Source organism: Acipenser ruthenus, chromosome 8, assembly GCF_902713425.1.
Source record: "Acipenser ruthenus chromosome 8, fAciRut3.2 maternal haplotype, whole genome shotgun sequence".
In the NCBI taxonomy this organism is placed as follows: Eukaryota; Metazoa; Chordata; class Actinopteri; order Acipenseriformes; family Acipenseridae; genus Acipenser; species Acipenser ruthenus.
In genome coordinates, this window is record NC_081196.1 from 47,279,486 (window position 1) to 47,423,664 (window position 144,179).

Consider the following 144,179-nt stretch of genomic DNA (forward strand, 5'->3'; position numbering starts at 1 on the left):
TGAGACAAGATTCAGGTCCAAACGGCAATTATTTTATTCAGGAAGCACAGTAGTCAGAGCTCGGACAGCTGTTCAACACTCCTTCCTAACATCCACCCCAAGGAGTTCCCCATGCTTTGTCTCTCGCCAGATGCACCCCTCAGTCTCATGTACCCCCTTCCCACACTGGCAAGTGGCCACAGCTGATGCAAGATCTCACCAAAGTAAGTCTATGAGGAACAGTGTCTTGCAACTCTTGCAAGCTCCAGCTCCAGCCCACGCTACCCAGGAGCGATCACAGGGTAGTCCACGTTTTTCAGGCTAGTTTGCAAGCTCCTAGCATTGTTTTTCTGCTCTGAAGCTCAGCAAGAAACAAGCCCCGTCCATAATAACAGTATGGCCACAGCATTCCGTATGTACGCGCCATTACAATATTGTACAATCTTCCGATTGTCTTAAAAAAAAAAAAAAAAACTTTTGGCACAGCAAAATATAAAATGCCAACAATTTTTTGTGTCATTTTTGTAAACTACGGTCGTTTGAGCAATTTACAGTTGTATTTCTCAATTTCTTTGCTTTCTGTGCACATTTTATATCGGTGTTACACGAACGAGTCCCCCATGAAATATGGTCACCCTGCAATACACCTTTGTAATATATTCAAGGGGGGGGGGGGGGTATTTCGTCTCCCTTACTTCTCACCAAGGATGCAAGAAATGTGTTGGCTGCGGGAGGATTTTCTATCTTGCCGGATTTTTCTTTTTATATTTTGTGGTAACATAAGCAAGAGTTATCAGCACCACTGAATTAGCTTGACGTTTACATGCTTTATGTTTAAAATATTTGCAGGTGGGAATTGTAAAAGTGAAAGGCACTTTCTGAAGTGTATACATAATGGCAGCATACTCACCCGCTTACAACCAACCAAACTGCTGTTTCGGCAGTTAGAGATAGAGATACATGCAGCAAGAGACTGTACTGTGATTGTGACTTTTACTTTTTCGTAGTGTGTAGACGTCCAAAAAAAGTCAGTAATTTTTTGTTCTTCAATACCTACTTGTATATAATTAACAATTACAGTGACTATCAACATCATACAAACCAATGCTTGTTTCGACAGTCATTTTCGTGTATACTACTTGGGTTACAAATCATATAATTGCACAGACTTTACCAGGTGTCAAGGGAAAGCAGTGATTGGTCCAGTTTTCAGCCCAATTTTTTGTCCCGGTGTTGTGCCAAATAGTGTCATTGGAAGAATAGCGTCTCATTTGTAGTCAGAAGACTTGCACTTGTGAATTCATTTGGGCATGCCTAGAATATTTTGTTCCACAAACTGTCACATTTAATTTTGAATCAATACATGAAAATGGAAGCACTGGTTTTAGAAAACATTTAATTTTTTTTAACTGAGGGTCAATACCCTCAAATAAGTTTAAGAAGATATGCCGACAAGTTATCTTTGGAAGGTAGCAAAGTCAGTATTGAAAACTTTGTTGCAGAACCCACCAGATTAGTCTGCAGAATAGTAACAGAATCATGTTTCTTTTAACAGTTTGACACCTTAATGAAAAGTTATGCTTATCATGTTTCATAAATAGAGAATTGGTAATATTTATTAGAATAGTCATATTCCATATATTATCTGCTCATAAACGTACCAGTAATGAGTGTTTCACTGTCTGCTGGGCTATCGGTTGTCGCAGGTAACAACAGTAAAGTTCATAATTCAATTATAATATAAACAAATAAAGAGTAGTTATTTAAAATGACCGCAGTGTACGTAAATCCAAAATCCAAAAAAAAAAAACGTTTAAAAAATCCAACATTTGATCAGAAGCGATACTGAATAGTATGGAGGATAATTTGTGCCAAACTTAAAAAAATCAATCAGTCAATCAATCACTCAATCAATCAATAAATAAATAAAACTCAAAACACATGTTTTTCATTTTGGCACGATCTTTTCACTCTAGTATTTCTCATTGAGCGTCAATCATACTGTAAGGGCGGGACACTGCTGCTGGTGAGTTCGATTATTAACTGGTCTGCTGGTTAGATCAGCGTAGAATCGAGAACTGACGGCTGAAGAAACCATTCAAGTTAACATCCTCAAAAAGAGGTTGCTAAATAGGTGAACATTTAACTAATTTTAAATAAAATAAATTAAAAAAAAAAACAGTTAAAAAGACTGTTAAAAAGACTGTAAATTCCACACTCCACATAGCGAAGCAACTGACTGCCTGGAACGGGAACCTGTTTCCAGGCAGTCCTAGTCCAACTCAATTGAGGTTAATGAGAATTTTTTTGGTTCAGATAATATGGAGGGAGATCACTGTCAAAAATATTTGTATGCATAAAAAGAATTTGTACTTGTAATTACAGGTACAAATCAAAAATACAAGTACAAATCAAAAATATGAGGACAACTAAAAAAAATGACGAGTACAAACCAAAAAGTTACAACTCACAAAATTACTAGTTGGATAGAGCATGAAATCACTGTCAAAATACGTCACAGAGGTCACTGGGCAGGCTGTTGATTGGGGGAACAATCAATGCATATTTAACAGCGCATGTGTCCATCACCTTGTATTGCTGATAGAAGGTAAGTGTGGCTGCATGTTAGTGAAATGTGTAGGTGGAATTTTCAAAGCAGGAATATGTACCCATAGCTTTTCTTGAGTCGTACTCTTATTTTTGATTTGTACTCGTAACTTTTTGATTTGTACTGGTAAATTTTTTTGAGTTGTACTCGTATTTTTTATTTGTACTTGTATTTTTTATTTGATTTGATCCAATATGACAAGATTCAGGATGTCTTGCACTCTTTTTTGTACACCTTTCATATGCCTTTCATATTGCTTCCATTGTCGTAGCTATGTCCTCTACAGTCATTAACATTAATTCCCAGGTTCTAGAGGTGTCTCACCAGCAGTGTCCTCAACAGCAAGAAATCCAGTAAAATGTTCTGTAACTGAAGCACCAACAGATAACTCACAGTTGACACTGCGCAGTGTAACTGACAGTTGCTCAGTGTGGCTAGTGTCAGGTGTGCTGTCCATTATCACACCAAAATATTTCACACGATGAACCCTTTCGGCAATGGAATGAAGGATGTGCTTTCCTATTCTAGCAATCAATTTGTTCTGGATATCTTTGCTGAGGTAATGAGCTGCGATTTCTCTTTTATCAATTCGCCTCAGGTGTTCGTTCATTATGGGGTCAAATTTTGCCAGAAGTTCAGCTTGACCGAGGAAATTTCCATTGCTAGGATCATGTAGTTTTTCTGTAGTTCCACAAAAGGCCAGATTCCGCTCTGCCAAATGACAAACTATGTTAACGATTCTCGTTAGAACAGATCTCCAATAATTCCTTTCCATATCGATTAACTCCATGTTGATACTGTCCACAGTTTTATTGTCACTAATTCCTGTTTTCAGACTGCGCCACGCCTCCATGCAGCGCAAATGTGCAGGTGGGTGTTCATGTTCTTTGAGGCTTGAATGAAGGCACTTCGACACATTGAAGCCATCCTTCGAAATAGCATTATCCCGTTTTCCAAAAAGAGCACAACAAAAGCAAAATATTTTATCTGCCGACTCAGAATACACAAGCCACGATCTGAGAATTTTTTCACCATTTTTTAAATGAATATAATAGCTCTCCTTTGTAAAGCGTCAGGGAACTGTATCATTATTTTGGTATTAATCGATATCCAGTATTTGTTTGGGACCTGTTTTGACTATTTCACATCTTTGGTCGTCATTTATTCGTTCTGGCCATAAAGCTGGGTCGTCAGGTAATGCCTGAATGATCTCTAAAGACTCACCTCGCGGATCCTGTGTTTCCTCAGTATCCTCTGATCCAGCCTCAACAGTTTTCCCAGTCTCAGCTATCTCCTCGAAATTCAAAGCTGAAGGAGGAATAGATCTTTCCCCAACACTTTCTGCCTGAGCTTCTTGTGTGAAAAATGTTGTCAATTCAGGATATGCTCTCAAGCGTTTGGCCTTTTCCTCATAAGCTTGTCTTTTTGGAGCACTGCTGGAATAGGGGCATTTCACCTCCGGCTCTCTAGTTTTCCCACCTCCGTCCAATATATTGTAATACGTCTGTGGTTTCACTTAATTCTACCTATACCTTTAACAAAACTAATTGAAAAATACTAAATTCTGCGCTGCCGTCGCGAGGTATGACACAGGCCCGGTTTTTGGGATGGAACCGCATAACAGTCTCGCGTTTTGATTGGTCCATGTCTGTCACATTAATATGTTGTCACACGAGTGGAAAAGCGTGCAGGCATTTTTAACATTGTGATCAGATAGAGAGAGTGATCTGTTTTCCGCAACCTTTCCATTAAAATATAATGTGGTATTACACTGCACTGATATAACAAACTATGAGGAATTACTTTATATAAATTATCATGTTATGCACGAATGTAAGAATTGGCTTTCTGTGGTGGTGTACTTTTTTCTTTCAAGTAGCCTATATCTATAATCGTTTTTGCGATATATTTTAATATAAAATGTATACACTATTGCAGTTGTGTTAGAGGATACATTAGTTTATCTCTAATGTAATCACAGTTTTACATATAGACTGCCCCTGTTTTCATTTACGTCGCAAATTCTGGGCCGCTTTGCTTTTCAGATAATGTCCCAAATTCTGGGCCGCTTTGGTTTTTAGACAACGTCCCAAATTCTGGGCTGCCTTGGTTTTTAGATAACGTCCCAAATTCTGGGCTGCTTTGCATTTTCGAATTCAGCCCAGTTTTGGGGACTCAGCTGACAGCCGAGTTTCTAAGTCATCCATGCAGTTTACCATAAACTGGATCGTGAATTAATTTGAGAGTAACCCTTAGTACATGAATCAAAGTTAATGTATTTTTTAATCTCCCCAAAAATCTTTCTTTTTTGAAAAAACAGAAAATGTAAATTTATGAAAAAACAGAAAATGTAAATGTTAAAAAAACGTATTTCTTATTACATGAAGAAACTACATTGCACTGAAATAGATACATGAAAATTAATTAAAGCAGTCATTTTCCTTTATTAAAGACTAATATTAAAACACATTTTTGGGAAGGAACATGGTATTCCGAAAAAAGGACATCTCATTTTCTTATGTAACGTCCATCAATATATTGTAGTGTTTCAGGTTCTTTTTGGACAGAAATGAGTCTGCAACTGTGAGTAGATGAAGGCCGTTTATTTTGACAATAATTAAATAATCACAAAATAAAATCATAAAGTGAGGGTAAGGAGACTGGGAGTCGACAGTGAAAATAAATGATTGTAGTAATTTTTCTTTTACCCTACACTTCCCACTCTTTTCTCCGCCCCTCTTTTGTGCAAAACCTGCACTCGAATTCCCCTCCACACACGTGTACCACCATGCAACCCCGGCACGCACACACCACCATGCAACCCCGGCACGCACACACCACCATGCAACCCTGGCACGCAGACACCACCATGCAAGCCCTGCACGCAGACACCACCATGCAACCCCTGCACGCACACACCACCATGCAACCCCCACCATGCAACCCCTGCACGCACACACCACCATAAGACCCCTGCACGCAGACACCTCTATGCAACCCCTGGACGCACACACCACCATGCAACCCCTGCACACATACACCCACCGTAGCAATTCTTTGCAAAATATATTTTCGGGTATTCAGACCCATTCATGTCTATTGCAGTGTTAAAAAACACATTTTCAGTCATATCTCTCGAACCAGAGCACCTACAACCACCGTTTGAAGGGTACTAGACCAGCCTGAATGTAATATGCCCAGTTTCGTAGCAATTCTTTGCAAAAAATATTTTCAGGGCGTTCAGCCTCATTCATGTCTATGGCAGGGTTGAAAAACACATTTCAGGCATATCTCTCGAACCCGAGCACGTAGAACCACCATTCAAAGTGATATAGACTCAGGGGAGCACGGTGTGGTGGTTCACCCAAAAACTCATGTCATGACGAAAAAATTCACTTTGCCAAGCCGTCCTGGCATCTGAACCATGAAAATGATGACTCCTTGTGTGGTGCCCCATGGGTACAATTACACATTTATACGTCGTGGGCTAGATCTATAAAATTATATAACATTGTTTTCAATCTGTTTACATCAATAAAATTGGAAAAAAAATAATCTAATTAAATATAAGAAATAACTTACCAGTAATATATTTAACAAGAATCGTTCTTATTTTTTACTGCAATCATTTAAAATAAAACAATATTTAAAAGATGTTCGAAACTACTTGCTAATGTATATATATATATATATATATATATATATATATATATATATATATATATATATATATACACACACACACACGTAAATAACAGTTTTAATCACATATTGGCTATGTTTACATGCAAGTTCACGTAGTACCAAATGCCGTGCCTTACGTGTTAAATTTAAAGTGGTGCCGCTGAAATACAATAGCTGCGTTACATAGACAAGTCTTTACCAGTTTTGTCCGGATGGGCTTGCTGTACTTTGTCGGGAACTTGTTGCTATCCACGCTCTTCGGTTGTCATGTGATTTCCTCGTATTGCAGCAATATAGAGCGACCCAAGCGGCTCGCCAGAATAGCATGATGTTTAAAGCACGCTCCATGGTCACTCTACTGCTGGTATACAAGGAATTCACATGGCAACCATGGAGTGTAGATAGCATCAAGTTCCCGACACCGTACAGCAAGCTCCTTTGGACAAAACTGGTAAAGACTTGTCTATGTAACGCAGCTATTGTAATTCAGCGGTACTTCTTTAAATGTAACACTTAAAGCACGGCATTTGGCACGATTCAAACTTGCTTGTAATTTGCCACACAAGTCAACCTTTTTAAATAAAATTATTGTTCAAAATTTTGGCCGTTCTTCATCATTTCTTTTCTTGATGGTCGTACAACATCCATGATTTTTTCAGATATGTACTGCCCGCTTTTTTAATTCGTCCTCAACAATGCTTTTCTACTTTAACCCCTGGTGAAAGCAATCTAGTGAGAAAAAAATACAAACTTTGTCATAATTTTTTATATACAAATTATTTTGAAAATAATATATAATATACGATGCATATACTTATGTTAACAGATATTTTATGGTAATTGATATCTTGTTAATTTGTATTCATCTGACAGGGCAAACAAGTTAAAAATGCCTGTAGTTGGCTAAATACTTACTCTTCTCTATCTAGCAGGGGTAAGAGGTGGTTTTGCAACTGCTCCCATTTGTTTAAATCTGTTGCAGATTTTGCCCTCTGTGCTCCTGTCCTTTAGCACTTCTGAACCCCAGACTGCTACAACAAGCTCTTTGCTTGCCTTGGAAATCCATCTCCATTCTTCTGGCAACCAAATGCCCTCTCCAATACACACCTTCAACACAATTATAGAGAGGGACAATATTTTGTAACAGAACATCAGTTTCAACATTTAAATATTAATAGATTGTTACATAATATAAACAACTTCATCAAATAGTCTTGGTACAGGGTTTAATTTTGAATTATAGTATTGCCTCAGTATCTTAGAAACAAGCTTGTCCTTTCTTCTATGTAATTGGATATTGTGTAAAGCTTAGCTTACTTTTCCATCAATGCAATCAAAAGGAATATATTGCGATTCCTTTGAAGCTGGACATTCATGGACAGCAATAGGTTTTTCAGATGTTGTGGGCTCTGACTCTGGAAAAACAAAACAATGAACAAAACATGTTACTAGAAAACAAACCTGGGGCCAAGTACATGTAAATACACCCCAGCTCATTTATAAGTACAAGTAGGCCTAGCAGTACAAAGAGATGTTCCTTGATTTATTGGGCTTGAATTGCATTCGTGCCCATTCGATGTTATTGGTTAATTTGCCCAATAACCGATTAGTGCAGGCTACTGTTGTAGTCATGGTTGTAGATAAGTAATAAGTTAATAATAATAATAATAATAATAATAATAATAATAATAACATGTATATATCTAATCCAAGGCTACCAATGTAGCAGGGCCGGTCTGTTGAGTATCTGCAGAGTCTGGTAGGTCACCCGATCTGATTGAGATCAGTCGATTGAGTGGGATGTTATCAAGCAAAAATCATCCCATAGGAATGGGCCAGTAGGTACCTACTAGCCTCCCAACAGGTAGAGTAGGTTGGGATGAAGCGCTTTAATGGACATCGCATGTAGTAAGCAGTGTTGAAATAATAGTAAAAATTACTCTAATAGTAACAACAATTAGGTTTAGGGGTAGAAATTAGGTTAGTTGTAGACATTAGGTTTAGGTGTAGGGGTAGATTTAGGGGTTAGTAGGCTAGGAGGCTTGATATGGGATGATTTTTGCTTGATAACATCCCATTCAATCGACTGATCTCAATCAGTCAATAATTCATCTCTTTTCGCAGCTTCTTTGCTTTATTCTATGACATACCAAAGGCATGCAAGTATACATCATAAAATAGCTTTTAATTTCATCACTTTTCAGGAGGAATGAAGCATTATTTCAATGAGCTGTAAGGGTACCAACAAATTTGAGCATGTCTGTACATATGGGTGAGGTACAGGGATTCCCCCTGTGTGATAATTAGCTTTGAAATAAGTGGCCCGAAACAATTTAACCCCGGAAATACCCCAGTTACATATTCAATGTGTGTTATTTTTGCGGGATGTGATTAAAAAGCTGGAATGTGAATAAGAAGCTGGCCGAATAAGCAGCTGGCGAATAAGAAGCCAACTATAGCATCATACTTTGGATCCCGGGGTACGACTTGTTCACTAAAATCTTTAGTGTTTTTGCAAATAGAAGACAATTACCTATCATAAGGCACCAAAATATTTAGTGAGCAAGTCGTCTAAGGGGGTACGTATATGGGGCATCAGAAGACGTGCCCCCATGCGTTCTGCTTTGGTTATAATGGGCTACACTTTGGGGTGCTGCTGCTCGTGGGTTACTTCTTGCTCACTAAAATCGTTAGTGTTTTTGCAAAGAGGAGTCGATAGCCTATCTAGGGATACCTAGATATTTAGTGAGCAAGGCGTCTGAGGGTAAATTGGTAATCCAAAGACGTGCCCCATGCGTTCTGTATTGGTTATACTGGGCTACACTTTGGGGTGCTGCTGCTCGTGGGGCACGGCTTGCTCACTAAAATATTTAGTGTTTTTGCAAAGAAGAGACGATAGCCTATCTAGGGATACCTAGATAGTTGGTGAGCAAGGCGTCTAAGGTGGGTAAATGGGGCAAAACAAGCGGGTAATATAGGGTACCCCTATGCTGATACAGATTTGTTATTAATATTTTCGTGTTGTTTTTTTTTTTAAGGAGCAATTATTTTTTAAATAGTAACAATATATTCATTGAGCAAGATGTGTAAGTGAGTTAAAACACACAGAAAAAGGACACGCTGCTTTGTCAACTACACCGTGAATAAGTAGGCTAACCAACATCCAGGTGGTGAATACAAAAAGCATCTTGAATACAAAAAGCATCTTGTAAACAAAGCGGCCCTACGAACTGGTTTCCAAACACCAGCAACTGGACATTTTTAAATGATTTGTTATTATTGTGCTTTACTTTAATTTGATTTGATTAATGATTTCTTAAACCAAGCTTTTTTTATATATATCAATTTAGAATCTGAAGGGGAGCCGCCCCGCCCCTACCATAAACATGTACTGAGGGGAGTGTACAAGAAGAGAGTGTGTAATCCTAAAAACGCAGTAACTCCTTTGTAGCGCATTAAGCCTCGACATACCGTATTTTTAAGGCAGATTGGAATTAACCTTATTTTTTTAAAACGTGGAACCATTTGGAATTGAAGCCCCCCCCGCAAACAGTAGGACTATTTACTGAGTTTATCTTTAGTATTCGCAAAACAACGTGCCACGGAGACAAGGCATTTGTAGCCTGCAGACTAGACTAAGCAGACCAGAGGAGCGTAACGGATACCTCACGAATTGCCTTGATGTATTTTGAAGAGTCATAATACATCATGCAGGTGGGTTCAAGAAATTCTGCACTCCATTTACAATGCATTTTGATACAATTCAGATCTGTTAAGTAGTCGCTTTTAATTTTTTTTTATTTTTGTGTATCTTCATTGTGACAGAACAAAGACAGTAATGACATGTATAGGCCTTGGTGTATATAATAAGCTAAATATATAACATTTGCATTCATACATGTTTGCGTAGGTACTGCTACTGGTGTGATACGGACTCCAGAATATAGCTTACATCAGTAGAAGAGAATGACGCCTATTGAAATATACTAACGGTAAATGTTTAATGTCTTTTTAAATACAGTTTATAATTGAGGCCACACTTAATGTCTATTTATATGTGAATAGTCACCAATTTGTGCTGTTTTTTAAGGATGTTCTTAAGGCAAGTAATGTTTTAATTCAGTTTCTGAATTATGATAATGCATATTGTTGTTTTTTTTTGTTTGTTCTTTTGTATAAAAACAAACCTTTGTAATCTGGTGTTTATTCCAAAAGAGCGTGCATCAGTGTGATTGTAAAGAATTGTCTGCTGTGTGAGAATCAGATTTGAAATAAGTGGCCTAAATCGATTTCACCCCTGAAATACCCCAGTTACTTATTCAATTTGCATTCATTGGATAACATGCCAACTTGCTCTCTGTGCCATGTTTGCCCGCTGTTTTCGTATCAAAATCGAGTTTGGGCCGGGATAAATACATATGGGTGAGGTAGAGGGATTCCCCCTGTGTGAGAATCAGCTTTGAAATAAGTGGCCCGAAGCGATTTAACCCCAGAAATACCCCATTTACTTATTCAATTTGTGTTATTTTTGCGGGATGCGATTAAAAGAAGCTGGCCGAATAAGAAGCAAACTTTAGCATCATACTTTGGACCCCGTTTATCAACAAGTAAGAGCAAAGGGGTTCTGCTTTTCAAGCAGAAAATGATCCTGGGGGTAAGGAGCACAGTTTTGTGTGTGAACATTTCACCGTTTTTATATTTTCACAGGAGAATGGTTTACCCAACTGTGGGTTACATGGAGGCCTACACTACCAGTACTCAAATTCTGAAAATGACATAAAGAGAAGACAAGCATATATAATATTCAGTGTTATAAACTTACACAATTATGGTTTGAAACTTGCTAGTCCTTATGTAAACTTACTAGTCCTTATGTGAAGTTCCTGAGTCAGAATAAACAACAGCTGTTGGGGTCCCTAAAATATTAGGCTTACTTTTTATTTTCCTAAAAAATGAACACTTATAAATTTAGATTTTTTTTTACTCTATTAAAAAAAAAAAGATAAATAAACATTAATGCTTATTCCCAGATACATTGATTGGGTTTCTGCATCTGCCTTCCATGCATTCCGAACCCCAACAAAGTCTGTGTGGATAACACCGTTGACAGCATACTTCACATAGCATATCAGTGCCTCAGTAATGGAACTATCTGTAGAACTGTCCCAGATAACCCACAAATATTTAGCAGTTGCCATTCTGGTTAACTGGGCTGGACGCTGGGTCCTTGCAGTAGCGTGTATACACTCCTATGCCTGTTTTGAATTTCTATAGGTTTTCCCCACATTTAATCCTTTTGCCTCATCCAGGTCACACCTCCATTCAAAATCAGAATACGGTCGTGCATGCTTTGCAGTGGTGTGAGCTGTTCTAAAAAGCACTTTTATCTTTAAAATCACAGAGGTGTTTATAGTGTGTATTAATTTTTGTGCTTTTGATGTGCCTTGTTTGGCCTTCATCAGTTATAATGATACTTGATTTTTCATGCGCTTTAAAATCGACTCTCTTAAAGGTAGACGACCCAGTCGCAATTGTGCCACTCTGGCCTTTGTCATACTGGACACATACCTTGCAGTATAGGCCTACACCTTATTTTCTGAAGGTGTAGACTTACTGCAGCCAGTCAAGTTGTGAAGTTACTTAAAAAGTGCGCTGCCTCTTTTCTCGGTCATATTCCTTGTGGTGTTTGTGAATCATCGTCTTTTTTTTCTTTTGTGGTGGGGGAGTCACAACCCGGTATAAATCTCCATATTTTTGTAAAAGTAGGCCCTACTTTACACTTATTAATTTATTCATCGCCATGGTTTGAGTGTAAACCTTTGGTATTATAAACTAAATCTACTTTTTAGACATCAAAACATGCTGTTCCTACTAAACCTTTCAGGTGCACAAATACAGGGTAACTGAGGAGTGATGCACACAACTGCAGAAACAACACAGAACTGTTGCTTAGTTTTCTGGTGTTTCTTTAGTTAGAAGGAAAAGGATGCACCTGTTTGTGGTGTAACTGCCACTATAGATATGTAAATGGCTTGGAAGATTAGGAACGCTTATCTTTAAATGCTGGCAAACATGCACATTTTGAAAGTTGGTGTTTCTGTTATGATGCAGCTTAAGCAGAATTGCAACTTATCTTAATTCTAAGAAACTAAAATATCTAAGGCTCAGAGCTTTCGGTTATCCGATCGCCAAAGCAGATAAAATAACTATAACTGATAATAATAAGAAGGGCAGCATGGTGGCGTAGTGGTTAGCGCTGCTGCCTCACAGCGCCAGGGTCCTAGGTCTGAATCCGGCCTAGGGTACTGTCTGTGTGGAGTTTGCATGTTCTCCCTGTGTTCGCGTGGGTTTTCTCCGGGTACTCCGGTTTCCTCCCACAGTCCAAAGACATGCTGTCCAGGTTGATTGGTAACTCTAAATTGTCCACTGTGTGAGTGTGTGTGTGTGTGGTGCCCTGCGATGGACTGGCGTCCCGTCCAGGGTGTAGTCTCGCCTTGCGCCCTGTGTATGCCGGGTTAGGCTCCGGCTCACCGCGACCCTGTAAAGGAGTAAGCGGTTAATGATAATGGATGGATGGATAATAATAATAATAATAATAATACGTCTTTGTATTCACTGGAAAGTGCTGTGTTTTTATTATTCATTCTTATTTGGTAAAATGACTTTTGCCACGGCTACTTCTCAGCAGTTCTCAGTAAAGAATGAATTGCATGGTACAGCCATTTTGTTAATACATTTTGCCTAGGTTACATCAGAAACAACCGTCATTGCAGAAAAATCTCTTAAACATACACTACAGCTTTCAGACTTATTGTCAGCTTTTTAGCTTGAGAAGATAATATGGTTACCCACCATATTAGCTTCACCAAATTTTGGCTGAGCACTTCCTATGCTATGTGTGTACGACATAATGACTTCTGACAATGGAGAGAGAATATGGAATGTCTAAGCACCATGTAAACCAACCTATGGTTTCTGAGATAGGGGCCTCCAAAGTATAGTGCTCACTGGAGTCCAGTGAACTGAAGAGCTTAACTGAACAGTGGTTAAGTCTGAGAGAATCAAAAAGTAGCTTTACATTAAATATTAAACCCATGTAAGGTTGCTTATTGTTGTTATTTTTTTAAACCAGCAGGCGAAATCATCCTTCAGTTTTTGGTTTACACTTTCACTTCTTCAGTTTCAACACCAGGTGACAGGTAAGAAGACATTTTAAGTTTATTACAAAGGGTATGTGGAAACAAATTTGCTTGTGTTGTAACTAAACATGGAAGAGAGCTGATGGGAGGTTGTTTTTGTTTAAAGGTTGCTTAAAGTATTCAGTGTTGGTGTGCTTTTATTTAGTTATGGACTTTGAAAGTTTTGTTTGAAAAAATGAATGCTATTGAATTACACAAAGTATCCTGTTTCACATGGAAAGTGATATTTTCAATAGAACAATTGTTCATATTTGTAACAGGAATACTTTAGAGTACTATGTTATTCCCCATACTAAAACTGTACATGTGTTACATAGCTCACATGCAGCCTTTGCCATTGATACATTCTGCACCCCCCAGTTTGAGATCCGGCTAAAGAACAGCTCATGAAAGGTTGTCTTTGTTTAAAGCAAATATTAGGTGGTGCTGTGAAATCTGAATTCACAGCCATATTTTTATTTGGCTGGACTTGCCAAGGTTTGTTTTCCATGCAGATATTAGGCCAAGCGTATTTTTGGTCTAACAGCTGTGTTTATATTTGACCTCTTTGCTGCAAATAACTGAAGCATGAATGCTACTGAATGCTACTTTTACCCTGCACTTCTAACCAACAAAGTTATGTGTATCGGTCCAGGTTCCATATGTGATTATAAGCTTGTTTCAATTTCAAAAAGAAAACTGGACAGGATTTATTGATTGACACTTAACAGCAGCCAATAACCACTCTGACCTCTCCTCACTGATTGGTAGATATGCGCATCTGGGGCGGCTTTAGTATCCTAGGAGATCTCAACTGAGTGTCCAAAATGAATTAAAAAAATCTACAATAATTTTGGTGAACTATTTTGTACAACCTGCAATGTTTCATTGGATCACATATGTCGAGCTACGATCCAGTGGCATTTAGACAGCAATCAAAAATGAAAAAGGTTGTGTATAGTGCATTGCTTCAAAATGAAAAGGTAAAAAAAAAAAAAAACTCGCTCAACACAGACGGCTACAGTTGGGACTGATTTAAAACAAAATATGTATGAAATACATTAACAAAGCAGGTTACTCTTGATCTCTGCATCGTTATCCTATATTTGTTCACAGACGCATATTCTCAGTGACTTGTAGAAGCAACAACACAGATTACGTTCTTGACAGTAAGTTAAAATATACAAGAGAAGTTTTTAATTTCATGGAATATTCGATTTCATTAAAATATTATCGAATTGTGGGGAATCCCGAGTGGTGCATCCGGTGAAGGTGCTCCGTGTGGAGTGCAGGATGCGCTCTATAGCCTGGACATCGCCGGTTCGAGTCCAGGCTATTCCACAGCCGACCGTGGACGGGAGCTCCCAGGCAGCGGCACACAATTGGCCGAGCATCGCCCAGGTGGGGAGGGTTTAGGTCGGCTAGGGTGTCCTCGGCTCACCGCGCACCAGCGACCCCTGTAGTCTGGCCAGGCGCCTGCGGGCTTGCCTGTAAGCTGCCCGAGAGCTGCGTTGTCCTCCGACGCTGTAGCTCTTGGGTGGCTGCATGGTGAGTCCGCAGTGTGAAAAAAAGTGGTCGGCTGACGGCACAAGCTTCGGAAGACAGTGTGTGTTCGTCTTCGCCCTCCCGAGTGCAGGGGTGGTAGCGGTGAGCTGAGCCTAAAAAGAATTGGCCATTCCAAATTGGGAGAAAATAATAAAAATAATTGATTTATTATTATTATTATTATTATTTAAAAGTGATATGAAGAAGTCAATGTCTGACAGCTCTGATATGTAGTATCACTTTGATTTGTTATCGTGGGTTCCCAATCGATAGATAATTTGATTATTATCGTTATCGTTACAAGCTTATTTAATACGTGGTGTCTATAGTCAACATTAACCGTTTCACTGCCACATTATTTCTAAACTGGAGATATAGGAGGCTGTGTGGTCCAGTGGTTAAAGAAACGGGCTTATAACCAGGAGGTCCCCGGTTCAAATCCCACCTCCGCCACTGACTCATTGTGTGACCCTGAGCAAGTCACTTAACCTCCTTGTGCTCCGTCTTTCCGGTGAGACGTATTTGTAAGTGACTCTGCAGCTGATGCATAGTTCACACACCTTAGTCTCTGTAAATCGCCTTGGATAAAGGCGTCTGCTAAATAAACAAATAATAATAATAATATCAATGATATAGATCTTTATCACATACTGGTAGTATTTCATTTTTACAAACCATTTGATCTGATATGACATAACCATTAGAGTATGCCCCCACTGATGCGCTGTTTTTGTTCACAAAAAATCACCACACCACAGCATTTTTCAAGGTCTATGGTGCAGAACCTTCCAGTCAAGTGAGAAGAGTTTCCATTACATCAGTCTTGTTTTCCCATAAATGTGTGTATATGTGCTTGTTTCCATTTTTATTGGACAGACTAAACAAATGAATCATACAAGCTCAAAGTTCTCCAAATAATGTATGGACTGCAGTGCACACAAAGAAACGGTAAACTTGCACAACTGGCCAGATAAAAGGAAGATTTATGTGTGTTGAATAATGCATGTGTGCCTAAAATAGAAAGAGCTTAATGTTGTTAATGCCTTGTCTAGAAACAAAAACATGTAAAGATGCACTACAGATACATGTTCAATCCCATTAAAAAAAAAAGGCACTCTCAAATAAATAAGATGCATAACATATTCCGACATGTTATCATTTTAAAAATATAACATTCTCCATCAGCAATCACTATCTGCCAATGTACAGTAAACAGTGAATCCAGTCCATGTCAGATTCATTCTGCCTCTCATCAGTCATCCATGTCGTCTTCCACTTGTCATAAATTGGCTTTGTAAACAGCTTCTCGTGCAAATCATATATTCACATTTTTTTTATAGACATGCATTTTCACTACCAGTAAATGTAAATCTATACTTAATAAAACAATCTATTAAAAAAAAAAACAACACAATGTATTTTGTTGTTGCATCTTCGGTTTGCCAAATTCAAGTCATTCTGAATTCTAATTAAACTGATGAAGATAGACAGTCCAGCTATGAAAAACACTCTTTGCAACAAATGTTTATTTAAATACATTTACCTGAATGTCAATATTATATTAACTGTATTTAGCTTTTACCATATAATTCAAATAATTCCTCATCAGTCAAGCAGAAGCTGTTGGAGGAAGTACAGAAACTTATTTGCAGGGTTATGCCTATTACAAACTGATTATAGAACAGTAACAATTCAAATTCACCAGAGTTCTGAAACCAATGTACCAACAGTTCAACATTTATACAGGGCATGTTTTGTTTAGTGGAATGGCAGACTTCAGGGTACTTGGTGGAAGATTATGATGACAGTATTGAATGGCAGTCTCTAACTTTTTTCATGGTACTTTCTAAAAGTCAGCAACATCATCTCCAGAAGGGTTTTAACACCATACCAATGCCAGTGAATAAACATTTGAGTTAAGAGAAAAAAAAAACAAAGAGGTACGCTCAACTCCGTCATTTTAAAAACCTGTTATCCACATGAAGTGGCCAATCACTGTGGTAACATAGCTTTCTAAGAACCTCTGGGCCCCCCCGCCACAACACATGTAAGATGATTTTTTTTTTTTTTTTTTTCCTCACAAAATCACCCCACATTTACCACTTGGACTAAAAGTCTGTGACATACATCTCCTAACATGCCTGTAAATACTAAATTGAGCGGTTAGGAAAATGTAAATATTAATGCCCATGACCATAAACCATGAAGATGGGCAAATGCCTCTGTATATCCCCTTATTCTGATACCTCACAATTATGTGCTATGCAATGTCCAACATACAATATTAGTTGTTGGACATTTTCTTTCAGTTTTTGATAAGTCAAGGGGCACCACTTCTATGGAATTTCCTCTTTACCATAAATGTTCAGCTATGTTTAGCACAAACCCTGTTCCCTTTTACAAACATGTTAAAGTATTGGTAAAAATATTTAAAGCAAAAACATAGTTTGTTCATTTACGTATTAGTACAGATATTTAAAGTAAAATAGCTTGTTCAGTTATGTATCGGTACAAATATTTAAAGTAGTTTAGTTACACAGTCTTGTAGGGTGCCAACTCATGAGCCACAGCTCACAGTGTCAGTTTAAATGGATCTTGGTATTTTAATTTATCAGTCATTCTCTTAAGTGCTTAAATGGAGGAAAACTGCAGTGTTGAATTAACTGAAAATCCCTAAATCAATTAACATTAGTATATGGGCTGAATAGGTTAGACAGTGTATTGTTTGACTTAATGGTGAAGGGGAAAGGTGGGGGTTGATATGTAAATGAGATATGTGTAAAGTACTGTTTTTGATGATTACTAGTGACATTTTGTGGACATTTTGTGAATGTGGTTTCCATGTGCAGAGAACTGTATGGCGTGAAATAGCTATCAAAAAACTGTGAGCGCAGAAACACAGTTTGTAATTGTAAAACGCAGTTTGTAACTGTAAAATGGAAAAATACAACTACAGTTCTAATTTACACTTACGAAACTCAGTCTACGCTTACAAATCTGCTTTCTGCTCGCTCGCCACTTTTGAGAGTGAAATTGCTCTCGGATACGAGCGCGCAGAAACGCAGTTTGTAACCGTAAAATGAAAAAAAACACAACCTCAATTTTTTTTTTTTTCACTTACGGTTCTATTCTGCGCACGCTCGACTCCCTTTTCACATTTACAGTTTTTTCTGCGCACGCACGAAACTTGGTCTACGGTTACAAATCTTTTTGAGAGTGATTTCATGCTAAAAAAAAAAACAAAACTGCAAATGTGTAGCTCAGGCAGCCTAGTTAGTTGATTGTCGGCACTGTCGATCGGTCACTGTTCATCACAGCCAACGTGATGGAGGATGGGATAAAAGCCGGAACGAGACGAAGCGGTCGGAACGGTACTTTAATGAATTCAATTGCTTTAAAAAACAGCATAAAAAGTTACACATGAGGAGAATATTTTAACAATCAGAACCAATTATTAACCAGTTCCAGGCCAGAACCCTCTTTTTATCACCAAAAAGCTCCCAGAACACTGGGTTCTGAAGGTGCAAAGACGACGAAAATTATACACACAATACAACTAAGTGAGGACATCATAAACCCACCAAACCGACCTTTAACTGCCAAATCAGTGCAATGAACAGCTATATAGACAAAACTGGCTGGAACACAGCGTTCTGAAGATGCACAGAGTATGAAAATAATACACAGAATACAACTAAGTGAGAACAACATAAGACTATTGAAAAAACCACCGAACTACCTTTAACTGCCCATTCTATGCACTGGATGTTGTAGACTGAATTATGAGAAGATAGGGGTTAGAGGACATCAGCTTGTTCCTGTGTTCCCATGCGCTGCTTCTTGGTCCATGATTGTTCACTTAACACGCCAATGTTGTTGATGAGAGTGAGATGCAAAAGCGGCAGTAGTAAATGTGTGATAAATGAGTAAGATGTAGGTTGGATTGTTAAACTGTATCTCATTTTTAACGTGGTATCTGTTGGGCATGATGAGATTGGGGTTTCATTAGCCTTTAATGTAAGATACAACCCCTGTGGGTACGAATGAGGCGGAGCATGTCAGGATTCTTTTTTTTACAACACATCTCAAGCCAGTGTTTATTAAATTAATAAGAAAAAGGTAACAGGAACTCGGAGCAAATAAGTTATTTGTAAACTCCCAAAGAACCCCCAGGGGTTCTAATCTATGTAGCCTTCTAATACTGAAAAGCCATGCAAATTGATTGAAAATCACAGGTTTTGTGCATGGCTTCACATTTGAAAGCCATATATTCAATAAGACTTCAACAGTAAATACCGCATTGGTGACTAAACATTCTGCTACTTATTACCAATAAAGGTCACACTGTAGCGAGGACTAAACTGGGTTCAAAATATAATTTATGGTAGCCGTCTACACCACTGAAGGCACTACCTTCAGATTAAGTTAAAGATTTTAGGTTGTTAGCACCAGATTCTTTTATTTGGGCCAGAGGATAAGGTATTGACCAAGTACAACACAAACACAAAATAAAAATGCCAGGGATGTAAAATAGTCAAATTTATTAAACAAAATTTTGTTTCAATTCTCATATTGCACAAACTATTGCTGTCTGTTAGTTACAGCGTTTCAGCCAAATACTTCAATTCGATGCATTGTTTCAACGGTTAAGTCGTTCTTTCTCAGACATTACACTGTTCATAGTTTAATATAGCAGCAACTGATTTAGAGCAAGAATACTTGGTTTAATTTCTCTCTCGTATTCAGACACACACACACACACACACACACACACACACACACAGCTCTAGAGAAGACAGGAGGTTCCCAAATTAAACACAGACATAAAAACGAAACTGTTTGTTTGTTTGTTTGTTTGTTTGTTTGTTTGTTTGTTTGTTTGTTTATTTTATTTATGTATTTATGCATATGACTCACAATGTAAAAACGAAGTATTTTTTTTTAGAAGTAAATGGGAAGTGCATCAAGGTTTCTGTATTTGAAGTCAGCTTTGTTTGCGTGTTTTTCCTTACATGTTATAAACTACATAATTGTAAGGTAGTGTATTGTTCTACTGCAAATACTGTTACTTTATCACCTCCTTCCCTGCAAAGTACAAAGAAGGCTTCACTATATTCCGTTATAAAGAAAAGAGAGAGAGACAGAGAGAGAGACAGAGAGAGAGAGACAGAGAGAGAGAGACAGAGAGAGAGAGACAGAGACATTGATTTTTTATTGCCCGGAATGGGCAGTTAAAGATTGGTTCAGTGGGTTTTTTCAATAGTGTTATGATGTCCTCACTCTCAAAAGTGGCGAGCGAGCAGAAAGCAAAGCGTAGACTGACTTTCGTAAGTGTAAATTAGAACCGTAGTTGTTTTTTTTCCCCCATTTTACAGTTACAAACTGAGTTTTACAATTACAAACTGTGTTTCTGCGCTCACAGATTTTTGATAGCTATTTCACGCCATAGAACTGGTACACAAGTCTGCTAAGAAATAAATAATAATACTAAACAAACAAGTGAATCTAAGCTGCTGTAATAAAGCAAAATACCTTGTGCCTGGTTGGTTAATAACGTGTTTTACTGCTCTTGCCCAAATTTTGTTTTTAAAATCTCATTGGCGGGGTGGCATGTCGTTTAGTATTTTATCCGTTTCAACTAATTTTATCTTTTACGAATTTATTAAAACTTATTAGATATTGCAGTTCACCATGGCTGAAAACTGACGAAGACGTAGGATTCTAAAGCTCTGTGCCAGACAACTTGAACGTATGCTCCCAAGGCTGTCTGGATTGGAAGCAGTGGATGTTTTCCCTTTGTTTCTGGAGCTTCAACATCCAAACATCCTCTACCAGCAAATCCTTATGCCTTGTTTTCTAATGCCAGTGGCTAGTGTCACATTTAGCATTATAGTGGAACTGGTAAAGGAAGATATGCAACCAAAAAGGAATTACGTACTCCTGTGCCAGTGGAAAAAGATTGCTCTGTATGGGCTGGGCCTCAGCTGAGTACAGGGTGTGTTTTGGGGTGCATAAAACCACAGTTCATCGCTGTATTTACAAGTTTGTCAACTCCCTTGTTCAGTGGCACTGCAACACGTACATAGCTATGCCAGATGTAAGTGAAGCAAAAAGCATTGCTCTGCGGGACCGTCCCTCTTCTCCCGAACGGCACCTCCTTGCTCGTTCCTGCTGGTAGGACTGTTTCAATTTTTTTGTCCCTAGCTTGTGGGACTGTGCGCTGTATTCCTGTTTCTGAGAGGGCATTGCGCTGTTTTGGGCGATCAAGCTGGCTCAACACATCCAAGTCACTAACTATACTTATTAATGCCCGGGTTTCCTCCTCGCTCCAGCAATTTTGAGTGGAGGGCGGACACGCGTTGTCTTTGGACATGGCTGGAATCAAAAGCAAGGGAATTCAGTTACAGACATTGTAGTAAGCAGCTCACTTCCTCTTCGTATTTAACTTTAACATAGTTTTTACAGCAAGGTTATTCTCAAACAGCTGATTTAATACTATAACAAGGGCATAATGCAGTTCATGGTAAGTGGTTTTCTACAGAACTGTAAACCCACAAGAGATATACAACATGACAGGCCAGACACAGCAAAAAACAATAATAAAAAAAAAGCTGCCCGCATCATCATTAAGGTGAACTACATCACTGCTAACCATAAAACCACCCATCAGCCACTACTTTCTGCAGTCTTGGAATCCACAGTAACAACTGACCTGCTCCCTTGCAATATTTATAGTGATGTCACTGAAGGATAAACATGTTCATTAACATTTATTTACACGTGAAATGCAGGTTTGTATGTGAAACTGGGCGTGGATTTTCCCGTGTATTCTTTGGAAAAAATAGTATAGTTGAGGAACCATTTTTAACAGCATTATGATGCTTTGCTCTAAAATTATGACTACTCTAGAATATTTTCTTGATCTTGCAAACTACTGAAATTAAGAAACATGTTTGTGTTTTGTTCTTGTTCTTTCTTCCAGAGAAAGTGCACACAGCAATTTTGGAATCGTTAACTAATTAGATTCGGAACATTATCCCAATTAGCTGATTTTATAGTGGCTGTTGTTTGTTGCATAGGATATGTTATCTGGCTGCTCAGACTGTATAGAATTGCAGTTCTACAGTCCAAACATAGATCCAGCTGTGATAGACGCTTCCTTTTTACATATTTTGGGGAATTTTCAAATAACTATGTAACTTGGACTGATAAAAAGTTGATATAAAATCATTGCTGTTATCGGTTTTTTTAAACCTATACTCAATCAGCAATCTTCGAAGTTTTGTTTCCTACTATTGGCACAGTTAATATTTTTCATTTTTTTGTATTTGTTTCTTAATTTTCTGTCATGAACCCCTCAAAATCTCATAACTGACACCCAATAGAAAACTTGTTAAAACTGAACACTTTTGTTAGATAGATTTATAAAAGTGGTATTTCTAGAATTGTAATTTTTTTATGTACATTTCACCCAATAATTAAACTTATTGTTTTTAATTTAAATTATTTAAATTTCTACCTCATAACCGACTCTATTAAATAACATTTTCATAAGTTTTTGTCCTGAAGAAAAAATAAATCCTAAGCAAACAGTACTTAGACACATGTGGAGTGTTTTGCAAGTAGAAAACAACTATAGCATTTGTTTTTTAAACTTATATTTCGTTAAATTCAGATTTTAATTACAGTGTTGGTTATGAGTGTGGGGTATCGGTTATGAAAGCTCTGTGTTGGTTATGAGTTTCTTTCACAGCACTTCATCTTCTAGCTAAATCCTTGGGTGCAATTCATTAAAACATCAGAAGACAGGGTTACAGACTGCAGGCCGTCCTTCTATATCATATTCCAGTTGACATGGTACCCTTTGAGCCCTTTATTTAAATACATTTAACCCTTTGCGGTCCTATGTCGGACCTGGTCCGACATTGCAATTATTCCTATCCGTTTCAATGTCGGACCCTGTCAAAAAAACGCAAAAAACGGGTCTCTAGTCGTTTTTTCTCCGGAAAAAGCCAAGAAAACCATTCATTGACCGAGTGGGAGTGACAGGAGCTGAGACAAGCCGGAAAAAAGGGCGTATTTCATGAATAGTCATACTTGCCCCTGGCATCAGATAACAGTGGCCATAAGGAAACAAGCTGGCTGTTACCGCATCAGCGCTCAGAGAATATCACAGACATTTGCAGAGCTTATTTCAGATGTTTTAGTAATAAAATAATGACTTGGATAGCATTATTGAGGCGTTTGGTGATAAAACGAGTGATCAGGAGATGTTTGATCGGTATGTACGACTATTATTATTATTATTATTATTATTATTATTATTATTATTATTTATTTCTTAGCATATGTGAAAGCTATAGCGAACGAAAGGGTGGGGTGGGGCTGGAGATGCCGCGCACTTAATAAATGGACTGCAAAGGGTTAAAAACTATATACAGTGCCGTGAAAAAGTATTGCCCCCTGTCTGATTTTCTGCATTTTTGCACATTTTTCACATTGTATTTGGTCAGATTTTTTTGTGGGTTGTAGTAGTACATAGAGGGAGTCTGAGAGAAAAAATGACCCCAAAGTTTGGTGCTTCTTTCATTTGTTTGGTGTTTAAGGTAATCAAACATGTAATATTCAGGTGTGAAAGTTATTGCCCCTCCTAGTTAACTCAACCCAATTAAAGGGATAATTAGGGTCAGCTGTTTGAGTACTTTGGTTAACAACCAGGCCTGATTTGGGACAGCCCTGCCCAATATAAATCTGACTAACTTTGGCCCTTACCATCAGAGTGAAGTTGTCAGCACACAGGTTCTAGAGGCACGTCATGCCACAAACAAAAGAAATTCCTGAAGACCTCTGGAAAAAAGTTGTTGATGCCTATCAGTCTGGAAAGGGTTACAAAGCCATTGCTAAGGCTCTGGGGCTCCACCGAATCACAGTCAGAGCCATATTGTCCAAATGGAGAAAGTTTGGGACAGTAGTGAATCTTCCCAGGAGTGGCCGTCCTGCCAAAATCTCTCCAAGAGCAAGGCGAAAAATCGTCCAGGAAGTCACATAGAACCCTAGAACAACATCCAGGGATCTGCAGGCCTCTCTCGCCTCGGCTAAGGTCAGTGTTCATGACTCCACCATCAGAAAGACACTGGGCAAAAATGGGATTCATGGCAGAGTAGCACAGTGGAAACCATAGCTCACTAAGAAGAACATGAATGCTTGTCTCAAGTTTGCCAAAAAGCACCTGGATGATCCTCAAGAGTTCTGGAACAATGTTCTATGGACAGATGAGTCAAAAGTGGAACTTTTTGGCCGACATGGGCCGCGTTATGTCTGGCGAAAACCAAACACTGCATTCCACAGTAAGAACCTCATACCAACGGTCAAGCATGGTGGTGGTAGTGTCATGGTTTGGGGATGCTTTGCTGCATCAGGACCTGGATCCCTTGCCATTATTGAAGGAACCATGAATTCTGCTCTGTATCAGAGAATTCTACAGGAGAATGTCAGGCCATCCGTCCGTGAGCTGAAGCTGAAGCGCAGCTGGGTCATGCAGCAAGACAATGATCCGAAACACACAAGCAAGTCTACATCAGAATTTGTATTTTTCAGTTTGTCTTTCCAGCTTCCTTATCTTTTCCTCAAGGAACTTTGCTTTTTTCTGTGGCCTTTATGGTCTTTCTTCTTTGGAAGTATTCTCTTCTATCTGTCTTCCCTTCCCAAGACTTTTTCTACAGGTGCACGGTGATTCATGTGTTTGGACCTGGCCTGCTCCAGATACAGAGGGCCTTTCTGCACACTTATTACCCTGATTTACAGGATGTGGTGGTGTTGATTGTGGAGTGACAGTGGTCAGTTCTTTTAGTTGTCGGTCTGTCTTCTGTTCCTTATGAAAAGCCTTTGTCCAATTCTTTCTTCTACCTCTCTGTACCGTATCTGACACCTCACTTATTGGTATGTATTTCTTTTTACTTCTTTCCCTTTCCTAGGTACTTATTTTGTCTCTCAATATATTTTTTTCTTCTTTACCTGTATCTTCTAAACTTCTCACAAATACACTATACCTCACAATACCTTGCTATATACAAAGATTAACATCTTAACTATCAACTCTGAGAGAATCTGGATCCGGAAGAGAATATAAAACTGACTGTAACCCTAGCTATATCTATATAATGGGATTTTAGTGTTATTAATGTGCTACACCCCAAAAAATTATTTGAAGTATACAAGTAAATAATATAAAAACCATAACCGACACTAACTTCTCATAACCAACATTTTTCTTGTTTTTGAAAAGTGTCGGTTATGAGAAATTGTAAGGTGTCGGTTGTGAGAAATTTCACTTCTTTGTCCATTTACAACAAACAGGGCAGCCATTGTTTTTGGATTTCAATGTAATAACAATAAAGTAAATTTATATTAAATACATGTACATTTCATAAATATTTTTATTTCCATGTTTTGCTAGCGGTGTTGGTTATGAGCTACACAACTGTGCCAGGCTGCACTAGTGAGTTCAACGGTAATATTTTAAAAATAATGAAGAGCATATTTACCTCTGTCTCCAGTCCTTCCCTACAGAAACCCTTGACCTTTCACCTTGTTTGAAAGACTTTATTGATATGTTATGATTTCTACACAAAAAGTCAGTGGGTGTCGGTTATGAGATTTTGTGTGCAAAACTCTGGGACATGCATAGAATGGGGTATAAATAGAAAATGACATAGTGCTTCTCATATTTAACCTATGTTTTTGAAACAACTTAAATACTTCTTTCAGATTTTTGTATAAAAACATAACATTATAATAATTAAATGTATAACATTTCACTCTGAAACTTAAATCAAACTCTGGGACGAGTCGGTTATGAGATTCAAAATATGAAAGTACAAAAAAAGGCAAAAACATTTTTTTAATGTATTAAGTTATTGTGCAGCGTAGATTAAAATGTTACCTTTCTAAAAATATATAATTTTCAATAGGAAATTAATTTGTTTTGAGAAATATGTCAGCCGGACACCAAGTTACATAGTTATTTGAAAATTCCCCTTTTACATAATGGTATTCACATTTTGTTGTGACCCAATAGAGCTGCCTTATAGTGGTTGTGTGACTGTTTGAGCTACTGAATTTGTATTTTCATATAAACACTGCATGCAAAATTGGAATGTGCCACTGACATCTGATGGTTGTCATGTTGTGATCCTATGACTTTTTTTCAGTTTTAGCATGTGTCACAAAGACGGCCGGAGTGGGTGGCGTCAGACCAGAAACAGGAACACAAACGACAGAGAGATGTGGAGTTTGGTGGAGCTGAGCGAATGCTTTCGCTCAGCATTTAATGAATAAACAGACAGAAAATAAACGTTTGTAACAAAACACAAAAACAGGACACGGCACTTGCGCCAAAATAAACAGACATACAAAACGACTAACACTAAACAGACGGTGCAGGACAGACGAACAAACACGGTGAGCAGATTTAACTATTACTTTTACTATTATTATTATTACTTTACTTCACCTCCGTCTCCAATCCCGTTCTCCACTCACCGAACACCTAACCCTGACTGAATGAAATGTGCGTCTATATATACTATTGTGCTGGGATTCAATTACTAATTAATTATTCACTTGAATCCCAGCACGTGAATTAATTCTGTGCAACCCCGTGCTCACATATTACATTTTAAATGCACGTGCATGATGTGCAATCCCGTGCCTAAATACAAATATACACTTTTTAAATACACGTGAAACACAGACCCGTTTATATCCCGTGTACCAATCTATACACCAACATTAACACACGCATGCAACATACAACACAGAACACACAAATGCACACAGGGGCGGGGCACTTTGCCACAGCATGATAAAGACATTACACTTATTGTCTTCATATTTGATGCATACAGTTACTGCGTTCTATGATTCTCTGTCAAGTTCCATTACAGTAAAACATAACACTATTTTAACCTCTAGTCAGGACCTAGCTGTCTTGACATACAGTTTAATTACATGAAATAATACGATCAGAGATGCCTTACCCTTTGAAATGTATTTTGTTTTGTCAGTTATACAGCATTATTTTAAATATATCTCATTCTGCAATGCAGGTAACCACTTCTGGGCATCTACCACGTGCTGCCATAGTTACTGTACAAATGCCCATAATGGTTACCTGGTTTGTGTTAATGTTTATTCTTTTGATATCTTACAGTAACAAACTGAATTAAGCATATAATGGATGCTTTGTAATCTATGAGTATAAAGTATGTTTCTGTTCTGTACAGTATTTAAGATTGTAGATAGAATAAAAATGCTTTACCATCTCCACAGTACTGAAATTAAGCCTGATCTAGTATAGATCCCAGAATGGTGTATCCATTCCTTTGTCATTCTTTATTTCTCAAGGCCACAGGTAGTTGGTTGCAACTCACTGGAGTACAAACGGTTCTTTCCTATAAGGGTATTCATTTTTGCCTATAGCCTATGGTTATCACTGCCCTGCCAAAATGATCCAGACGCCAGCCTTGAAACATAATGACTTGGAGCTTTTATCCCCCCTTGAACTTTTTTCACATTTTGTTGCCTAGTAGCCTGGAATTAAAATGCATTAAAATAGTTTTTCATTTATCTACACATCCTACCCCACAACTTCCATGTGAAAAAAATATTCTAGAGATTTGTAGAACATTCTTTTTAAAATAAAAACTGAAATAGCTTGGTTGGATAAGTGTCCACCCCCCTTGTAATAGCAATCCTAAATTAGCTCAGGTGTAACCAATTGCCTTCAAAATCACACACTAAGTTAAGTGACTTCCACCTGTGTTAAATTGTAGTGATTCACATGATTTCAGGATAAATTCAGCAGTTCCTATAGGTTCCCTCTGCTGGGTAGTGCATTTCAAAGCAAAGACTCAACCATGAGCACCAAGGTGCTTTCAAAAGAACTCTGGGACAAAGTTGTTGAAAGGCACAGATCAGGGGATGGGTATAAAAAAATATCAAAGGCCTTGAATATCCCTTGGAGCATGGTCAAGACGATTACTAAGAAGTGGAAGGTGTATGACCACCAAGACCCTGCCTAGATTAGGCCGTCCCTCCAAATTGGATGACCGAGCAAGAAGGAGACCAATCAGAGAGGCTACCAAGAGGCCAATGGCAACTTTGCAAGAGCTACAGGCTTTTATGGCCAAGACTGATCAAAGTGTGCATGTGACAACAATATCCAAAGCACTCCACGAATCTGGCCTATATGGTGTGGTGCCAAGAAGGAAGCCATTACTCAAGAAAGAATCACGTTTTGAAGTATGCAAAAAAAACTCAGGAGATTCTGTAGCCATGTGGCAAAGTTTTGTGGTCTGACGAAACTAAAATGGAACTTTTAGGCCTAAATGCAAAGCATTATGTTTGGCGCAAACACAGCGCATCACCCAAAGAACACCATCCCTACTGTGAAGCATGGTGGTGGCAGCATCATGGTATAGGGATGTTTCTCATCGGCAGGGACTGGGGCACAGGATAGAAGGGAAAATGAATGGAGCAAAGTACAGAAAAGTCCTTGAGAAAAACCTGCTGCTCTCTGCAAGAAAGCTGAAACTGGGACGGAAGTTCACCTTTCAGCATGACAACGACTCAAAGCACACAGCCAAAGCTACACTGGAGTGGCTAAGGAACAAAAAGGTAAATGTCCTTGAGTGGCCCAGTCAGAGCCCCAACCTAATTCCAATCGAAAATTTGTGGCATGACTTGAAGATTGCTGTCCATCAACGCTCCGCAAGGAACTTGACAGAGCTTGAACAGTTTTGTAAAGAAGAATGGTCAAATATTACCAAATCTAGGTGTGCAAAGTTAGTAGAGACCTATCCCAACAGACTCACAGCTGTAATTGCTGCAAAAGGTGCTTCCACCAAGTATTAACTCAGGGGGGTGGAGACTTATCCAATTATGATCTTTCATTTTTGTATTAAATACATAATTTTTTTTCTCAATAAAGACTTTTTTCTCCTTAACCGTGTTGAGTATGGTGTGTAGATAGAAAAAAAAATCCTCATTTAAATGCATGAAACTCTGAGGCACTGACACAACAAAATGTGAAAAAAGTTCAAGGGCGTGTAGACTTTCTATAGGCACTGTACTAAATACATTGCTGTCTTTGAATAGATAATCATATCCTCTTTAGAAAAAAGCAAGAACACCATACCTACTGTCAAGCATGGAGGTGGTAATATCCTTCTATGGGGCTGTTTTTCTTCTAATGGCACAGGAAATGTAGTTCCAATACATGGTAAAATGGATACCATAGCATACCAAAAGATATTGGCCAATCATCTGAAACCCTCCGCTACAAAACTTGGTTTAAAGCGCAACTGGATGTTCCAACATGACAACGATCCAAAGCACACATCAAAATCTATTTCAGAATGGTTAAAGAATAAAACCATCAAGGTTCTGGAATGGCCTAGTGAAAGCCCCAATCTAAAATCCAATTGAGAATCTTTGGTATGAGTTGAAGAAGGCTGTGCACAAGAGAAGTCCTAGGAATTTGAATGACCTAGAACAATTTTGCGTTGAAGAATGGTCAAACATCACTAAAGAATTATGCCAAAAGCCCATTGACAAATATCCTAATCGTTTAAAAGAGGTAATTATTGCCAACGGTGCCTCAACTAGCTATTAATTTAATTGTCCTTGTCAGGGTATGAATACTTCTTTGCTGAAATAAATAATTGTATTTCTTGTAACTTTTTCTTCATCCACAAAAGCAAAACTTTTCTTACAAAAGTTATTTTCCTAAAATTCTTTGTTTCTCAAAAAATTTCTAGAAATTATAAATTTCCATTGGGGTATGTAAACTTTTGACTACAACTGTACGTGTAAAATGTTGTCAGGATGTTAATGCAGCATTTCGCACAAGAGAGAGATGCTTGGTTCCTTTTAAATTATTTTAATTTATTTGGATGCTATCTCAACACCCACACAGTTCACAGAACAGAAACACAGGATACCACACAGAATACAGGAACCATGACAACCAGACCAGACCAGACCAGACCAGACCACAGCTTTTTATTTAATTTGATTAAAAAGACAATGACCTCTGTGTAAGGAAAAATTGATAAGCAACTGAAAAACTATATTAGTGGAAGTCAAAAATATGTTTATTGCTGTAATACAAGAATAGAACTATTGTACAGAGTCGCGTCACTCTGGGCTTCAGTGAGATTGGTAGAACTGAGCACCAGACAATGCATTCACTTCAGTTTTGTAGATTCCAAAGCACACCCTTTTAATGATGTCATTTATGACCCCTCCTCACACACTTTCCTTTGCATCTGTTATCTCTGATATTCTCCCACCCCCCCATGCAAGCAAGCAAGCAGAGCAGAACTGAAAAACCCCCTTCACAAATGCCCATTGGTCATATTTGCTCTCTCTAGTCAAACTGCAATGTAATGAGACAGACCCTGCATTCCAAAATACCCCACCTAAACTCTGTGCTCAATATCTCTCCATTGAAAGTACCATACATCCCAAATATTAATATGGACTATAAAATGTCCTTGCATCTGTTTTTGCTGTATTTTGTAGTTTCCAATGGTTACACTGTAGCCTACAGAGCAAGGACAATTACTAATGTAACAGGAGGAGGGTAGAAATAAAACAAAAAAGTGAGAAACTTTTTTTAAAAGACCGCCAATGAGAATGTCATGACATGAACCCAGATAACCCAATAGAACGTGTGGGTTGTTCAGGGACGGGGACGCACACATTATTATTATTATTATTATTTTTATTATTATTATTATTATTATTAGTTGTTTAGCAGATGCTTTTATCCAAAGCGACTTACAGACTAAGGGGTGAACTATGCATCAACAACTGCTGCTGCAGAGTCACTTACAATAGGACCTCGATTTTACATGTCATCTGAAGGACAGAGCACAAGTAAAGTGACTTGTTCAGGGTAACACACAGTTAGTCAGTGGCTGGGCGGGGATTAGAACCATGGAACTCTTGGTATCAAGCCCTTTTCTTTAACCACTGGACCACCAAGCCTACCATTACTGTATATGAAGGCCAGCGACAGGGAAAGGCTTGTGCTTCTGAATAAAACTGTAGTGTAGGGGTTCTGATCTTCAGGGTTCAACAGCTTGGTTTGCACTCCATTGCTACAGGGCTAACCTTATAAAAGTTTCCCACTTTACACTTTTGCCCCCAAGCTTTTCCCATTGTTATATTATGCATTTACCATAGTTTGCCCTGCTAAAAGTCTCTCCCAGTAGAAGCAGAGCAAAGTGCAACAAAGAATAGGAAAGCATTGCAAAGCACAGAGAGGCATGGCAAAACAAACTGTAAAACAAACCATGGTGAACAAACCTGCCAAAGTTTTCCCTAGTAAAAGCACAGCAATAATAAACATATTGTAAAGGTAAGCGAGGTATGGTAAAGCATATTAGAAAACATGGTAAACAGGGTAAAACTATGGCAAATGCATATTATAACCATGGGGAAATTGATGCTCAATTAAGCACCAGCCACATTCTGCACCAGGATTTGGCAGATATGAGATTTTAACCCCATCCCTGCCAAACAAATTCAAAATATATAATTTTTATTCACACAGCTACAAAAGCCACACCATTCACTTTCACAGGGCTTCTACCCTGTCACAAGGGCAAATGTATTTTTACAGCTGTGAGGATGATTAGTGGGAGCTTGCAATCCTCCAAAGGCTCTTGTTTAGTCTAACTCCCTGCCACCATGTTCCCTTTGATTTATTACAGCACTTGTGTGAGGGCCTCCGAGGGTGAAAGAAGAACACAAAGAGGGGAAGGTGTGTGTGTGTTTTATTATTTCTTAGCAGACACTCTTATCCAGGGCGACTTACAATTGTTACAAGATTATCACATTATTTTTACATACAATTACATTATTTTTTACACATCATTTTTACATACAATTACCCATTTATACAGTTGGGTTTTTACTGGAGCAATCTAGGTAAAGTACCTTGCTCAAGGGTACAGCAGCAGCACCCCCCACCTGGGATTGAAACCACGACCCTCTGGTCAAGAGTCCAGAGCCCTAACCACTACTCCACAGTGCGTGCGTGCGTCGCTTTTGCATCTCATTTTGGTTAACTTCACAAAACAAGAAAACCTATTAAACATTCAAATATAGTATTAGGTGGTGGATCTCTGGCTTATTTAGAAAGCCCTGGTTATAGCTGGAGGATCACTATGAAGTTAAATCCTAAAATCAACAGTAAAATAGAATTAATAATAAACCCGTAAACACACACACACACACACACACACACACCTTCCCCTCTTTGTGTTGTTTTCACCCTCGGAGGCCCTCAACTGTATCTAACCATGGCCAATCATTGCTGATAAGTATTGCTGATAGTAACACAATGCAATGTTTTTTTCTTTTTTTTTTTTTTTTTAAAGGCCAGTTTGCTAATGTTCTTGTGCACTTATGACTTGTGCTCTGTGTTAAAGGTTTCACTTCAGAAATAAGAGGGGTTATACTGCACAAGGGGCTTTCTTGTTTATATTTTTAGCTGAAACACATTGTTTGGAATCTTGTGGTTGGTTGGTTGGTTGGTTGGTTGGTTGGTTGGTTGGTTGGTTTGTTCAGTTTAGTGAGACCAGATCTCGCTACAAAGTATAGTTTAGAGAGAGGTTTTAGAGGGGAGCCTTCTTATTTATGGAAGATAGCACACCCAAGCTGAGCAGTATACATGTTACACTGTTCTCAGTATGCTATCGTGACTACAGTATATTTAATAGTCATGTTCTCCGTTAGAAGCGGAGAATTGGCATATTGTGTAGTTTTTATTTTCCTAATCTCTACAGTATTTTTAGGCATTCTTTTACATTTTTCACATAGACTGGTGGCTGATCCACAGTGTAGTTTGCCCCACTGAATACACAATTCAGACTTCACTCAACACTGGGCCCATTCTATTCAAATGTCAGACTTGCATTTCATATTGTTGTCACTAAGTGTGTTTTCAGAAGGGCAGAATTGCCTTTTTGTATTACACAGTGTTAAATGTATTGCAGTGTCTTTCAATGTTGCTGTAATGCTAACCCTTTAACAGGACTTTTTCATTGTGTTGAGACCATTTTCAAAAATACCTGGGCCTTAAAGGGTTAATTGTGATATGTGCCTGTGTTCTGTATTCTTAAAGAAAGGAGAGCCTAAGCTATTTCCTTTTGTAACTTGTAGAGATGTGCTAATTTAATGTTTTTATGTTTGTCATTTTTTAAATTTCATTCCTGTTGATGACGCTCGCGAATGAATCATTGAAGCCCCTTTTTTTCACTGATACACACTTGTACTAATATTAGAATCATTAGTAACGTTTGTTTTAACATCTCATCAAAGCCAAGTAACCATCATTTACATTTTTTTGTTTTTCCATGTATCCTTTTAGCTATTTTACAAACCATTGTTTCAGATGTGCCATTCCTCCTACCAAAAGGGATGCGTTGTTTTGCCATTGGAGATACTCTTCACAAGGTCTTACAGCGCTGACCAAGTTTATCATGATATATCTCAGAATCACAAAATTGAATTGCAAATACAACAAACCGGTTATTGAAATGACATTGTAACAAAGAGGTCAGCTACAGTATATGTATTTCCATATTGTTTTGAATTTTGCCATAGTTACAAAATCCTTCTTTCTTCTCAACATTACAGGAATTAAAGTGGTGGATGGAGATGTAAATGTTACAATGGGAGAAGATGCCGTTCTTCAATGTAAACTGACTGATACATCAGATGAAGTTACACAGATAACTTGGCAGAGGAAAAACAGTGCTCATGAAGATAACTTTCTCATCTTTGAAAGAGAGAGTGGAGCTAAACCTTTAAATGAATTTGGAAAAAGAGTACAGTTTATTGGTGATGGAGACAAGAATGCAAATATTATCTTAAAAAATACAATTCTTTCCGATGAAGGTGGCTACATATGTATTTTCACTGTTTTTCCCAGTGGACCATATTCCACAGATATACAACTCACCGTAAGAGGTAAGCAATGGCTTTGATCAGTATAGGATTCACATTCATTCAGATTTCTGTTAATTACCCCAGTGTTTTATATTTTTTTGTATTGTAGAAACAATTCAACAAAAATGCCCGAGGTACCATAAACAAAAAAGAAAAAATGATTATCCTTTGTCTTGTCACGTTCGTGCTCTTCTGTTATTCTCTAATAGAATCCGGGGAGGCAATCGGGAGGACAAGTAGATGGTTTAAACTTGTTCGTGTACTGGCTTACAGATCTTTACATACACATACATACAGGAAGATCTCCAGGCAGATGGACCAGCTAAGTCTGTGTTACCAAACTCAACTGCACATTAATAGAATAGGTGTGTTTCCTATTCCTACACAGATGCTCAGAATGAGCTGGAGGGGTTAGCAGCACATGTGTGCAGTCTATTGCTCCCAACACGTTGGAGAAACCAGAAATATCATAGAATTCTGTTTTCAAGGCTTGTAAGTTCATCCTGCTTTTAAGGAAGAATAGGTATTTGGCTGTTCACCAAATACCAATAACTGCATTGAGCACAACTGGCAATGCACGAGAAAAGGCAGACTGGGAAATGCCAGCAACAATTGCGACTGATTAAAACTGTGATGCAATTGTAGGTGTCGCAATTGTCTGCGGCTTTCGTACATCTCATTATAATATTTGAGAACACTGATTTGCACTACCTCCACCCCATATTTGTGAATTTATGCAGGAATGCCCATAATTACATATTAATCTGTGCGTGAACCGCAAACAGAAACTGCAGCCGCAAAGCATTGCCTAAAAAGTTGCAAATAGCATTGCGCCTGTGTAGTATATTTTACCCAAGACTCCCGACTTGTTTGCGACTATTGCGACAGGCACAACATTTTAGTAAACCTACCCCTTAGAGTTGTGGGTTAATCCTTACATTTACACAAGACAATGAGGAAAAATTCTGGTTATAAAAAAAATTAAATATTAATTTGCAAAGTTTCTGGAACGTGAGATGGTCTCTGCTGCACTCTAGGTAGTCCTTTCCACAGGGAACCTGAAAAAAAGATTGATCTCTGGTATGTGATGCTGCATTATGGAGATCACAATATAAAGCCTTATCTTTTAATGTTATTCTTTGTATTAGTCACTCCTGTTATCAAAGTCTTCACTGAAGATCCACCAGAAGTTGGCAGTGGAGAAAGTACAGTAGCTACCTGCATTGCTGCATGTGGAAAGCCAGCTGCTACAATCACATGGAAAACTTCTCTTACTGAACAGCGCATTGAGAACAACTCCTTTCTTCATGAAAATGGTACCACGACAACTCGGAGCCAATTACTAGCAATACCAGTCAAGTCAATGCATCAGCAGGAAGTGTTTTGCATTGTTGAACACCCAACTCTGAAACATCCAGAAATTGTCTCACATAAGCTAAATATATACTGTGAGTACTGAACTATATTAATGCAGTGCGATCGTAGTTTTGTTAGCGATCTAGCTCCAGTATCCAGTTCTAAGCATTTTTTTTTAAGCAAAATCATTTTTGTAAATTACTCCCTATGAAGGATGCATGCCCATATTCATATGTCTGTAAGTAATAATGTCACACCTTCAATTCTACATATACTGATCAACTTTTTCACAATACTGACAGCTCTAATTTAGTATTTTCAGGGGATATGTTATTTACAAACGTGTTTGTTATTGGTGTTTTCAGAGCTTGGTACAAATCAAATACTATGTTTTGTAGATTCTCCATCAGTTGATGTAAGGGCTGCTGAGAAACCACCAGGCAGCCTACTCCTCCAGTGTGAAGCAGATGCCAACCCACCGGCTACTTACTCCTGGAGCAAGTACTGACAGTTATTTTTTTGTTTGTGATTTATTTTCTTTGTGGGGCATTATTATTATTATTATTATTATTAATAATAATAATAATAATAATAATAATAATAATAATAATAATAATAATAAAAATAATAATAATAGATACATAATAATAATTATTAATATTATTAAGTAAATATTTCGTTTTATTCCGGAAAGATTAGCAGTAGGCTTCACCACCCAGGCGTGCATATATTTCATGGGCACCGCATGGCCAGTCTGCATATATAAAGTATATATGTGGACTGCAGTGCATTACAAGGAAATATAGCTACTATCCATGTAATATATGTACATATATGTTAAGGGTGAAACCCGGTGAGTTACCACTTTTTTCGGCCCTCGTCCGCTTCCAATCAGGCGAATCTAGATTGGCCCAGAACTTGAAAAAGAGAACTGGGCAATACCCGTATTTTTCAACAGTTTTCACTGAATTCCGGGGTTAGCCCGGGCGAGTCTAGTTTTACCCAATGCTTCAACATCAATGCTGGGCCTTCATCGCTACATTGTTGTCAGGAGGCAAGGCAGGTACCCCGGAACACACTTGGAAGCTGGCAGGAGAGAGTGTAGAAATGCAAAACTAGACTCGCCCAAGTAATTGGCATAGGCAAAACTAGATTGGCCCAGCATCAATGAACTAGACTCACCCAGGTTAATGGCATGGACAAACCAGATTCACATTAACTATGTAGTAAATTACATCACAAACGCATTAACCCTTTGCGGTCCTATGTTGGACCTGGTCCGACATTGACATTTTCCCTTGCCGGTCCAATGTCGGACCCTGTCCGACATCATCAAAAAGACATGAAAAACAGGTCTCTAGTCATTTTTTCGCTGGAAAAATCTGAGAAAACCATTCAATGGCCGAGTGAGACTGATAGGAGCTGAGAGAAGCCAAAAGAAAAAAAAAAAAAGGGGGCGTATCTTATGAATACAGATAGCCACGGCACCACATAGATAACACGGACATAAACAAATAAGATAGCTGCTTCTGCATCCAGTGCTCAAAGAATATCACAGACATTTGCAGATGTTATAGTAATAAAATAATGACTTGGATCACATTATTGAGGAGTTTGGTGATAAAACGAGTGATTAGGAGATGATTTATCGGTATGCACTACTATCAAGAAGTATGTGAAGAATACAGCAAACGAGGGGTGGGGCGGGGCTGGAGATGCAGTACTGAGTGTCCTGTTGATATGCAGTGCCTTTTAAACCTGTTTTACTGTGAAAAAAATACTTTTAAACAGCACGTCCTAAAATAAACTGCACGTGTGAAAATAAATTGGACCTGACGCACCTGAGACGCGCTGAATAAATTGACCACTTAGGGTTAATAGATTTAAATAGAAATAAGTAAGAGTGGCAAAGTGGCTTTACTGTGTACAGATGCATGGGTGATGCAGTGCATAAGGAACCAGACAGAGTCATTCCAGGGGAGTTTATTTTCAAAGTCCAGGTCTGGTGACCAAAAGAAAAGTCCCCGGCAATACACAACAATGTGTAAAGCGCAGGGAAAATAACACAGGTTGCAGTCCCAAATAATAATAAAAGATATCTCTCCCACAATATACAATCATGGTCCCCAGTCCTGGGTGCGCGTTGTAGTGCTCCAGATGGGTAATACAATTTATCTGGTGACAATCTGTGCAGTGTTGTTCTGGGTTTTTGCTGGTCCTCGGCGACAGCTCCGGAACTTATTTAAGTGTCTACTAATAATAATAACAATAATTAGTACACAAACAAATAAACACGAACAGCAATCACAAGCATTTTCCATCCTTCTAGGTTATTTACGTTTTTAACCAAAGTGAAGAAACAGATTGCGATTCTCTGTCCCCTTTTATGCCGTGACACATGAACCCTTGGTAAACGAGTGCAACCGCCTCGCCAATCTGCGGCTGCCACATCGTTTCCCTTCCGGGTCAATGCGTTCTTGCAACGGAGTCTCGCCTTCATCCAGACTGGCCGACTTCCCGACCCTGGGAAAGAACTGTCAGACCAGCCTGTCCAAAGAACTCCATTCTCGCTGCTTAGCGCCCTCACAGGTCGGGAGGGAGATTTACAACCAAGAATCATTGTATTCCTGTCACAGTGAGTGTAGTTTATTTGATTTATTTATTGCATTTATATAACTTTAAAAAACGCATCGCAAAGTACTGTATAGTAAATAGAAGAAAAAATAACAAACCACAATACATTTGTATAGCATGCCACACATACAACTGCCATAATTATACCATTTAAATAAGTGTACACATAATAATAATACAAAAGCAGCAATTTTAAAGTTACACTGAAACCGACTAAGATAAGAAAACCATTTTATAAAAGTGCGTTTTTAGTCTTAAACTGTAACAGTCCCAGCTTCCCTGACAAACGAAGGCAGAGCATTCCATAATTTGTGAGCTCTACAAGAAAAAGCCTTACCTCCCGTCTCGGAGTGCAGTTTGAAAGGCACAGGGTCAGTGACTCCTGCAAATAACTAATCCATTAAGGGACTTGTAAGTTAACAGCATAATCTTAAAATCAATTCTATACTGCACAGGGAGCCAGTGTAAAGAGGCCAAAATGGGTAATATGTTCACTTTTCCTGGTTTTAGTCGGAATTCTGAACAAGCTGCAAGCAGGATACCACAAAAAAGTGTCATTGCTGTGAGAGAGGATCCAATGTCAAGGGACTATTAGCGGAAGGATTAATTAATTTATCTAGGGTAGCAAAAATAAATCTAGAATTTATTTTTATTTGTTTCAATTAAATTAGAATAATATGATGATCTAGCCAGCACCAGAACCTTCCTATATTTAACCAGGTGGCCCTTCCATGCAATATAATGAACGTGCAGTTTAGAATCCCACCATCTCCGTTCTAGTTTACGACCCTCATATTTCATATCACGAGTTGTATCATTAAACCACGGTGAGCTTTTTTTAAAAAGACACTCTGAATTTTGATTGGCACTAAAGTATCTAAGATACCAGTCAAGGTGGTGTAGGTATTAACCAGCTCATCTACTGATAAGGAATGTGGTAATGAGAGTGGTAGAAAGCTTAACAGCAGTTGAAGAATTAATAACCCGGGATTTAAATGTGGCATCAAAAGCCTGTTTGTTTTCAAACACACTTCCCCTTGACAAAGGTAGGTTAAACACACTCAACAGATACTGGTAAACTGGTAGCTATGCAAACGAAAGTGTCTGAGGCAGAAAGAGGAAAACAACTCGGAGAAGACCGAATGATTGTTAAAAGTCCAAGGCTAATCGTTTCCTACCCAGACCTCAATTTGCTGCTGATTTTAATTCCACAACAAATGTCACTTTATCAAAGGAAACAAAGAGACATCTTAGAGAAGCTGGTGTGATTCCATTCTTAAATGTCATGCAATACTCTCAGGGACGTGACTTGTGGGTGAAGGCTTTGTTTTTCAACATAATGACCCTAAACACGTATCAGCACTCTTGAAGCACACCCAAGGTGTGGAAGTATCCCATCACAACACACATCTTGCTGTGCCTTATACATAGCTACAATAACAGATAACTTAAGAATGGTCATGAGGACTGAACTATTTTACTGAGTTTAGAATTCCTTCTCTCCTTACAGACTGGAGTAACCTGCCCCTATTTAAACTGTAAATAATGTCGACAAAACAGACTTTAGTACGTTATTGGTGAACTGAAGAAGAGCCTACTGTAGCCGAAACATTAGTCTACTTGACTAAGTTTCTTATAGTTTTACCTTAGATAAAACAAACACACTTTTAAGGTTCTGCACGCAGCTTTCAAAGTAATCGCACATGGATTCAACCTAAATAATTAAACATAAATACGTGATGTACTTTATAAACAGATTGCTGCACACTGAGATAATGTTTAGTGACTGTTAATTGTGCACCACGATCCCAAAAATGGATAAATACTTTCTTTGTTTTCAGAGAAAACCAGAGTCTTGCGACAAGTAATAAAATGAATATTGAAAGAAGCGGGCAATATCTATTGGAGATGACCCCTGATATCAATGGGCTATACTTTTGTGAAAGCAGTAATCCATATGGTACAGCATCAGGGACAATATATCTTCATATCAGTAAGTTTTAATAATGTGTGTATAGAAATACTGCTGACGTACTTGTTTCTATATTTCTTATTTATCCCACGATTGAATCAGCTTTTTAAACAACATCTTTTTGAATAACTTAAATTAATGTTGCATAAAATGTCAAATAGCATGTTATTTTTTTTAGCACAATTGTTTTTTTATTTTCTGTTTACTTGGGCTATTACATCTAGTTTTAGTATTATGATTCTTTTTAAAATGACTAATTTCTAAGTGGCATTGAGGCGCATTTGCACATTGAAAATAAAACAAAATGTGATTTTGATTTAGAACGTTGTAGAAAACATCAAGACAACATTAGTTAATCGCGCTTCCTGTCGTGTCTTAAGGGTTCCATCACCTTTTTTTAGGGTCTTCGTTCAAAAGATGTAGAACTTTTATAATTGGGTGATGTGTGCCTGTCTGTCAGGCTCTACAGATGGACAGGGTAGCTGCCTTGGTTTTGCACCAGTCTTCCCCAAACATTCTTGTGCATTCCAAGCCTCCTGTACTGCAGACGTTTCAGTTTGCTTATGGGTATAATCTGATAAGCTCTTGCTTTAATACAGTCATTTTTAGGTACTTTCAGGTACAGTAATGTGATTATTACATGATTATGAGGACCTCTCTGTTATGCATGTGCGCAATGGTTTTATTAGATTTTGTTATTTTAAATAAATAAATCTGGTGAAATGGGTAATATAATCAAATATGCATTTACATCTATTTTATATGGCCTTTTAAAAAATATCATACTTTTTTTTTTACATGACATTATTGTCTTTTTCCAGGCAGTTCCAGGGAGCAATATGGCGTGCTTATTGCTGGAATTATTTTAATATTAATTGCACTTGCAGTTGTTCTATTCTTTGTGTGGAGACAAAGAGGAGAGCAAACAGGGAGGTTAGTATTTTCACCACACTAACTAAATATGGGTTATTTATTTACATACTGAGTGATGAAAAACAAACCATATTTTCAATGTTTTCATTATTGTTAATATTGGTCTTAGATCATATTTTGTAACATTTTCAAATTATACTTTGTTTATAGTATGCCATACCAGCATTTTAAAAATCATATCCCCAGATAAATGTGTTCTCTCAACTGTTACAGAAAAAAAATCCATTACGTGTAGATGTGTCATTTTATTAAATGTAAATGTCATATTTTAAGACCTATTCTCTGAAATACTTAGCAAAGCAGATTTTTTTTTTTAAATCCATCTTAGAGCTTTGAATTTGTTGCATGGATATTGAACAACATTATTGCAATTATTGATAGAAGAAACATACCACTTGTTATTTGTCTGTTTCATCTGTGAACAGATATATTTTATACAAATAAAACCCTATAATCTTTACATCATTTAAATTCTCAATTTTGTTTTCAGAAGGAAAAATTTGTGCACATTATGTTGCTTGAATTACAATTCATTATAAAGATGATATTGGACACAGTTGTTCCTTCTGTTGTGGCAGCGCTCCAGATAAGCTGTGTGCTGGGTGTTTCACACATTTAAAAAAATTGCTACACAGCTTACATTTGCATGTTAAATGTTCTGTTTCTGTGTTTATTTGCTTCACAGCCCAGTATGTACATTGAAAGCACTGGTGACCTGAAGGTAATGTTGCATTTTACTCACCCAAAATACATTTTACTCAAATAGTGTCTAAATTGTTGAGTAAATTACTCATGACCCAAAACCTTATCTGGAGTGCTGGGTTGTGGTGCAAATAAAATAACACATTTTAAAGTGTCTGTAAAATTCCACATGCCTGTTGAGGTTTGATCTGAAACATGCTTAATGTTCTTAATAATGCTGCCACTATGTATTCTAGGTGTTAATTCTTTGAGGGGTAGGTCATCGTTGGATTTTTAAAAACAATCTTACAAGACCAGGGAATCCACCTGGATTGCATCAGCCACTTGCTTTTAGGCTTAATTTCAGATCACCACGGGGGCTGATGCAGTCCAGAGTGTTTCCTCAGTGCTGTAAAAAGTTTAAAAAAAAACCATCTGTGGCTTATCTGTGTGAGGTATCAGTCTCTTAATTTGCTATTATTTATTTTATTTTATTTTTTTCAAAATGAAAATAACTTCTTTTTTTTTTTTAAACTCATTTTTAAATAACATACTTATATTTCTTTCCATGTTTATTACAGTGTTCAGTTCAGAAGAAACAGGCAGGTAAAGATATTTAGCCTTTTTCACATATCAAACCCAGGACTGGAAGACTAACAAGGATGAGCAATACTTGAAGATAATATCCTTAAGGAATGGAAAGACGACAAGTGTTGAATTGACAACTGAACTGGCAGAAGGCACAGGTATCATTGTCCATCCATTAGTCCATTAGTCCATCCATTAGTCCATCCATTAGTCCAACATCCATTATCCAACAGTCCAAAACACATAGTCCAATTTCTGTGTTGTGCATATTTTAGCCTTTTAGTCTTGTTCCCCTTTCTTAACAGAGGTATTCTTACTGCAACACATCCTTTAAGTCCTGATTTCAAGAGTGACCTTCGTACTGTTGATGGATGGACAACGACACCTGTTCCTCCTGCCAGTTCTGTTGTCAATTCAACGCTTGTCTTCTTTATATTCCTTAAGGATATTATCTTCAAGTATTGCTCATCCTTGTTAGATAGTTTTTTGGGTCTTCCATTCCTGGGTTTGTCAATTACAGATGATGTTTCTCTGTACTTGTTGATTTATGCTTCAGATACCACACCTTGAAAATCGAGTGATGCAAGCTATTTCACTCAATGTTTTTCCTTCTTTATGCAAGTCAAGGTTGTTATAGTAGTAGAAAACACTAGTGGAGGCTTTGAGTAAATTGTTGATGCTCATTATGCATCCGAGTAGAAAAATGCAGCATTTCTAAGACTTTTGTACAGCAGTGTATATAGTAATGTACACTAGTTGCTAAAAATGTCAGTTTAAAAATGAAGGATCCCTTTGGTTGTATAGTATGTTGACTTAGTTACTATACTTTACTATTCAGGGATGTATAACAGTATGATCCTGGTTTTACGATGAGTTTAATAACACACACCTGAGCTTGTTACCTAACAATCATGGGTGAAGCTGCTATGCAATAGGAGTCTTATTTCCATCCCCACTACTGCAATAAAGCTGTGAAAATTATGACAGAAAAAGGCCTCAGATTGCAGTTTTATTTATCAAAAATCCTTGCATAATTTATGGATTTTAGATATTTGCAGAAAGAAAGGTGTGCTTTTTAACTTCTATTTTCATAAAGTCTGCAGTTCTCATGAGTGAAACAGAAAATTATATACAAAGTGAATCCAAACTGGAAGAATAGATTAGTTATGATTTTTCCTTCATAACAAGCTGCATTTTGCACAAAATGTGTTAACTGGTTTGTGGTGTCTTGTCACTATTGATAGGCAAATGTATATTATGTAAGACTGTCTAGAACATGAGTAAATAATTAGAATTATAATGTATGCACATATTGCGTTCTTATTTTGCATTCAAACCAACAGGATACTGGTGGTACTGAAAGTGATTCTATGACACAGGGAAGAGACCAAGGAAGAGAAGATGTTGACAGTGTTTGAAATGGGAGCAAAAGACTGCTCTGGAGGCAGTGTGGTCCAGTGGTTAAAGGAAAGGGCTTGTAACCAAGAGATCCCCGGTTCAAATCCCGCCTCAGCCACTGACTCATTGTGTGACCCTGAGCAAGTCACTTAACCTCCTTGTGCTCCGTCTTTCGGGTGAGATGTAATTGTAAGTGACTCTGAAGCTAATGCATAGTTCACACACCCTAGTCTCTGTAAGTCACCTTGAATAAAGGCGTCTGCTAAATAAACAAATAATAATAATAATAATAATAATAATAATAATAATAATAATAATAAAATAACACATATATATATATATATTATTGTGGTCGGTGCCGGATGTTAATATTAGACAATTATTGGTCTGGAGACTTTGTTTACAGTTCAGACAAACAGGCTTTTTATTATTGTTCTTTCAACACACAAAACAAATAAACAAAACAACACCTAATTTCACTTTAATACTTACTACACAATAGTACTTACCGTAACCCTGGTTCCCTGAAAGAGAAGACAACCACCAACCAATACTTTTGAGATATGCCTGTCTTAGGTAGATATCCACTGAGCATTTTATGTCAGAGTTGCCGATTAGGCCCCTCCGTGGAGTGACGTCCTCGGTCCTGCCTGCCGAGGGATTAAGTAGTCGCTCCACAGAGCTCACTTCCTCTTTTGCATCGAACCCGTGAATGCAAGTGATGCGACCTTGCAAGGTTTGGTGGTCGTCTTCTCTTTCAGGGAAACAGAGTTACGGTAAGTAACCTAACGTTCCCTTTCAATTCGAAGACGACCACCAACCATTACTTTTGGGAAAGTATACTGGAGCCGTCGCGAGGACCTGCCTAAGGCAGGCATATCCCAAAAAGCATTGGTTGGTGGTCGTCTTCGAATTCAAAGGGAACAAAGGGACAGCTAAGGCATTTTCCTGTAACAAAAAAACTACAGTTTCAAAAGTTGTAATTCACACAACAGTAAAGATTTTCTTTCTCCTTTCTCCTATACACTCTACATTCTACATATACTACACACTATACCGTAGCACCCACACATTCCCAGCTATGCCAGTTTAATACATTTTGGGGTACAAAAGTGGCTTTTTTGTGCTCAACATAATTTTAGATATTTTATTTAACATCATGTAATCAAACTACAAAATGATATTGCAAAAGTACTGGAAGCCATAATCGTAGTACAGTATTTCACGTTACATTTTGAAGTGTCACATTTAAAAATGTGTGTCATTTTCTCATTAACACTAGAACCGCCACTGTAGTCATTTTGATGGTTTTCACTTTTAAAATGTAAATGACTCTGTGTGTTAAAGATCCACGGTATTAAATATACTGACGGCATTAAAGTCAGAATCGCAAAAATAAAAAAGTTATGAGCACTTCTACCTAGAACCACCAAAAGTAGTCATTTTGACTGTTTGTTACAATACATGCTTTTATTGTTAGTATAACCTACAACACGCTATTTTTTATATGTATACAAGTCAGTTTGTTGTTATTATTTATTTCTTAGCAGATGCCCTTATCCAGGGCGACTTACAGTTGTTACAAGATATCACATTATTTTTACATACAATTACATTATTTTTACATACAATTACATCATTTTTTACACATTATTTTTACATACAATTACCCATTTATACAGTTGGGTTTTTACTGGAGCAATCTAGGTAAAGTACCTTGCTCAAGGGCACAGCAGCAGTGTCCCCACTTGGGATTGAACCCACGACCCTCCGGTCCAGAGTCCTAACCACTACTCCACACTGCTGCCCCTCTCCACACTGCTGCCCCTCCGCTTATCTGTACCTCCGCTGAGTTTACAGCAGTATGTATTTGAATAGAATATTGCTCTTGATATGTGTTATCCAAATCTCTATTGTAATCATATCAATTCCTTGCCGTCTGGCTGTCTACATGAGCATATATAGTCTGCTGTCTTATAATATTACTATTACAAGAATTGTTCGAGAAATCTTTATTTTTGCATTTTGAGAGCAACTACAGATAGATTTGCCTTGGCATCAGAAATTTAGAACTTCATTGAAAACAGTGTTGCCTGTTTCAAGCTAAACATAAAACATTACATGGACAAGCAGCTGTTTCCGACAAAAGCACGGTGTTGCTGGACAAACAAACCTGTCACGTTTGGGATCAAGTTTTGGCTGGCAGCGGACCATATCCCTACCCCTACCTGTGCAAAGATGAAACTCGCCCAGCTGGTCAGAGACTGGGTGACGTAACTGTGCTCAGGAAAAGAGAGAAATGTTACCTATATATTGTGAGGAAGCAGGTGGAGTGGGACAGCAGGGAGGGGGTTAAAACCTCCCTGCGAGAGAGAAAAGATGTGCGAATGCACTTATTGTTAATTGTTTTATTAGTGATTATCCGCACCTGAGCGTTATTGGGCAGTTAAAAGGAGAGCAGGCAGTCTGCTCGAGGCTGCTGAGGAGAAGGACATGGAAAGGAGTACTCTGTCCTAGCAGTCCTAATGTAAGTCCTGTGCTGTGTTGAGCTGTGTGAAGCGTGTGTTTTGGTTGCTACGGGTAAACGGGGTATCCGTCCCGTGTTAGGAAGGGCGTTCCTGTATGTTTAGTTAGTGCTCGTATAAGAGCTAGGTGTTTGTTTTGTGTTTTTGTTTGTTTTATTAAAAGTGCGCGGAAGCGCTGAACGCTATTTCTGTGTCTGGGTCAATTCTTAAAGGGGCAACGAACCCGAGAAGGTGAATTCTTTTACATATGGTACCAGAAGTGTGGGTGCCCCTACGACCCAGTAAAAGAAAAAAATGGATTTTAAGGAATTGATCGAGGAGATCAAAAGAAACACCGCTGCTCAAGTAGAACAGACAAAGAAGTGGAGACAGGAGTTGGGGCTACCGGATCCGGAGCCGACGGAGCTGGACCTGCTGCTCCAAAGGTGGGAGCAGGCAGGGGGTGCCCCACTGACTCAAGCCCCGGAGCCCAGAGGGGAGGAGCTGCCGCTGCCGGAGCCCAGAGAGGAGGAGCCGCCGCTTCCGGAGCCCAGAGGGGAGGAGCCGGAGCCCGGGGAGGAGGTGGAAAGCATACCTCCACCACAGCCCTGACCACCACCCCTACAGTCCAGTTCGGCGCCGCTGCGTCCAGTCCCTCACCCCTTGCTCCGGGACACCCTGTCGGTCTTCCTGGACCTCCCTGTGCTGGACCTGGAGCCCAGGGGTCTGCAGCACTGGCCACAGCTCTGCCCCTGGTTACCTGCTCCGCTCTTCCCGAGCACCCAGACGTCGCTGGGCTGCTGCCAGACGTCACTGTCGCTCCCCCTGTTCGCTGCTTCACTCCCCCTGGGTGGTCGGGCATCACTGCGCCAGTCCCCAGGGGAAGACCTGTGTCCACTGCGGCATCCTCCAGTGCCCCGGCCTACGCTTCGGTCGGCCCTGTTAGCCCGGTGGGGTCCCGTGTCGCCGGTTTGTGGTCCCTTCCTGGCAGCGCCGAAAGGACCGACCCATCCTCAAGCCCGTCCGTGGAAGAGGGCGGCAATGGACATTGCTGGACTTGAGGCTGGGTGGTTGTGTTTTAGGGGAGGAGGTGGCCGTCTCGTGGCCTGTGTCTTGAAAAGACAAGGGGGGGGATGTGTGAGGAAGCAGGTGGAGTGGGACAGCAGGGAGGGGGTTAAAACCTCCCTGCGAGAGAGAAAAGATGTGCGAATGCACTTGTTGTTAATTGTTTTATTAGTGATTATCCGCACCTGAGCGTTATTGGGCAGTTAAAAGGAGAGCAGTCAGTCTGCTCAGGGGCTGCTGAGGAGAAGGACATGGAAAGGAGTACTCTGTGTCCTAGCAGTCCCAATGTAAGTCCTGTGCTGTGTTGAGCTGTGTAAAGCGTGTGTTTTGGTTGCTACGGGTAAACGGGGTATCCGTCCCGTGTTAGGAAGGGCGTTCCTGTATGTTTAGTTAGTGCTCGTATAAGAGCTAGGTGTTTGTTTTGTGTTTTTGTTTGTTTTATTAAAAGTGCGCGGAAGCGCTGAACGCTATTTCTGTGTCTGGGTCAATTCTTAAAGGGGCAACGAACCCGAGAACGTGAATTCTTTTACAATATATATATATATATATATATATATATATATATATATATATATATATTGTGAGACAGCAGGGAGGGGGTTAAAACCTCCCTGAAGAAGAAAAGAAGAAAAAAAATGCACCTTGTTCTTTGATTGTGTTGTCTTATTGTTTTGTTTAATTGTTTTGCCTTTTAGTTAATCATTTGTTAATTGTTTTATTATTAATTATCCCCTGCACCTGGTAGCTATTGCTAAAGTGGGACCAGGTGCAGGGTATTTAAGAGGAGCAGTCAGTCTGCTCAGGGCTGCTGAGTAGAAGGAAGCAGAAGAGAGGTGCTCTGCTTCCGAGCAGTCATTGAACAGTAAGTGCTGGAGACCTGCGTGTTTTGTTTTGTTTTGTTTTGTTTGTGGTGTCAGGTAAACGGCTTAGCCGTCCTGCAAGTCAGTTAGGGAATAACCTGTATAGTTAGCGCTCCAAGAGGAGCTAGTGAAATTAAATAAAATGGTTTGCTTTGCTTTGAACACCAAATGTTAGTTAACAAAAATGAGCAACCATAAGTACAAATGACATTATATACAGTTATTTTTATTTATTATCATAATGTGAAATTGAAATCTGATGCGCATGTTAAAAGTTCAAGTCCTTTGCGTTATTTCCTTTTTTGTTTTTAATCGGAAGTGTTCTAAACTGTTTTTTTTTTTTTTTTTTTTTTTTTTTTTTTTTTGCACAACAGTGTATTTGGTTATTGGATCTTCTGTTTTTTTTAAAAAAAAGATTGTTTTTTTTTTTTTCGAAAATAAAACGTCAATGCATTAATAAGAAATCAGGTTGCCAACTGCACCACTGTGACTACTCACCTTAAAAAAAAAAGTTACCATTTCCACTATCTCCCGAAAAAAAATCCTACGCCACTGTTGCCAGGGTTTATTATTTAAAAATACATAAGTGTGCAGTTTATTTCAAACTTTCAAAACTTAATAATATAACCAGAGTCTAAGACCCTTCACCGTTATATTTGTTCTCGTGTGAGACTTTCACTTTTTCAGTCAGCGAAAATATGAGCTAAAAATGGAGTGAATTTGTGCCCTGTTAAAATGGCAAAAAGACAGCTACGTTTTGAGTTTTTCTACAACAAAAGGCTAAACCACCAACGCCAGAGACATCAACAGAAACCGAACGTGGCTCTTCTATAGTTTAGAATGTTAACAGCACGAGAGTGTGACGATCCTTCCATTTCAAACACTCAGGTTAGTGCAGGTGCAGCTGCCTGTCGATAAGAGACCCTTGCCTGTAAAGTGTTTGCAGCTCTCGTGATTGTGACAATCTGGCGTAGAACTGTTTGTGATGAAAGTAATGTTAGAAAGCTAGCTTAATATTTACATAAAAATGGTTAAAATCAGGCATCGGGTTTGAGCACAGTTTTTTTTTGGGGGTGGGTGGACTGTGCCCCACCAGTTTTTCAAGCCACGAGTCGCCAGTGAGTGCAAGTGACAAAACCGAAACTGTGTTTTTCTTTATACACGACGTTTTAAACCACATAACATCGTTCTACTCTACTAGCGAATCAACCTATACAAAATAATCTTAAGAACATGTTCATATTAATGTAAGGTAATTAGGTAATGACCACATTCCCCACGTGGTTGTTGGCGGGGATAACCTGGAGCCCAGTGAAAGGTACCTATAGTTTGTGACTTGGTTTTAACCGATTTGTGACTTGTTTATTTATTATTGGTTTTAATAAATGTGCGCAGACTAGAGCTTTAACTGCAACTTCCTGACTTTTGTCTTCTTCCTGGTGGTAACCAGCCTTGCTGCCATGCTACCATTTCACAGGGTGGAGCAGCAAACAGGATCAAAATGGCTGCTATTTGTGGATAATAAAATGGATTATGGCATGAGCCAATCATGTATATCCAGCTGTACATTAGCTCACAATGCAGAAAATGTCCTCACTGCGCTGAAGTGATATTTAAAAAAATAAAAACAAAGATTGACAGGGTAACAAGCAAATGTATCATAAAATAGGTTTCCAAATTCTGTAGCCCCAAGTTGCCAACACACTTAAACTCCACACAAAAAACATGACATAGACACATTATTCAGAGTTTGTTTACATATTTTACATTTATCTACAGGCATTGGACCTGTTGTATAAAATGTATTTTAATGAGCATGTCTTCTGTAGTCAACATGATACTTAGAAGTCTGTCAGCTTTTGTAACAGAAAAAAAGAAAAACCGTGGCTGTGTTTAATGAATAGACCACCTTTGTTCATGCAACAAGGTCCCTCTGTTCTCTCATATGTATTCATTTGCCTTAATTTACATGCAGTCAGTAATATGCTAATGTTTAACCAGAAAATGGATGGAAACTTCTGTTTTATTGGATCATGATATGAGGAACACTTTTTTAAAAATAATATTTTATTACATCTATCTTTGCACTCCAGTAAAGGTTTTATATATATATATATATATATATATATATATATATATATATATATATATATATATATATATATATATAATTTTTTACAGAAATATGTATTAATTTTATATTATGGGACTAAAACAGAATCTGAAAAATACATTAGCGAAATGAGAGTCTCTGAAGGTGGGGTCACCCCCAGTCCCAGGTATAGGCACTTTGGATTCTCTGTGCACGTTTAAGACAGTGTAAAGCTAGGTAACATCAGACTGAGAAAAATGCTAATAACTAAACACTGGAGCAGAATCTATCTAGACCCATTCATATAAGTGCTGTTTCATGCATTACAGTAGCCTACCTCCGCTGTGCTTTACAGTGGAATTTAGGATCATGGTTTTTCAGTATTTATTTTTTATTTAGCATTTTTATTGAACAATCATTTTACATTTAGTACTGCATGTGGGTGCATTCAAAAAGGAGAAGGACAATTGGAATAGCTAGCGGTAACACATTAATTTTTGATAAGCATGCGGTCAATGGCACGTCAACCCATCTGTTTTTGTTAATGTTTACAGTACTTTCTTTGGGGGTGGAACAGCAAACAGGATACAGATGGCTGCTATTTGTAGATCACAAGGGATATCTTATAGATTATAACATGAGACAAAATCAATTATTCCCAGCGGTACATTAGTTCAGAATCAGAGTGCAGTCAATAATTGGCTAATGTTTAACAAGAACATTTATGGAAGCATCTGTTTTGTGTGGTCATGACAACCTGTGGAAATTAAATGGAACTATATTGACATATTAACTGATTCAGTGTTTTTTTTTTTGTTTGTGTTTGTGTGTGTGTGTGTGTGTGTGTGTAAAGGAGCTTGGCCGTTATTTCTCTAAATTTAAAATGGCAATGTCAGGGTTAATTGAAAAAGGTTATAAACTAGAGGAGGCTGTTCGGCCCATCTTTCTTGCTTGCTTGGTTGTTAGTAGCTTATTGATCCCAGAATCTCATCAAGCAGCTTCTTGAAGTATCCCATGGTGTCAGCTTCAACAACATTACTGGGGAGTTGGTTCCAGACTCCCACAATTCTCTGGGTAAAAAAGGGCCTCCTATTTTCTGTTTTGAATGCCCCTTTATCTAATCTCCATTTGTGACCTCTGGTCCTTGTTTCCTTTTTCAGGTTGAAAAAGTCCCCTAGGTCGACATTGTCAATACCTTTTAGAATATTGAATGATTGAATCAGATTGCCACGTAGTCTTCTTTGTTCAAGACTGAATAGATTCAATTCTATTAGCCTATCTGCATACGACATGCCTTTTAAACCCGGGATAATTCTGCTCGCTCTTTGCACTCTTTCTAGAGCAGCAATGTCCTTTTTGTAGCGAGGTGACCAGAACTGAACACAATATTCTATATGAGGTCTTTGCATTGTAATGCACTGTAAAGTTTTAGCATTACTTCCCTTGATTTAAATTCTACACTTTTTACTGTATATCCGAGAATTTTCTTGGCCTTTTTTTTTTTTTTTTATCGCTTCCCCACATGTAGATGAAGACATGTCTGAGTCAACATAAACTAGATCTTTTTCAGAGATTCTTTCTTCAATTTCAGAGTCTCCCATATGATATTTATAATGCACATTTTTATTGCCTGCGTGCACTACCTTGCATGTTATTTGCCATGTGTCTGCCCAGTTCTAAATGCTGTCTAAATCATTTTGAATGACCTTTGCTGCTGCAACGTTGTTTGCCACTCCTCCTATTTTTGTGTCGTCTGCAAATTTAACAAGTTTGCTTACTATACCAGAATCTAGGTCATTAATGTAGATTAGGAAGAGCAGAGGAATACTGATCCCTGTGGTGCTCCACTGGTTACCTCGCTCCAGTTTGAGGTTTCTCCTCTAATGGGTACTTTCTGTTTTCTACATATTAACCACTCCCTAATCGATGTGTATTATTATAGTTATCTTATTATAGTTTACATAGAAGTCAGGCTAATTCGTCTGTAGTTACCTGGTTCGGTTTTGTCTCCCTTTTTGTGGATCGGTATTATGTTTGCAACTATCCAGTCTGTTGGTACAACCCCTGTCTCAAGAGACTGTTGCATAATCTTAGTTGGCAGTTTGAAAGTAACTTCTTTCATTTCTTTGAGTACTATTGGGAGGATCTCATCCGGCCCAGGGGATTGGTTTATTTTAAGAGCTCCTAGTCCCTTTTAACACTTCTGCCTCTTTTATACTAAAGTTATTTAAAACTAGATAGGAACAGGTCAACATGTGGGGCATGTTATCCATATCTTCCTTTGTAAAAACTTGGGTTCAAGGTCTTTGCAAAGAAATGACAATGCTGTACATATTTTTTGTTATTGAATTTGTTTTAAAATATTTAATAATTTTAATATATTTATTTTTGGGTGGGGGTTGGGGTTTAAAACTGAGAAGACAAAAAGAATAATATTTATTTCCTTGACCTATGTAAGTACATTTTTTGTTGTTGTGAGTTGTTTGATTTCAGTGTAAGGCTATTGACGTAGTAATCACTCTGGGAACCAGTCTGCAGCTGAAAATAAAGTACATGCAGATATTTCAATATCATGTGACTTTCAGGCAGCATACTACTGGAACAAAGTCAGCTGGACATAAAAATGAGTTCTATAATGTACATTAAACTGATTTGTGTTCAACAAGAACATATGGGTACAAGTAGTTAAAATACTATACCCTGGTACCTGGCTTTCTCTTCAACAGTTGCATTTTATTGCTTGTTTTAAACACCTTCTTTGAGACATTTTGCAAGCAGCAGATAGCAAGCACACTTTACCCAGCCTGGCCCTAACATAAGCTCAGATGCAGATTTGCATTTGCTGTACAGTATATTGTCAAAATATGACCACTGTCATCACAACATTGATATTTTTGGGATAAGTGGTCCTGCTTCCATTCCCAACCCCCCTCCCTTCTCTATTGCCTCATGTTGCTTTCCCATGTAAGTGGATATTCCATGTAAATGATCATGTCAATAATCTAATGAATTTGAAGTTCTGATGAATGTCACAGATAAGCTGCTTTTGGGCTGAGTATGTCAGCAATGACCCAATCTAGTCTATCCTAGCCAGAGCTGGTGGTTTGCTAGTTTTCAGTTGGTCATCTTGGCTGAGGGTGAAGAGATTGTTAATTTTTTTTTTTGTTCACTTCCCCAGTGGACCAGTGTTATAATTGTACAAACTACAACAGCAGTCTCCACAAACAGCACTTTTTGTGTTTTAAATGAAAACCAAACAGGTAATCGTGTGATCTGATTAATGTATGTATATGAACTACGGTATACCTGAATCGTAGATTTTTAGAAATTATTACAATACATACTCAGTGCATATAAAAATCCTACTGCAAACACCCTTTATCAATAGCATTTAGAATAAGCATGTGAAAGTATCGCTTGCAAGGTTTATAATTACCGGTCTGTTTTCCGTCTTCCTTTTGTTTTCAGTTTTCAGACATCTGAAGTTTATTGATGAAAATACATATTAAAATGAGGTTTATTAAGTAATAAAATCAAACAGGTTACTACAATTTAACGGGCTTGCAGTGTAATGTATGTAGGATACTTTTAGTATTTATCTTGGTATGGATCAGATTAAAAAAACTATTAACTGAAAAATATCAAAAGTATTTTACAGTTATGTATAGTAATATTCAACTCACAGTAGCTGTTTTTTGCATATACAAGTCAGGATCCCACAAAGGATTACTGCAGTGGAAGCAAACACAATGGAGATGATGATGACAATGTTAACTGGTTGTGTCACAGGATCTAAAACAAACAACAACAACAAAAAAACAATCATTAGAAAGCATCACACAGTACTTTACTTCTCTGCTGCAACAGGACTGGTGTGTTCTAAACGGAGACTAAGACAATCAGGTAAAGACAGATGTATTACTATTGACATTGCCAGTTTGAATTTCAATACATGCAGCACTGTACTTCCATTTAGTATATAATAAGCTTGTATATTCACTCAGTACATATCAGTCGGTTGAAAAAAGTGTATGGTTCTGCTCCATAATTTGCATAGAATAAGCCTGTTTAAAAAAAAGTAAAATCAAGATCAAGATGTTTATAAATGCAAATACAATAACAGAAAAAGAATATTGCTAACAGAATGTGGGCATGGATGATAAGGATAGCTATTCATAAAAGCTAGTACAACCAGGTGACTGATTTACACTGTACATGTAAAAGGTAAGTTTGACATTCGTACAGATATACATAAACACCAGATAGACATATACACTATGATTGTGATACTCTGAATAACTTGTGCTAGATCATTTCTAGATCTGTCATAACTAAATAAGCCCTTCTCTCAATATTTGTAAAAAATATTAGTGTGACATAAGGCAGGCAGCCAGCCTCTATGTACCCCCAGACTATGATACACTCAATAACTTGTGACAAAGTTTCTTGGAGGCTGTGTGGTCCAGTGGTTAAAGAAAAGGGCTTGTAACCAGGTGGTCCCCGGTTCAAATCTCACCTCGGCCACTGCCTCATTGTGTGACCCTGCTCCGTCTTTCGGGTGAGACGTAATTGTAAGTGACTCTGTAGCTGATGCATAGTTCACACACCCTAGTCTCTGTAAGTCGCCTTGGATAAAGGCATCTGCTAAATAAACTAATAATAATAATAATAATAATAAAGAATATCCTCAGCAAGTTTTAATTAGAATCGGACAAGGGGTTCTCTTGATGTATGCAAAACTCTAAAGTGTGGTACACATCCCAGTCACCAGGGATAGAGATTTTAAAGGTGTAACAAGCTGGGACAAATATATTTGAATGAGGCCAACATCTACTTTCATGCAAATATTCAAAGAAGTCAGAAACTTGATTTGACCTGTAAAGAATGTGTTTGCTTTATTAGTGGTTTTGTAAATGCCTGTACCATGACTATTGATCACTATACACAAAGTATTACAGCTCACATCACCCATGGTAAAAAGGTTCATTTGTAACTGCACTGTTTTTGTTTTTTTTGTTTTTTTTTTAACTTTGTTCTTAATTTAGATCTGCCCTTCCTCTTAAAAAGCTGGTAATCATTCCCTAAGCAGTACAAAAAAAAAAAGAAAAAAAATTCCCAAATGTCTCTGCTTTCTTAGCATGGGGCTCCTCCTACAGGAGTGCTGTGGAAAATGTTCTTTGGTATAGTCAAAGGCTGCGTTCACGATACGCAGATTTTGCTAAGTCTGCGCAGATTCTGCACAGATTCATCGTCTGCGTGAACGCAGCCGGAAAAGACGTCACCAGGTCACGCATCCACGGGTTTAAAAGTCTGCACAACGGCACAGCTTCTCAAGAGGTCCTGCGCTGGAGCAGTCGGAGCTCAAAACAATAGACGTGCGTTGGTTGACAAAGAAGTGTGTAGGCAACCAGATACAATCCTCACTCCATGTGCTACTGCCACAGTCAGGGGGTGTGAATCGCCTTTGAGTCATGTCATGTAATTATTTAGAATGATTTGTAATACAAATTAAAATGATTTGACTCTTTTTCCACACAGTTATTATACTTTTCAAATATTCAGATATTTATTCTAAAGGTTTAAACATGTAAAAAAATAAAATAAAATAATGCTAAACGGTTAAAATGAACCTAAAACCGCTCTGTTATTTCCATCAGACGGTAATTGGTTGTTGATGAAAGGCTATCAGGGACAAGGAATAACCTACTTTCTAATTAAGGAGAATAAATCAGCTTTAATAAAAGGTAGTTGAAGTGAGATATGTGGCCGTATGTGCAAGTATTTGAACTATTTTTGTCCCAGATCAAAATACAGTACTGTCTAACAACCCCTTTGTGAGAGGGCGAGGGGGAATCCTGCCCGTTATAATACTCATTAATTTGTCTCACATCACAAAACATACGTTTATAGTATCTCCTTATAGCAGGGCCTGTTTCTACTATACATTTTCTGATCATGCTGTAAATTATGAAGCTGGTGGAGCACAAAGGGAACTTCGATTGCATCCACTTCTGCGATTAGAATTTCTCTCAACACCACCTAGATTTTGATTCTGCTCAGAACTGTTGTTCATCTACCAAAGCTGTCCACGCTCCGTCTGCACAGAGCGTGACGTTACGCGCAGACTCCCGTCTGCAAGCTAGCCCGCAAAAAAGTGTGGTGAGCGCACCCAGAGTTTCCAGTTCTGTCTTTTTACTGTCTGCTAGATGAGAGAGACTGGTTCAATAAACTCATACTAGCTGTGTTTTGCGGTTCAATTTAAGTTCTACAGTGAACCACATTAACTTACTTTCTGTTTGTTATCTCTGGGCTCCCATATAGTTGGTCGCTGTACAAATTAAAAGTTTAGTGGCAGATCATAATAGCATGGTACTGATTTACCCTGCATCAGTCTGGACTTATTTCCACTATATTTGAGGGATGTTGATGAAGAGGGGCAATTAATAACCCTTGAGAGAAAACGCCAGCAAGAATAATAATAATATACATTAGATTATGAAAACTTATTTAATGCTGTATACATGTTAGACCTGTGATTGTCCTGTTTTAAACAACTTGTAAATATGGAATCAACGAAACGGCATTTGTAGAAATCACTGTACCTTTTGTAACGAGCTCCCAATGCCTTTTCCAAACTCCGTTACTTGTTGTTGTTAAGCAGGTATAGTTCCCAGCATCAGAGTGTTGCAATTCAGAAATCCTTAAACTGAAGAGGTTCTCTGGAATGTGGAGAAGTGATATTCTTTGCTGTGTGTTATTAGGTCGATACGTTTCGTTCCCTGTTTTTTTATAACTCAGGATAATCTCAGGTTTACTCTGAGTCTCTTTTATCCAGGTTGCTTGAGTTGTTTCTCTCAGTGATTCATTTTTACACCGAAGAGTTACTATGGTTCCCACATCAGCAATAACAGAGATAGGTTCCTGTTTTAGAACGTCTGAATCTATGAAAAATAATTACGAAAATTATGTTATGCAAAAAAACAAAAAACAAACAAACAAAAAAACCTAACAATTTAGGTAAAGCATCTCTTTCACTTCAAGGAATTAATTGACTATAATGATTGATACAGTAATAGCCTTTTTTCAGTGTTTTGGGATTTTTCTATGGACCCCTACTAGTTGGAGCATTTGTTGGATAATAATAATAATAATAATAATAATAAATCTGCAAACAACTATACAGGCACTGACTGGTGCCGTAGAAACACTGTAGCATGTTGCTATATTTTAGCAGTGATTGATTCTAACTAAGATAAAAGAAAAAGCTCTAGATGATTAATTATTTCATTTGGCATGAGAAATCTAATAATGAAGTGCCCTGAGGGAATTCTATTCTTTCATAATATATATTACAACTACCAGCAGAACATTTATACTGTATGCTGGAGGGAGACACAAACCTATTTCATTAAAAGTGAGGAAAGGCATATGTTTTGAGTGATTTTTGAGACACATGTCTTAATTCTAACATTGTTTAGCCTTCTATCCAAAGCTATTGTAATAAAATAAAAAAAATAAAAACTCCTTAACCTGCCACAAATAAACAACTCCAAATGATCAAGCTCAATGTAATTCCTTTACAGTACAGCTTAGACAGCATCCTCTTCTCAGTCATGTCTTCATACAACTGTATTCTGTTGAGATAGAATAGAAGCGGGACTGGAAATGACACCTTGTTCAAACAACATTTGCTTTTTACTTTGAGTGTTTAAAGTTCAAATAAAATAAAATGTAGCTTCCACACTTGTTACCATGTAATTACAGCAGACAGTAAACGGTGTTCACTAAACCATTTCCATGTGCTGTAACTGCACAGCAGGCCCACCGAGAGGGCGGGGAGGACAGGGACATTCCCCCGGGGCCCAACGCCTCGAACAGGGACCAACACCCCGATGGGGGGCCCCAACGCCTCGAAGGGGGCCCAACGCCCTGATGGGGGGCCCTGATGAAGGGGGAACTTTTTTTTTTTTTAAATATATATAAAATATTTTAAAACAACTAGCCCTGCACAAGACCCTTTGCGTTCCCACCACCACATTAAAAAGAAAAACTCCAGTACTGCACACCAAGCCAATGTGCTTCTGTTGTGTAATGATTGTGTATCCAGGCGCTGTCAAACACTTCCTTTCACACAATAATTTGAACTTTCGCATTTCATATTTTACTACACCAAAAAGCGAAAAAAGGCAATTTTATGTATTTTTTAAAGACTTTTTAAAAACGTTAAAAGAACCCTAAAGTTGTACAATATATACCACAGTATGAATTATTCTATTATTAAGATCTATAATTTGCTCAAAACAAAGTGGTGCAGCAGTTTGTTAGAAAAATTGTATCTTGTAAAATAAATAAAGTACTTTCTTCAGCTGGTGGTAAACACAGTTAGAGAATGATCTGTTATATTGCTTAAAATACAAATATATTTACCAATACAGGCTATTAGTTAAGAGCAGAGATGAGTGGTTTATTTTTGGCATGGGATAAATAAAATAGTGTATAGCAACACCATTAAAATGTATTTTATCCTAAAAACTTATGTTATTTGATGTTAAGTAAGATTCCGATTAATGACTTACAAGTGGAGTTTGTACAAAAAACATATTTATTCACTTACCTAAAAAATAAAGTTTGAATACTGTAAATTGTGGGGCAGCAGCGGGACATACCAATCCTTCCCCAGGCTCTCAGTGGCCCTGCTGCACAGAAGTTAATATGAGCAGTAAGTGCAGGAACCATTAGTAATCCCCCAGTTGTTACCCTGTCATTACTTTGCTATTAATTCCCTGTAATCTAAAGTACTACCAGCATTTATATTTAAGTGATCAGCATTAAACAAATCAGTCGTCTGTGGGGTTGGCACTGTAGTGATTGAATCATCTAACATCCACCACAATGAAAAAAGTGCAAACAACAAGCCTTCTGACTTGTGCCTATCTACATCATTTCAAAATACAATATTCAATTCCACCGGAATTTAAGGCTTACAAAGCGAGGCAGAAAGTTTCTAAGATACATGTAAAATTCAGTTTGCTGTAAAATCTGCCAAAAGCAGAATGTGATCATTATCAAAAAAAAACCAAGGTGATTATACTCACATTTATTGTTTGGAGGGCTTCGCTGTCTTGATTTTTTTTCAAAAGTAAACTTCAATGACAAGAAAATGTCAATGATACATGGTTCATTCTTTGGTGAATATTGTAACAAGCCGTTATCTAGCACTGAATATTGTTTTAGATTATTCAAAAATCTTATACACTGTATACAATATTCCAACAATAGATAAACACGGTCCTCGTTGATAAAGTGTGTCATTCAAAACGGAAAGGACCAAACCTTATTTTTAGACTATGCAGTTTATTGACTGTGGTATGCTTGTTCACATGCTAAACAATCATAATCAGGAAGTAGGAGGAGTTAAAGGGAAGTAGCTTGTGTAAGCACATACTGATTTTGAAGTGAGTTCAAAGTTGTCACCTTATGTTGTTCAGTGTTTCCAGTTATTAACCTTATAAAACTGCTTATAATAATAAGAAGAAGAAGAATAATAATAATAATAGTAATAATAATGTGACAACACAAGGCCAATTGATAGCCCTCACATTGAGCATTCACAACAGTGAAATTAAATACAACAAACACACTTGATGAATGGTCACGCAGTGGAAAACTGAGGGAAAAAAAGATTCAACAAAAAAAGATTCAACAAAGAACAGGTTGTGTAAGAGTAGGAACATATCATTTATTTTGCCTTAAAAAAATTTGTAAATACAAAACATTTTGAATTGTAACATTATGAAAGAGGTAATGGCACAGTCCTGGGACACACACAGGCGGAGCGATGCTGTTGGTTATCAGGCAGCATTTTTCCGTAAATATCACTGGCAAAGCCTGGGACAGACATGTGTGGCGTGGCACAGCGTGGAAAAAGCAGCATTTTGCCGTGCATATCACTCCCCATTGATGAAAAAATACTGTAGCAGAAAGGTTTCACAGCGGAAGAAATTTACAACAGCAGAATATCGCTAGATCATATTTTGCAGCTGAGACCTTTTCCCTCAGTGGCACCTAGCTCTAACCAATCAGATGAGTGGTTTGGGACTGCATGCTACGTCATATCTGGATGAAAACTTCAGTGGAAAAATAGATCGAACTATTGCCCTAACATCCAAACACCAAAATGGTGATTAAAACGTCACTGTCACTGTTTTCTGACTCTGAAATTCCATCAAATTCAACTCGTCTAGTGCTTGAACTGCAGCTCCCTTGTCTCTGAGTCTCATTTCTGCCAATAGCATCCGGTCCCACAGCGCTATCCTGTCACAGTTTAACGAGTTTAAGGGCCGCAGTATTTTGATGTGGCACTGCTTTGATGATTCAATAAAACATTGTACAGTATATGTATTTTTAATTTGCTTCTTTACCTCCAAGACACCATTGGAAAAACACTTATGTTACAATTATGCAGCAGTCTGCAAACCAGACGCAGACAGAAAAAAACTTAGCTAACAATACAGTATGCAGTTGCAAAAAAAAGTTATGTATTTGTTTATTTATTTACTTATGCTGTATCAGCTATATGTAAACAAAATATATAAAGTCGTATTTAATATCCAACCTTGCCTCACTTATTTGCCTCATATATTTAATATGTACTGCAGACTCAGCCATAGTGTAAAATTAAATGCACCTCGGGAAAACTATTGTTACCGCCAGCGGCTTCGGGCATTATAGCCTCCTGTCGGTAACAATCGTCTTCCCTCGGGGCAATATATGTATATGTGTGTGTATATATATATATATATATATATATATATATATATATATATATATATATATATATATTATTATCACTTCAGTGATAGTAGGCTACTTGCTCACGTGCAACCCTGTTTGTTGTATTAATCTAATAACCCTGGCAAGTACAGCTGTGTTAAAAGTAAAACCTCGTAGCGACTTTATTTTCTCTACAATAGGAGGCTGTGTGGTCCAGTGGCTAAAGAAAGGTCCTTGTAACCAGGAGGTCCCCGGTTCAAATCCCACCTCAACCACTGACTCATTGTGTGACCCTGAGCAAGTCACTTAACCTCCTTGTGCTCCGTCTTTCGGGTGAGATGTAATTGTAAGTGACTTTGCAGCTGATGCATAGTTCACACACCCTAGTCTTTGTAAGTCACCTTGGATAAAGCCGCCTGCTAAATAAACAAATAATAATAATAATACAATATAAGTTTCGAATTGAGTTTGGCTCGGAGACTGCTGCCCCTGCACAGTTTCATCGCTAGGTGGGGCTGTTGTTTCAGCTTTGTAAAGATACATTCTGTGTGGGTCAGAAGTACTTTCAAGGTACAATACTCATCATTGTGTGTTATATAGTTTGGTTGGCTGGACCTCCTTGGCTTTGTGAAGGTTGAAGCACTGGTATATTCTGTTATATAAGACTATTCTTTGTAAATTACCCTCCACATATAAATGAATACTTTATAGTCGCTTTTGGTAACTACAATATTAGATCACATACATTTTTTAATTTTACAGTTCCTAAAGTGTGTACAGAGGCTGCTAAAAGATAATTTGCCTATTTTGCTTCTTGGTCTTGGAATGATTTACAATCTAAACTTAAGTTGCAGTCCCGAATAACTTCAGTACAATTTAAGAGTAAGCTGCACGATTATCTACTTGAGAGTTGTGCATGTTTTAAGTCGTTGAATAGACTTGTTGCTGTCTGTTACTATTTGATTGTTGACTGCTTCACTGATTGTTGACTGTATTATTATGATTTGTATTTCATTTTTGTGTCTGTGTTTTTGTACCGTGTTTTATTGTGTTGCTGCTGCCTTTCTTGGCTAGGTCCACTTGTAAAAGAGATTTTAATATCAATGTGCTTACCTAGTAAAATAAAGATTTTTTTTTTAAAAAAAACTCTCTAAATTGTTTTACAGCAACGGAAACACAAATAATGACATGCACATTGTAGTATCGGCCCATTTATAAACTCAACAGGCAAGGATTGCATTCTGCTACTCTTGCATACATACTTTTAGACTAGAGAGGTCTATATAGATAGAAAATATATTTAATATAAAGTATATATTTATTCCACAAGCGTGGGTGTATCTAGCATATGCTTACCATGACTAGTATGGCAAGCCAAATTATCATTTAGAGATATCTCTAATTGCATTTTAAGATATCTTGAAATATTTAGAGATATCTGTAAAACATTTCCAGATATCTCAAATTTAATTCCAGATATCTTTAATTGTGTGTTTTTAAGATATCTAAAATTAATTTTAAAGATATCTATAAATCAATTTGAGATATCTAAAAATGAAATAAAGATATCTCAAATTGATTTACAGCTATCTTTAAATACTATGGAAACCATATGGATTGTGCTAGCATGGCACGCCAAACTGTCATTTAGAGATATCTTAAAATGAGGGTTTTAAAGATATCTCTAAATCATTTAGAGATATCTCTAAATAACTTTCTGTTCATTTAAAGATATCTTTAAATCATTTGAAGATATCTTCAAATAACATCCTGTTCATTTAAAGATATCTGTAAATCATTTGAAGATATCTTCAAATAACTTCCTGTTCATTTAGAGATATCTCTAAATCATTTAGAGATATATCTAAATAACTTCTTGTTCATTTGAAGCTATCTTTAAATGGACAGGAAGTCCATTGAAAACATAGAGCATTTTCACAGGAAGTCATTTCCAGATATCTCGAAATGGCTTCCTGTTCATTTGAAGATATCTTCAAATGATTTAGAGATATCTCTAAATAAATGGGAAGTTATTTGAAGATATCTTAAAATGATTTACATATATCTTCAAATGAACAGGAAGTTATTTAGAGATATCTCTAAATGAACAGGAAGTTATTTTAAGATATTTGTCAAACTATATTTAATTTAATGTTTATGAACCCAGTCAACCAAATATAGATTATCCCTAGCTTTTGTGATGTGCAGTTCGTGAACGACTTGTAATGCGGTCTACATTGATTGGTTTTGTGTCATTGAATCAGTGAATCAAATGAACGAAATTAATCGATTCACCAAACTGAACTGAATCAAATGATTCGAGTCACTAAAAATAATCGAACTGCCCATCACTAATCCTCCCCGTCCCCGTCCCCGTCCCCGTCCCTGTCCCCCTCTCCCGCCGAGTCTGACTCACTAGTAGGCTTACTAGCTAGTGGAGGACGTGGCGGTGGTGATGCTGAACTGGCGGGATAAGCAGCGCACACAGCGCTGCTAGCTAAGGCATCGCCATCAGGAGCAGTTTCCGTGACGTGATTACGTAGGGACCTCTAACTAGCTGACCACCACTGTTTCAAGGTCAGTTACTTACCTCGCCGGCCCGCCCCATAACCTCTCTGTACAAATAAGAGAGCAGGTCTGGAATCGGTGTGGCAGGATAGGATGCGCTTTAACGGGGGGTGGGAGAAATAACGAGGAGGCAGAAGCAACTTTAACTCTGATCGCTTTTATTAGAATGTTTACAGTGCAAACAGTGGAAAAAATAATAAATCATGTGGCGAGAGGTACCGGATCCGGGCAGATTAGGTGCCGGAACGAAAAAAGTCAAATCTCAGAGGTGCCGGATCCTGTTCCGGCAGGATCCGGCTCAAATTAAGCACTGCCTACAGTATAAACTATCAGGAATAGATAAGGGAAATGCTGACTAATACAATACAATAGGATTTATTTGAAGTTGTTGAAGGGCACTGGTCTCTTAAACCCAGAAGTTCTGATAAACCCCTGTGTCTCACTATATATTGATGGACATGACATAAGCAAATGAGATCTCCTTTTTTTTTTTTTTTTTTGGTATACCATGTTCCTAAATGTTTTCTGGGGAGAGTAAAAAATACATTAACTTTGATTCATGTACTAAGGGTTACCCTTAAATGAATTAACGGTCCAGTTTATGGTAAACTGTGCCTGCAAAACTCGGCTGTCAGCTAAACAGAATATCTCGAAAACTGGCCTGAATCGAAAATGCAGAATTTGGGACGTTATCTAAAAACCAGAGCAGCCCAGAAATTGGGATGTTATCATAGCGGCCCAGAATTTGGGACGTTATCTAAAAACCAAAGCGGCCCAGAATTTGCGACGTAAATGAAAACAGGGGCAGTCTATATGTAAAACTTTGATTACATTAGAGATAAACTAATGTGTCCTCTAACAAAACTGCAATTGTGTATACATTTTATATTAAAATATATCGCTAAATTGATTATAGATATATGCTACTTGAAAGAAAAAAGTACACCACCACAGAAAGCCAATTCTTACATTCGTGTATAACATAATGTAGCACTGTTGCTACATATGTGGGTGTAATTTTCACTCACCTGTCTCTTTAAGTAAAGGCAGTAGCCTGGCCAGGCCAACCTATAAAAACTACATTTCCCAGTATCCATTTCTTTCTTTCTTTCACCCCATTGGTCCATTCAAAATTTAATCTACCAATCCTCTCACACAGTCAGTCTTCACCTGTCTCTTATTTCTCTGATTGTGGGGGGTTGGGAGTGTGTGTTTTTTTTTCCTGTAGCTAGCACCTTGGTTAGAGAGTCTGTCTACCTTTTGAAACCTAATCTTTATACTGTTAGCTAGATATTATTCTTTAGCCTTTGTTTTTCTTTTTGTCTGCTGCTTCAGTTTATTGTCTAGTTACTGTTTTTTGCTTAATTAGGAGGGGTAGTTTCTTGTGTTTTTTACTGGAGTGTGTGGTTGTATGTTTTTGTGCATCTGTTCTGGACTGTTTGCAACCTCAGTTTTCATCAAACATCCATTTCATCGCTCTCAATGTTTTTCACCTCCTGAAGACCTCTACATCATCGTTCACATTCATCCCCTCTCTCTCTCTCTCTCTCTCTCTCTCTCTCTCTCTCTCTCTCTCTCTCTCTCTCTCAATGCCTCCTCGCTTTTCCACTTGTGTGACGACATATTCTTGTGACAGACGTGGACCAATCAAAACGCGAGACTGTTATGCGGTTCCATCCCAAAAACCGGGCCTGTCTTACCTCGTGAAAAGATTGTGCCAAAATGAAGACAAAATAAATAAAAAAACGAAATACATAAAAAAAACCAAATAAATAGATATAAAAACCGAAATAAATATATAAGTAAATAAATAAAAAACGAAATAAATAAATATATAAGTAAATAAATAACAAAATAAATACGTAAATAACAAAATAAATAAATAGATAAATTATTAAATATATTTTCTACTTATGTATTTATTTCGTTTTATATTTATTTAATTATTTCGAATTTTACTTAATTTTGGCACAAATTCATAGCACTAAGCTCATATAGTTTAAAAAATCTAAACGGTAAAACTCATTAATAATCTGCAAAACCATCAGAATAGTTTGGTCGTGTATGAGGCTATTCAAATCTGTTGATGATAAAAGCACTTACAATATTTTTCTCATTTTTATTTGCAATACAACACATATTCCGATTTTATATCTTTTTTAAAAACATTTCTTTTCTAATCTTTGATTGAACTCTATATTCAGTTTGAAATATCACCAGGCTTACCGATCCTGCTGAGACCAGACGACACCAAGATTCACACATTTTCAAAAAGCATTCTCTGGCGTGGGGTTCTGTGTGTGTCTGTGTGTTCGTGCGCATGTTTGGTGTAAAGGAACCGCCCCCCTATTTAAGTCACAGAACGATCTTTTTGAAGTCATTCCTCAGCTGAAGTTTGAAAAGAGAGAGAGACTTTTAACAATCCTTTATTAAATAATATAACAGTACTACATTTCCATTAGAAAGCTAAATGATTAAAAGAAAGTCTAAAAAACTATTTAAAAAGCAGACTATGAGTAATAAATAAATAAATAAAAAATAAATAAGTAATAAATAAATATTTGTTTTTATAAAATCACATTGAGCTTTCCCTCCTCACTGAGCGAGCAGACAGCCTCTCCCACACAGCACCTCTCCTGGAAGCTCTGCAGGTCATTAAAGTTTAAAATAGGCAAAATCAACCTTTAACCTGCTAACCACTAGTACTCTGAAGAGCCTGACCACGTCCGTCTGCCCTATCCCTGGGTCATGGGTTCAATCCCAGCTGGGGGACACTGCTGCTGTACCCTTGAGCAAGGTACTTTTACCTAGATTGCTCCAGTAAAAACCCAACTGTGTAAATGGGTAATTGTATGTAAAAATAATGTGTAAACAATAATGTAATTGTATGTAAAAATAATGTGATATCTTGTAACAATTGTAAGTCGCCCTGGATAAGGGCGTCTGATAAGAAATAAATATTAATAGTAATAATAATAATTTCATGGTTGATTCTATGCAGGAACCGGCCTGTGGCCAGGATACCATGCAGGAACCTCCACTGGAGATCTCCTGCTCTCTTGTCTAAGGGGGGTTTGTACAGCACCCTCCTTTCTGGGGTCCCCTCATCTCCCAGAGACAGAAGAGCCCTCCATTTGGTATCAACCAGCCCTCTCAGCTTGCTGCAATGGGTTGCCTTAATACACAGTTTATACATCTCTTTACTGTTTAAATTTACAAAACCTATATTTTTGAGTTTTTGTAGTTAAGAGCTTCTCTTCCTCCTCCCCTTCATCTTCTTTAATCCCTACTGGAGTTACCAATAACACAGGAAAAGCAGCACCCTGTCTCTGATCCCATTGACGCTTCCTCTCTTCCCACCCTCACAGTTCTCCAAGTCTGTAAAACACTTTGATAAAAAGACGGCAGGTCAGAACTGTCCAGACCACCGTGGTCAATTAAAAACAGGTCATATTTGAACCCCAGCCCTCTTACTTTACTTAAAAAAAAAGCAGGCAAGCTGCTTCCAGTGAGCCCCCTCACCAGTCGGCCTTTCACCTTTTCAATCAACCCCTCCCAATTCTGCTCCATGTAAGTATCTGTATCAAGTAACACGCCCAGCACCTTCATCCCTGTCCTGCCCCACCTCAAAACCTGGGGCAAAACAGGCCCAATTAATTCTTGCGGACGATGCTCTCTGAAACATACCTAAGCTCTGATGCAGTTCCTGGATGTCTCTTTTATTCTAATAAAAACAGTGATATCATCAGCATATGCGAACACCCTCACTATAGCAGGAAGGGCTGAGAAAGGCACCGTCCATCCCGCCAGCTTGCTCCTCAACAGAACCAGCAGGGGCTCGATGGAGATGGAATACAGCAACCCAGACAGGGGGCAGCCCTGCCTGATTCCCCTGCACACTGAGAAGGATCGACTCAGCCCAACGTTTACTTTTAAAACACTTAAAACATTACTACATAAAAGTTTAATAAATTTAATAAACTGAGGGCCAAACCCGAAGGCTTCCAGGGTCTCAAAAAGGTAGTGGTGGTCGAAGCGATCAAAAGCTTTCTCTTGATCCAAAGAGACCAGTCCCACATTAAAATCACCCTTCTTAGCTATCGATAAAAAATCTTATCAAATAATTAAAAGAATATTATCAAATATTGTTCTCCCAGGTACGCAATAAGTCTGATCAGGGTGAATTATTTTCTCCAAACAGTTCCTCAGTTTCATCGCTAAACTTCTAGAAAATATTTTTAAATCGGTACATAACATTGAGACAGATCTCCAGTTTTTAAGCATGCAGAAGTCCCCTTTCTTGGGCAGCAGTGTGATGACGGCCCTACGGCAGCTTAGAGGCAGCTCCCCCGCCTCCAGGCTCTCTTGCAGCACCAACAGCAGGTCTGGCCCCAGCTCCTTCCATAAGTGCTGATAAAACTCTACTGACAGTCCATCAATCCCTGGTGCTTTCCCTCTGGCCAGCTGCTTGACAGCAGTGGTCAGCTCTTGAAGAGACAGTCCCATTTCTAGACACAGACTGGGCAGTCCCTCCAGTAATGTATTTATATCAGTCTGGTTACATGACTCGCTGCAATACAGGTCAGTGTAAAATTGCACCGCCGCATCATTAATCTCCTCCTGACCAGTCAACTCTCTACCACAGGGCAGCCGAACACAGGACAACCGCTTCCTATTTGCTCTCTTCTCTAAACCAAAAAAGAAGCTTGTAGGAGCATCCATATCTCTCAGCTCAATAAATCGAGATCGCACTTGTGACCCCTGCACCTTCTCCTCCAGCATGCTGCCCAAAGCTTGTCTCCGCTCCACCAGGGTCTCCTTTGCAGCTGTGTTCTGCTCAGTCTCTAACTGTAGGATCTCTCTCTCTAGCTCTCTTATGACTGAGTTCAGTGACTTGGTTATGTCTAAAGTGTACTGCTGACAAAATAATTTAATTTGTGTTTTTCCTATATCCCACCACTGCCTCAGATGCTTAAATTGGCTTTTTTGTTCTTGCCATTTTAACCAAAAATCCTTAAACTGTCTTGTAAAATTAGTGTTTTGCAATAATTTGGTGTTGAAATATCACTGAGATGCCCTGTGTATTTCTTTACCTGTAATTACTGTGATCAGAGTGCAATGATGGTCAGACAAGCTGTTCGGTATTACTGTTGCTTGTGTGAATTTATTGAGGTGGTGTTGGAGTGCATATATCCTGTCCAGTCTTGCTTTAACTGTATACAGAGAAAGGTGGTGTGACCAGGTATACTGGCGAGTGGTGGGATGCAGACACCTCCAAACATCAACCAAGCCACTGAACTTTAAAATAGCAGCCAATTCTCTTGTTGAAGGAGGATGAGGTTCAATACTATTCCTATCTTTATTAAAATCTACTGTACAGTTAAAATCCCCTCCCACTATTAATATATCATCATCATGTACTGTTAAAAGAGTCTGCTTTAAAACATTCATGAATACAATTTTATCCCTTCCTATATTTGGAGCATAAACATTAATAAAATCATAAATTATCTCTCCTATCTTAGTCCTCCTGGTTGAAAAAACCTGGTTGAAAAAGCACAGCCACCCGTGCTGTTATTTGTTCCGTGACTCAGCACACACTGCCCTCTCCATTCAGCAAGCCATCCTGCCTCATTCTCTCTGTCTGTGTGTGTCTCCTGTATAAAAGCCACTCCCACCCTCTTCTGTTCTTAAAATTCAAATAACTGCTCTCTTAAAATCCTGCCTACAACCATTGACATTAAAAGAGATCAAATTAATTCTGTCCATGATGGCTAAAAAGTTTTAAAAAACTAAGAAAAAGCAAACAGTAAAAGATGTAAAATTCCTATAAACCTATCTATTTTTTCAATAAATAAATAAATAAATAAATAATTATACTTTGGTTTTGTGATGTAACGTTTTCCTAACTGTTTGCATGAATTTCTTCAGTCTATACCGTTTTGGTTGATCTAATTCCTGTGTTGTGGCTTTCTGAGAGCTATATGTGCAGAATTCAAAAACAATTTCAGATCTGGAAACGACTGTTTTATATCTACGCCTCTCCTACCTTTTGTTTGATCCAAAATCTCTCTTATTTTGTTGACTGAATACAGTTTTTTCCTGGTAGTTTGGCTGTCAGTAATGTCGGAGAACAGCGAAGAGTCAGAGACCTCGCCGCCGTTTACACCCCCATCTCCCCCTCCTCATACTCCTCATCACTGTCATTGACAGCCGCCGCTGATATTTTCAGTTGCTCCTCTCCCTTTAACTCAACTACTGCCTGTTGTGAGTCAAACCTGAGCCCAATCTCTGACGGGCTGAGAGAGCCCCTGGTCCATTGAGACCGCTCCAGAGCTCTGGTCCGACACACTTTCATTTTCTTTAAGCTAATGTTTTTATATTTTTTTCCCCCCTTTTCTTTCCACCACAGTGAATTCATGATTTCCAGCGGTCTCTGTTGTCTGTTCAGTTAGCTCAGTTGGTTCTCCCGGCCCTGCCAGTGACTCTGGCTGCTGCGGATCTTCCTCCCGCTCTCCCCGATTATCCCTGACTTCCTCCCCGCCCGTTTCACCCTGTTCTTCCTCAGGCTCTAGTCTCGGACAGTTTTTACGCTGGTGTCCCTCCGCTCCACATTTAAAACAGCGCATTGTGTTAGTGCTAGCAAAAACAATGCATTTGCTTCCTTCCACAGTAAACGTCAAAGCTACATCAATATCTACATTAGGATTGTTTAATAAAATTAATACCTGCCTTCTAAATGACATGACATGCTTTAGTTTGGGATCCTAACAGTATCGATCTAATCGGGGATGTTAATTTTCCGTACCTTGAAAGCTCCCTTTCCAGCAACTCATTTTTAAGGAAAGGGGGCACATTTGACAGAATCACCTTAGTTACAGGTGTAGCTAGCGGATACACCATCACCAAACTTACTTTAACCACAAATCCTTCCTGCACTAGCACATCTACAGCTTGTGTTTCACTGAAAAAAATAACTAACCCTTTATTCATGCGTGACGCTGAATTTATTTGACCTTCTCCTACCACCTCACCAGTGGCGACGCATAGGGGGGGCACGCCCCCCCCCCCAAAGATTTCTGCCAGGCAGTGGCTTAGCCACTGTGTTAGGATCGTTCACACTGAAACATGTGTAAGAAATTGCAATATTGTTATATTTTTCGCTTCCCATTATAGCGGGGCGGACGTGGCATGGGCGGCGCTGATTTTTCTTTTCGCTCACGGAAATAACTTTTTATTTACCGCGTTGCTATCAACCAATGAGAATACTTAAGCAAGCTGTACTTGCTCAACCTCAAACAGATGCATGAAACATATAGGCTATGATTACTGTATATGCTATGTAGCCTAGCTACTACACACATAGATGTGGTAGAGGACATCTACTATGTAATGAGTAGCCTATGTATTTACATAGAATGCACTCGCCTCATGACATATCTTATTGCCAGCTGACCTCTCCAGCAGCCAGCCTACTAATAAGATTATCATTTTTCACGGATTGTGCAGCCAGCTTCATCAAGGGACGGTAACCAAGTCCATCCAGGTCTTGGAGATGGAGTGGTAAATGTACAACCTGTTATTAATTGAATAACTAAAGAAATGAATCAGAATGAAAACAGTTCTGGACGCTGCTGAGAGAAAACCGGCAAAACTGTTTCAATTCCTGAGTTTGGTTACCTACTTGTTTTCATTCTGATTATTTGTTTAGGCTACAGCGTGTCCGTCAGCTCAACTAGCGAATGTCAGTGCAGTGTGATACCAAAAAAAATGAGTGGTTGCTGCACTGAAAGTAAAGGGGCTAAATAATTTTGCACGCCCAATTTTTCAGTTTTTTATTTGTTAAGAAAGTTTGAAATATCCAATAAATTTCGTTCCACTTCATGATTGTGTCCCACTTGTTGTTGATTCTTCAGAAAAAATTACAGTTTCATATCTTTGTTTGAAGCCTGAAATGTGGCAAAAGGTCGCAAAGTTCAAGGGGGCCGAATACTTTCGCAAGGCACTGTATATATATATATATATATATATATATATATATATATATATATATATATATATATATATATATATATATATATATATATTTTTGAACTGCTGTTGCCAAACACTGAATTTATAAATAGAATTACCTCCAATTCTTCTAGCCCATGGCATCAAATACAATACATGAAAAGTATTAAAAACTAACAGCTATGAATTATTACATCAGGGGAGAGGGATGGTGTTGAAATTGAAGAATTAAGGAAATGGGAATATGCAAATAAAGATGATCACAATATAACGTAAGACGCTGCGTCAGCATTTTATTTTTAAAATACAGTGTAAGTGATTTATTTTTCTGTTTTTTTTGTTTTTTGTTTTTTTTTAAGGACCCTACAACTCCCACACCTGTCATTATCCGGGGAAACCCCTTCCATCTTGATACAAAAATTGGTCTGAGAATGAATGGACAACATCTACTTGCTGAGGAGGCTGTGTGGTCCAGTGGTTAAAGAAAAGGGTTCGTAACCAGGAAGTCCACGGTTCAAATCCCACCTCAGCAAACTGACTCATTGTGTGACCTTGAGCAAGCCACTTAACCTCCTTGTGCTCCGTCTTTCGTGTGAGACATAATTGTAAGTGACTCTGCAGCTGATGCATAGTTCACACTCCCTAGTCTCTGTAAGCCTTGGATAAAGGTGTCTGCTAAATAAACAAATAATAATAACCTGAGGCCCTCACCCAGAGATTTGGGCTTCTTTTTTCCTTGTATTTTGTGTACAATATCAAATACCCACAGAGAAAAAACAGCCTAATATTATATTGAGAAATGTATTTTGGGTACTCAAAAAGATCAGAACACTCCACCTAGTATAGTGGGAATAGTAAACTTTCTTTTGTCAGGCGCCAGGTCGGGAAAGCAATAAGGGTGTTGGTTGTGCTATAATAACCACAGGCCCAGGGATTACTATTTTTTTTTTTTTTTTTTAGCAGACACCCTTACCCAGGGCAACTTACAGTTGTATACAGCTATGCTGATGATAACCAGCTATTATCTGTCCCTAAAGCAAGGACATTCTTCTGCCTGGGTGTTATTAGCTACTTGCCTTACAGACATCAAGCATTGGATGTCACAGAATCTCCTAATGTTGAATTGAGATAAAACAGATGTTATGCTAGTGGGCTCACAGAACCAACTAAAAGGAAATGTAGGATTACATGAGCACGACCCTTGCAGTCTTTCATCAAAATTTAAACTCGAAATTAAGAGTTTGAGGGTAATCTTTGAGTCTGATCTATCATTTTAGACTCATACTAGGTAAGTTACTAAAGTATATTTTTACCATTTGAGAAATATAGCCAAACTTAGACCAACTCCCCAGTAATGTTGTTGAAGCTGACACCCTGGGATCCTTCAAGAAGCTGCTTGATGAGATTCTGGGATCAATAAGCTACTAACAACCAAACAAACAACTTTCTTATGTTCTAATTATTTCTGTATCTGATGCCGAGAGAATAATACATGTCTTTGTTTCATCTAGAATTGATTATTGTTTAAATGGTGATTTTGCTGTTATAGGGACTTATAAGGCCCTGAATGGATTAGCACCTCATTATTTACAGGAGTTACTGACACCGTATCTTCCAAACCACACTCTGAAATCACAGGATGTGGGGCTGCTGGTTATTCCTAGGGTCAACAAAGCAACACTGGAGGCAGGGCTTTTTTTCTGGAATGCTCAGCCTTCGTTTATCAGGAAATCTGGGTCCATTACAGTTTTCAAGTGAAGACTAAAAACACACTTTTATAAAATGGCTCGCTTATCTTAGTGGGTTTTAATGTAACTTTAAAATTGGTGCTTTTGTATTGTGTATACTGTTTAAATCTGTATTTAAATGGGCTGAGTGTAGCAGTTATATGTGTGACCTGCTATACAAACAGATTGTGATTTATTTTTCCTGCTATGTACTATACAGTGCTTTGCGATACTTTTGTATAAAAAGCGCTGTATAAATGCAATAAATAAATAAATAAAAATAAATGTGTTAATATTTTTTATAATACTTGTTTTATAAAATACTTGTGACTAAAGTTAGGTTTTTGCTTGTTTTGTTTGTAATTAAATTAATTACATTAGGGATAATATATTATGATTAGTTATAAATAATATATTTATATATCTACCTGTCAAAAAATGTTGTCAGCCTTTCACTTATTTGTGTATTTGTTATTCTAAGAGTAACGAAACATATACAGCATGTTTTATTTGTATGCATTTATTTATGTGTTATAATTAAAAGTATAACTCCTATACTGTATTTATTTATTTTATTGCTATACCTGTAATAAAGGGTTTCTATAAAAAATATTTCTTTGTTTTTATTGATAATGCAAACCAGTAATTCCTAGCATGTTATTTAACCAGACAAATTATGCAGACACGCATATTATATATATAAATATATATATATATATATATATATATATATATATATATATATATATATATATATATATATATATATATATATATATGCATGCCCCGGTAGCTAAATGCTTAGTTACGGCTCTGGGCAAAACCAAAGCCCATGGCCAGTATACAATATTTTTCTGTATGCATTCTTTTCTGTTGAGCACTTCTGACACCGTTGAAACGGTGAGTCTTAGGTCGCTTGTGGATACATTAGTCCAATCAATGCTTCTGAACCTGGTGTGTAATCCCAAGGCAACTGCTCACTTTTAACACGTTTTAAGACGTTAATTCACGTTTTAAGTTAATTCACGTTTTAAGTAATACAGTGTCCCCTTCAGACATGTTAAAGGAGAGATTCGGAAATAACATTCAAAACCACACTCTAAAAAGTAAGGTTTCTTTGAGGGTTCCTCAGGGAACCTTAGGGTTCTATTGCAAGTTTTTTTTGTTCTCAGTAAGGGTTCGTTTGGGAACCTCTGGTTGCTCTGTCTAATATAATATTGCAAAGGGTTCATCTTAGAACTCTTTATATCAATACATTGTAAATTGTGCTCTACAATATTGATGTGCAAATCGCAATTTTTAATACACAATACATGATGAGAGAAAAAGTCTGTCATAAAAAGGTAAACACCATAAATGGTTATAATTTTGTACACGGTATTGAGAGGAAATCAAAGAGCAGATAATATTTTGCCAAATATTTAACTAGAATGTATAATAGTATATGTATGTATAACATGTGTATTGTAGTTTATTTCCATTCGTATCCATCTTGAACAGAACCTTTAATTGGATAAATATGTAGGAGAAACCCATACGACGTTCAACACAATAAGAAAACCTCAGGGCAAGATGCCCCTGCACAACACAATACAACATAAATAAATAAATAAATAAATAAATAAATAAATAAATAAATAAATTATGCTATCGCTGGCAAAAGGCTGTTTGAAATGTTTTAACTACTAAATGTAGAAAAAGCGCGGTCCACGAAGAAATGCCCCAGCAACAGCGGTTGCCCTCTCAACCAATCAGCTGCCATCGCAACCCACAGCGCGAGGCAGGTGTTCAACGTTTCTTCACAGGCGGGAGAGCTTTCTTCACTGAGAGGTGAGTAAAACCTTTTAATAACGCTAATTATCTTTATTTGTGTGAATGAATGAAAAATATAAACTAAAGACGTACAGACAGCTGTACAACATCCACGAGTGAAATAAAAAAAAAAAAAGTTATTTTTCTTTTGTTAATGATGCGGGTCAATGATAGAATTTCTGAGGTAATTTTTTTTTAATTTTTTTTTTTACTAAACCTGATGACGATAATCAATTGGCCTGAACTGAGAGAGGAAAAAGGTAATACTTATGATACTTCTGGGAACTTTCTGACGTAAAATGTTTCATTAAGTCTATTGTTTAATGACGATTTCTAGGATACATGAGTATTAAGTATGAGGTAAATATAAGATTTGCTTCACTGCTACGATTTCTCGGGCGGTTCTGGTACGAAAATAATAAAACACAAATTACTGTATCTTTTTCTCTTGACTAAATGAGACTTTTTTTTAACGCTCTTTTAAAACCATCGTGTTTAATATAATTTGTCACTCATGCAAACTGAAAACAATTTTATTTTAGTACTACTGTAAAAAAAACCAACAACGTTAAAATACAGTACTGAATAATAATTCCTGGTAATTGTGTGACAAAGCATTAAGTATTGTAGTTTACGGTGTCAATATATGACAGCGTCTGAAATGGTGCACATCACTTGAACAGTTGAGTAAGCGTTCTTTCGCAGGCTAGGATGTAGGCTACACCGCCTTGCAGGTCCAGTGTGCCTAACAACAGAACATTAACATAACATTAAACACCAAATCACAAATCACAAAGCGCGCGCACACACACACACAGTCCAGTGGCCACGCCTTCCTGCTCGCACACAACATTATAAACATAAACATTTGCCTGCCGAGAAAAGCTTAGCTATTTTTCTGTTCGTATGTCACCAGGCATGTAGACAAAGACGTAAACACACAAACAGATTTAATAAGAAAAAGAGGCACTACATATTACTTCTAACAGGGTTTTTCAATTACATGATAGAAAAAATCAATGTAATTCTGCATATGAAGTTAATTTGATGCATTGGTATTGGGAGACAGAACTACTGTACCTCTAATCAATCTGATCACTTTAGAGGAGGGGCAGTTTCAGTTGCCAACAAACAGCATATATCTTAAAGTGCAAAGGAAAAAAGTGAGTGATCCACAAATGTTTTTGGAAGTACTGTAAGCTTCAGGAAAAACTAAACACAATTTCAAGCCGTCCTTTTAACTAACAGACAAATATTCTTTCATGAAAAAAAGGTTTTCTTTCAAAAACTATTTTACATAACTTTCTACTGTCAATTCAAATGCTGTAGATATATATATATATATATATATATATATATATATATATATATATATATATATATATATATATATATATATTAATTGGCTCACATAGCAGACTTTATTGACCATGTTGTTTGGTCAAGATGCATTATGCTGTATGATATTAAACAGCTGATCCTTTTGCTTGACTGGGCAAGGTGAGTATGGGCACATGTTCATACAATCCTTTGGCTCTAAGTCTGGGCAAGGTGAGGCTTGTTTTATCATGTCAAGCATGTGATCATTTTGCCTAGACATGGTCCATCTTACCAGTTTAATGTTACCAGGGGCTTAGCTAGGAATAGATTTTTACTGAGGCAAAAATCAAATTTTTGTCTAAAAAAAAACCAAAACCCTGTGCATATCCTGTTCATGTTACGAAGGTGAAATTTATCATATTTTAAAGCCTGGAGACTATTAATGCAAACTACAAAGGTATACAACAAATTCCTAAAATTACCCTATTCACACTGTTAGAAATATGTGATATTAAAAGGACAAGAAGAATAGAAGTTATAGATGTGAACACATAGATGGGTTTATACCTTCATTGAGAGACATGCGTTTGGTTCACTGCTATTGAAGTTAATGCTGACACTGATGACACTGATGCTACAACTGGAACTGGTAAGACTGGTGCTGCTACTTCTGGAACTGATGCTGACACTGCTGGGACTGGCAGGACTGGTGCTGCTACTGCTGGAACTGGTAAGACTGGTGCTGCTACTGCTGAAACTGGTAAGACTGGTGCTGCTGGGACTGGTAAGACTGGTGCTGCTACTGCTGGGACTGGTAAGAGTGGTGCTTCTACTGCTGGAACTGGTAAGACTGGTGCTGCCACTGCTGGGACTGGTAAGACTGGTGCTGCCACTGCCGGGACTGGTGCTGCTACTGCTGGGACTGGTAAGATTGCTGATACTAATGCTAAGACTGATCGGACTGCTGAGACTGTATGATGCCACAATTAAAAACTGATTTAGAAGACTTTACTTTAAATCAGGGTTTGCTAATCCTCCTATATCCTGATCTATCGAAACGCTGTAACACTTCCTCCTGGGACATGTCCGGACATATTAGCAGGGCAAGGCCATTCAGTCTATTTTTACCCATACTGCTGCGAGACCAATCAAACATATCGAAACAATGCACTCAGTTAAACTCTTTCTCATCATGAACAGAGACCGTAAGAATCTGTTTTCTGCGGAAAACACGTACTGTCTATATGCTGTCAGAGAATATTTGGTTTTACACTTGGGGCGGGGCAAAAAACATGCAAGGATTTTTTTGTTTGTTTGTTTGAGAACCAAACTAATACACTTATCATATATAATCATGAACAAAGACAATGTTGCTTTAAATGTACATAAATCTACTTTAAACTGCTTCTGGTGTACAGAGGTCAAGGTTGAACGTGGCACACTGTCCGTGTCTCATTCATGCTGGAACGTAGCTGCAGTTTACTTCAGTATCCAGTGCGTGGTTACCACTGAAAAAGCTGTTTAAAGATGCTTAAAATTATTAATTAATAAATAAATAAATAAATCACCTGTATTAAAAACTTTGGATTTTTGTCTCTAACGAAAACATTCAGAATATATATATATATATATATATATATATATATATATATATATATACACATATATATATATATATATATATATATATATATATATATATATATATATATATATATATATATATATATATATATATATATTTTAAACTGCTGTTGCCAAACAGTGAATTTATAAATAGAATTACCTCCAATTCTTCTATCCCATGGCATCAAATACAATACATGAAAAGCCTTGGATAAAGGTGTCTGCTAAATAAACAAATAATAATAACCTGAGGCCCTCACCCAGAGATTTGGGCTTCTTTTTTCCTTGTATTTTGTGTACAATATCAAATACCCACAGAGAAAAAACAGCCTAATATTATATTGAGAAATATATTTTGGGTACTCAAAAAGATCAGAACACTCCACCTAGTATAGTGGGAATAGTAAACTTTCTTTTGTCAGGCGCCAGGTCGGGAAAGCAATAAGGGTGTTGGTTGTGCTATAATAACCACAGGCCCAGGGATTACTATTTTTTTTTTTTTTTAAGCAGACACCCTTACCCAGGGCAATTTACAGTTGTATACAGCTATGCTGATGATAACCAGCTATTATCTGTCCCTAAAGCAAGGACATTCTTCTGCCTGGGTGTTATTAGCTACTTGCCTTACAGACATCAAGCATTGGATGTCACAGAATCTCCTAATGTTGAATTGAGATAAAACAGATGTTATGCTAGTGGGCTCACAGAACCAACTAAAAGGAAATGTAGGATTACATGAGCACGACCCTTGCAGTCTCTCATCAAAATTTAAACTCGAAATTAAGAGTTTGAGGGTAATCTTTGAGTCTGATCTATCATTTTAGACTCATACTAGGTAAGTTACTAGAGTATATTTTTACCATTTGAGAAATATAGCCAAACTTAGACCAACTCCCCAGTAATGTTGTTGAAGCTGACACCCTGGGATCCTTCAAGAAGCTGCTTGATGAGATTCTGGGATCAATAAGCTACTAACAACCAAACAAACAACTTTCTTATGTTCTAATTATTTCTGTATCTGATGCCGAGAGAATAATACATGTCTTTGTTTCATCTAGAATTGATTATTGTAATGTACTTTTTTAAATGGTGATTTTGCTGTTATAGGGACTTATAAGGCCCTGAATGGATTAGCACCTCATTATTTACAGGAGTTACTGACACCGTATCTTCCAAACCACACTCTGAAATCACAGGATGTGGGGCTGCTGGTTATTCCTAGGGTCAACAAAGCAACACTGGAGGCAGGGCTTTTTTTCTGGAATGCTCAGCCTTCGTTTATCAGGAAATCTGGGTCCATTACAGTTTTCAAGTGAAGACTAAAAACACACTTTTATAAAATGGCTCGCTTATCTTAGTGGGTTTTAATGTAACTTTAAAATTGGTGCTTTTGTATTGTGTATACTGTTTAAATCTGTATTTAAATGGGCTGAGTGTAGCAGTTATATGTGTGACCTGCTATTATTATTATTATTATTATTATTATTATTATTATTATTATTATTTATTTCTTAGCAGACGCCCTTATCCAGGGCGACTTACAATCGTAAGCAAAAACATTTCAAGCGTTACAATACAAGTAATACAATAAGAGCAAGAAATACAATAACTTTTGTTCAAGTAAAGTACAAGTTTGACAAACCACAATTCAGTAATACAGCAGGTAATAGTGATAGTTACATCAGGATATGATTAAATAGTGATAGTTACATCAGGATGTGATTAAATACAAAGTACTACAGGTTAAAAACTTGGCAGATTACAGTATTCTGAAGTGCAGGATTAAATGCAGTAAAATAGGGGCTGATAAGAGCAAAATAAAGCACATTTACATGAAGGGTGATAGTGTCCCAGGATACAAACAGAGGTGCTACAGGTGCTCTTTGAAGAGGTGAGTCTTAAGGAGGCGCCGGAATGTGGTCAGGGACTGGGCAGTCCTGACATCTGTAGGAAGGTCATTCCACCACTGCGGAGCAAGGGTGGAGAAGGAGCGGGCTTTGGAGGCAGAGGAGCGTAGCGGTGGTAGAGCTAGTCTTCTAGTGCAGGCGGAGCGGAGAGGTCGAGTGGGGGTGTAGGGAGAGATGAGGGTCTGGAGGTAGCTGGGTGCAGACTGGTCAAGGCATCTGTAGGCTAGTACAAGAGTCTTGAACTGGATGCGAGCGGTGATCGGGAGCCAGTGGAGCGAGCAATACAAACAGATTGTGATTTTTTTCCTGCTATGTACTATACAGTGCTTTGCGATACTTTTGTATAAAAAGCGCTATATAAATGCAATAAATAAATAAATAAAAATAAATGTGTTAATATTTTTTATAATACTTGTTTTATAAAATACTTGTTACTAAAGTTAGGTTTTTGCTTGTTTTGTTTGTAATTAAATTAATTACATTATGGATAATATATTATGATTAGTTATAAATAATATATTTATATATCTACCTGTCAAAAAATGTTGTCAGCCTTTCACTTATTTGTGTATTTGTTATTCTAAGAGTAACGAAACATATACAGAATGTTTTATTTGTATGCATTTATTTATGTGTTATAATTAAAAGTATAACTCCTATACTGTATTTATTTATTTTATTGCTATACCTGTAATAAAGGGTTTCTATAAAAAAAATGTCTTTGTTTTTATTGATAATGCAAACCAGTAATTCCTAGCATGTTATTTAACCAGACAAATTATGCAGACACGCATATTATATATATATATATATATATATATATATATATATATATATATATATATATATATATATATATATATATATATATATATATCCCGGTAGCTAAATGCTTAGTTACGGCTCTGGGCAAAACCAAAGCCCATGGCCAGTATACAATATTTTTCTGTATGCATTCTTTTCTGTTGAGCACTACTGACACCGTTGAAACGGTGAGTCTTAGGTCGCCTGCGGATACATTAGTCCAATCAATGCTTCTGAACCTGGTGTAATCCCAAGGCATCTGCTCACTTTTAACACGTTTTAATTCGTTAATTCACGTTTTAAGTAATAAAGTGTCCCCTTCAGACATGTTAAAGGAGAGATTCGTAAATAACATTCAAAACTATGCGCGAGTAAATACCATCCTAACTCCTAACATCCAAAAAAAAGAAAAAAAATAACAATAATATATATATATATATATATATATATATATATATATATATATATATATATATATATATATATATATTTGCATGCCCCGGTAGCTAAATGCTTAGTTACGGCTCTCTGCAAAACCAAAGCCCATGGCCAGTATACAATATTTTTCTGTATGCATTGTTTTCTGTTGAGCACTACTGACACCGTTGATACGGTGAGTCTTAGGTCGCCTGCGGATACATTAGTCCAATCAATGCTTCTGAACCTGGTGTGTAATCCCAAGGCAACTGCTCAAATTTAACACGTTTTAATTCGTTAATTCACGTTTTAAGTAATACAGTGTCCCCTTCAGACATGTTAAAGGAGAGATTCGAAAATAACATTCAAAACTATGCGCGAGTAAATACCATCCTAACTCCTAACATCCAAAAAAAAAAAAATAAAAAAAAAAAAATAACAATAATATATATATATTTGCATGCCCCGGTAGCTAAATGCTTAGTTACGGCTCTCTGCAAAACCAAAGCCCATGGTCAGTATACAATATTTTTCTGTATGCATTGTTTTCTGTTGAACACTACTGACACCGTTGATACGGTGAGTCTTAGGTCGCCTGCGGATACATTAGTCCAATCAATGCTTCTGAACCTGGTGTGTAATCCCAAGGCAACTGCTCAATTTTAACACGTTTTAATTCGTTAATTCACGTTTTAAGTAATACAGTGTCCCCTTCAGACATGTTAAAGGAGAGATTCGGAAATAACATTCAAAACTATGCGCGAGTAAATACCATCCTAACTCCTAACATCCAAAAAAAAAAAAAAAAAAAATGAAAAAAAAAAAAAAAAAATATATATATATATATATATATATATATATATATATATATATATATATATATATATATATATATATATATTTGCATGCCCCGGTAGCTATATGCTTAGTTACGGCTCTGGGCAAAACCAAAGCCCATGGCCAGTATACAATATTTTTCTGTATGCATTGTTTTCTGTTGAGCACTACTGACACCGTTGAAACGGTGAGTCTTAGGTCGCCTGCGGATACATTAGTCCAATCAATGCTTCTGAACCTGGTGTGTAATCCCAAGGCAACTGCTCAATTTTAACACGTTTTAATTCGTTAATTCACGTTTTAAGTAATACAGTGTCCCCTTCAGACATTTTAAAGGAGAGATTCGAAAATAACATTCAAAACTATGCGCAAGTAAATACCATCCTAACTCCTAACATCCAAAAAAAAAAAAAAAATGAAAAAAAATAACAATAATATATATATATATATATATATATATATATATATATATATATATATATATATATATATATATATTTGCATGCCCCGGTAGCTAAATGCTTAGTTACGGCTCTCTGCAAAACCAAAGCCCATGGCCAGTATACAATATTTTTCTGTATGCATTGTTTTCTGTTGAAAACTACTGACACCGTTGAAACGGTGAGTCTTAGGTCGCCTGCGGATACATTAGTCCAATCAATGCTTCTGAACCTGGTGTGTAATCCCAAGGCAACTGCTCAATTTTAACATGTTTTAATTCGTTAATTCACGTTTTAAGTTATACAGTGTCCCCTTCAGACATGTTAAAGGAGAGATTCGAAAATAACATTCAAAACTATGCGCGAGTAAATACCATCCTAACTCCTAACATCCAAAAAAAAATAAATAAATAAAAAAAAATAACAATAATATATATATATTTGCATGCCCCGGTAGCTAAATGCTTAGTTACGGCTCTCTGCAAAACCAAAGCCCATGGTCAGTATACAATATTTTTCTGTAATCATTGTTTTCTGTTGAACACTACTGACACCGTTGATACGGTGAGTCTTAGGTCGCCTGCGGATACATTAGTCCAATCAATGCTTCTGAACCTGGTGTGTAATCCCAAGGCAACTGCTCAATTTTAACACGTTTTAATTCGTTAATTCACGTTTTAAGTAATACAGTGTCCCCTTCAGACATGTTAAAGGAGAGATTCGGAAATAACATTCAAAACTATGCGCGAGTAAATACCATCCTAACTCTTAACATCCAAAAAAAAAAAAAATGAAAAAAAAAAATAACAATAATATATATATATATATATATATATATATATATATATATATATATATATATATATATATATATATATTTGCATGCCCCGGTAGCTAAATGCTTAGTTACGGCTCTCTGCAAAACCAAAGCCCATGGCCAGTATACAATATTTTTCTGTATGCATTGTTTTCTGTTGAGCATTACTGACACCGTTGAAACGGTGAGTCTTAGGTCGCCTGCGGATACATTAGTCCAATCAATGCTTCTGAACCTGGTGTGTAATCCCAAGGCAACTGCTGACTTTTAACACGTTTTAATTCGTTAATTCACGTTTTAAGTAATACAGTGTCCCCTTCAGAGATGTTAAAGGAGAGATTCGGAAATAACATTCAAAACTATGCGCGAGTAAATACCATCCTAACTCTTAACATCCAAAAAAAAAAAATAACAATAATATATATATATATATATATATATATATATATATATATATATATATATATATATATATATATATATATATATATGTGTATTTGCATGCCCCGGTAGCTAAATGCTTAGTTACGGCTCTCTGCAAAACCAAAGCCCATGGCCAGTATACAATATTTTTCTGTATGCACTGTTTTCTATTGAGCACTACTGACACCGTTGAAACGGTGAGTCTTAGGTCGCCTGCGGATACATTAGTCCAATCAATGCATCTGAACCTGGTGTGTAATCCCAAGGGAACTGTTCACTTTTAACACGTTTTAATTCGTTAATTCACGTTTTAAGTAATACAGTGTCCCCTTCAGACATGTTAAAGGAGAGATTCGGAAATAACATTCAAAACTATGCGCGAGTAAATACCATCCTAACTCCTAACATCCAAAAAAAATAAATAAATAACAATAATATATATATCTATATATATCTATATCTATATATATATATCTATATATATATATATATCTATATATATATATATATATATATATATATATATATATATATATATATATATATTTGCATGCCCCGGTAGCTAAATGCTTAGTTACGGCTCTCTGCAAAACCAAAGCCCATGGCCAGTATACAATATTTTTCTGTATGCATTGTTTTCTGTTGAGCATTACTGACACGGTTGAAACGGTGAGTCTTAGGTCGCCTGCGGATACATTAGTCCAATCAATGCTTCTGAACCTGGTGTGTAATCCCAAGGCAACTGCTCAATTTTAACACGTTTTAATTCGTTTTTTCACGTTTTAAGTAATACAGTGTCCCCTTCAGACATGTTAAAGGAGATATTCGGAAATAACATTCAAAACTATGCGCGAGTAAATACCATCCTAACTCCTAACATCCAAAAAAAAAAAAAAAGAAGAAAAAAAAATAACAATAATATATATATATATATATATATATATATATATATATATATATATATATATATATATATATATATATATATATATATATATATATATATATATATTTGCATGCCCCGGTAGCTAAATGCTTAGTTACGGCTCTCTGCAAAACCAAAGCCCATGGCCAGTATACAATATTTTTCTGTATGCACTGTTTTCTGTTGAGCATTACTGACACCGTTGAAACGGTGAGTCTTAGGTCGCCTGCGGATACATTAGTCCAATCAATGCTTCTGAACCTGGTGTGTAATCCCAAGGCAACTGCTGACTTTTAACACGTTTTAATTCGTTAATTCACGTTTTAAGTAATAGAGTGTCCCCTTCAGACATGTTAAAGGAGATATTCGGAAATAACATTCAAAACTATGCGCGAGTAAATACCATCCTAACTCCTAACATCCAAAAAAAAAATAAAAAATGAAAAAAAAACAATAATATATATATATATATATATATATATATATATATATATATATATATATATATATATATATATATATATATATTTGCATGCCCCGGTAGCTAAATGCTTAGTTACGGCTCTCTGCAAAACCAAAGCCCATGTCCAGTATACAATATTTTTCTGTATGCATTCTTTTCTGTTGAGCACTACTGACACCGTTGAAACGGTGAGTCTTAGGTCGCTTGTGGATACATTAGTCCAATCAATGCTTCTGAACCTGGTGTGTAATCCCAAGGCAACTGCTCACTTTTAACACGTTTTAAGACGTTAATTCACGTTTTAAGTTAATTCACGTTTTAAGTAATACAGTGTCCCCTTCAGACATGTTAAAGGAGAGATTCGGAAATAACATTCAAAACTACACTCTAAAAAGTAAGGGTTCTTTGAGGGTTCCTCAGGGAACCTTAGGGTTTTATTGCAAGTTTTTTTTGTTCTCAGTAAGGGTTCGTTTGGGAACCTCTGGTTGCTCTGTCTAATATAATATTGCAAAGGGTTCATCTTAGAACTCTTTATATCAATACATTGTAAATTGTGCCTTACAATATTGATGTGCAAATCGCAATTTTTAATACACAATACATGATGAGAGAAAAAGTCTGTCATAAAAAGGTAAACACCATAAATGGTTATAATTTTGTACACGGTATTGAGAGGAAATCAAAGAGCAGATAATATTTTGCCAAATATTTAACTAGAATTTATAATAGTATATGTATGTATAACATGTGTATTGTAGTTTATTTCCATTCGTATCCATCTTGAACAGAACCTTTAATTGGATAAATATGTAGGAGAAACCCATACGACGTTCAACACAATAATAAAACCTCAGGGCAAGATGCCCCTGCACAACACAATACAACATACATAAATAAATAAATAAATAAATAAATAAATACATTATGCTATCGCTGGCAAAAGGCTGTTTGAAATGTTTTAACTACTAAATGTAGAAAAAGCACGGTCCACGAAGAAATGCCCCAGCAACAGCGGTTGCCCTCTCAACCAATCAGCTGCCATCGCAACCCACAGCGCGAGGCAGGTGTTCAACGTTTCTTCACAGGCGGGAGAGCTTTCTTCACTGAGAGGTGAGTAAAACCTTTTAATAACGCTAATTATCTTTATTTGTGTGAATGAATGAAAAATATAAACTAAAGACGTACAGACAGCTGTACAACATCCACGAGTGAAATAAAAAAAAAAAAAGTTATTTTGCTTTTGTTATGATGCGGGTCAATGATAGAATTTCTGAGGTAATTTTTTTTTAATTTTTTTTTTTACTAAACCTGATGACGATAATCAATTGGCCTGAACTGAGAGAGGAAAAAGGTAATACTTATGATACTTCTGGGAACTTTCTGACGTAAAATGTTTCATTAAGTCTATTGTTTAATGACGATTTCTAGGATACATGAGTATTAAGTATGAGGTAAATATAAGATTTGCTTCACTGCTACGATTTCTCGGGCGGTTCTGGTACGAAAATAATAAAACACAAATTACTGTATCTTTTTCTCTTGACTAAATGAGACTTTTTTTTAACGACGTTCTTTTAAAACCATGGTGTTTAATATAATTTGTCACTCATGCAAACTGAAAACAATTTTATTTTAGTACTACTGTAAAAAAAAAAAAAACAACGTTAAAATACAGTACTGAATAATAATTCCTGGTAATTGTGTGACAAAGCATTAAGTATTGTAGTTTACGGTGTCAATATATGACAGCGTCTGAAATGGTGCACATCACTTGAACAGTTGTGTAAGCGTTCTTTCGCAGGCTAGGATGTAGGCTACACCGCCTTGCAGGTCCAGTGTGCCTAACAACAGAACATTAACATAACATTAAACACCAAATCACAAATCACAAAGCGCGCGCACACAGCCACACAGTCCAGTGGCCACGCCTTCCTGCTCGCACACAACATTATAAACATAAACATTTGCCTGCCGAGAAAAGCTTAGCTATTTTTCTGTTCGTATGTCACCAGGCATGTAGACAAAGACGTAAACACACAAACAGATTTAATAAGAAAAAGAGGCACTACATATTACTTCTAACAGGGTTTTTCAATTACATGATAGAAAAAATCAATGTAATTCTGCATATGAAGTTAATTTGATGCATTGGTATTGGGAGACAGAAGTACTGTACCTCTAATCAATCTGATCACTTTAGAAAAAAAAAAGTGAGTGATCCACAAATGTTTTCGGGAGTACTGTAAGCTTCAGGAAAAACTAAACACAATTTCAAGCCGTCCTTTTAACTAACAGACAAATATTCTTTCATAAAAAAAAGGTTTTCTTTCAAAAACTATTTTACATAACTTTCTACTGTCAATTCAACTGCTGTAGAGAAACATTATATATATATATATATATATATATATATATATATATATATATATATATATATTAATTGGCTCACATAGCAGACTTTATTGACCATGTTGTTTGGTCAAGATGCATTATGCTGTATGATATTAAACAGATGATCCTTTTGCTTGACTGGGCAAGGTGAGTATGGGCACATGTTCATACAATCCTTTGGCTCTAAGTCTGGGCAAGGTGGGGCTTGTTTTATCATGTCAAGCATGTGATCATTTTGCCTAGACATGGTCCATCTTACCAGTTTAATGTTACCAGGGGCTTAGCTAGGAATAGATTTTTACTGAGGCAATAATCAAATTTTTGTCTAAAAAAAAACCCAAAACCCTGTGCATATCCTGTTCATGTTACGAAGGTGAAATTTATCATATTTTAAAGACTGGAGACTATTAATGCAAACTGCAAAGTGATACAACAAATTCCTAAAATTACCCTATTCACATTGTTAGAAATATGTGATATTAAAAGGACAAGAAGAATAGAAGTTATAGATATGAACACGTAGATGGGTTTATACCTTCATTGAGAGACATGCGTTTGGTTCACTGCTATTGAAGTTAATGCTGACACTGATGACACTGATGCTACAACTGGAACTGGTAAGACTGGTGCTGCTACTTCTGGAACTGATGCTGACACTGCTGGGACTGGCAGGACTGGTGCTGCTACAGCTGGAACTGGTAAGACTGGTGCTGCTACTGCTGGAACTGGTAAGACTGGTGCTGCTGGGACTGGTAAGTTGTTCTGCTACTGCTGGGACTGGTAAGACTGGTGCTGCTACTGCTGAAACTGGTAAGACTGGTGCTGCTGTGACTGGTAAGACTGGTGCTGCTACTGCTGGGACTGGTAAGAGTGGTGCTTCTACTGCTGGAACTGGTAAGACTGGTGCTGCCACTGCTGGGACTGGTAAGACTGGTTCTGCCACTGCTGGGACTGGTGCTGCTACTGCTGGGACTGGTAAGACTGGTGCTGAAACTGGTAAGACCGGTGCTGACACTGCTGGGACTGGTAAGATTGCTGATACTAATGCTAAGACTGATCGGACTGCTGAGACTGTATGATGCCACAATTAAAAACTGATTTAGAAGACTTTACTTTAAATCAGGGTTTGCTAATCCTCCTATATCCTGATCTATCGAAACGCTGTAACACTTCCTCCTGGGACATGTCCGGACATATTAGCAGGGCAAGGCCATTCAGTCTATTTTTACCCATACTGCTGCGAGACCAATCAAACATATCGAAACAATGCACTCAGTTAAACTCTTTCTCATCATGAACAGAGACCGTAAGAATCTGTTTTCTGCGGAAAACACGTACTGTCTATATGCTGTCAGAGAATATTTGGTTTTACACTTGGGGCGGGGCAAAAAACATGCAAGGATTTTTTTGTTTGTTTGTTTGAGAACCAAACTAATACACTTATCATATATAATCATGAACAAAGACAATGTTGCTTTAAATGTACATAAATCTACTTTAAACTGCTCTGGTGTACAGAGGTCAAGGTTGAACGTGGCGCACTGTCCGTGTCTCATTCATGCTGGAACGTAGCTGCAGTTTACTTCAGTATCCAGTGCGTGGTTACCACTGAACAAGCTGTTTAAAGATGCTGAAAATGATTAATAAATAAATAAATAAATAAATAAATAAATAAATCACCTGTATTAAAAACTTTGGATTTTTGTCTCTAACGAAAACATTCAGAATATATATATATATATATATATATATATATATATATATATATATATATATATATTTTAAACTGCTGTTGCCAAACAGTGAATTTATAAATAGAATTACCTCCAATTCTTCTAGCCCATGGCATCAAATACAATACATGAAAAGTATTAAAAACTAACAGCTATGAATTATTACATTAGGGGAGAGGGATGGTGTTGGAATTGAAGAATTAAGGGAATGGGAATATGCAAATAAAGATGATCACAATATAACGTAAGATGCTGCGTCAGCATTTTATTTTTAAAATACAGTGTAAGTGATTTATTTTTCTGTTTTTTTTTTTTTTTAAGGACCCTACAACTCCCACACCTGTCATTATCCGGGGAAACCCCTTCCATCTTGATAGAAAAATTGGTCTGAGAATGAATGGACAACATCTACTTGCTGAGGAGGCTGTGTGGTCCAGTGGTTAAAGAAAAGGGTTCGTAACCAGGAAGTCCACGGTTCAAATCCCACCTCAGCAAACTGACTCATTGTGTGACCTTGAGCAAGCCACTTAACCTCCTTGTGCTCCCTCTTTCGGGTGAGACATAATTGTAAGTGACTCTGCAGCTGATGCATAGTTCACACTCCCTAGTCTCTGTAAGCCTTGGATAAAGGTGTCTGCTAAATAAACAAATAATAATAACCTGAGGCCCTCACCCAGAGATTTGGGCTTCTTTTTTCCTTGTATTTTGTGTACAATATCAAATACCCACAGAGAAAAAAACAGCCTAATATTATATTGAGAAATGTATTTTGGGTACTCAAAAAGATCAGAACACTCCACCTAGTATAGTGGGAATAGTAAACTTTCTTTTGTCAGGCGCCAGGTCGGGAAAGCAATAAGGGTGTTGGTTGTGCTATAATAACCACAGGCCCAGGGATTACTATTTTTTTTTTTTTTTTTTTTTTAGCAGACACCCTTACCCAGGGCAACTTACAGTTGTATACAGCTATGCTGATGATAACCAGCTATTATCTGTCCCTAAAGCAAGGACATTCTTCTGCCTGGGTGTTATTAGCTACTTGCCTTACAGACATCAAGCATTGGATGTCACAGAATCTCCTAATGTTGAATTGAGATAAAACAGAGGTTATGCTAGTGGGCTCACAGAACCAACTAAAAGGAAATGTAGGATTACATGAGCACGACCCTTGCAGTCTCTCATCAAAATTTAAACTCGAAATTAAGAGTTTGAGGGTAATCTTTGTGTCTGATGTATCATTTTAGACTCATACTAGGGAAGTTACTAAAGTATATTTTTACCATTTGAGAAATATAGCCAAACTTAGACCAACTCCCCAGTAATGTTGTTGAAGCTGACACCCTGGGATCCTTCAAGAAGCTGCTTGATGAGATTCTGGGATCAATAAGCTACTAACAACCAAACAAACAACTTTCTTATGTTCTAATTATTTCTGTATCTGATGCCGAGAGAATAATACATGTCTTTGTTTCATCTAGAATTGATTATTGTAATGTACTTTTTTAAATGGTGATTTTGCTGTTATAGGGACTTATAAGGCCCTGAATGGATTAGCACCTCATTATTTACAGGAGTTACTGACACCGTATCTTCCAAACCACACTCTGAAATCACAGGATGTGGGGCTGCTGGTTATTCCTAGGGTCAACAAAGCAACACTGGAGGCAGGGCTTTTTTTCTGGAATGCTCAGCCTTCGTTTATCAGGAAATCTGGGTCCATTACAGTTTTCAAGTGAAGACTAAAAACACATTTTTATAAAATGGCTCGCTTATCTTAGTGGGTTTTAATGTAACTTTAAAATTGGTGCTTTTGTATTGTGTATACTGTTTAAATCTGTATTTAAATGGGCTGAGTGTAGCAGTTATATGTGTGACCTGCTATACAAACAGATTGTGATTTATTTTTCCTGCTATGTACTATACAGTGCTTTGCGATACTTTTGTATAAAAAGCGCTATATAAATGCCATGAATAAATAAATAAAAATAAATGTGTTAATATTTTTTATAATACTTGTTTTATAAAATACTTGTGACTAAAGTTAGGTTTTTGCTTGTTTTGTTTGTAATTAAACTAATTACATTATGGATAATATATTATGATTAGTTATAAATAATGTATTTATATATCTACCTGTCAAAAAATGTTGTCAGCCTTTCACTTATTTGTGTATTTGTTATTCTAAGAGTAACGAAACATATACAGAATGTTTTATTTGTATGCATTTATTTATGTGTTATAATTAAAAGTATAACTCCTATACTGTATTTATTTATTTTATTGCTATACCTGTAATAAAGTGTTTCTAGAAAAAAATATTTCTTTGTTTTTATTGATAATGCAAACCAGTAATTCCTAGCATGTTATTTAACCAGACAAATTATGCAGACACGCATATTATATTATATATATATATATATATATATATATATATATATATATATATATATGCATGCCCCGGTAGCTAAATGCTTAGTTACGGCTCTGGGCAAATCCAAAGCCCATGGCCAGTATACAATATTTTTCTGTATGCATTCTTTTCTGTTGAGCACTACTGACACTGTTGAAATGGTGAGTCTTAGGTCGCCTGCGGATACATTAGTCCAATCAATGCTTCTGAACCTGGTGTGTAATCCCAAGGCAACTGCTCACTATTAACACGTTTTAATTTGTTAATTCACATTTTAAGTAATACAGTGTCCCCTTCAGACATGTTAAAGGAGAGATTCGAAAATAACATTCAAAACTATGCGCGAGTAAATACCATCCTAACTCCTAACATCCAAAAAAAAAAAGAAGAGAGAAAAAAATAACAATACTAATATATATAATTAGTATTGTTATTTTTATTATATATATATATATATATATATTGTGAACAACCTGTTCTGTATTTTAGTGTGGTAGCCAACTGGCAGCATGAGAGGTGACACCGAGGCTCTTGGTAAGGTTTTAGAATAGGCAGTTTTATTATTTTCTTAACCAAAAGTTCAAAGTCTCAACAGAACGTTTATGAAAATAAACAAAACAAAAGAAACCCTGCCCACTAATCTCACTTCTTCAACCCTCTCTACTGCTTGCACGAGCTGTCCTCGTTGCAAGGAAAAACATGTTGCTTTAGCATAGAGACCAGTCCAAGTTCCATCCCGACGCTGCTGGTAACAGTAAACCTGGTCTCGGAACAAAAGTCTCACCAGGCAAGTGTCAATGGTTCACTTTCTTTATAATCCACAAGGGCTGTTGGGAAATGTAGTTTGTAATCCTTTTCCAGGGGAACAGGTAAGTCTTCCAAGTAAATCGGACCCGTGGTCGCCCTCTGCTGGTGAACACTGACATTGACAGCCTGCTCTATGCTGGATCCTGACGAACTAAAACAAACAAATAAAACACAACTACCACCGTCCGTGTGGTTTGTTTCCTTCCTGGGTATATTATCAAGCACAGTTCATTAAACCAAACAGTCCCGGTTCAATAGACAAAACAAAACACCAGTCTGGGTCTTCACTTTAAATCCCAGACAATTACAGCGATTTCAGGGTCACACTGCTTTTAGAATTAAATGGCGTTTCTATACCTGAAATTAAGCAACCAGCCTCACTCAAATAAAACACAGTCCATGAAAAGAATGTAGTTGCTTAAAAGAACACGTAAACTAACAGTCCACAAAGCACAGGCTTTTATTAATTCAGCGCGTGCACACTATAGCGCTGGTATAAAACTTTGCCTGTTTAAACTTATTCAGTTTGGCAACAATTAATACAGCTGTAGAAAACGGGTTGAACGCTGCATACAGCAGGCGAGTAAGCAGGTGAGTAAAGGTCCATTTAAGACGGTGACTTTCTTTTAAAACAGGTACACACCGAACGCTGTCTTTCTTTTCAAAGAAACCAAGCACAAATGGATCCCGCAAGTCTGCGGTCTGTGTTACTCACTGGAGAGATCTGTTTGGCGAGTGCACCAGCTTCACTTCATTCCAGGCTGCAGACGCGTTGCAGCTTCCTCCGGCCAGACCAAAATATAAGCCCTACTCGCTTTTTATTTTGGAGTCACTCCACACAGATACCTTCGGTTCTGGAATAAAGTAATCCTCTCTGGTCACCAACACTGTCGCCCCTTTTTAATCTCTGTTCCACACCACTTAAAACAGTTGCTGTACAATCTGTACCCAGCTAATGAAACTGACCGACAACACCACTCGGTCTTTCAAAGTTGCTGCTATACAAAAAGTACCTTTCACAATTACCTCCCCCTTTCTAATTGCTGACCTGCCTTTTAAACCCCCCGGATTCCCGCGGACATGTCACCTGACTACTGATCTTCGGAATCATGGGAGTTGAAGTTTCTTTATTTATTATTCCGTTCTACCAACGTAACGCCCGTCTCTCTAGTTTTGAGCTTTGGGGAAAGATATCAGCATCCCCGTGTTTCTGATACCTTCCTTGTGCGCTCAACACTGACGGTCTGTTACACATCTCTTTCCCCAGCTCAGACCTACTCGGATGAGCGGCCTTTTTACCCCAACCATGTACTCCTTCAATACTTGTGGGTGGGTGGGTGGGACTGTTGAAGCCCAGTCGTCCTCTGTCATACACTAGGCGGGTTGCTGGTCTCAACAGTAACTCCTTGTATTCTTCTTTCTCGTTTGGTTTTGTCCTCACACTAAAAGCTTCTGTTGTCCCATCCTGGGACTCCGCTCCCGAGGACAGCTCTATCCAAAGCCCTGGTTCCAGACTTGCTGCTGGTAATGCTCTCCCTACTCTAGATCGTTGCTGTCTTGGACGTGCTGGTAGCTCTAATGCCAATAGTTGTTCAGGACATTCCAATATCGTCCAGAATACTTCCTTCGGTTTTGGCCATACTGGCAGTGACGTTGTGCACTCTAGCAGGGGAATCTCTGGCAGTGGTACTAATAGCCGCGGAAGTGCTGGTAACAATACCTCTGTCCATAGTATTGTCTTCTCTGGTGTATTACCCTCCAGCAGGGGAATCTCTGGCAGTGGTACTACTAGCTGTGGAAATACTGGTAACAATACCTCTGTCCACAGTATTGTCTTCTCCGGTGTATTACCCTCCAGCAGGGGAATCTCTGGCAGTGGTACTACTAGCTGTGGAAATACTGGTAACAATACCTCTGTCCACAGTATTGTCTCCTCCGGTGTATTACACTCCAACAGGGGGTCACTGCCGGTCTCAGGAGATTGCGGGGAATCTCCCTCGGTCCCTGGAGTCTGGCACAGCTCCCCTTCTGTCGCTGTGCTCCCAGGCATGCAGGTAGGACACTCCCGACCTTGCCCCCCAAAAAAAATTCTAGACTTTTGGGGCCCCTGTTCCTTCTGAAGGGGGTCCTTTCCTTCAGTCACTGGGGTCTTTGGCACATAGGACGCCCACTTCGTCATTTGCCCCCCCCCAAGCATTTACTAGATTCTGGAATTCTTTGCTTTTTGTGAAGGAGTTCCCCTCCTTCAATTATTGGGGTCTCTGGCTGCTGAGACGGTAGCTCCTTCTCCTTGAGCACGTCTTGCCCCCCCCAAAGCGTTTTCCAGATGCTGACAGTCCCATTTTCTTCTGTAGGGCACTCCCATGCACCCAGGGTGTCTGCCCTTCCTTCAACAACTCACAGGGTGTCAGCTCCTCCCTCACAGATACATCAGACCTCAGCTCCTCCCTCACAGGTATGCAGGGTGTCGACACCTCCCCTTCTCTTTCTTGGGTTGGTAGTCCCTCCTGTTCTGGTTTTTGGGCGGCAAGCTGCTGATGTTCTGCCTTTTCGGCTATAAGCTGCTTCTCACTCAATGTCTCCTTTTGTGGCTGTTGTGAGCAGTACACACTGGGTCTCCTTTCTGCTGACTCTGTAGTAGGTGGTAGATTCTGGAAGTGATACTTCGGCTCGTCCTCCACCCGTTTCTCAGTCTGCTTTTGGGTGACCGCTGTTGGCAGCTCCATTTCTTCTTTTTCTCCAGGCAGCAGAGGTGGACGTAGCAGGTCCTCTACCTCGGGAGCTCGTGGTGCCTCTTCTCCGGACTCTGGAGATTGTGGGGAATCTCCTCCGGTTGCTGGAGTTAGGTACAGCGCCTCTCTCACAGGTGCACAGGCTGCTAGCTCTTCCCTCACAGATATACAGGGCGTCAACCCCTCCCCCTCTAACTCGTGGGTTGGAAGTCCTTCCTGTTCTGTCTTTTGGGCTCTGAACTGCTCCTTTTCCTTCAACGGCACCTCTACTGGCGGTTGCAGGTAGCACCCACGCTTTCCTACTTGTACTGGTTCTGGGGTAGGCAGCGGACTTTGGACATGACATCTTGTTCCGTCTTCCACATACCTTCCGCAGATAAGGCAAAAGTCTGCACCGCGGTCTACCAGCCTGATTTGCTCTTCCAGCCTCCGTTTCCTTGCCTCCCGGCTGTCACACTCGGCTTGGGGCTGGACCTGTTCCAGTAGGGGTCCTTTTCCCTTATTCTGTAGCTCCTTTGCTGGCTGCTGTAGGTCACCCCCTACTTCTTCCTGGCAACGAATATCCTGCATTGGAAACTGCTGCACTTCCTGTGGCTGTAGGTTACTCTGCTTGGTCCTCCGCAGCACTTCCAGTGGCTGTTGCTGGACCCTTGCAGTACACACTTCCCTCCTACAGAGGGCTTCAGGAATCTGTGGTATCTGCTCCGCTTCTTCCCTCAGCAGCACCTCTGGTGGTTGCTGAAGGTCACGCACACTTTGCGTATTTCTTTTGGGCTCTTCTAGCCCCTTCGTTACCTCAGGTAGTGGACATGTTGTCACTTCATATCCGTATTCCTGGGGCGCCCCCTCCTGGACCTGGCTGAACTGTTCCTCCATTACCTCCGCAAGGACTTTCAGCGATTCCTTCAGGCGAGGATGGTTGTATCGCATTCGCTTCCGCTGTGTCTTCGGAGTTGCCTGGAGGAAACGCAGCACAAATTCAAAGGTAGCATCATCAAAAATATGTTTTCCCTTGGTCTTCAGCCACGGTAGGGTCCTGGGGTCAGAGATCCAACGCACTGAGATCTCCATTGCTCTCGGTGATATCACTCTCTCTCTGTACTGTGAAGCTAGGGGTACTGTAGCTTTAAAAAGGTCTTCAGTTTGGCATCCCACCGCTGCCACCATATGTGAACAATCTGTTCTGTATTTTAGTGTGGTAGCCAACTGGCAGCATGAGAGGTGACACCGAGGCACTTGGTAAGGTTGAAGAATAGGCAGTTTTATTATTTTCTTAACCAAAAGTTCAAAGTCTCAACAGAACGTTTATGAAAATAAACAAAACAAAAGAAACCCTGCCCACTAATCTCACTTCTTCAACCCTCTCTACTGCTTGCACGAGCTGTCCTCGTTGCAAGGAAAAACATGTTGCTTTAGCATAGAGACCAGTCCAAGTTCCATCCCGACGCTGCTGGTAACAGTAAACCTGGTCTCGGAACAAAAGTCTCACCAGGCAAGTGTCAATGGTTCACTTTCTTTATAATCCACAAGGGCTGTTGGGAAATGTAGTTTGTAATCCTTTTCCAGGGGAACAGGTAAGTCTTCCAAGTAATCGGACCCGTGGTCGCCCTCTGCTGGTGAACACTGACATTGACAGCCTGCTTCTTGGCTGGATCCTGACGAACTAAAACAAACAAATAAAACACAACTACCACCGTCCGTGTGGTTTGTTTCCTTCCTGGGTATATTATCAAGCACAGTTCATTAAACCAAACAGTCCCGGTTCAATAGACAAAACAAAACACCAGTCTGGGTCTTCACTTTAAATCCCAGACAATTACAGCGATTTCAGGGTCACACTGCTTTTAGAATTAAATGGCGTTTCTATACCTGAAATTAAGCAACCAGCCTCACTCAAATAAAACACAGTCCATGAAAAGAATGTAGTTGCTTAAAAGAACACGTAAACTAACAGTCCACAAAGCACAGGCTTTTATTAATTCAGCGCGTGCACACTATAGCGCTGGTATAAAACTTTGCCTGTTTAAACTTATTCAGTTTGGCAACAATTAATACAGCTGTAGAAAACGGGTTGAACGCTGCATACAGCAGGCGAGTAAGCAGGTGAGTAAAGGTCCATTTAAGACGGTGACTTTCTTTTAAAACAGGTACACACCGAACGCTGTCTTTCTTTTCAAAGAAACCAAGCACAAATGGATCCCGCAAGTCTGCGGTCTGTGTTACTCACTGGAGAGATCTGTTTGGCGAGTGCACCAGCTTCACTTCATTCCAGGCTGCAGACGCGTTGCAGCTTCCTCCGGCCAGACCAAAATATAAGCCCTACTCGCTTTTTATTTTGGAGTCACTCCACACAGATACCTTCGGTTCTGGAATAAAGTAATCCTCTCTGGTCATCAACACTGTCGCCCCTTTTTAATCTCTGTTCCACACCACTTAAAACAGTTGCTGTACAACTGTACCTTTCACAATTACCTCCCCCTTTCTAATTGCTGACCTGCCTTTTAAACCCCCCGGATTCCCGCGGACATGTCACCTGACTACTGATCTTCGGAATCATGGGAGTTGAAGTTTCTTTATTTATTATTCTGTTCTGCCAACGTAACGCCCGTCTCTCTAGTTTTGAGCTTTGGGGAAAGATATCAGCATCCCCGCGTTTCTGATACCTTCCCCGTGCGCTCAACACTGACGATCTGTTACAATATATATATATATATATATATATATATATATATATATATATATATATATATATATATATATATATATATATATATTTGCATGCCCCGGTAGCTAAATGCTTAGTTACGGCTCTCTGCAAAACCAAAGCCCATGGCCAGTATACAATATTTTTCTGTATGCATTGTTTTCTGTTGAGCACTACTGACACCGTTGAAACGGTGAGTCTTAGGTCGCCTGCGGATACATTAGTCCAATCAATGCTTCTGAACCTGGTGTGTAATCCCAAGGCAACTGCTCACTTTTAACACGTTTTAATTCGTTAATTCACGTTTTAAGTAATACAGTGTCCCCTTCAGACATGTTAAAGGAGAGATTCGAAAATAACATTCAAAAGTATGCGCGAGTAAATACCATCCTAACTCCTAACATCCAAAAAAAAAAAATGGAAAAAAAAATAACAATATATATATATATATATATATATATATATATATATATATATATATATATATATATATATATATATATTTGCATGCCCCGGTAGCTAAATGCTTAGTTACGGCTCTCTGCAAAACCAAAGCCCATGGCCAGTATACAATATTTTTCTGTATGCATTGTTTTCTGTTGAGCACTACTGACACCGTTGAAACGGTGAGTCTTAGGTCGCCTGCGGATACATTAGTCCAATCAATGCTTCTGAACCTGGTGTGTAATCCCAAGGCAACTGCTCACTTTTAACACGTTTTAATTATTTAATTCACGTTTTAAGTAATACAGTGTCCCCTTCAGACATGTTAAAGGAGAGATTCGAAAATAACATTCAAAAGTATGCGCGAGTAAATACCATCCTAACTCCTAACATCCAAAAAAAAAAAAAAATGAAAAAAAAAATAACAATAATATATATATATATATATATATATATATATATATATATATATATATATATATATATATATACACATCTCCACTCTGGCACGCACTTGCCGATTCTTCCTGAGCAACATCCGAAGAATCCGACCCTTCCTCCCCAACTATGCTACCCAGCTCCTGGTCCAGGCCCTGGTACTCTCCCGCCTAGACTACTGCAAATCCCTCCTGGCTGGCCTCCCTGCGTCTGCCACCTGTCCGCTCCAGCTCATCCAGAGCTCTGCTGCCCGCCTGGTGTTCTCTCTGCCTCGCTTCACCCACGCTACTCCACTACTCCGCTCGCTCCACTGGCTCCCGATCACCGGTCGCATCCAATTCAAGACTCTTGTACTAGCCTACAGATGCCTTGACCAGTCTGCACCCAGCTACCTCCAGACCCTCATCTCTCCCTAAATCCCCACTCGACCTCTCCGCTCCGCCTGCACTAGAAGACTAGCTCTACCACCGCTACGCTCCCCTGCCTCCAAAGCCCGCTCCTTCTCCACCCTTGCTCCGCAGTGGTGGAATGACCTTCCTACAGATGTCAGGACTGCCCAGTCCCTGACCACATTCCGGCGCCTCCTTAAGACTCACCTCTTCAAAGAGCACCTGTAGAACGCCTCTGTTTGTATCCTGGGACACTATCACCCTTCATGTAAATGTGCTTTATTTTGCTCTTATCAGCCCCTATTTTACTGCATTTAATCCTGTACTTCAGAATACTGTAATCTGCCAAGTTTTTAACCTGTAGTACTTTGTATTTAATCACATCCTGATGTAACTATCACTATTTAATCATATCCTGATGTAACTATCACTATTACCTGCTGTCATTGGCGACTCATGGCTTGAAAAACTGGTGGGGCACAGCACCCCCATCACCACCACCACCCCCCCCCCCCCCCCCCCCCCGAAAAAAAAAATGCTCAAACCCGATGCCCGAATTTAACCATTTTTATGTAAACATTAAGCTAGCTTTCTAAGATTACCAGATATTTCATCACAAACAGTTCTACGCCAGATTGTCACAATCAAGAGAGCTGCAAACAACACTTTACAGGCAAGAGTCTCTTATCGACAGACATCTACACCTGCACTAACCTGAGCGTTTGAAATGGAAGGATCGTCACACTCTTGTGCTGTTCGTAACATTCTGAACTACAGAAGAGTCAACGCTCTCTGGCGTTGGAGGTTTAGCTTTTTTGTTGTAGAAAAACTCCAAACGTAGCTGTATTTTTGCCATTTTAACAGGGCTCAAATTCACTCCGTTTTAGCACATATTTTCGCTGACTGAAAAAGTGAAAGTCTCACACGAGAACAAATATAACGGTGAAGGGTCTTAGACACTCTTTGTTATGTTATTATGTTTTGAAAGTTTGAAATAAACTGGGCATTTTTAAATAATAAACCCTGGCAACAGTGGCGTAGCCAGGATTTTTTTTCGGGAGAGGGTGGCAATGGTAACTTTTTTAAGGTGAATAGTCACAGTGGTGAAATTGGCAACCTGATTTCTTATTAGTGCATTGACGTTTTATTTTCGAAAAATAAAGAACTTTTTTTTTTTTTTAACAGAAGATCCAATAACCAAATACACTGTTGTGCAAAATAGTTAAAAAGAGAGATTCAGTTCAGAACACTTCCGTTTAAAAACTAAAAAGGAAATACGAAGCAAAGGACTTGAACTTTTAACATGCGCATCAGATTTCAATTTCACATTATGATAATAAGTAACTATATATAATTTCATTCGTACTTATGGTTGTTCATTTCACATTTGGTGTTCAAAGCAAAGCAAACCATTTTATTTAATTTCACAAATCCTGACTAATGTAATTACTCTTTGACTGACGCAGGACTGCCGATGGTACCTAATCTTCTGGAGGTTCGGGGGAGGAGGGACTTGTGTACACAGTTGCATTAACTACATTGTATAACTACAGCGCCTTTAAACACAAAAAACATGTACAAACAGCTGATCCAACAAAAAACTTGGGTTGATTGACAGCAAATCCAACCACTCATTTTTTTTGGTATCACACTGCACTGACATTCGCTAGTTGAGCTGACGGACACGCTGTAGCCTAAACAAATAATCAGAATGAAAACAAGTAGGTAACCGAACTCAGGAATTGAAACAGTTTTGCCGGTTTTCTCTCAGCAGCGTCCAGAACTGTTTTCATTCTGATTTATTTCTTTAGTTATTCAATTAATAACAGGTTGTACATTTACAACCACTCCATCTCCAAGACCTGGATGGACTTGGTTACCGTCCCTTGATGAAGCTGGCTGCACAATCCGTGAAAAATAATAATCTTATTAGTAGGCTGGCTGCTGGAGAGGTCAGCTGGCAATAAGATATGTCATGAGGCGAGGCAACGGTGTCAGTAGTGCTCAACAGAAAAGAATGCATACAGAAAAATATTGTATACTGGCCATAGGCTTTGGTTTTGCCCAGCGCCGTAACTAAGCATTTAGCTGCCGGGGCATGCATATATATATCATTGCATGCACCTCCGGTTGAAGCAACCTGAGGTGGATGGTAAGACTCCATTTCGTAGCTACCGGGGCATGCAAGACTCCATATCGCAATTATATATATATATATATATATATATATATATATATTGTAGCGAGCACAGGGATTAACGGAGACACGCACACAATAGCTCTTTTAGGTAATGCAGTTTATTAAGCAGCTAACAGCAAGTCAGCGCCCTCTATGAACACACACACACAGCCCTTCCCCACACCAGAGCACTACTCTGCCTCTCAGGGTGACATTCACATATATATCAAACAACACCGGAAGGGTAATAACAATTACAGGGAAATGCATAGAACAGTACGCAAACTTTTACAGTAACAACAAATAAACACAACAACAATAATTCCGTTTCTCCCCTACCATAGTTCGTACTCCCAGCATCCACGGCTGCACATTAACCAAATGTAGGGGACTGGCTCCGGGCACAGCGCCCTATTCGACGACAGGTGGCAACGGCGAGTCAGTCCAGCCGTGCCCGTTACACAGCCCCCATCTTAGGGCCGAACGTCCCGCTGGCCCAACACTTAATGTCTCACAAAGTCAGAGAGTCCCGGGGGTGGTCGACGGATACGCTGGCCGCACTGGAGCACAGGTGCAGCGGGCTGGGAGTCAGCTGGAGCCGGAATGCTCCTACCTGGGCCACCAGCTGGTAAACTATTCGGTGGTTGCAAGGGGGAAGCGCTTTCCCTGTCCTGGGAGCTGGCCTCCGGGCTGGCTGCAGGGACAACCGAGTTTGTTCCGGGGCGGTAGGGGGCCAAGCGGTCTTGGTGGAGCACAACCGCCCGGCTACGGGTCCGCAGCCGCACTCGATAAGTCACCTCGGAGAGCCTCTCCAGAACAACACAGGGCCCTCCCAGTTACTGGCCAGCTTGGGGCAGAGTCCCTTTCTTCGCCGAGGGCAGTGAACCCAGACCTGCTGCCCAGCTTGAAATCCCCGGCCCTTGCAGTGAGTATCGTATGCCCGTTTCTGACGCTGGCCAGCTGAGGTGAGGTGCTTCCGAGCGTAAGCATGGGCAGTGTCCAATCGGTCCTGTAGCTGCTGGAGGTATTCCGGGCCGGTAGGTTCCGGAGTGTGGAGCTGAGGTGGCCGGCCAAACACAAGGTCCACTGGGGTGCGGAGCTCTCTCCCAAACATAAGAGCCGCTGGCGTGCACCCTGTAGATTCATGCACTGCAGTCCGGTAGGCCATTAGGACCAAGGGCAAGCATTGATCCCAGTCACGCTGGTGCTGGGAGTTCCACATGGTCAGCTGGGTGGCAAGGGTGCGGTTAAACCGCTCCACCAATCCATCGCTCTGTGGGTGTAGTGGGGTCGTCCTGGTTTTCTTAATACCCAGCCGCCTGCACACCTCACCAAACACCTGCGCTTCAAAGTTACGCCCCTGGTCACTATGTAGCTCCTCGGGAACCCCAAACCGGCAGAACATGCCTTCCAGCAGTGCCTCTGCGCAGGTAGTCGCGCTCTGATCGGGGACTGCGTACGCCTCGGGCCATTTAGTAAAGTAATCCATGGCCACCAGGACGTACCGGTTGCCCCCCTCCGTCCGTGGAAACGGCCCTAAGATGTCCACACCGACGCGCTCTAATGGTGCCCCCACCTGGTACTGCTGGAGCGGGGCATGAGAGCGGTCCAAGGGGCCCTTCCGGGCGGTGCACTGGTCACAGCGTCGCACATAAGTCTCCACATCACGTCGGCACCGTCCCCAGTAGAACCGCTCCCGAAGCCGACCCAGGGTCTTGGCAACGCCGAAGTGTCCAGTGGCTGGTCCGCCATGCACGGCTCGCAGGACGGTCTCTCGGAGAGCTTGAGGAACCACCACTTGTAGCCGCTTGCGCCCTGTCGCAGGGTCTGTCCAGAAACGGTACAGCACACTTTCCCGGAGGCTCAAACATTCCCATTGCGCCAACAGCACTTTTACCTCCGGGGAGAGGGCTGACACCGCACGTCTGGCTGGGCGCTGACCCGCCGATAACCAGCGGATCAGCGGTGCCAGCTCAGCGTCCAGACCCTGCTGACGCTGGATCTCCCCCGCTGGCAACTCAAGGGGGGTCTCCACAGCTACAGTGGCAGCACTTACTCGCTCCTCCAAGGACCGCTGTGCCTCTCGCTCCTCCATCCGATGGCAGTGCTTACAGTCCTCAGAGAAGCAGGGGCGACGGGACAGGGCATCTGCATTATTGTGTAGGCATACCCTTGCAGTGTCTCTATCCAGCGAGCCACCTGTCCTTCGGGCTCGCGGAAGTTGAGCAGCCACCGCAGGGAGGCGTGATCCGTGCGCAGCTTGAATCTTCACCCGTAGAGATAGGGACGAAAGTGGTGCACGGCCCGTACTACAGCCAGCAGTTCCCGGCGAGTCACACAATAGTTCCGCTCTGTTTTACTAAGAGCTTGGCTGTAGTACGCGACCACTTGTTCTCCGTCCGAGCCTTCCTGGGCTAGCACTGCTCCGATCCCCACATCGCTCGCGTCCGTGTCCAGGATGAACGGTTTTTGGGGGTCAGGGAACGCCAAGACTGGGGCCTTCACAAGGGCCTCTCGCAATTCCCCAAAGGCAGCTGCGCAGTCGGTGTCCCAGCTGAACCAGCCCCCTTTCTCAGTCAGGCGGTGCAGGGGCCTGGCGATCTGAGCAAAGTCCTTCACAAAGCGGTGGTAATAAGACACCAGGCCCAGAAAGCTACGCACCTCTGTCACAGTCCTGGGGACCGGCCAGTCCTTTACAGCAGTCACTTTAGCAGGGTCTGTGGCAATGCCGTCTGCCCCGACAACATGTCCGAGGAAGTGTGTTTCTCTTCTCAGCAGGTTGCACTTCCCAGGGTGGAGTTTTAAGCCAGCTCCACGGATGCGCTCGAACACAGTCCGCAAGTTCTGCAGTGCCGCCGAAAAGGTGGTGGCGTGCACCAGTAAGTCATCCAGGTATACAACACAATGGGTCCGTGGAACTCCGGTGAGCACCCGCTCCATCAGGCGCTCGAACGTTGCTGGGGCATTGCACAGTCCAAAGGGCATCACTGAAAACTGCCACAGACCCTGGCCAATGGAGAATGCAGTTTTCTGTCATGCCTCAGGGGCCAGCTCAACCTGCCAGTATCCGCTGCGCAGGTCGAGGGAGCTGAACCAGCGGGAGCCTGTGATGTAGTCCAGAGCTTCATCGATTCTGGGGAGGGGGTACGAGTCCTTGTGTGTCACTGCATTCAGTTTGCGATAATCCACACAGAACCGCAGTGACCCGTCTTTTTTTTTACTAGCAGGGCTGGCGCGGCCCAGGGGCTAGCCGATGGTTCAATTACCCCGGCAGTGGCCATTTCCAGAATCATGCCCTCGGCCGCTTCCCGCTTTGCCAAGGGTAGCCGCCGTGGCCGCTCCCGGATCGGAGCCGCGTCTCCCGTGTTAATGCTGTGCTGAACTAATCCAGTCCGCCCACAGTCCTCGATGTTTGCAGCAAAAATGTCCAAGTACCCCCTTAATAGTTCCCATAACTGGTCCCGCTGGCCCTGAGATAGACCCTCCTTACTCCTCTGCCACAGCGCTTTCACCGCATCAGTTATCCTGCAGTCCTGTGTTCCACCGGTTGTGGTTGCAGGGGGCGGTGAAAGTTCTGCAGGAGAGGGGGCGGAGACAGTTGAAGCCCTTGCAAACTCCGTCGCCGATGTCCTGTCCTCTGCTTCTGGGAGAGGCCGGGTCCTGCCCCCCTGCGTCCGACGAACCTCCCTCATCTGGCTATGCCGCACGGTGGTTCTGGTGCGGCGTTGCTCCCCTTCCTTCTCCCGACCCGGAATCAGGCGCAGTTGGCTCTGGCCAAGGCACAAGGTTCCCTCAGCCAAGTCGATGGTAGCTCCTACTTTGTTCAGGAGGTCCAGGCCCAGAATGCAGCGATCCTGTATCTCCGCCAGCCAGAATTCGTGTTGGATCGTGCAGTCTCCGAGCTGGATCTCCAGATGCCGTCGTCCCAGCATGGACGCGACCTGGCCGGTGACAGTGCGGAGGCGAACCGTGGTGGGCGTCCAGCCTTCCAGCCATCCGTCACTTTCTCTGGGGAGGACCCCGGGCTGCAGGATGGAGATGGTGGAGCCTGTGTCGACCAAGGCCTTGCACTGCACCCCATTTAAGAGGCAGGGTGCATGCAGACTGTTGCCCCGGCCAACACGGCCCACCATTGCCACGCGTCGTTCTCTTTGTCTCTATGGGTGGGGGAAGGAAGGTGAAGGAGCTGCGGTCCCCCGTTTACGCCGTTCCTTTTTCGTTTCCAGCCCATGACGTCTCTTCTTCAGATGGTACTGGGTGACGGCGGCGGTGGCATTGTGCATGCAGGTGACCCGGGCTTCCGCAGTTCCAGCAGCGCCTTACAGGAGTGGTCTGCCTGACAGCGGCGGTATCCTCGTCTCCATCGCTATCTTCCTTTCCTCTGACCGCGCAGACTTTGGGGATCCGGACTCTCTCGCCCTCCTCGAGCACGGCCTCAATCCTTAGGGCATGGGTTAAAGCCTGCTCTAGGGAGGTTGGGGCAACGAGCTGAACCTGTTGTCAGAGCGCGGTGGGCTTCAAGCCACGGATGAACGCCTCCATCGCCAGGTCTTCTTGTACAGCCGGAGGTAAACCAGGATACCCCCTCCGTGCCAAGTATTTAGTGTCTGCGGCCAGTATCCCGAGTTTCTCGACACTGACTCTCTTGCGCGTGGCAAGGCGATAGCGCCGGCTGACGGCTGACTCCACTTGGCCAACGCGGCGCTGGAAAGCCGTGGATAGGGTATGGAAGTCACACGGCTCCTCTGGGTCTAAATCGAGCAATGCTTGCATCGCCTTCCCTTCCAGTGCTCAACAGTCAGTAGTGCTCAACAGAAAATAATGCATACAGAAAAATATTGTATACTGGCCATGGGCTTTGGTTTTGCCCAGCGCCGTAACTAAGCATTTAGCTACAGGGGCATGCATATATATATATATATATATATATATATATATATATATATATATATATATATATATATATATATTATTGTTATTTTTTTTTTTTTTTTGGATGTTAGGAGTTAGGATGGTATTTACTCGCGCATAGTTTTGTATGTTATTTCCGAATTTCTTCTTTAACATGTCTGAAGGGGACACTGTATTACTTAAAACGTGAATTAACGTATTAAAACGTGTTAACTGTGAGCAGTTACCTTGGGATTACACACCAGGTTCAGACGCATTGATTGGACTAATGTATCCGCAGGCGACCTACGACTCACCGTTTCAACGGTGTCAGTAGTGCTCAACAGAAAATAATTCATACAGAAAAATATTGTATACTGGCCATGGGCTTTGGTTTTGCCCAGCGCCGTAACTAAGCATTTAGCTACCGGGGTATGCAAATATATCTATATATATCTATATATATCTATATATATATATATATATATATATATATATATATATATATATATATATATATATATATATATTATTGTTATTTATTTTATTTTTTTTGGATGTTAGGAGTTAGGATGGTATTTACTCGCGCATAGTTTTAAATGTTATTTCCGAATCTCTCCTTTAACATGTCTGAAGGGGACACTGTATTACTTAAAACGTGAATTAACGTATTAAAACGTGTTAACAATGAGCAGTTACCTTGGGATTACACACCAGGTTCAGACGCATTGATTGGACTAATGTATCCGCAGGCGACCTAAGACTAGCCGTTTCAACGGTGTCAGTAGTGCTCAACAGAAAATAATGCATACAGAAAAATATTGTATACTGGCCATGGGCTTTGGTTTTGCCCAGCGCCGTAACTAAGCATTTAGCTACCGGGGTATGCAAATATATATATATAAATTGCATGGATATCCGGAATGAAGCAACCGGAGGTGGATGGAAAGACTCAATATTGCAGCTACAGCATACAAACATTCTAAAAGTTATAAACAAAATAGGTGTATTTTTTCTTCCAATACCTCTCAGTTAATTATTATTATTTGTTTTGTTAATTCAATACAATCTATGTAGCTATATATATAATTATTGTTTTTTTTTTTTCGTTTTTTTTTTTTTGGATGTTAGGAGTTAGGATGGTATTTACTCGCGCATAGTTTTGTATGTTATTTCCGAATTTCTCCTTTAACATGTTTGAAGGGGACACTGTATTACTTAAAACGTGAATTAACGAATTAAAACGTGTTAACTGTGAGCAGTTACCTTGGGATTACACACCAGGTTCAGACGCATTGATTGGACTAATGTATCTGCAGGCGACCTAAGATTCACCGTTTCAAAGGTGTCAGTAGTGCTCAACAGAAAATAATGCATACAGAAAAATATTGTATACTGGCCATGGGCTTTGGTTTTCCCCAGCGCCGTAACTAAACATTTAGCTACCGGGGCATGCAAATATATATATATATATATATATATATATATATATATATATATATATATATATATATATATAAATTGCATGGACCTCCGGATTGAAGCAACCGAAGGTGAATGGAAAGACTGAATATTGCAGCTACCGGGGCAAGCAAGACTCCATATTGTAGATACCGGGGCATGCAATTATATATATATATATATATATATATATATATATATATATATATATATATATATATATATATATATATATATATATTATTGTTATTTTTTTTTCTTTTTTTTTTTTTTTGGGATGTTAGGAGTTAGGATGGTATTTACTCGCGCATAGTTTTGTATGTTATTTCCGAATTTCTCCTTTAACATGTCTGAAGGGGACACTGTATTACTTAAAACGTGAATTAACGTATTAAAACGTGTTAACTGTGAGCAGTTACCTTGGGATTACACACCAGGTTCAGACGCATTGATTGGACTAATATATCCGCAGGCGACCTAAGACTCACCGTTTCAACGGTGTCAGTAGTGCTCAACAGAAAATAATGCATACAGAAAAATATTGTATACTGGCCATGGGCTTTGGTTTTGCCCACCGCCGTAACTAAGCATTTAGCTACCGGGGCATGCAAATATATATATTTGTGGCACACTCTACAACCCGGTTTCTCAGAGACGTCGGATTCAGCGGCGAAGAGTTGCGTCGCACAGTGAAGAACTTATCTGAAGCAGCAGAGAGGAGCAGCAACTGGCTGTGGTTGAGACGGAAAGATTCTGGCTGGGGATCCCAAGCACAATAGAAAGAAAGAAATGCTGATGTACAGGTAAGTAAGCTGGGCTGAGTTGAGTGGGGGACGGAGGGGGGTCATGCTGGGACGCCAGAATCACCGTCGAGCCCTCTTGAAGTGTCGTGGGCTAGTCGGCGAAACACTGAGGATGGAAGGTGCCCACTTGAAAACCCCAGAGATGTACCCTACTTAGCTCAATCCAGACGGTTGTCATGCTGATGCGCTGGGGAGGCCGCACTTTGGTTGATCCCCGGAGCCAGCATATAAATTGCATGGACCTCCGGAATGAAGCAACCGGAGGTGGATGGAAAGACTCAATATTGCAGCTACCGGGGCATGCAAGTCTCCATATCGTAGATACCGGGGCATGCAATTATATATATATATATATATATGATGGAGAGGCATATTCCCATTCCCTTAATACGTAGGATGGTATTTACTCACGCATACACTCTTAATCTGGGGTTGATACTGTGGAGGAAGCTTTTAAGGTGCTTCGAAGAACCTTTTTACTAGGGTTCCATGAGGAACCTTACAAATAAGGATCTTTTAAGAACCTCAAGGTTCTACTTGGAACCTTTTATGTTTATTTACAAACTTACATGCATAATATTATATATATATATATATATATATATATATATATATATATATATATATATATATATATAATATGCGTGTCTGCATAATTTGTCTGGTTAAATAACATGCTAGGAATTACTGGTTTGCAATATCAATAAAAACAAAGAAATACTTTTTATAGAAACCCTTTATTACGGGTAGAGCAATAAAATAAATAAATACAGTATAGGAGTTATACTTTTAATTATAACACATAAATGCATACAAATAAAACAGTCTGTATATGTTTCATTACCCTTAGAATAACAAATACACAAATAAGTGAAAGGCTGACAACATTTCTTGACAGGTAGATATATAAATATATTAATTATAACTAATCATAATATATTATCCATAATGTAATTAATTTAATTACAAACAAAACAAGCAAAAACCTAACTTTAGTCACAAGTATTTTATAAAACAAGTATTATAAAAAATATTAACACATTTATTTATTTTTATTTATTTATTTATTGCATTTAGATAGCGCTTTTTATACAAAAGTATCGCAAAGCACTGTATAGTACATAGCAGGAAAAAAAAATCACAATCTGTTTGTATAGCAGGTCACACATATAACTGCTACACTCAGCCCATTTAAATACAGATTTAAACAGTATACACAATACAAAAGCACCAATTTTAAAGTTACATTAAAACCCACTAAGATAAGCGAGCCATTTTATAAAAGTGTGTTTTTAGTCTTGACTTGAAAACTGTAATGGACCCAGATTTCCTGATAAACGAAGGCTGAGCATTCCAGAAAAAAGCCCTGCCTCCCGTGTTGTTTTGTTGACCCTAGGAATAACCAGCAGCCCCACATCCTGTGATTTCAGAGTGTGGTTTGGAAGATACGGTGTCAGTAACTCCTGTAAATAATGAGGCGCTAATCCATTCAGGGCCTTATAAGTTAACAGCAAAATCACCATTTAAAAAAGTACATTACAATAATCAATTCTAGATGAAACAAAGACATGTATTATTCTCTCGGCATCAGATACATAAATAATTAGAACATAAGAAGGTTGTTTCTTTTATTATTTATTTCTTATTTCTGTTTGTTGTTAGTAGCTTATTGATCCCAGAATCTCATCAAGCAGCTTCTTGAAGAATCCCAGGATGTCAGCTTCAACAACATTATTGGGGAGTTGGTCTAAGTTTGGCTATATTTCTCAAATGGTAAAAATATACTTTAGTAACTTCCCTAGTATGAGTCTAAAATGATAGATCAGACTCAAAGATTACCCTCAAACTCTTAATTTCGACTTTAAATTTTGATGAGAAACTGCAAGGGTCGTGCTCATGTAATCCTACATTTCCTTTTAGTTGGTTCTGTGAGCCCACTAGCATAACATCTGTTTTATCTCAATTCAACATTAGGAGATTCTGTGACATCCAATGCTTGATGTCTGTAAGGCAAGTAGCTAATAACACCCAGGCAGAAGAATGTCCTTGCTTTAGGGACAGATAACAGGTGGTTATCATCAGCATAGCTGTATACAACTGTAAGTTGCCCTGGGTAAGGGTGTCTGCTCAAAAGAAAAAAAAAAAAAAATAGTAATCCCTGAGCCTGTGGTTATTATAGCAGAACCAACACCCTTATTGCTTTCCCGACCTGGCGCCTGACAAAAGAAAGTTTACTATTCCCACTATACTAGGTGGAGTTTTCTGATCTTTTTGGAGTACCCAAAATACATTTCTCAATATAATATTAGGCTGTTTTTTCTCTGTGGGTATTTGATATTGTACACAAAATACAAGGAAAAAAGAAGCCCAAATCTCTGGGTGAGGGCCTCAGGTTATTATTATTTGTTTATTTAGCAGACACCTTTATCCAAGGCTTACAGAGACTAGGGAGTGTGAACTATGCATCAGCTGCAGAGTCACTTACAATTATGTCTCACCCGAAAGACGGAGCACAAGGAGGTTAAGTGGCTTGCTCAAGGTCACACAATGAGTCAGTTTGCCGAGGTGGGATTTGAACCGTGGACTTCCTGGTTACGAACCCTTTTCTTTAACCACTGGACCACACAGCCTCCTCAGCAAGTAAATGTTGTCCATTCATTCTCAGACCAATTTTTGTATCAAGATGGAAGGGGTTTCCCCAGATAATGACAGGTGTGGGAGTTGTAGGGTCCTTAAAAAATAAAAAATAAAAAAATAAAAAACAGAAAAATAAATCACTTACACTGTATTTTAAAAATAAAATGCTGACGCAGCATCTTACGTTATATTGTGATCATCTTTATTTGCATATTCCCATTCCCTTAATTCTTCAATTTCAACACCATCCCTCTCCCCTGATGTAATAATTTATAGCTGTTAGTTTTTAATACTTTTCATGTATTGTATTTGATGCCATGGGCTAGAAGAATTGGAGGTAATTCTATTTATAAATTCACTGTTTGGCAACAGCAGTTCAAAAAAAATATATATATATATATTCCGAATGTTTTTGTTAGAGACAAAAATCCAAAGTTTTTAATACAGGTGATTTATTTATTTACTTATTTATTTATTTATTAATCATTTTCAGCATCTTTAAACAGCTTGTTCAGTGGTAACCACGCACTGGATACTGAAGTAAACTGCAGCTACGTTCCAGCATGAATGAGACACGGACAGTGCGCCACGTTCAACCTTGACCTCTGTACACCAGAAGCAGTTTAAAGTAGATTTCTGTACATTTAAAGCAACATTGTCTTTGTTCATGATGATATATGATAAGTGTATTAGTTTGGTTCTCAAACAAACAAACAAAAAAATCCTTGCATGTTTTTTGCCCCGCCCCAAGTGTAAAAACAAATATTCTCTGACAGCATATAGACAGTACGTGTTTTCCGCAGCAAACAGATTCTTACGGTCTCTGTTCATGATGACAAAGAGTTTAACTGAGTGCATTGTTTCGATATGTTTGATTGGTCTCGCAGCAGTATGGGTAAAAATAGACTGAATGGCCTTGCCCTGCTAATATGTGCGGACATGTCCCAGGAGGAAGTGTTACAGCGTTTCGATAGATCAGGCCATAGGAGGATTAGCAAACCCTGATTTAAAGTAAAGTCTTCTAAATCAGTTTTTAATTGTGGCATCATACAGTCTCAGCAGTCCGATCAGTCTTAGCATTAGTATCAGCAATCTTACCAGTCCCAGCAGTGTCAGCACCGGTCTTACCAGTTTCAGCACCAGTCTTACCAGTCCCAGCAGTAGCAGCACCAGTCCCAGCAGTGGCAGCACCAGTCTTACCAGTCCCAGCAGTGGCAGCACCAGTCTTACCAGTTCCAGCAGTAGAAGCACCACTCTTACCAGTCCCAGCAGTAGCAGCACCAGTCTTACCAGTCCCAGCAGCACCAGTCTTACCAGTTTCAGCAGTAGCAGCACCAGTCTTACCAGTCCCAGCAGTAGCAGAACCACTTACCAGTCCCAGCAGCACCAGTCTTACCAGTTCCAGCAGTAGCAGCACCAGTCTTACCAGTTCCAGCAGTAGCAGCACCAGTCTTACCAGTTCCAGCAGTAGGAGCACCAGTCTTACCAGTTCCAGCAGTAGCAGCACCAGTCCTGCCAGTCCCAGCAGTGTCAGCATCAGTTCCAGAAGTAGCAGCACCAGTCTTACCAGCTCCAGTTGTAGCATCAGTGTCATCAGTGTCAGCATTAACTTCAATAGCAGTGAACCAAACGCATGTCTCTCAATGAAGGTATAAACCCATCTACGTGTTCATATCTATAACTTCTATTCTTCTTGTCCTTTTAATATAACATATTTCTAACAGTGTGAATAGGGTAATTTTAGGAATTTGTTGTATCGCTTTGCAGTTTGCATTAATAGTCTCCAGGCTTTAAAATATGATAAATTTCACCTTCGTAACATGAACAGGATATGCACAGGGTTTTGTTTGTTTTTTTAGACAAAAATTTGATTTTTGCCTCAGTAAAAATCTATTCCTAGCTAAGCCCCTGGTAACATTAAACTGGTAAGATGGACCATGTCTAGGCAAAATGATCACATGCTTGACATGATAAAACAAGCCCCACCTTGCTCAGACTTAGAGCCAAAGGATTGTATGAACATGTGCCCATACTCACCTTGCCCAGTCAAGCAAAAGGATCAGCTGTTTAATATCATACAGCATAATGCATCTTGACCAAACAACATGGTCAATAAAGTCTGCTATGTGAGCCAATTAATATATATATATATATATATATATATATATATATATATATATATATATATATATATATATATATATATATGTTTCTCTACAGCAGTTGAATTGACAGTAGAAAGTTATGTAAAATAGTTTTTTAAAGAAAACCTTTTTTTCATGAAAGAATATTTGTCTGTTAGTTAAAAGGACAGCTTGAAATTGTGTTTAGTTTTTCCTGAAGCTTACAGTACTCCCGAAAACATTTGTGGATCACTCACTTTTTTCCTTTGCACTTTAAGATATATGCTGTTTGTTGGCAACTGAAACTGCCCCTCCTCTAAAGTGATCAGATTGATTAGAGGTACAGTACTTGTGTCTCCCAATACCAATGCATCAAATTGGCGTGGCCACTGGACTGCGTGTGTGCGTGCGCTTTGTGATTTGGGATTTGGTGTTTAATGTTATGTTAATGTTCTGTTGTTAGGCACACTGGACCTGCAAGGCGGTGTAGCCTACATCCTAGCCCGCGAAAGAACGCTTACTCAACTGTTCAAGTGATGCGCACCATTTCAGACGCTGTCATATATTGACACCGTAAACTACAATACTTAATGCTTTGTCACACAATTACCAGGAATTATTATTCAGTACTGTATTTTAAAGTTGTTTTTTTTATTTTTTACAGTAGTACTAAAATAAAATTGTTTTCAGTTTGCATGAGTGACAAATTATATTAAACACCATGGTTTTAAAAGAACGTCGATAAAAAAAGTCTCATTTAATCAAGAGAAAAAGATAGTAATTTGTGTTTTATTATTTTCGTACCAGAACCGCCCGAGAAATCGTAGCAGTGAAGCAAATCTTATGTTTACCTCATACTTAATACTCATGTATCCTAGAAATCGTCATTAAACAATAGACTTAATGAAACATTTTACGTCAGAAAGTTCCCAGAAGTATCATAAGTATTACCCTTTTCCTCTCTCAGTTCAGCCCAATTGATTATCGTCATCAAGTTTAGTAAAAAAAAAAAATTAAAAAAAATTACCTCAGAAATTCTATCATTGACCCGCATCATTAACAAAAGCAAAATAACCTTTTTTTTTATTTTACTCGTGGATGTTGTAGAGCTGTCTGTACGTCTTTAGTTTATATTTTTTCATTCATTCACACAAATAAAGATAATTAGCGTTATTAAAAGGTTTTACTCACCTCTCAGTGAAGAAAGCTCTACCGCCTGTGAAGAAACGTTGAACATCTGCCTCGCGCTGTGGGTTGCGATGGCAGCTGATTGGTTGAGAGGGCAACCGCTGTTGCTGGAGCATTTCTTCGTCGACCGCGCTTTTTCTACTTTTAGTAGTTAAAAAATTTCAAACAGCCTTTTGCCAGCGATAGCATAATGTATTTATTTATGTATTTATTTATTTATTTATTTATTTATTTATTTATTTATTTATGTTGTATTGTGTTGTGCAGGGGCATCTTGCCCTGAGGATTTATTATTGTGTTGAACGTCGTATGGGTTTCTCCTACATATTTATCCAATTAAAGGTTCTGTTCAAGATGGATACAAATGGAAATAAACTACAATACACATGTTATACATACATATACTATTATAAATTCTAGTTAAATATTTGGAAGTAGCAGCACCAGTCTTACCAGCTCCAGTTGTAGCATCAGTGTCATCAGTGTCAGCATTAACTTCAATAGCAGTGAACCAAACGCATGTCTCTCAATGAAGGTATAAACCCATCTACGTGTTCATATCTATAACTTCTATTCTTCTTGTCCTTTTAATATCACATATTTCTAACAGTGTGAATAGGGTAATTTTAGGAATATGTTGTATCGCTTTGCAGTTTGCATTAATAGTCTCCGGGCTTTAAAATATGATAAATTTCACCTTCGTAACATGAACAGGATATGCACAGGGTTTTGGGTTTTTTTTAGACAAAAATTTGATTTTTGCCTCAGTAAAAATCTATTCCTAGCTAAGCCCCTGGTAACATTAAACTGGTAAGATGGACCATGTCTAGGCAAAATGATCACATGCTTGACATGATTAAACAAGCCCCACCTTGCCCAGACTTAGAGCCAAAGGATTGTATGAACATGTGCCCATACTCACCTTGCCCAGTCAAGCAAAAGGATCAGCTGTTTAATATCATACAGCATAATGCATCTTGACCAAACAACATGGTCAATAAAGTCTGCTATGTGAGCCAATTAATATACATATATATATATATATATATATATATATATATATATATGTTTCTCTACAGCAGTTGAATTGACAGTAGAAAGTTATGTAAAATAGTTTTTGAAAGAAAACCTTTTTTTTCATGAAAGAATATTTGTCTGTTAGTTAAAAGGACGGCTTGAAATTGTGTTTAGTTTTTCCTGAAGCTCACAGTACTCCCGAAAACATTTGTGGATCACTCACTTTTTTCCTTTGCACTTTAAGATATATGCTGTTTGTTGGCAACTGAAACTGCCCCTCCTCTAAAGTGATCAGATTGATTAGAGGTACAGTACTTGTGTCTCCCAATACCAATGCATCAGTTTTTGAGCTATTCTGCTTAGCTGACAGCCGAGTTTCTAAGTCATGCATGCACAGTTTACCATAAACTGGACCGTTAACTCATTTAAGAGTACATGAATCAAAGTTAATGTATTTTTTACTCTCCTCAGAAAACATTTAGGAACATGGTATACCAAAAAAAAAAAAAAAGGTCATCTCATTTGCTTATGTAATGTCCATCAATATATAGTGAGGCATAGGGGTTTATCAGAACTTCTGGGTTTAAGAGACCAGTGACCTTCAACAACTTCAAATAAATCCTATTGTATTGTATTAGTCAGCATTTCCCTTATCTATTCCTGATCATTTATACTGTAGGTCAGGGGTTTTCAACCTTTTTTTGAAACTGTAGCCCTTCTATCTGGAGGTTTCAGCTCGAGTACCCCTTTACAATTTTCGCTCAACTGAACGGTACCTCAGTTACAATAAAATGGAGAATAATCTGATGACCCCCCCCCCCCCCCTGTTTATTTAATAAGTCTGGGTGACAAACTGCTGGTTTAGGACAGAACAACAAACAGTAAGCTTAATTCTTAAAACTTTTAATTAAGTATTTGGATGCACAGAATTAAAAAGACAAGTATTAGGTTAGGAGCACACCTATTTTTTGTAACTTTGACGGCCTTTTGTAAAAGTTTGAAGACCTTTTGATACCCAGCATACACTGCAATACCCAGCAAAGTTATACACTGATATTCTGATAGCACAGCAATTCAAATGAAGTTTGTAATTGGTTGTGTTCCTCAAATACACAATAAAAAGTTATATTTATAGGGTATACAGTTATACAGCGATACAGTGGTTTCGGACATCTAAGAACAGGTACTGCGAGCATCTGGATTCATACTCAGAGGTACTCTGTAGCCTCCTGGGACATTCACAGCTTGTTTGACACCCTCTTGTAGTTGCCCGTTTCTGCATATAAAGCAAAATGCTGTTTGTCAATCTCTCTTTTTTCTTATAAATCAGTCTTTGCAAGAATCATTCCAAAAACACTTGAATCAGTTAGGCACTACAGGCCTTTAAATTGCAGTACCAATTTGCAAGTTACTAAGTGGTTGCGTTCCTCAAATTTGCAGTGCAAAGTGATATCTTAAAGAATAGGGTATGTAGTGCTTTTTTTCGCCTCCCCTTGCTTTTGGTGCAAAACTGTGCTCTGATACACTCAGGCTGATACTGTGATCACAAAACACTTGGAATGGACTTAAATTGGTGCTTCTGTACTCTTTTTAGATGCACAACAATCTTAGCTAAAGAAAATGGGTTCCTTCGAGTTCGTAAGACCGCCATTAGCTGAGCCTTACCCCGATGGTGTTTTTATAATGGGATTTGCCATAGGGAAGGGGGTGGTCTCTTATCGTACCCGTATCTCCACGACCCCTGGGCCAACAAACTCAGAAGGACATTCTTTGCATACACAAGAGTCTTAGCTAAAGAAAGACATCAGCCACGGGTTCAAACGCCACCCCACCGCCAGATGGTGGCCGTTGCCCCAAAGGGGTTTTATAATGGGATTTCCCATAGACATTTTTCAGGGTGCTGTATCTTGGGTTCCGGGGGTCCCCAAGACTTGAAAATCGGTATGGAGGTCCACCTCGGGGCCCCTGTCGATCCCTCCAAGCAACGTGTCCCCAGCTAGAAAGGACACCAGTTTAGACTTTTTTTGCCAACCTGGAGCTCAAAAGCTATTGGAAATGTGAAAATTTGTTGAAAATGTAGCATTTGAAAACGGGTGGCTCCCTGTGAAAGAGGGCCCCCAGACATGACCCTAGGAAGTTCAACCCGGTTTCTAGGCCCCGGGGTCATGGAGATATGACCCCGAAAAGGGTAGTTTTTGGACATTTTTGACAGGGCGTATCTCGGGTTCTGTGGGGGTTAGGAACTTGATTTTTTTTTTTTGCGTTGGGGCCCCATGGGGCCCCGCACAAGGAGTCACTATTTTTATGGTTCAAATGCCAGGACGGCTTGGCAAAGTGAATTTTTTCGTCATGACATGAGTTTTTGGGTGAACCACCACACCTTTTTAGGGGGTGGTTTGGGGTGCTCCCCTGAGTCTATATCACTTTGAATGGTGGTTCTACGTGCTCGGGTTCGAGAGATATGCCTGAAAATGTGTTTTATAACACTGCCATAGACATGAATGGGGCTGAATACCCGAAAATATATTTTGCAAAGAATTGCTAAGGTGGGTGTATGCGTGCAGGGGTTGTATGGTGGGTGTATGCGTGCAGGGGTTGCATAGTGGTGTGTGCGTGCAGGGGTTGCATGGTGGGTGTATGCATGCAGGGGTTGCATGGTGGGTGTATGCGTGCAGGGGTTGCATGGTGGTGTGTGCGTGCAGGGGTTGCATGGTGGGTGTATGCGTGCAGGGGTTGTATGGTGGGTGTATGCGTGCAGGGGTTGCATAGTGGTGTGTGCGTGCAGGGGTTGCATGGTGGGTGTATGCATGCAGGGGTTGCATGGTGGGTGTATGCGTGCAGGGGTTGCATGGTGGTGTGTGCGTGCAGGGGTTGCATGGTGGGTGTATGCGTGCAGGGGTTGTATGGTGGGTGTATGCGTGCAGGGGTTGCATGGTGGTGTGTGCGTGCAGGGGTTGCATGGTGGGTGTATGCATGCAGGGGTTGTATGGTGGGTGTATGCGTGCAGGGGTTGCATAGTGGTGTGTGCGTGCAGGGGTTGCATGGTGGGTGTATGCATGCAGGGGTTGCATGGTGGGTGTATGCGTGCAGGGGTTGCATGGTGGTGTGTGCGTGCAGGGGTTGCATGGTGGGTGTATGCGTGCAGGGGTTGTATGGTGGGTGTATGCGTGCAGGGGTTGCATGGTGGTGTGTGCGTGCAGGGGTTGCATGGTGGTGTGTGCGTGCAGGGGTTGCATGGTGGGTGTATGCGTGCAGGGGTTGCATGGTTGGTGTATGCATGCAGGGGTTGCATGGTGGTACACGTGTGTGGAGGGGAATTGGAGTTCAGGTTTTGCGCACAAGAGGGGCGGGAAAAGACTGGGAAGGGTAGGGTAAAAGAAAAATTACTACAAGCATTTATTTTCACTTTCGACTCCCAGTCTCCTTACCATCACTTTATGATTTTATTTTGTGATTATTTAATTATTGTCAAAATAAACGGCCTTCATCTACTCACAGTTGCAGTCTCATTTCTGTCCAAAAAGAACCTGAAACACTACAATATATTGATGGACGTTACTTAAGAAAATGAGATGTCCTTTTTTCGGAATACCATGTTCCTTCCCAAAAATGTGTTTTAATATTAGCCTTTAATAAAGGAAAACGGCTGCTTTAATTAATTTTCATGTATCTATTTCAGTGCAATGTAGTTTCTTCATGTAATAAGAAATACGTTTAACATTTACATTTTTGTTTTTTTCATTAAAAAAAAAAAAAAAAAAGATTTCTGGGGAGAGTAAAAAATACATGAACTTTGATTAATGTACTAAGGGTTACTCTCAAATAAATTCACGATCCAGTTTATGGTAAACTGTGCATGCATGACTTAGAAACTCGGCTGTCAGCTGATTCCCCAAAACTGGGCTGAATTCGGAAATGCAAAGCGGCCCAGAATTTGGGACGTTATCTAAAAACCAAAGCGGCCCAGAATTTGGGACGTTATCTAAAAACCAAGGCGGCCCAGAATTTGGGACGTTATCTAAAAACCAAGGCGGCCCAGAATTTGGGACATTATCTGAAAAGCAAAGCGGCCCAGAATTTGGGACGTAAATGAAAACAGGGGCAGTCTATATGTAAAACTGTGATTACATTAGAGATAAACTAATGTATCCTGTAACAAAACTGTAATAGCGTATATGTTTTATATTAAAATATATCGCAAAAACGATTATCGATATATGCTACTTGAAAGAAAAAAGTACATCACCACAGAAAGCCAATTCCTACATTCGTGCACAACATGATAATTTATATAAAGTAATTCCTCATAGTTTGTAATATCAGTACAGTGTAATACCACATTATATTTTAATGGTAAGGTTGTGGAAAGCAGATCACTCTATCTGATCACAATGTTAAAATGCCTGCACGCTTTTCCACTCGTGTGACGACATATTCATGTGACAGACATGGACCAATCAAAACGCGAGACTGTTATGCGGTTCCATCCCAAAAACCGGGCCTGTATCATACCTCGCTTGTCCTGCTGCTCCAACACAAGCTACCTTTAAGAGCCGGTACGATGCGGTCAATGGGTGAAGTTCGTCAGGAGTACTGCATAAAAAAAAAAAAACGAGTGTGTTGTCGTGGCAGTTGGTGATCAAAGAAATAAAACAAAATAAAATCAATAAATAATAATGTCATAGACTTAAAGTCATACCTTTGAAGTCATAATGCATTGCAAGTGTTATTAGGGAATGTTGTGCTGTGTTTTCAAGCGCTTCAATGTGACAGCGGGTGCGTTCACGGAGATCAAGAGCAGCCGGAGATCAAGAGCAGCCGCCGCAGGGGAGGGATACCATGGTAAATAGGTTACCTATTTACCATGGTATCTCTCCCCTGGGTGCGTTGTGTTTTGGTGAGCAGGAAAGCAGCGGGCGGGATGGCAAGCTTGTCCTGCTGCTCCAACACAAGCTACCTTAAGAGCCGGTACGATGCGGGCAATGGGTGAAGTTCGTCAGGAGTACTGCATAAAAAAAACGAGTGTGTTGTCGTGGCAGTTGGTGATCAAAGAAATAAAACAAAATAAAATCAATAAATAATAATGTCATAGACTTAAAGTCATACCTTTGAAGTCATAATGCATTGCAAGTGTTATTAGGGAATGTTGTGCTGTGTTTTCAAGCGCTTCAATGTGACAGCGGGTGCGTTCACGGAGATCAAGAGCAGCCGGAGATCAAGAGCAGCCGCCGCAGGGGAGGGATACCATGGTAAATAGGTTACCTATTTACCATGGTATCTCTCCCCTGGGTGCGTTGTGTTTTGGTGAGCAGGAAAGCAGCGGGCGGGATGGCGAGCTTGTCCTGCTGCTCCAACACAAGCTACCTTAAGAGCCGGTACGATGCGGTCAATGGGTGAAGTTCGTCAGGAGTACTGCATAAAAAAAAAAAAACGAGTGTGTTGTCGTGGCAGTTGGTGATCAAAGAAATAAAACAAAATAAAATCAATAAATAATAATGTCATAGACTTAAAGTCATACCTTTGAAGTCATAATGCATTGCAAGTGTTATTAGGGAATGTTGTGCTGTGTTTTCAAGCGCTTCAATGTGACAGCGGGTGCGTTCACGGAGATCAAGAGCAGCCGGAGATCAAGAGCAGCCGCCGCAGGGGAGGGATACCATGGTAAATAGGTTACCTATTTACCATGGTATCTCTCCCCTGGGTGCGTTGTGTTTTGGTGAGCAGGAAAGCAGCGGGCGGGATGGCGAGCTTGTCCTGCTGCTCCAACACAAGCTACCTTAAGAGCCGGTACGATGCGGTCAATGGCTGAAGTTCGTCAGGAGTACTGCATAAAAAAAAAAACACACGAGTGTGTTGTCGTGGCAGTTGGTGATCAAAGAAATAAAACAAAATAAAATCAATAAATAATAATGTCATAGACTTAAAGTCATACCTTTGAAGTCATAATGCATTGCAAGTGTTATTAGGGAATAACACTGGGCAGCAGTGTGGAGTAGTGGTTAGGGCTCTGGACTCTTGACCGGAGGGTTGTGGGTTCAATCCCCAGTGGGGGACACTGCTGTTGTACCCTTGAGCAAGGTACTTTACCTAGATTGCTCCAGTAAAAACCCAACTGTATAAATGGGTAATTGTATGTAAAAATAATGTGATATCTGTATAATGTGAAATAATGTATAATGTGATATCTTGTAACAATTGTAAGTCGCCCTGGATAAGGGCGTCTGCTAAGAAATAAATAATAATAATAATAATAATAATGTTGTGCTGTGTTTTCAAGCGCTTCAATGTGACAGCGGGTGCGTTCACGGAGATCAAGAGCAGCCGCCGCAGGGGAGGGATACCATGGTAAATAGGTTACCTATTTACCATGGTATCTCTCCCCTGGGTGCGTTGTGTTTTGGTGAGCAGGAAAGCAGCGGGCGGGATGGCGAGCTTGTCCTGCTGCTCCAACACAAGCTACCTTAAGAGCCGGTACGATGCGGTCAATGGGTGAAGTTCGTCAGGAGTACTGCATAAAAAAAAAAAAAACACGAGTGTGTTGTCGTGGCAGTTGGTGATCAAAGAAATAAAACAAAATAAAATCAATAAATAATAATGTCATAGACTTAAAGTCATACCTTTGAAGTCATAATGCATTGCAAGTGTTATTAGGGAATGTTGTGCTGTGTTTTCAAGCGCTTCAATGTGACAGCGGGTGCGTTCACGGAGATCAAGAGCAGCCGGAGATCAAGAGCAGCCGCCGCAGGGGAGGGATACCATGGTAAATAGGTTACCTATTTACCATGGTATCTCTCCCCTGGGTGCGTTGTGTTTTGGTGAGCAGGAAAGCAGCGGGCGGGATGGCGAGCTTGTCCTGCTGCTCCAACACAAGCTACCTTAAGAGCCGGTACGATGCGGGCAATGGGTGAAGTTCGTCAGGAGTACTGCATAAAAAAAAAAAAACGAGTGTGTTGTCGTGGCAGTTGGTGATCAAAGAAATAAAACAAAATAAAATCAATAAATAATAATGTCATAGACTTAAAGTCATACCTTTGAAGTCATAATGCATTGCAAGTGTTATTAGGGAATGTTGTGCTGTGTTTTCAAGCGCTTCAATGTGACAGCGGGTGCGTTCACGGAGATCAAGAGCAGCCGGAGATCAAGAGCAGCCGCCGCAGGGGAGGGATACCATGGTAAATAGGTTTCCTATTTACCATGGTATCTCTCCCCTGGGTGCGTTGTGTTTTGGTGAGCAGGAAAGCAGCGGGCGGGATGGCGAGCTTGTCCTGCTGCTCCAACACAAGCTACCTTAAGAGCCGGTACGATGCGGTCAATGGGTGAAGTTCGTCAGGAGTACTGCATAAAAAAAAAAAAACGAGTGTGTTGTCGTGGCAGTTGGTGATCAAAGAAATAAAATCAATAAATAATAATGTCATAGACTTAAAGTCATACCTTTGAAGTCATAATGCATTGCAAGTGTTATTAGGGAATGTTGTGCTGTGTTTTCAAGCGCTTCAATGGGACAGCGGGTGCGTTCACGGAGATCAAGAGCAGCCGGAGATCAAGAGCAGCCGCCGCAGGGGAGGGATACCATGGTAAATAGGTTACCTATTTACCATGGTATCTCTCCCCTGGGTGCGTTGTGTTTTGGTGAGCAGGAAAGCAGCGGGCGGGATGGCGAGCTTGTCCTGCTGCTCCAACACAAGCTACCTTAAGAGCCGGTAAGTTCGTCAGGAGTACTGCATAAAAAAAAAAACGAGTGTGTTGTCGTGGCAGTTGGTGAGCAAAGAAATAAAACAAAATAAAATCAATAAATAATAATGTCATAGACTTAAAGTCATACCTTTGAAGTCATAATGCATTGCAAGTGTTATTAGGGAATGTTGTGCTGTGTTTTCAAGCGCTTCAATGTGACAGCGGGTGCGTTCACGGAGATCAAGAGCAGCCGGAGATCAAGAGCAGCCGCCGCAGGGGAGGGATACCATGGTAAATAGGTTACCTATTTACCATGGTATCTCTCCCCTGGGTGCGTTGTGTTTTGGTGAGCAGGAAAGCAGCGGGCGGGATGGCGAGCTTGTCCTGCTGCTCCAACACAAGCTACCTTAAGAGCCGGTACGATGCGGGCAATGGGTGAAGTTCGTCAGGAGTACTGCATAAAAAAAAAAACGAGTGTGTTGTCGTGGCAGTTGGTGATCAAAGAAATAAAACAAAATAAAATCAATAAATAATAATGTCATAGACTTAAAGTCATACCTTTGAAGTCATAATGCATTGCAAGTGTTATTAGGGAATGTTGTGCTGTGTTTTCAAGCGCTTCAATGTGACAGCGGGTACGTTCACGGAGATCAAGAGCAGCCGCCGCAGGGGAGGGATACCATGGTAAATAGGTTACCTATTTACCATGGTATCTCTCCCCTGGGTGCGTTGTGTTTTGGTGAGCAGGAAAGCAGCGGGCGGGATGGCGAGCTTGTCCTGCTGCTCCAACACAAGCTATCTTAAGAGCCGGTATACCGCTAGCTACCATATACCGCTAGATACGAATGCATAGTAGTATACTGGCCAAGGGCGTTGGTTTTGCCCAGAGCCGTAACTAAGCTTTTAGCTACCGGGGCATGCAAATAAATATAAACGTTTTACTTAAAACGTGAATTAACGTCTTAAATCGTGTTAAAAGTGAGCAGTTACCTTGGAATTACACACCAGGTTCAGACGCAATGATTGGACTTATGTATCCGCAGGCGACCTGAGACTCACCGTTTCAACGGTGTCAGGAGTGCTCAACAGAAAAGAATGCTAGAGAAAAATATTGTATACTGGCCAAGGGCGTTGGTTTTGCCCAGAGCCGTAACTAAGCTTTTAGCTACCGGGGCATGCAAATATATATAAACGTTTTACTTAAAACGTGAATTAACGTCTTAAATCGTGTTAAAAGTGAGCAGTTACCTTGGAATTACACACCAGGTTCAGACGCAATGATTGGACTTATGTATCCGCAGGCGACCTGAGACTCACCCTTTCAATGGTGTCAGGAGTGCTCAACAGAAAAGAATGCATAGAGAAAAATATTGTATACTGGCCATGGGCTTTGGTTTTGCCCAGAGCCGTAACTAAGCTTTTAGCTACCGGGGCATGCAAATATATATATCTTGCATGCACCTCCGGGATGAAGCAACCGGAGGTGGATGGAAAGACTCCATATCGTAGCTAGCGGAGCACGCAAGACTCCATATCGGAGCTACCGGGGCATGCAATTATATATATATATATATATATATATATATATATATATATATATATATATATATATATATAAATTATTGTTATTTTTTTTCTTTTTTCTTTTTTTTTTTGGATTTTAGGAGTTAGGATGGTATTTACTCGCGCATAGTTTTGAATGTTATTTCCGAATCTCTCCTTTAACATGTCTGAAGGGGACACTGTATTACTTAAAACGTGAATTAACGTCTTAAATCGTGTTAAAAGTGAGCAGTTACCTTGGGATTACACACCAGGTTCAGACGCAATGATTGGACATATGTATCCGCAGGCGACCTGAGACTCACCGTTTCAACGGTGTCAGGAGTGCTCAACAGAAAAGAATGCATAGAGAAAAATATTGTATACACTCTTAGAAAAAATTTAAAACAATATGTTAGTGTGTCATTGTACTCATTCACACTTATTCTTTCGTTAAGGTTTAACGGTTCTTAAATTTCTTCCATTTCTAATTGGCCATTTTGTCCCAACAGAAGTTGAACACTGGCAGCACTACCTTCTGTTTCGTGAAATAGTAGACTTTGTAATGTCTCCTGTTGTGAAAAAGTCGTCACTTTCACATTTGCAGATTTTAATTGGAGAATTTCTCAGCGAATTTAATAGACTGTATCCTGGTAATTTTATACCAAAATTGCATTACTTGGTACACTACCCCAGATTGCTAGCTGAATTTGGACCACTTCGATCACTTTGGTGCTTACGTTTTGAAGGAAAGCACCAGTACTTTAAGCGGCTTGCAAGAAATGTGTGCAACTTCCGGAACATCTGCTTTACTTTAGCAAAAAGACATCAACAAAGACAGTGTTGGGATTTTTGTTGTGCAGATGCTTTGCATCAGTCATATGAGCAAGAAGGGTCTTGTGTTGTTCAGCTATCATCTACATCTTTGAAAGACATTATTCTTGAAAAATGCAATATTCAAGCCAGTGAACTTGAAGCTGATGAAACCATACTGAAAGTAAAGAAACTAACTGTGGATCACGTGAAATACGAAGTCAAGGATTACTTCATTGTCGATGTAGTCCATGAGGATTTACCCATTTTTTTCAAAATCTTGCATATCATTCAGTTTAGGTGTACATGGATTTTGTGTGGGAAACTGTATTTTGCTCTGGAATTTAATTCTCACCTTCATGCCTTCAAAATAGAGGCTTTGCATGAGTGGTGTACATTAACACCTGGCAATGAAGTTGACTACCATGCACTAGATGCTTATGAAGACAGTGATGGATGTTTATATATTGCACCTCATCATACTGTGTATAAGGTACTGCTTGCATTTAAAACTGTGATATTAATTACAATGGCAGGTTAACATTGGTGCTTATTTTTCTGATTATTTTTATGTTTTTTTGTTCATTAGGTGAAGAAATAGATGGTGAGACTCTTTTAAGTCTGACAGAACATATGATTGGAAAGATCTTCCGAACTATGAAGGACCAAGTCAAATTTTTAAAGGCTCTCGAGAACCTTAAAAGGTATGTAATGACAAATATATTATACATTATGTTAGTCTATTGTTGTGTTTTAGTATTTACATTTAAATACCACATACTATACAGGAATCACTTTGAAAAGTATAAATTACTACTACCAGTACGCTTTTTGTATTGTAATGTTGTATTGTAAGAAAGATGTATATTATGGGAGTACATTTCTTTATGGAAACCCACAGAGAGAGAGAGAGAGAGAGAGAGAGAGAGAGAGAGAGAGAGAGAGAGAGAGAGAGAGAGAGAGAGAGAGAGAGAGAGAGAGAGAGAGAGAGAGAGAGAGAGAGAGAGAGAGAGAGGTATTTTCACTAGTTTAATTCCTGAAAATGAGGACTGGGAATGTATGGTTTTAAACTTCTGTGTAGAAAATTAATATGGCTGTTATATTATAAGGCTCTGTTTAAATATCAAGTCTTTAGATATTTTCAGGTGATTAAAATTATGAAATATTGTTTTTTTTGTTGTTTTTTGTATTTTCATAGAACAAAAGCAAATGAGCATATTGTTTCAGAGAAGGTGCTACCAGTAGAATGCAGAGAAGTGCCACAAACCTCAACAAGTGTTCATGTTTGGACCGCATGTTATACATTGCCTATATTTCCTCCAGTTGTACAGATGGCCCTTGATAGAAAGGACATTGGTTTCAAATCAAAAGACAAATCTGCCCTTCGTGCAGCTCTAATACAGACTCTGTTTGATGACCTCAGCAAATATACGCTGTAAGAACTGAGATTTCGGTGTTTGTTTTAGATACATAGGCAACCAATTTTAGAATAATTACATAACATAAAATAGCATATTCATTTTTAAAATGATTACTATTTTTTTTTTTAATCTATCATAACAGCAATATTTTATTCAAGAGAAAAAGTTTTATTAAATTCATTTTGATAATGCTTTTCAGCATGTTTTTTTTGTAAATTAAAGCAATTGTAAAATGCAACTGTATTTCATGACATTATTTCTCAAATATATATTTTTCTTACAATTCACTTACAATTCATATGCCTATATTATTTTCTAATCTGTATATTTAGGTATCCAGACCACATAATGTACAGTACTGTGCTAAGTACTTTGTGCTGTAAGTACAGATTTCTAAGGGATGACAGCCAAACTGGATATGTGAGTATACATTTGGTAGTTATATTCATAAAAGAAATAGTCGAATAAACATTAATTTGTCAAAATTATGCAGCGTTAAATATATTTTTACTAGTTGATATGTATTTTTTATAGCCAGATAATGGACATAGGTTTAACTTTCTATCATTGTTTCAGGCTACTCTACTTGAAATACTGAGAAATAAATTCAAAAAAGAGAGAAAGACACTTATTTCAGTGGAGACTGTAGAAGACATGAAAAAAAAGTTTGGTGCTGTGGGTCGAGGAAGGAAGCGTGCACCAGAGCAACAGCAACCGCTCATGAAAAAGAGAAGAGAATCTGTAAGCCTAACTCTTGGATCTGCATTGACAGAAATAGATTGAAATAGAATTACATACTTTATATATGTACATACATGCGATTGTGTAGTTTATTAGCTAATTGGCTTTCATGGAGAGTACTTGATCTTTAGCATTTTTCCAGAGTAAAGAAAAGCACAGAGAATACATGCAGTAAATGCCTGATCATAAGTATTGAATTACTTAACGTTATGATACATATTGCAGATGCAAAGTGAGGAGTTCCCAGGAGAAGACGAGCATAGTATTGCCAAACACTTGGACTCCATAAGAAAAGAAATAACGAAATTGAGGCCGAACATTGAAGCCATATGTGACAGCATGAATAGAACTGTACACACTCGGGAAAGAATGATGGAGAAGAAGTCCACTGAAGAAGTCCTTGGTCTGTTTCCATTCCTAAAGCATCCTAAACTGGTAGGTACTAGTTTTTATTCTACTATGGTGATTGATCAGAAATTAATATTTTTAGTTATAAGCATGTATAATCACTTTAATTAGTCCTCCTAGGTGACCTTTCTGCATCAGCAATCCACCTGCTCCAGCTTTTACAAAACTCCACTGCTCCTGGTTTTTCCCATGCAACTTCTTTCTGCTCGCATTCAGTTTAGTTTGATTTTGTTTTATTTATTGATTTTTTTAACTACTACATTATTTGTAAGTATTCAACTCTTTTTTTACAGCTGTGTATATCGCCTTGGATAAAGGCATATGATAAATAAATAAATATAATAATAACTTTAGCATCTGTATTTTAGCTGTTGCACGAAGTAGAACTACGTTTTGGAGTAAACTTGGAACGGAACCTAATGAGTGGCCTATCCAGAATGGTAGATGCTATTTTCAGACTTTCTAGTGGGCATCTTCTAACTACTGTGATGTCCTACATTGAAGATGCTTCAGATAAGACACAGGGAAATGGTAATGTATAAGAAATATTTATTGTACATCAAATTGTTTTGACCTATCTCAGAATAGGATCTATAAATAACTATTAAACAGAAAATGATGCAACTTCATTTCATACACTTGGAGCATAATATTTCATGGGGAAGATAGCTGGTATTTAACTCTCACAGGGGCATAAAAACCAATGTGAAAAACCTGCATGAACAGATTTTTAGAAACTTTGTTGATACTGTTCTTAACATTTTTTTGCTCCAATCCACAATAACGTTTGTATCAGTGGTGGTCAGTCCTGGTCCTGGAGAGCTACAGTCGTGTGTGTGTTTTTTTTTAGGTACCTTTAAATCATTTAAACTATTCTTTATCTGTGCAGTTTAGCAAATAATGAATTCATGAATGTAACTGAGAGCACTGGTGGAATGCAAAGCCAAAGATCCTGTACCTCTCAGACCAGGGTTGCTCAACATTCTTCCGTTTGCTTTGTACTTTGTATATGATCTGATACCCTATTTGTAGGACTGAGAATGAATGCTGCATTGTTGCTGTTGCCAGCTTTGTTTCGAGAGAGGGAAAATCTGTTTGTTGTTGACCAAGTAAGTTAATTGAGCTCTACTTTTTAAATGTAGCTTAACTGAATTGATGTTTTCAATGTTAAATACAAAGTCAAATTATCATTTAGAGATATCTCAAAATGAGTTTGAGATATCTCCAAATTAATTCCTGATATCTGTAAACCATTTTGAGATATCTTAAAATATGTTAAGATATCTCTAATTATTTCAAAATATTTTAAGATATATTCAACTGATTTAAGGATATTTTGAAATATTTAAAGATATCTGTTAAATATTTAAAGGTATCTCTTAATTTGGCTTGCCATAAATGTGTACTTAATGAATTATGAGGGAGACTTGTAGGCAATTAACAGGAGTTTAAGACGTTCCTCGCTGTTTTAAGTGAGATCCGACAGTTAAAATGTTTTTAAAGGGAGGAATATTACGAAATCCCTTTAAAGTAGCCGCAGCCCCACCACACGAGCTGCCACTGCTTGTAGGTATGGTGAGATGCTGCTGAAGTACAATTTCACATAATTTATTGTTGAATAAAGTTATTAATTATTATTTTAAAATCTATACAGGTACCACCATCACCTACGCCAACTATCATTTTCAAGGGAACAACAAGCCCATTGGCAGCAGATGACATCTCTGTTTGTGTTGATGGAATTGAGATACTCAGTGATTATCCAGGAATGGATATCACCCTTGCTGTTGAATGTATTTTTTCTCTTTATTTTTCCTTGGGCATTGAGTATCCTAAAGCTCTAAAAAATTGTCTGACTTTCATGGAAAGGTACTTCATGAAGCTGAGTATCTCTGACAAAGTACCTTTGCCAGTGTTAAAGATGTACAGTCAAATAACTGCACTTTTACTTGGGGAATAATTATATTGATCTGATGGAATGCCATTTTAACATTTAATCTGAAATTAAATGAATTTATTGTGTCAACTATTTAATTTGATTACAAAAACAGAATATTTGATATAAAAATGTAATTGTACATATCAAAAAAAAGTATTTATTTTAAATGTAAATGGCTGATTAGAAAATTAATTGTTTATAACAAATGTAAATTGTTTTTAATAGAAGTTTTGATCTCAAAAAACTAATAAACATTCAGTCTTAATTTATAGATATCATAAACTCATAATAAGCTCTGATCTAAATACTGTACTGTAGCTCTTCTAATTTGTGCCACCAAAAAATGAATAAGAAAAAAGAAACCCACGTTCATCAGTTTCAATATACATTTTATCTCAGCTTTTTCAAGGTCTATTACATGTTCTTGAAAATGTCTTTTGTGTAAGTTTCAGGAAAATCTGTGGGATGCATAGATTTATTTTCCAGTTTGCTGCGAGACCCTTTTTTTCACTGTGTAAATAATATGGTTTAATTATTAAAAACACACAGGTTGAATAAAACTGTGTAAAACTGTATATAACTAAACCTGAAACTGAAACTACTCTAATGGTTTAACCTGTAAAAACAATAAATTGTTATATAAATGTTTAATAAATAAATTGTTGGCATCCTGAATTGAGTGATTTATCAAAGCACTTACACTTCTGAGGTTGGGGGATTCTAAAGGATGTGAAGAGCTCTTAACGGTATACATTTGTTTTTTCTCAGATGAACCAAACAACCCTCCATAGAATGTTAATTGTAAGGTTCAATAGTGTAACTCTTATGGTTCTATATTAAACCTCAATAGAAGGTTCTTCAGAGGAACCAATATGGTTCTGTATTATACCATTAATATAAGAACCATGGTGGTTCTTTATTAAACCTCTAATGCAGGGTTCTTCCAAAGAACCATTTTAAAAGGATCCATATAGCACTTCAAAATGGTTCCAAATCTATACCAGCAGATAGAACCTTTTAGGGTTCTATATTGTACCCTTTTTTCTAAGAGTGTACTGCATAAAAAAACGAGTGTGTTGTCGTGGCAGTTGGTGATCAAAGAAATAAAACAAAATAAAATCAATAAATAATAATGTCATAGACTTAAAGTCATACCTTTGAAGTCATAATGCATTGCAAGTGTTATTAGGGAATGTTGTGCTGTGTTTTCAAGCGCTTCAATGTGACAGCCGGGTGCGTTCACGGAGATCAAGAGCAGCCGCCGCAGGGGAGGGATACCATGGTAAATAGGTTACCTATTTACCATGGTATCTCTCCCCTGGGTGCGTTGTGTTTTGGTGAGCAGGAAAGCAGCGGGCGGGATTGCGAGCTTGTCCTGCTGCTCCAACACAAGCTACCTTAAGAGCCGGTACGATGCGGTCAATGGGTGAAGTTCGTCAGGAGTACTGCATAAAAAAAAAAACGAGTGTGTTGTCGTGGCAGTTGGTGATCAAAGAAATAAAACAAAATAAAATCAATAAATAATAATGTCATAGACTTAAAGTCATACCTTTGAAGTCATAATGCATTGCAAATGTTATTAGGGAATGTTGTGCTGTGTTTTCAAGCGCTTCAATGTGACAGCGGGTGCGTTCACGGAGATCAAGAGCAGCCGGAGATGAAGAGCAGCCGCCGCAGGGGAGGGATACCATGGTAAATAGGTTACCTATTTACCATGGTATCTCTCCCCTGGGTGCGTTGTGTTTTGGTGAGCAGGAAAGCAGCGGGCGGGATTGCGAGCTTGTCCTGCTGCTCCAACACAAGCTACCTTAAGAGCCGGTACGATGCGGTCAATGGGTGAAGTTCGTCAGGAGTACTGCATAAAAAAAAAAACGAGTGTGTTGTCGTGGCAGTTGGTGATCAAAGAAATAAAACAAAATAAAATCAATAAATAATAATGTCATAGACTTAAAGTCATACCTTTGAAGTCATAATGCATTGCAAATGTTATTAGGGAATGTTGTGCTGTGTTTTCAAGCGCTTCAATGTGACAGCGGGTGCGTTCACGGAGATCAAGAGCAGCCGGAGATGAAGAGCAGCCGCCGCAGGGGAGGGATACCATGGTAAATAGGTTACCTATTTACCATGGTATCTCTCCCCTGGGTGCGTTGTGTTTTGGTGAGCAGGAAAGCAGCGGGCGGGATGGCGAGCTTGTCCTGCTGCTCCAACACAAGCTACCTTAAGAGCCGTTATACCGCTAGCTACCATATACACCTAGATACGAATGCATAGTAGTATACTGGCCAAGGGCGTTGGTTTTGCCCAGAGCCGTAACTAAGCTTTTAGCTACCGGGGCATGCAAATATATATATATATATATATATTTTATTGTTATTTTTTTTCTTTTTTCTTTTTTTTGGATGTTAGGAGTTAGGATGGAATTTACTCGCGCATAGGTTTGAATGTTATTTCCGAATCTCTCCTTTAACATGTTTGAAGGGGACACTGTATTACTTAAAACGTGGATTAACGTCTTAAATCGTGTTAAAAGTGAGCAGTTACCTTGGAATTACACAACAGGTTCAGACGCAATGATTGGACTTATGTATCCGCAGGCGACCTGAGACTCACCGTTTCAACGGTGTCAGGAGTGCTCAACAGAAAAGAATGCATAGAGAAAAATATTGTATACTGGCCAAGGGCGTTGGTTTTGCCCAGAGCCGTAACTAAGCTTTTAGCTACCGGGGCATGCAAATATATATATATATATATATATATATATTGCATGCACCTCCGGAATGAAGCAACCGGAGGTTGATGGAAAGACTCCATATCGTAGCTAGCGGGGTATGCAAGACTCCATATCGGAGCTACCGGGGCATGCAATTATATATATATATATATATATATATATATATATATATATATATATATATATATATATATATATATTAATTATTGATATTTTTTTCTTTTTTCTTTTTTTTTTGGATGTTAGGAGTTAGGATGGTATTTATTCGCGCATAGGTTTGAATGTTATTTCCGAATTTCTCCTTAGACATGTCTGAAGGGGACACTGTATTACTTAAAACGTGAATTAACGTATTAAAACGTGTTAACTGTGAGCAGTTACTTTGGGATTACACACCAGGTTCAGACGCATTGAATGGACTAATGTATCCGCAGGCGACCTAAGACTCACCGTTTCAACGGTGTCAGTAGTGCTCAACAGAAAATAATGCATACAGAAAAATATTGTATACTGGCCATGGGCTTTGGTTTTCCCCAGCGCCGTAACTAAGCATTTAGCTACCGGGGCATGCAAATATATATATATATATATATATATATATATATATATATATATATATATATATATATATATATATATATATATATATATATTTATAAATTGCATGGACCTCCGGAATGAAGCAACCGGAGGTGGATGGAAAGACTCAATATTGCCTCTACTGGGGCATGCAAGACTCCATATCGTAGATACCGGGCATGCAATTATATATATATATATATATATATATATATATTATTGTTGTTTTTTTTTCTTTTTTTTTTTTTTTTTGGATGTTAGGAGTTAGGATGGTATTTACTCGCGCATAGTTTTGTATGTTATTTCCGAATTTCTCCTTTAACATGTCTTAAGGGGACACTGTATTACTTAAAACGTGAATTAACGTATTAACACGTGTTAACTGTGAGCAGTTACCTTGGGATTACACACCAGGTTCAGCCGCATTGATTGGACTAATGTATCCGCAGGCGACCTAAGACTCACCGTTTCCACGGTGTCAGTAGTGCTCAACAGAAAATAATGCATACAGAAAAATATTGTATACTGGCCATGGGCTTTGGTTAGCATACAGTGTCCCCTTCAGACACTAAACAGTGGCCTACAGTTTTATGTTTGTCTGAAAAAAACAACTACAATTGGTATTTTTAATAATCATTAACATGTTCATTATTTCAATATACAAACATGCAGTATTTTGCAATTATTTAAATCCAATCTTCTCCACTGCAGTTAAACTATGGTTGTTTTTCCTATGCACTTGACAGTGGTGGTGGGTGTTTTTGCCAAAAACTGCTTTAAGTGTGTGATGCAGTGTTGTAAGATTTATTGACATTATGTTGATAATCAGAACAACAGGGTTCACCAACCTCGACTAGGTCAGGGTTAACACAGTTGAGCTCAGATGAAACAGCCCATTTGCAATGTACAGTACTGGGTGGCTATTGGTCATTCAGCAGTGTGATGCAAATACCTGCAGTTACCACAAAGCGCTGACCTGAGCACACTTGCTCATTTGCTATTCTAGTTTTCTCCCTGGGATGCTCGTACTTAAATATTTAATATAAATGGACTTTAGTTGGTATATAGGGGGCTGGTGTCTATAGAGTTAACACAAACTGTTTTACAATTTCTGAAAATGAAATTAAGAAGTTGTGAGCGATGGGGATATAAATAGGCCCAATTAATCCCACACCTGCCGCACACCTTCTGTGAATGATGCAATTGTCAGCAAATGATTTACTGACCATCCCAATATAATTTAGGAGCAAAAGAAACATCTGTAATTGGCGTAATTACAGGGATTAATTATAGCATTGTTTCTTTACCGAATATCTCAATCGTCCTGCCTGGGGACAGACGTGAAGTTATGTATATATACATTTCTCCCCAATTTGGAATGTCCAATTATTTTTTCTCCTCATCGCAGCAATTCCTTACACAGCTCAGGAGATCCAAAGGTTCAGTGGGCGTCCTCCGATCCCACAACCAAACTATTATCCTCTTTTACACCCAGGAACTCGAGAGCGGATGTCAGCGAGCTACTGACCTCTGGAGGACAAAGGCCAGCCCTGCAGGTGTCCGCTTTTGAGCTCACAGGGCGCCTGGCCAGCAGGGTTCACTGTAGCGCAATGAGGAGAAACAGTCCCTTTTGTTTTTGCTTCCCTAACCCACGGGAGTGCCAGAGCCAATGTTACGCTCCCTTTGGAATTCACAGCGAAGACCGACAACTTTGCACAGCCAGGACGCGAACCTGTGCTGTATGACCACACAACCACGCTTTTACCAGGTGAGCCACTCGAGGACCCCCTGATAGTGTTTTTGAGGTTAAGATTCATTTAAAAGTTATAACTAGCTCTTTATTTTATATATATATATATATATATATATATATATATATATATATATATATATATTGCACCAGGATGACTGAACAAAAGGAAAAGTGAAACGAAGAAACTGTAAAAAATGACGACTGGACACCAACCACTAAAAGCTGGTAATTTTAAACTTTAAAGAGATAGTTTATACCCTCTAAGCGGGCAATTTCTAATCTCTTTATTCATGCCACTGTCTGGTGCTCCAAGGGAGACTACAGTTGGAATTTTATACCAGCTCTGTTATCCCCAGCTGGGGATGAAATCCATTGCGAAGGGGATGAAGTGGAGGTGGCTGTACACACACACACACAATTTGTTACAAACTGTTTATCCAATTGACAGGAAACTTAGCATCAACATTATAGAGTATACATTAATGATAATATACAAGATTGTGAATGTCACACAGTTTTACATACATCTGGATAATCCCTCATCAGACTGTGATTAAACATTTCATTGCTAATTCTTATTCTATCCTGTACATACTGTTGATATGTCATGTTCATCGTTTAGAGTTTACGTGGCAGGAGATGTATATGTATACATAAGCATAGGCAAATTGTAAGCATGGCAAATTCTTTGTTGAGATTTAGTAATGTCTTTCTCAAAGAGACCCAAGTGTAAATGTTTGTCGTAAGCACCATGGATAATAGCATTTACATAATGTCCCGTGACAAGAAATTACATCTAAAATACAAATGTATTTTTTTCAGATTTGTAAAAAAAGACCTGCTTCTCCTGGTGTTGTATCCTTGCTGGACGGAGATGGTGAAGATGCTGGAGGCAGCCAAGCCAGCACAGTATGGGGTAGATTTGACAAGGGACAAGAAAAGGTAATTAGAATTACAATGTGATGTTTAGGAACCCGCATTAGAGAGACAGATAGATTCAAATTATTATTTTTCTCTGTCCCCTTACATTTGTATGCTGTTTGAAATCATATTTTTGTAATAATCTGTTTTCAGGATATGCCATAGACCTAGGTTAGATGAGCCAAAATGTCTTTATATCAGTAGTAACTGTGTATAGCCAGGTATACAATCGGAAACTTAATTCACTTTTGAGTTATTGTCTATGTTTGGTACACAGCTTATCTTCCTGATTTTATTTTTATTTTTTTTAACTTAGGTTCCATTACCAGTGCTGTCCCATAAAAATGAACCATTTTCCTGCCACATTGTTTCACCCTCTGGACATATCAATGATTCAGATCTTTTACACATATCCATCTTATATGGATGTTTTGTGTTTTGTTTATAAAAAATGTGTAAATGTGTAAAGGACTAGGGGTTGTGGTGTTTGTCTGAAGTAAGAGAGTGGTGGTGTAACATCAAATCATTTGCAGCACGAATAAGTCACAGTCACTGGCCATGTCATGCACACTTATTTCTAACTCATTGGTTGATCGAAAATAAGTTTAACATGCAATGGAGTAGTTCATTGGTTTTATACGCTCCCTTTAAAGATGTAATAAACAATCTCATCCAGTGGGATCTCTTTTCAGAGTGTGCAGTAGCAGAAGGGGATTGTGGGAATGTGTGGAGCTAAGGAAGGTAGAAGGAGATGCGCAGTAGAAACCCTGGGATATGTTTACACAATGAACTAATTTGTGGATGAATATCGTTGGTGTTAATTAAAGTTAATAAGACAAAATATTTTAGTGTAAAATTATACTTGATGGTGGGGTACTGCCTTTTTTAATTTTTACATTTTTTAAATCTTATTGCTATCTTACCAGAAGGCCACCTCCCCTCCAGACATTCCGATCAGAGAAAAGAGACAATTCGAAGCCAACCCAAAGAGACGTCCAAGACCTTGTCTGGGCTGCCTATCTGTAATATCAGCTAAAAAGGAGGCTCCTGTAACAGTAAGTTATCTTTCCTGTAGCCATTCCCTAGACTGCAGTGTTATGTGGCACTTCATTACCAAATCAATCAGAAAACATGTCACCTTCAGTTAGTCCATTTTTTTAATTTGTTTTTTAAAAATCAATTAAAAGATATTTAAACTTGTCAGTTTTTGTTTACATTGCATTATTTTGGAACTCTTAATACAATTATTGATAATAGAAACAACTTTGCAAATGCCATTACTATTTTTCAGATTCCTAGGATGAAACCGTTGGCCATAGCAACAGGAAAAACTGATTTAGCACACTTTGAAAAACAATATTGAAAATATTAAAACAATCAGCTCTATCACAATGACCTCAGTGAAACCCAGCGTGGTTGCGGGATGATACAAAATCCATTGTAATGAACAATAAGTGAAATGCCGGGGGTCCCGAGTGGCGCATCCAGTAAAGGCACTCCACGTGCAGTGCAGGATGTGCCCTATAGTCTGGACATCGCGAGTTCGAGTCCAGGCTATTCCTTTGCCGACCGAGGATGGGAGCTCCCAGGGGGCGGCGCTCAATTGGCCCACGCTTCGGAGGACAGCGTGTGTTTGTCTTCGCCCTCCAGAGTCAGCCCTGGGGTGGTAGCGGTGAGCTGAGCATAATAAAATAATTGGCCATTCCAAATTGGGGAGAAAATAATAAAAAATAATTGGCAACGACTAAATTTATAAAAAAAAAAAAAAAAAGTGAAATGCTTCAGTTTTTACAAGCTTGATTAATATGCCCCTATTTACCAGATAGAGGGGTCTACTATTCAATGGTTCTATAGAATGTTGACACACGCTGATGAAAAAATAGCACCATCTAGATTTCTTCCTTATCAAGCAACTAAATCAGACACCATATATCTTGTGATCGTAGCAGATTTTGCCCATTTTGAGGATAAGTGATACCAAACATTAAACAAACTACATGGGAAGTTTTATTAAAAGGATTCTCACCTTTCCCCAGCATACAGCTGATCCTGTCCTAATGTGAAGGTGGATCCAACAAGTGACGTCGTGATCCTGCCAGTCGAAGTGCAGAAAAATCACAGTCAAATGCATGTTGGCCTGATAACCAAATATTGTTCTTTTTTTTTTTTTTTTTTTTTTTAATCCTGCGCTAGTAAATCATGTATCTGTGTCAGGATAGCATATACAGCATGCTCATGCCTAAGTAAACAAACATTTTAAGAACATAAGAAAGTTTACAAACGAGAGGAGGCCATTCGGCCCATCTTGCTCTTTTGGTTGTTAGTAGCTTATTGATCCCAGAATCTCATCAAGCAGCTTCTTGAAGGATCCCAGGGTGTCGGCTTCAACAACATTACTGGGGAGCGGGTTCCAGACCCTCACAATTCTCTGTGTAGAAAAGTGCCTCCTATTTTCTGTTCTGAATGCCCCTTTATCTAATCTCCATTTGTGACTCCTGGTCCTTGTCGAAAAAGTCCCCTGGGTCGACATTGTCAATACCTTTTAGCATTTTGAATGCTTGAATCAGATCACCGCGTAGTCTTCTTTGTTCGAGACTGAATAGATTCAATTCTTTTAGCCTGTCTGCATACGACATGCCTTTTAAACCCGGGATAATTCTGGTCGCTCTTCTTTGCACTCTTTCTTGAGCAGCAATATCCTTTTTGTAACGAGGTGACCAGAACTGAACACAATATTCTAGATGAGGTCTTACTAATGCATTGTAAAGTTTTAACATTACTTCCCTTGATTTAAATTCAACACTTATCACAATATATCCGAGCATCTTGTTGGCCTTTTTTTATAGCTTCCCCACATTGTCTAGATGAAGACATTTTAATAAAGAACAAAAATAAAAATCACTTTGTTCTTGAGTTTATTTTGGTATCTTTTGAAATTGGTATTCTTCTTGTGTGTGTTTGTGTATATGCATGTGTGTGAAGGATGTGGGTTGGTGGGAGGGTGTTCATTTTAATGGATTTATGTCTTTTTAAGACAGAATGCTTTTGACAGCTGTTTTGTTGTGTTCACAAAGCTTTAACACTTGAATAAGTCCTTGAGAATTTCATGCAATCTTTTAAAGGTTTTCTGACCTGTAAATTAGTCCTACAACCACACAATGTCAGTGGAGTACACCTAATATGTGTAATTAACAATAATTAAACATTACCAATTTTGACATGATGAATTAACACACAGAAAAGGCTAATGACTAATCAAGCTTTAAATCCAATTTCTTAAAGGCTTAAAAAAATTAGAGTGGTTATCTTCTTTCTTGGATTTGGGATTTCTATTATAATATTTTTATTTAAGTATTTCTTCAAGATATAGGCAGTGCCATTTACAGTGTGGCCCTGAATCTTGGATTACTAGCCTCCTTGAGGATCTTTAAAATACATATTCCTGCTCGAGCAATATTTTAAAAAAATATATCTCTGGTTGCAATTTGGTTTTTAACATCAGGGAAATGATTCATCTATATGCTAAGGGTTGCAACTTTAAGATCTCTTTTTTCAGTAATTTCAAATGTCTGTCTACTAAAGCCTTTCTATAATGTTCTAAAGATAAATGGCAGATTATGAAAAATATATTGTCGTCACAGTGCATGACTGCAAATGGGTACTGATGTACATTTTGTAATCTGGCACAGTCATGTTTTTTTTCTTTTTCTAAAACCAAAAGCCTTGATTGCCTCAATTTCTATAGCTATAATTACTCATTAGCCAATAGTTAATGTGTTAATAACTTATTTATTCTTTAGATCAGTTTATGGGGAATTTGTATTTGGTCATGTGGACATCTGGAGGTTATAGGACGGACTGACTTATCATTATATATATATATATATATATATATATATATATATATATATATATATATATATATATATATATATATATATATACATATATATATATATATATACACACACAGTGACACTCAAAAGTATTCACCCCCCTTGGACTTTTCCACATTTTATTGTGTTACAAATGGAATCAAAATGGATTTAATTAGGAGTTTTTGCTACTGATCAACACAAAAAGTGAAAAGTGAAAAATAAAATCTACAAATTGTTCTAAATTAATTACAAATATAAAACTGAAAATAATTGATTGCATAAGTATTCACTCCCTTTGCTATGACACACCTAAATAAGCTCTGGTGCAACCAATTGTCTTTAGAAGTCACATAATTAGTTGAATGGTGTCCACCTGTGTGCAATTAAGGTGTTTCACATGATTTCAGGTTAAATACACCTGTCTCTGGGAGGTCCCACAGTTGGTTAGTACATTTCCTAACAAAAACTACATCATGAAGATGAAGGAACATTCAAAGCAAATCCGGAATAAGGTTCTTCAAAAGCACCAATCGGGTAGGATATAAGAACATTTCCAAGGCATTGAATATCCCCCGGAGCACAGTAAAGTCCATTATTAAGAAATGGAGAGAATATGGCACAACTGTGAATCTGTCTAGAAAAGGCTGTCCTCAAAAACTGAGTATCCGGGCGAGAAGGGCACTAGCCAGGGAGGCCACCAAGAGGCCTATGGCAACTCTAAAGGAGTTACAGTCTTCCACGGCTGAGCTGGGAGACACTGTGCATACGGCAACAATAGCCCGGGTGCTTTACAAAACTGGCCTTTATGGGAGAGTGGCAAAAAGAAAGCCATTGTTGAAAAAAACTTGCATCAAATCTCGGCTAGAGTTTGCCAGAAGGCATGTGGGAGACTCTGAGACCAAGTGGAAGAAGATTCTATGGTGTGATGAGACCAAAATAGAGCTTTTTGGCCACAACGCTAAGCGCTATGTTTGGCGCAAGCCTAACACCGCACATCATCCTGAGAACACCATCCCTACCGTGAAGCATGGTGGTGGCAGCATCATGCTATGGGGATGCTTCTCTGCGTCAGGGCCTGGAAAGCTCGTGAAGATGCAAAAATTGCAGTGTCCAGATGTGCAAAGCTGGTAGAGACTTATACAAATAGACTCGTGGCTGTAATTGCTGCCAAAGGTGCCTCTACCAAATATTGACTCAAGGGGGTGAATACTTATGCAATCAATTATTTTCTGTTTTGTATTTGTAATTAATTTAGAACAATTTGTAGATTTTATTTTTCACTTTGACATTATGGACTTTTTTGTGTTGTTCAGTGGCAAAAACTCATAATTAAATCCATTATGCAGCTGATGCATAGTTCACTCACCCTAGTCTCTGTAAGTCCAGAAGTTACATAAATATTAAGTATTATTTAATCCATCAATACTTCAACATTCGTAAAAGATCTTCACTCCAAATCTCACTTTATAGGCTTTACAGTACACCAAACTGCTATATCATTCTCTTGCTGTTTTGTGAGGTTTTTGAAATTGAGAGGAGCCCTAAGCTAAACTGCTATATAACATCCTGCAACATGCTTGTGGTTCAGTGTTGAGCTCTGAAGATGAGGTCACTGCTGCTTGTCTGCCTGCTTGTGGTCACACTGACTGTGGCTATTCCTGCCCCTATGTAGAGGGGTCTGAAACAGACAAAACAATGAAGGTTGGTAGAAATAGATAAAATTGTATTCTTAAAACTATGTATTTATTTGCATTACTTATTATTTAAACTGAACAAAATTAACTCTAATGAAACTCGTATTTCTAACTTGAGACATAGTATCCATTGAAAGTTAATTTCTGCAAATATATGGTAGTTCCATTCAAGGTGAAACAACTTCTAACGTAAGAAAGAAAAACATTTTACTCACTTGCAGGCAATATTCCCATATTCTAGATATTTATCTTCTAGGGTAAAACCACAAGAAACTAATCCAGGTAGACCAGAATTTTAACTGAAGTCCTTATCAACCTTGCCTATATGTTGCTGCAGGTCTTCAAAGGATGTTGGGTAATGATTACTGTGAAAAACGTTTTCTCATTTCACAGGAAGAGCAATTCCATTCTACCCAGTGTAGGGACTGTGAGCATGTGTTAATGCCATTCATGCAATCTTATTAGGTGTGGCTGAAACACTGAAATAATAAGGAACTTGCAGCACTCTCCTCTCCCAGATCACCAAAGATGTTTTACTTTCTTTTTTTTGTGTGTGCTGAAAGTCAATTTCAATTTCTTATGTATATTATACTGTATCTGGATAATCATTTAAACAAATCTTGTTATATCATGATATTTTAATATATTTTATATAAATGTTGTATTAGGCTGTGTGGTCCAGTGGTTAAAGAACAGGGCTTGTAACCAGGTTCCCGGTTCAAATCCCACCTCAGCCACTGACTCATTGTGTGATCCTGAGCAAGGATCTGTCCAGAAACGGTACAGCACACTTTCCCGGAGGCTCAAACATTCCCATTGCGCCAACAGCACTTTTACCTCCGGGGAGAGGGCTGACACCGCACGTCTGGCTGGGCGCTGACCCGCCGATAACCAGCGGATCAGCGGTGCCAGCTCAGCGTCCAGACCCTGCTGACACTGGATCTCCCCCGCTGGCAACTCAAGGGGGGTCTCCACAGCTACAGTGGCAGCACTTACTCGCTCCTCCAAGGACCGCTGTGCCTCTCGCTCCTCCATCCGATGGCAGTGCTTACAGTCCTCAGAGAAGCAGGGGCGATGGGACAGGGCATCTGCATTATTGTGTAGGCATACCCTTGCAGTGTCTCTATCCAGCGAGCCACCTGTCCTTCGGGCTCGCGGAAGTTGAGCAGCCACCGCAGGGAGGCGTGATCCGTGCGCAGCTTGAATCTTCACCCGTAGAGATAGGGACGAAAGTGGTGCACGGCCCGTACTACAGCCAACAGTTCCCGGCGAGTCACACAATAGTTCCGCTCTGTTTTACTAAGAGCTTGGCTGTAGTACGCGACCACTTGTTCTCTGTCCGAGCCTTCCTGGGCTAGCACTGCTCCGATCCCCACATCGCTCGCGTCCGTGTCCAGGATGAACGGTTTTTGGGGGTCAGGGATCGCCAAGACTGGGGCCTTCACAAGGGCCTCTCGCAATTCCCCAAAGGCAGCTGCGCAGTCGGTGTCCCAGCTGAACCAGCCCCCTTTCTCAGTCAGGCGGTGCAGGGGCCTGGCGATCTGAGCAAAGTCCTTCACAAAGCGGTGGTAATAAGACACCAGGCCCAGAAAGCTACGCACCTCTGTCACAGTCCTGGGGACCGGCCAGTCCTTTACAGCAGTCACTTTAGCAGGGTCTGTGGCAATGCCGTCTGCCCCGACAACATGTCCGAGGAAGTGTGTTTCTCTTCTCAGCAGGTTGCACTTCCCAGGGTGGAGTTTTAAGCCAGCTCCACGGATGCGCTCGAACACAGTCCGCAAGTTCTGCAGTGCCGCCGAAAAGGTGGTGGCGTGCACCAGTAAGTCATCCAGGTATACAACACAATGGGTCCGTGGAACTCCGGTGAGCACCCACTCCATCAGGCGCTCGAACGTTGCTGGGGCATTGCACAGTCCAAAGGGCATCACTGAAAACTGCCACAGACCCTGGCCAATGGAGAATGCAGTTTTCTGTCATGCCTCAGGGGCCACCTCAACCTGCCAGTATCCGCTGCGCAGGTCGAGGGAGCTGAACCAGCGGGAGCCTGTGATGTAGTCCAGAGCTTCATCGATTCTGGGGAGGGGGTACGAGTCCTTGTGTGTCACTGCATTCAGTTTGCGATAATCCACACAGAACCGCAGTGACCCGTCTTTTTTTTTACTAGCAGGGCTGGCGCGGCCCAGGGGCTAGCCGATGGTTCAATTACCCCGGCAGTGGCCATTTCCAGAATCATGCCCTCGGCCGCTTCCCGCTTTGCCAAGGGTAGCCGCCGTGGCCGCTCCCGGATCGGAGCCGCGTCTCCCGTGTTAATGCTGTGCTGAACTAATCCAGTCCGCCCACAGTCCTCGATGTTTGCAGCAAAAATGTCCAAGTACCCCCTTAATAGTTCCCATAACTGGTCCCGCTGGCCCTGAGATAGACCCTCCTTACTCCTCTGCCACAGCGCTTTCACCGCATCAGTTATCCTGCAGTCCTGTGTTCCACCGGTTGTGGTTGCAGGGGGCGGTGAAAGTTCTGCAGGAGAGGGGGCGGAGACAGTTGAAGCCCTTGCAAACTCCGTCGCCGATGTCCTGTCCTCTGCTTCTGGGAGAGGCCGGGTCCTGCCCCCCTGCGTCCGACGAACCTCCCTCATCTGGCTATGCCGCACGGTGGTTCTGGTGCGGCGTTGCTCCCCTTCCTTCTCCCGACCCGGAATCAGGCGCAGTTGGCTCTGGCCAAGGCACAAGGTTCCCTCAGCCAAGTCGATGGTAGCTCCTACTTTGTTCAG

The 144,179-nt window shown here is 39.0% G+C and overlaps 2 protein-coding genes and 1 long non-coding RNA gene across 4 annotated transcripts; 2 read left to right on the top strand and 1 right to left on the bottom strand.

Moving 5' to 3' along the window:
* Window positions 1-10,253: 10,253 nt before the first annotated feature.
* On the top strand, window positions 10,254-46,289 carry LOC117406536 (nectin-1-like; the record flags this gene model as incomplete). Its single annotated transcript, XM_034923047.2, has 10 exons — window positions 10,254-10,263; window positions 13,404-13,470; window positions 31,776-31,825; window positions 33,706-34,038; window positions 35,166-35,465; window positions 35,772-35,874; window positions 39,849-40,000; window positions 40,801-40,912; window positions 42,175-42,199; window positions 43,525-46,289. Coding segments are annotated over 10 exons (1,227 nt in total), but the record flags the coding sequence as incomplete, so codon positions are not given.
* Window positions 46,290-50,513: 4,224 nt separating this feature from the next.
* Window positions 50,514-59,897, bottom strand: LOC117407373 (uncharacterized). Of its 2 annotated transcripts, XM_059029119.1 has the most exons (7): window positions 59,196-59,897; window positions 58,715-58,796; window positions 57,631-57,734; window positions 56,703-57,041; window positions 53,784-53,892; window positions 53,537-53,579; window positions 50,514-52,638 (listed from the first exon to the last, which is right to left on the bottom strand). In XM_059029119.1, the coding sequence occupies exons 1-7, from the start codon at window positions 59,410-59,412 to the stop codon at window positions 52,537-52,539; spliced, it is 996 nt and encodes a 331-aa protein (XP_058885102.1). In that variant the 5' UTR covers window positions 59,413-59,897; the 3' UTR covers window positions 50,514-52,536. The 2 variants fall into 2 exon arrangements, with proteins under 2 accessions (XP_058885102.1, XP_034778259.2); XM_034922368.2 differs by lacking the exon at window positions 59,196-59,897 and having other exon boundaries at window positions 58,715-59,054.
* Window positions 59,898-135,074: 75,177 nt separating this feature from the next.
* Window positions 135,075-138,456, top strand: LOC131737870 (uncharacterized). Its single transcript, XR_009329448.1, has 3 exons — window positions 135,075-135,861; window positions 136,767-136,895; window positions 137,877-138,456. It is a non-coding gene; the product is annotated as an uncharacterized LOC131737870 (long non-coding RNA).
* The last annotated feature ends 5,723 nt before the right edge of the window (window positions 138,457-144,179 follow it).

What these genes read in the sequence shown, in the direction of transcription:
- LOC117407373 (XM_059029119.1), bottom strand. Translation starts at nt 59,412, where the DNA reads ATGACACACTTTATCAACGAGGACCGTGTTTATCTATTGTTGGAATAT. An exon ending in AAGCCCTCCAAACAATAAAT is followed by an intron (nt 58,797 to 59,195) that starts GTGAGTATAATC and finishes ACTTCTGTGCAG; the next exon opens with CAGGGCCACTGAGAGCCTGG. An exon ending in ATATGCAAAAAACAGCTACT is followed by an intron (nt 53,580 to 53,783) that starts GTGAGTTGAATA and finishes AATAAACTTCAG; the next exon opens with ATGTCTGAAAACTGAAAACA.